The 124,991-nt window shown below is 44.2% G+C and overlaps 1 long non-coding RNA gene across 1 annotated transcript; it reads left to right on the top strand.

Annotated features, from left to right (window-relative positions):
* Nucleotides 1-22,641: 22,641 nt before the first annotated feature.
* On the top strand, nucleotides 22,642-96,875 carry LOC120884107 (uncharacterized). The gene is made up of 3 exons (XR_013430538.1): nucleotides 22,642-22,788; nucleotides 81,928-82,042; nucleotides 96,796-96,875. It is a non-coding gene; the product is annotated as an uncharacterized LOC120884107 (long non-coding RNA).
* The last annotated feature ends 28,116 nt before the right edge of the window (nucleotides 96,876-124,991 follow it).

The following is a 124,991-nucleotide window of genomic DNA, read 5'->3' as shown; positions in this document are numbered from 1 at the left end:
GCTGGTCTTTTAGACTATGGACTGCTGCACTGGCCTTTCTTGGCAGGACACGGTGCGGTGCAGTAGATCCCCAGCTGGGCAGTGGCAGCACTCTCATGTTGGTGCTGTAGCTACTCACTGTCCCCTTTCCACACCAGTTTGCTGATTTATAAGTAGAACATTGCATTCCTCCACTCTGGGCTTCCTGGAGCTTCATGGCTTTTTGCCCCTGTTTGTAAGTAGTCCTCCAGTGTGGGGGGGAACACAGCTGTCATTTGCACACTGAATGGGTGGTGCCCAGAGCTCAAGACTCTGGGTTCAAATGCCTACTTGGGCATGAGACCTTTGGGATATCAGACCTGGTATCTCTGATGCAGAGAGAATAATGTTTACCCTTCTAGGGTTGTGGTAAAAATAAAGAAAACCCGGGCTGGGGATGTGGCTCAAGAGGTAGCACGGTCGCCTGGCATGTGTGCGGCCCAGGTTCGATCCTCAGCACCACATACAAAACAAGGATGTTGTGTCTGCCGAAAAACTAAAAAATAAATATTAAAATTCTCTCTCTCTCTCTCTCTCAAAAAAAAAATAAATAAATAAGGAAAACCTCTGTAAAATTCCCAACCAGTGTTTGGCATATAGTAGATGATCAATAAATGATTATCCTTTTAGGGCTAACTGTCTTCACCCTGGCTGGATAGTGAAATGACTGGGATAGGTAAAATTCTAATGTCTAAGCCCCACCTCTAGAGATTCTGATTTTCTTAGTCTGAAGTTAAAAGCTTGGCATCAATAGTGTTATAACTGTCCTCATGGATTATAACATGTAGGGTTAAGAAATACGAATGCTTCTCAAATAGGGTTTATACCATCAGTAAGGGATCTTATGGCAATGCATGTTGAGTTAGTAAGTGTGGGGTTGAAGACTTTCTGCATTTTAAAAAATAAGTTAAAAACCTTTTTTAGTTGTAGTTGGACACAATACCTTTATTTTATTTATTTATATGTGGTGCTGAGGATAAAACCTAGTGCCTTACACGTGCTAAGCAAGCTCTCTACCACTGAGACACAACCCCAGTCTGCATTTTTAACTGGCAGGCAAATACCACAATTTTATGGACCACTCTTTGAGTAACAAATCTCTGTGTTTTCCTAACCCTAACCCTATACCTCCATGCACCTGGAGAGCACCATGGCCCTGGATGGGAGACCCTGGGAAGTCAGTGGTTACAGACAACTGAGTGACAATGGAGGCTTGCCTAAAGGTGACTGCCTATGTCAATCCTGGAAGCTGCAACACACACACACACACACACACACACACACACACACACACACACGCACACACACACACACACGCGCGCACACACACACACACACACACACACTCTTACACCCACTTACCTCCTTCTGAATCTAGTCTTATATACCTATAAAATAGCAACCAGAAGACATTTTCCAACATTTCATTATCTTTCCAGGCTTCCTAGTTTATTCTAGAAGGTAATGAAATAAATGAAAGCATTTGCCACAGAACATTAAGGACCCAGGTCACAAGTTTGAACACCTATTTGTAATACTCAATTGGAAAAGTAATTCCTAGCCTGGGCTTGTAAATAGTCACTGCCAATATACTTACATGATCAAATGGAACCCTCACACCTGGAGTGCTAATGCAGCAAAACCCAGTGAGCCTACAGATGAACAGCTAAACCCAGGGATGCTTTGGCTGGAGGGGGAGAGAACTGACTGTGGAACAAAGGGCTTCTGATAATGGCAGAGGGTCTTCCAGACAGCACTCAGCCTGGGGGATTCTCCCCTCCCCAAATGACAGGGATGGATATAAATTACTTCCCTACACATAACATACAATATGCAATTATATAAAGCACAGTTGCAGAACATGCTTCGGGGCAGGCACTTTTGTAGTGGACATTGTCAGAGTGAGTTTTTCATGGAGCAGTTTCATGCGTATGCTATATTTCATGAATTTACAGCATATTAAGAAGAAAAAGGAATAACCAGAGCATATAGCTGAAGACTCTTCATTAAAGAAGGAACTTTGCATGGTGGAGAGTCCTTTGCAGGTGAACGATCTGCTAAGGCCCTAGAAAAGAGGAGTTTGATGTCCAACAGGTCTGAGTGTTATCAGCTACCCTGTGCAGCATGAGCTGATCAGCAAAGGCTGAATGATCCGGGCCACCCCAGAGGAAAACCCTGATGTGATCCGTATCAGAGGATTTCAGTAGTCACTCAAGGAAAAAAGACCACGTAATCAAAATCTCACCATTTGGCTGAGGGGTGGCAGTTGACACCAGAATCACACAGTAGCCATGCCTATAGTTTTGACTGCACCGTTCAACTGGGCTTAAGTGAACTGTTCAGCAAACAGTAGGGAGTTTTTCTCTAGTTTAGATTGGGATCTTGTGTCTCGGTCCCTTTTTGTTGTCTTTGTCAAGTCAGGTGTTGTTAGAGACAGATGTCTGGACAAGATGAACCCAGCTGTCAATCATTGTCAAGGACCTGGCATATCCAACAGTCAGGCAAGTGGCCACTTTCACTGACGGCTTCCTGAGGCTTATTCTTGCCTCGAGGTGCCACCCATTCCCAGCAAAATAAAAAGGAACCCCATGCAAGCCTCCTTCAGCTTGCCGGAGCACATCCACCTCGGAGAGGTCTGGGGCCTGTGTGCATGCAGAAATTGACATGTGCCATTCCGGAAATCTTGTTTTATTGCTTCTTTCCCTTCCAACAGTCCCCCTCCTCTGCCACCTCCCTTGGAATCCTAGTTCCAGATGTGACTCTCTCTGTTTCCTTTGGCTGGAAGTTTGCTGTTTTCCCATAACCCAGTCGGGTTGCCTGTTAGAGAAACCAAAAAACTCCAACTTTCTGGGAAGACATCTAATTAAATTCCCAAAGAGGGGAGAGGAAAGCCCCCCTCTGAAATAGATAGATCGGACCTCATCATACAGAATCATCACCGAAGAGAAAGTGCTGGGGACAAGCCTGCCGAGCCCGTAACATGGTGTTCTGTTTCTTAATGTCCTCTGCAAATAAGCTGGCCCTGGGTTTAAAATAGCCCTCTGGTAAAAGCAACTATTTAAAGAGTATTGGGGTCTGAGAAATGCAAAACAAAGTGTTGTTGATTAAGAACACATGGTTTGTTCTCGAGACGCGAGTAGCCAGCAAAATCAAATGTGACAGTGTTTTGGCTTTTTCTATCCCACAAGACATGATGGTGATTTATTAGAGTGATGTCAGCTGTGGTTAAAAAAGTTTGCTGTGTTGTCTTAATAAAAAGAGGCTTTACCTTGGAGCTGTCAAACTCCCTCTCTCCTCTGGCTTGAGGCAGTGGCAGCTAGGCCATTGGCCCTCCTGCAGGGGCTTCTCCCCAGGGGCAAACCTCTGCCTGTGGGCAGATCGAGAGGTCACAGGGCACTGTGTGCTTCCTGAGGGTGGTGCACGATGGTCCTTGAAGGGGGTGGCAGGGGACCTTGGTTTGTTTCGTTTGTGGAGTGCAGATGCTGCACTAGCTTGGAGCTGCAGCTTGGCTTGACCTGGCTGGGTGGTGGGAACTTTTGGATGGAGGGAGCCCTGGGCAAGGGGAAGAGACTCTAGCCCATGGCATGGGTGGAGGGCTTGATTATCAGCAGGGTGGAATATCTGTAGACAGATAATAAGTTGGGTGGTTAGTGGAATGCAGATGCTCCTTGATTGTACTGTGGGGAGAAGTCCCAATAAACCCCTCCTAACTGGAGAATATTGTTAAATTGAAAACGCATTTACTATATCCAATCTATCCACCCTCCACTCTTTTTTTTTTTTTTTTTTGTACCAGGATTTGAACTCAGGGGCACTTAACTACTGAGTAACATCCCCAGCCCTATTTTGTATTTTATTTAGAGATAGGGTCTCACTGAATTGCTTAGCATCTCGCTGTTTCTGAGGCTGGCTTTGAACTCACGATCCTCCTGTCTCAGCCTTCTGAGCCTCTGGGATTACAGATGTGGGTCACCGAACCCGGCTTCACCCTCCATTCTTAGCAACATAGTCTAGAGTGTAGAACGTTCTCTCATGATTGCACAGCTGCCTGGGAGCTGGCGAAGGAGGATTATAGTGCCTACCACTGGCTTGGGAAAAGGTCAAAATTCAAAGTTGGAAGTATGGGTTTCTACTGGATGTATTACTTTTGCAACACTGAAACATCTGTAGAAGGGAAATTCTTAGTTGAAGCTCTTTGGTTATAAGGAAGAAAAACTCCCTAATTTCAGGCAAACAAGATTTATGGAGAAGAGGCAAAATCCCATCTCACAGACAACTAAGAGACAGACCATCTGGGGAAATGTAACCCCTAGCTGAAGCTGCTTTCTCTGCCTGCCACGGAGCCATGAGGTCTCTCTGTTCCTGCATCGTTCCCCTCTTGGATTCCTGGGGCAGGGGGGATAGTTAGCTATACTTTTTTATGCCTTTGACTTGCTCTGCATCACGTGAGTCTCAGTGCTACAGGGCCATATTTTTGTTTAAATACTATCATTCTCTAATTCAGTCTAATTGTCTCAATTCTACATTCTTGAGAGAAAGTCCAGTGTGCGTAACTGGACGCCGATGGGTACAACGGGTCCAGTGGGCAGCAGCTCAGGAGCCAGGGACAAGGTTAGGCTACACAGAGGAACTGTGTCTGTTATCAGGGAAGGGGAGGAAAGTAAGGACAGGTCTGTGTTTTTGTCCTAAGGGAAAGGAATTGCTGAGAGTGTGACTCTGCTGTCACCGTGTTGCGGAGCCTCTGCCTTGATTCCCCTGGGGAAGGACCTCAGTCTGCACGGGCAGATGAAGTCCCAGAGGACCCTTGAAATCTTTCCCATTGACCCACCCAGAACGTGAGAAGGCAACACGATTTTTATTTTTAAAATTAACTTATGGATATTTTTTCCTGATTACAGAAGAAACATGTAAATAATGGCAAGCTACTTGGCAAACAGAAACACAAAGATGGAAGTAAAAAGCTCCAGATGATGGCTGTTAACATAGTGGTGTATTTCCTTCTATTCTTTTTTTCCTTTAAGTAGTGGCTTGAGGCTATGTGAACGATCTGTGCTTAAGATCTATCCTTTTCCTTTAATTATATGTCTTCAGATGCTCTAAGACTTTAGCATTGCTTTAAATTCATTCCCATAATTTTCCCTGAGCACACAGGACTGTTTTCTCCTTTGCTCTTTTACCTCTTCCTGTAGGTGGGAGCTCAAGTAGAATCGATTTTTGTTAGGACCTTGGTGCCACTACCCCACGTTTGTGCAAGTCACCATCAGCCGCCCCCCCTCTGCTAAGCAACAATATAACTTCAAAGGCCTGTGTTCCTGGGTCCCTTCCAAACCCATCTTCTAGGTGATCTTTTAAAGGCATGAGTCTGCCCTCATCCTTCTTTGCTGGTTATCCGTTGCATTTCGTTAGAAAAGCCCCCGCCTGCTCACAATTTCCAACCGTACATGCCTTCTTTCACCTTTGGACCACCTCAAAACACCAGGACAGCCTCACACGGCTCTCCAGCTGGTTTACCTGGACTCAGCCCCTCAGGTCTCAGCACAGATGCTGCATCCTTGGAGAAATCTTTTCTTGACTCTGGCCCCCGTGATGGCCCTTCCATACCCCCTTGCTTTTCTTTCTTAATACGTATCAACAGTGTGTAATCATGTACTTATTTATTACATAATGTTTGTGTCCCTGTATCTGAGTCGGTTTTTGTATTGCTATAACACAAATACCACAGGCTGGATAATTTACAAAATACAGAAGTTTATTTTTCATGGTTCTGGAGATTGGGAAGTCCACTATCGAGATGTCGGCAGAGTCTGGTGAGGGCTTCATGCTGCATCATAACACAACGGAGGGCATCTCGTGACAAAAGGGTGCATGAGTGTAAGAGGGCAGGAGCAAGGGCCCTGAGGAGGCTGAACTTGCTTCTGTAAGAAAGCCACTCCTGACAATCAACCGAAACCTGTGATAACAATCCAACCCAGTCACCAGCCTCATGACCTGCTCACCTCTTGAGAGGCCTACCATCCCTTTGAAGGGAAAGCGAGGAACAAGATATGGACAAGCGAGAAATGAGAGAGAGACCAGGCAGAGCTACACATGAGAGTTTGTTTTTCAGAGCTGACAACTAAAGGCCACCTCTTTATAGCAGAGAGAGGCAAAACAGGATTGGGTTCTGGGACTTTTATGGGGCAAGCTCAGGAATCGGAGTCCAGGAGGTCCTCATGCACCTGGTTAGGGGTGGGGTTGGTAGGAGGGAGTGGTGAGCCTTTCTCAGAAGCGCCCTTGGGCGGGAAAGCAGAATTTTTCTTAAAATGGGTCTGTCACTTAAGGCCACTGTCCAGATGCTAAGCAAGGACCTTATACCAGCACTCTCACAGTGCCAATTAAATCTCCATGTGATTTTTGGAGTAGGCAATCAACCATACACCCTGATGGATGTGCAGGTCCCTGAGAAAGAACAGATCTATTTTGCCAACTGCTGTACCCGACTGTTGCTGCCATCTCTGATGATTCAGCTCCTGTTCTTACCTCCCCACCTTCCAATACAGTGCCAGCCATAGGTGATGTGTTTATTTAACACTTGAGTGAATGGATGAATCTGGTGCTTATCTAGAGCAGTTGCTTACATGAAGGGTCCCACCATTATAGCGTGTTGGTTTCAGAGGTCTAGGGAGATAGTGTGGTTTTTCTGGTAAACCTGATGTGAGCAGATATTATATTTGCTGTTGTTGGTGGGTGTCCCAAAGGTGCATGGCATATAATGCTTTGTGATTGTGGTGAGGCCTCAACTTGAATTGTTGGTGCTAAAGTGCTCATGTGTGTGGGAGCCCAGCTTCTGGGCTCCTGAGGAAGGCAGAGTTTCAGTGAAGCGTCTGTTCCTTGGTGTGGCTTCTCTACTCTCTATTTCTCATGTCCTATAAGGAGAATTCACTCTAGAGCATTTCTGGCTTCGTCTGAGGCTCTGGAATTGAACTTCTCCATGGAAAAGAGCTCTCTGCCTCTGAAGGAGCCTGGTGAACTCCTCCGGCTGTGAGATAGAACTTCTCTAAGTTAAAGACAGATTTACCTTCCTTAGGACCTTTAACCATCGATTGCCTTCTGTCCTCTGGACAAACGTCAAGTTCATTCGATAGCCATTGATTGAATACTGGCATGATATACAGCAGGAGGGGTGCCAGGTACTGGGTGTAGAGAGCTGAACAAGACACACTTGAAGAGCTCAGCTTGGGGACACCAATTACAGTTCACAATGCACTATCAAATGATGATCTTGATTTGTCACCATGACCTTGTGATGTGCGGTCATTGGGTGACTTTACAGTTGAGGAACAGGAGGCCGAGAGATTTGCACACGAGGGGCAGTACAGCTCAAGTCCAAGTGCTTTGACTCAGATCCCATGTGAACTTTGACTTCCGGAACTTGACAACCTGAATGCACTTCTGCTTCACGCAGCTCTTAGTATGTTCAAGTGCAGCTACCATACTCCCTGAAACACTTCTTCTCCTGACACACTTGACTCCAAAACATGTGATCATACTCAGCACATCTTCTTTGGACCCAATCACATGGAGTTGGGCTTGAGAGTTGTCGAGGGTCCTGGCCGCTATCCCCTACTCTTTCATCTGTGAGCCAAGAGGGTCTCAGCCTTGATCACGGGAATCTGAAGGAGAATTTGGATAGTTCTTCTTTCTGGGCAATAAGGCTAGTGGCTAACCCTGGGATTTTTATTCCTGGACAATTCAAGCAGTACTTTCCCACCAGTGAACAATGTTAGACACACAGATTTCCGGGGCTGGATGTCTGACACTCAGACATCTCACTAAATGGTTTAACGGTTCACATTACAGGGTACTCATGACCCCCTGAGGAATTTCACTCCAGTACAGAGAGCTCTATTAGATTTTTGCCTTCACATATCAGGAAAACAATCTCTGTTTCTTTGTGGCTTCCTCTGACCGGTCTTCTGGTAGCTGGGCCACGTAAACACAGTGCCTCCGCACCAGGGCAGGCTGTTACATATTAAGTGTGCAGGGAGCCCCAGCTTAAGCCCAGGCCTGGCCTGGACATGTCTGAGCAGGCCTGGTGAACGAGGGCCTGTGAGGAGCCTGTGTGTACCACAGGCTGTGGGGCCTCCTGGGAAAGATAGCATCTGGAAGGAAGAAGGAACCAGGCACAAACACCTGTCCTGTGAACCCAGCTTTGATTGCAGGAGGAAAGGAGCAATTCTGAGCACGTCCTGGTGAATGGTTCGCGATTGGATTCACCCCATACTTCGGCCCCTGCTGTACTTCTTGGGAGGAATATGGAGAGGAAAAAGAGGACTTCTCTTCTGTTTGTATCTGACTCCCAAGTCAAGTCCCTGGACTTATTCCCCAGTGACTGCTTTGTGCTAGCTGAAATCCTGACATGATTTCCAGGGAACCTGAGTTCTTTGGTATCCCAGGCCTCCAGCAGCTCTGAGATGGCGGGATGGCAGCACCCAGCCCAAGATGGCAGGCAGTGCCCATTATCTTGCAGGGGACCTGCAGCAAACCATGGGGGAGGAAGCAAAATGGCAGGTGACCAGAAAATGAACTGTGTGTGGCTTGAGGAGACACCGGGACATCCCGTAGGCACTAAGGAACATCGGGAGGTACTTATAGGGGGCTGAGTGAGTCAATGAAAGTCATGTCATTGTCATCCATTGGATCATATGCTATTGGGACAAGGCCTGGGAGGACCATCATGGGCCTGCCATCTTCTCTTTTTTTTTGGCGGAATGTCCCCAGAACCCATAACTTGTTCTTCTCTGACAGTCTCGTTCCTCTTTTTTTTTTTTTTTTTTTGGAGTCACTCCAGGCTGTGAAAGCCGACACCACCGTTTGCTCCAAGGTTTTTAAAGAAATCCTAGAACTAATTTGGCCTAACATTCTTTTTTAGACTAGATGAAACGGAATCTCACAGGGGCCTGAAGTGACTTGTCCCCACACCCTATCCAGTTAGCGTAAGAGCAAGGATGTTTTTTGAGTGACACAGTCGTGTTGTCCCCTTGATTATGACCTTTGTTTATTCCTTCTTTGTTTTTCTGCCAGGGGCTGGGACGGTATGGACAAGTGTACCCATTTCCTTCTTCTGGCCAGGCATGAGGGAGCTTTGGACCATCCATCAGTGGTCAAGGGCATTTGGACGAAACCCTCTAAAGGTAAGGGAGACAGATACAATTTTTCAACCAGTTTGATGGGTAGACTCAGCTGGCAGTGCAGCTCCCTCTCCTGAGACCAACAACAAGGAATGCCTCTAGGGGAAGAGCACATCTCGTCTCTGAGGAATGAGGACTGTGTGGGCAGTGCCGAGCAGACTGGGAAGGAGGTGCCTGCATGGACCCCAAATAAGCGGGACAGCTTAATGCTCAGATAGAAAATCCCCAAGAACAGGTGACCAGGAAAACTCCTGCTATTAACAGTGGTCCCAGAGGGAGGATTGGGAGGGACCACTTAGCCAGGGAAGCTGCTTTGATATCAGAAATGAGAAAGAACGATGGCATTCGCCCACTCTCTGCCTTTGGCTGGGATGACACTGACACTTTGAGATGGCCTGAGAAGATGACTATTTCATAGACAAACCTGTTCCCAGGCCAGAGTTCACTGAGTGTAGTCAAGGCCAACAAGCAGATTTTGCACCTAAGCCAAGTCAAATTGATTCATGGTGACTGCAGAAGCACTGTGTTCAACGGGAATTTGAGCCTGGATCTGAGGCAGAAATGTGTGCTCTGATCAGCCAGCAACGTCTCTGTCAATGTTCGGGAAAAAATTTGAGAAGGAGGTTTGAGTATTGGGTAAGCACAATAATAGTTCTTCAGAGATGCCCATGTGCTAATTTCTGTAATCTGCAAATATGTTATGCTATATGGTAACGTGTGTGTGTGTGTGTGTGTGTGTGTGTGTGTGTATGTGTGTGTGTGTGGTGAGGAGGGATTAAGAATGCAGGTGGAATTCAGGCAAATAAAACAAGGAGACTAGAGAATCAGAGTCAGTGACATTGCAGAGGACCTTGAAGATGGAAGGGCCCTTATTGACCTTGAAGAAGGAAGGGCCCATGAGCCAGTGAACATGGGCAGCTTCTGGCAGCTAGAAAAGGCAAGGGAACAGATTCTTACCTTGAATTTGGCCCTGCCCACAACGTGAATTTAGACCTGTGAAAACTGGGAAATAACGGGGACCTCCCAAACTGTAAGATATTGGATTGTGTTGTTTTAAGCCACTAGATTTATGGTGGCAACCATCGAAAATGAATTCAGGTCTCCATTATTTCCCACCTAGGACTCATCAAAGAAACTCCCCTTATGTTTCACCTCAAGTTCTTGTTCATTGCTCACACTTTTTCTTTAGAACAGGATCATTTAAGGTCCTGAGGCCACCAGCAGGAGCCTTTAAAAGGGAAGGCACAGATTTGCAATTTTCCTGCAGGCTTGAAGCGGGTGGGTGAGGGAGAGTATCCTGGAGGGGCAGGTTCCTGGTTGAGTGGCAGACTCCAGGCAGTCGCTGCCACACCTTGCAGCACATCACTGGGGACAGAAGGTTCTATGGGGACTCTCATCCTTGGTCCTGTTTTCCTGTGCACGAGAGGAGCATTGAATGACTTCAGGAGGTCTCTTTGGTCTTCTATAGTTTTATGACTGAGAAATGATGTTGGAGAAACTAAAAGTAATGGAATGTCTTCTGAATACCAGACATTTCTGTTACGTGATCTCATTCACTCCTTACAACAGTTCTGTGAGGCAGTCATGCCAGGTGGGCACCCAGTTCACAGATGAGAACATAAAGGCTCAGAAAGGTTAAGTAGTCTTCTTACTCATTCAGCTAACAAGCTGAGGAGGCACAAATCGAATCTGAATGTTGGAAGGCCATTCTTTTTCCCATGTCACCACGGCACCCCCTAAGAAGGACTCTGGCTCTCGATTACGCTGAGGACATAGTTCATATGGCCAAAGCCCCCGGCTGAGCCTAGCAGTGATGCTCTGTGGTGAAGCTCTTTGGCATGCCAGGTGCCCAGGGGTAAAACTTGGGATAACAAGAGTACTTCTGTTAAAACATCATGATCTATGATTTGGTTTGTTTCTCTGACTTGTGAAAAAAAAACCCTGCTGCCTGATCTTGTGCAAGTCACTTTTTTTCTCTGGACGTCAGTTTCTTAGCCTGTGAAATGGGAAGATGGATGAGAATCAGTATTTTCTAAACAGTTTTTTAAGAGTTCGTGCTATTATATAAGCTAAGGAGATTTTGTAGGGCTTTATTTACTGTAATTGATGGTCCAAAAGCAATATGTTATTTTTAATTTTCTAAAGTAAGTCAACTCTACATTTCTCTCTACTTCCACCCTCTTTTTCTGGGCAATATGCTCATTCACCATCCTATCATCTTGACCACCATTGAGGATCCTTCTGCTTGATACTTTAAAAAATTTGCTCTGGTTCTGAGATTATTGGAGTCTAAAAAATATATATGTGTGCATGTAGTTGTCCATACATGTGTGTGTCTATATACGTGTGTATACACACATGTGTTTTAATCAGCTTTTTCACTGCTGTAACTTAAAAGGTCTGATGAGAAGAATTTTAGGGAGGAAAAGTTTATTTGGGGACTCATGGTTTCAGAGATCTCAGTCTACAACCAGCCAGCTCCATTCCTTGGGGCTGGAGGTGAGGCAGGTCATCCTGGCAGAAGAGTGTGGCAGAGGGAAGCAGCTCACATGATGATCAGGAAGCAGAGAGTCCCCTTGCCAGGTACAAAATATATACTCCAAAGCCACGCCCTCAATGACCAATCCCTTCCAGCCACACCCTACCCATCTTTAGTCACCACTCAGTTAATCCCCATCAGAGGATTAATTCACGGATTGGGTTAAGGTTTTCCCAATCCTGTAAACCTTCTTGCATTGTCTTACATATGAGCTTTTGAGGGACATCTCACATCCAAACCATAACATGCATGTGTGTGTGTGTGTGTGTGTGTGTGTGTACACACACATATTCTGCAAGAGAGGAAAAAAGACCACCCTTCTGTCTTGCCCATTTCTCTTTCTGGAAATTTCCAGGCCCCACCCTTTTTTTTTCTCTTCTTTTTTTTGACCTGGAACATTTATCTCCCTGTGTCCCCTCTAGGGTGCCCCTTGACTCTCGTGTCTGTGAGGCAGCAGGCAGGGTGGCCTTTCTGTTTGAGAGGGTCATCTCTGGGTGAGATTTGTGAGAGTGGTTAGCTTTTATTTCCAGCATGTGCCACAACACAAGAATGATCCCCGCTTCCGAGATGATCACTTCTCATCTTTTATTCTTGCTTTTCTCCTCTCCTCTTTCTTCCCGTAAAGATAACAGAATTAGCAGAAAAGCCTTCCTTACTCCTGGCCTGGCCAGAGCTTAGAGGTATTTACTTCCCGGGTAAACAGCTATAATCTCCCTAACTAGACTATGTCACGGTTAAGAGAGTTAAATTCTCCCGGTATAATCCCCCATGTGTTGTGGTTTTTTTTTTTTGAGTATAAAGCTTTTGACATCTTTTGATATCAAATAACAACTCTGGGCCACTGGATATCATTAGGCATTGGGCAAAGAGGTTTTGGTTTGACCAGACTGGAAAAGAAGGGCCTCTCTGCAAAATAGCTTTGGGTGGGGGTGGGGGTGGGGGAAACAGGGAAAAGAACCTTTGCTTATGAGAAAGAAGGAGAAGGGACTTGTGGCTGTTTCACAGGGCCTGGGGGACTCTCTCCAGTCATGCAAGTTCCTCGGTGGCCAGTCAGGAGAACAGGGTTCAAAATCGAGTCAGCCCATGCCCATGCCCTTCTGTGTCTTCCCTAACCACGTGCTGGACACAGAGGCCAATGCAGGGGGAGCAAATGGCCACATTCTTGAACTCAGGGGGTGAGCCCTTTTAAGAAACAAGATGTACTTGAACCTCTAGGAACAATACAAGGGCCGATTAGGATCAAAGGCCAAATCTCATTTGGCTCAGATTATTGGAAATTCTGGGGCGTGGGCAAGAGCCATAAGTGGTGAGAAGATGGGAGATCCATATTCTTGGACAGGAAGGTGTCTCCAAGGCTAGAGCCGGCCTTGAAGGCTGGATAGGGGTGTGTGTGTATGTGTGTGTGTGTGTGTGTGTGTGTGTGTGTGTGATGACCGTGGTGACAGTAGAGGTGGCAAAGTGACACTGCAAATGTAGAAGTCGGCAGAAGCAAAGGCTGGGAGCAGGAGCGAGCCTGGTGTGGGTGGTGTCCACAGGAGACAGCCTGGAACTACCAGTGCTTCCAGCCCAGGAGTGGCAGTGGGTGCTCCGAGAGCAAGTGAGCGCCTGAGCCAGGCTCGCGAGTGCTTCTTGTTTCTATGTATATACACGGCGCCGTGCGTTGGCTCTTCCTTCTTGTCGACCTTCCAGTCACTCCTAAATTCGGTTCCCGTTCCCTGCCTCTCCCTGCCTGCCAGTGCCACCCATGCTCTCAGCCAAGCGGTGACATTTTCCCCAAGCACAGCCTGTGCGGTTTGAAAGCCCAAGATGAGCTTTGGGGTTGGACTCCTCCTGCCACCCTCCCTTGGAGTCTGTGCCTGTGTCAGAGTGGGGGGCCCTGAATCCCCATTAAAAAGAAGAGTCAATTGCCAGGATCTTGGGCTGACAAGTCATTCACAGAGCCCAGTGGCCCCACTGTCCCCACTGCTGGCTGCACTTGAGGCTGATCCAGCATCGGGTGGGTTGTCTCCCTCTGAGAGCATCTCCATGGAGTGCCGTGGGGTGGGGGAGTCCTCCTGATCATCGCCCTGCTGGAAGGAGGCAGGCCCGAGGCTCCTCTCCTCTCTCTTGCTCACCCTGAGCAGCATCCCCCCCACTGAGGCTGCATTTCCACACTCTTGCATTTTCCTCCTTCCTCTCCCAGCATCCAGCCCGGCTGATTCTGCTGTGCAGAGGGATAGGGAATGGCTACCCAGCCTCAGTGAGCCAGGAACTTGCTTCCAAGGGTCAGGTGCCCTGTGCCAGCTGCAGGAAGGTCTCCAGGCCTGTGTGGAGCCGGGGGGTCTTCTTGCCGCACTTGGCTCCTGTCCCTGAGCATGTGGCTTGCAGTCCCTCCACTGCCTGACTGGGCCCTTCACTTCTAGAGACTTCCACTGTGGGCCCCCACTCCCCCACAATTTTTGTTTCCATTCCATGTTTGTCCCAGGCAGAAGTCCCCTGTATATTATTTTAAAAAAGAAAGAAAATCAAGACTGGGGTGTTAGCTTTAGAGACCAGTCATTGAAATACCAGCTTCCTCTTCCCTACACAAATTCACCTTCTTCACTCTTTTCCACATGGTTCATTTTTATTTTATTTTTCAGGGAGAGGGTTGAAGGTGCTTCCCTCTTTTGCTTTAAGTGTTTAATAAGCTTTCCATCATGAATACCTCACTGTGAATTGGAACCTAGAGGCAGCTGGTGGGCACTGGACTTGATGGGACAGTGGGAGGAGACAGACAGCCTGGCTTGTCTTGCTGGGTACCTGCTCTGGGTGCCACAGGGGCTGGGTACTGGCCTTTCAGGTGACCAAGAAGAATGCAGGGAGGGCTACGTGAGACTGAGAGGGGATGAGACAGGATACTGAAGGGGAAATGTGAACAGATGGCCTATTATTATTATTATTATTATCATCATCATTGGAACCCAGGGCCTTGGACACACTAGGCAAGCCATCTGACTGAGCTATGCCCACAGTCCAGAATGGACTTCCAGTTATGAGCCGGAACTTCCTCTCATGGGGCTGCCTTGGGTGGGGCCAGCTGGGTGAGAGGGGACCTGATATTGTTGAGACTAGCAGAGTCATCTGTGTGGTCTGAGTCCCATCTACCGGGTTGGGATGAGCTGGTGATTCCCCTTCCCAAGGAAAGCCGGAGCGTGCCGGGCCCTCTGCTGTGGGTGTGAGCCTTGCCTCTGAATTCCGACCCTGGTTTTGGAGATCCCCGGTCTTAAACATGCCGTGGCAGGATCTCTTCACTCCCTACATTTGTTTTAAAAGCCTTGAAATAAATGTGATCATTTAAAGACTCTTGGTGCCGAATACTGAAATGTCTATTAACTGTTGAAACTGATGAAGAAATGAATCACAGAATGATCCTTGAGTACCTACTATGTCCAAAGCTTTGGACACACATTGTCTGTCATGGGTCTATTAATAAAAACAACTCTGATTGTTTTGATAGATACCTTTCACAGAGTGCCTTTCATGTGCCAGGCATGTTCTCATCAAATCTTGACAATAACCCTTTTATCTCCAACTGACAGCTAAGGAAACAGGCTTAAAGAGGTTGAGTAATTCGCCCAAGGCTACATAACTACTTAAGGGGTAAGGCTGGGGTTGCGACTTGGCACCAGTGTCAAGCCCCAAAGCCAGGAAACATGTGAATAGAGGAACCGACCAAGTCAACAGAGAATGCTGTGTAATTAGAGGCTGATGTCTGTGATGACGACAGTGCATCTCAGAGGTGGTGGGAAAAGGAGAGGATCCGCAGGAGCTCATGTGGTGATGGAGATTTCTGGAAGGAGACGAGGCTTGATCTGGATTTAGGCTGGGAGGGGTGGTGTGTGAGTGAGTGCGGGCCTGTGAGGGTCAGTGAGGAGATGAGTAAGACAGGAATGGAGGCTTGGTTGGGGGAATTAGTAGTGGTGAAACAGCAAATCAGTGTGGTGAAAGGCTCAAATCCCTACCCATTCCCTATGTGAGTTTGTGGGAAAAGTAATGAACCTATCTAAGTCCCAGTTCCTCATCAGAAAAATAGAGATGATAATTGTCCTGGTCTGTTTTCTGTGGCTATAACAGAATACCTGAGCGTGGGTCACTCACATACAATGGAAGGTTACTTGGTTCTGGAGGCTGGGAAAGCTGAGAGCCCAGCACTGGCAACTGGTGAGGGTCATCTCCTGGTGGAAGGCAGAGGTGGGAGGACAAGTGAGTGTAGGAGAAAGAGGGAGAAAATCAGACCAAACTTATTCTTTTGTGTGGAGCCTGCTCCCAATGGAACGAACCCATGAGCTTGAATCCGCTCATGAACTCATCACCTCTTAAAAGTCCTACCTGTTAATCCTGTTACAATGGCAATTAAATTTCCAGCGTGAGTTTTGGAGGGGACGTTCAACCCATGGCCATAAGGGTACCTGGCGCACCCTTCTGTGGTAAAGACTGAGATAGTTCACGCGAGGTGCTCAGCACAGCGTCTGGTGCGTATTCACTGCTCCATCAATGTCAGCTGGAGTTGAAAGCGCTCTGCCCTCACTCGACACACTCCTGGGTTTCTGTGACATCTCCCCCTTGCTCAGGGTCCTCCACCACTGAGTCATCCGGTCCCCTTGCTGCCTTCGTTTCTCTCTCTCCGTCACTGTCACCACCCTGTTTGAGATCCCTGTCATTACATGCCTGAGTGATTGCAACAGACTCCTAACTGGTCCCCTGCCCTCAGTCTGTCTTCACGTCGGTCCACCCTGTGCATTAGCACTGGATCATTTCTCCTAAAACACTGCTGTCTCCGTCTCCCTTCCATGCTCAAAACCCTCCCATGACTCACTCTTGCCTTTGGGATCCAGGCCAGGCTTTCCAGATGAATCACCTACAACCGACTTTTCCACTCATTTGCCTTTGTTCCTCCACATGGTGGCTGATGGCCCCCAAGCCTGCCATGCTCCTTCCTGCTGCTGAGCCTCAACCTTGTGTCCTCCTCCAGGACCGCGCCACCTCCTCCTCCTCGCTGCCCAGCCAAGCACTGGTCTGCTGGTCTGCCTCCAGGAAGGCGTCCCTGACCAGTGCAGCCTGAGCCTCTCTCCTCAGTAGACGACTCTTATTGTTCCTCTGCCCTGCTTACTTGACCGAGAGAGCTGCCTTGCTAGTGACATAGCCTCAGGCAAAACAAAACAAAACAAAACAACAACAACAACAACAACAACAACATCCCGTTTCCCCTGATGGGCTACACAGGACTCAAGGGGAGGCCATTTCGTCTGCCTTTTGGGGTCCCTTGGTTCTCAGCAAAGGGCATGGATCATCCGTCTTCCATAGATCTTTGTACTTTTTAAATGTGGTTTTGAGGATGAGGATGATCAAGAAATGGAAGCTGGGAGAGAAGAGCCATCTCCTTGACCCCGGGGTGGGTCGGCCAGCCATTCTCGCTCCTGCAAAGCTGTGAGCTTGATTCCTTTGTGCGTCCCTCGGGGCCACCCTCACGTCTTCCAGCCTTGCCTTCTGCCCTTAGAGACTGCTCTGTCCTCATGCTCCCTTGGAAGGGCTCACAGTCCTCCCAGAAGGCAAAATGGGTGGCACCGGTGTTTAGACGTGAGTCCCCTGTCGGGTGCTCCCCGGAGGCCCCTCCGATAGCTCGCACTTGGTTGGGTGCGTTTGTTGAGCGCCTCGCCAGATGAGTTTGGAGCCTGTGAATGAAGAACGACACCCAGTGGAGTACCAGGCAGAGCCTCTAACGCGGCTGTGTGGCCATTTATTATCCCCTTAATGACAATAGCAGCAATCATGGTGATCATGATGTGGTGGGAAGAGCAGAAGGAGATGAAGGATGGGTGGGGACACCAGGGAGGCCCATCCTCATCCCGGGGACTTGGAGTTTCAGGCCAGGCTTTCATTTCTTTTGGGTTCGTGTGCCATGCCCAGCTGGCGAGATGCCTCTCCCTGATTCAAAGGGGGAAGAAGAATCCCTCACCCGGGATCTTGGGGACGTCAAACTGTTCCTTACGCAACAGCCTCCTAATGAGTTAAGTGTAAATGAATCAGAAGCAGATGGATTGGATTGTTCTGGAAATACACCCGAGGTTTAAAAATTAAGGGAAAAAGCATTTGGCAAAAGGCATTTTGGGGTTTGCCAAGACCCAGAACATTTGAAAAACAGCTCAAGATTTTTTTTTTCCCTTCCTTTTTCTCTTTTCTCTTTGCTTGTAAAACCCCAAAAGCTGCCTGGAGGCAGTAGAAAGAGATGGGCCTCTATTCTCCTTTCAAACTGAAGTTCTCCTGCCGCGTGGGTAATGGGCCCCAGACAGGAGGCAATGGGCTATGGAAGTGCACGGGGAGCGCCGAGTCCAGGGACACAGCAGCCCGCCTCCCTTCAGGGAGGCAGGCGGTCCCTTGATTCTGCAGATCCCCGCCTGGGCCTCAGCCCTCTGGACCTGCTCTGGGCTGCTACCTAGGCCTTGCTGTGGGGCCTGTGTCTCTCCTAAGACTTGACTCACCTCCGATCATGAGCAGGCTCCTTTATGTAAGGGAAACCGGTCTCCAGTTTGCTAGGCCAGGAAACTTTAAGGGTTAGCAAACACCAACCCCATAAAACATCAAGTGAAATGTTTATTTTAGGGGAAAGAAAAACCCTTTAAACAATTTCTTTTTTATTAGTCACATTTGGCATAACTGAGGCATTCCCTGAAGGGACTATCTTGCCGTGGAGGGGAAAAAGAAGTAAAAAGCAACTGTCTCAAAGGAAAACTCAACCCAGCAAGTTTCTAAATCTTCTGCTGGTTGGCTGTGTGGTTGTAGATCAGATGCCAAACTTCTCTGTGCTTTGGTTTCCTAATTATCTCTGAAAAATTTTCTCTGATTCAGTTCAATCTATGAATCAAATAGGTTGGGGACTCTGCTAGTGGTAATTCGTGTGACACAGAGAATCCTTGGGTTACGGGAGCATTCGGTCCTCTACCTGTCTAACAGGTGGTCTTACAGAATTTCAGGATACTTTCCCCCAGGCTCCTCTCTGTAGAGGCTGATACACGCACACACACGCCTCTCAGACCCTGGGGTTCTCAGCTTGGTGAGCTTGGCTGTTCCCTGGGCGGTGACGGGGAGGGAGTGGCTTGGTGGCCTGGGGGTCCTGCCACAGGGTTTTTATCTGGCTCTTCTAGGGTCTCCCATTTCCAAAGCCTGCTGTCCTCATTTGTGGTTTTGCCTGATTCTGTCTAGAAAAAGCCCTTTTGGTGTGTCCTGTGAGTCGCCTCTTGCTGTCCTGACCTGCTGATCTGCTGACCTTGCCTGTTTCCCATGGGCAGCGGGGAGACCCACACGAATGCCAGGGGGGGTGAGCTGTGGGGTGCTGCAGCTCAGGGCTGCGGGAGCAAAAGGCAGAGCGAGAGCCAAGTAGGACCGAATTCCCTCCCTCTTCAGAGGTCCCTCTTTTTTTTTTTTTTGTTATTTGTTCATTTGCTCCTCTGTTCTGTGCTGGATCATGATGTGATCCCTTGGTGAAGACAGGCCCGTTCAGCCCAGCCCATGGTGACAGTAACAACTGGCAATTGCATAACTGTTTATAGTTTATAAGGATCTTTTGAGTGTCAAACCTCCCAGCTTCTCAAAAGCCCACAGAACATCTAGAGGCCTCGGGGTCATCTGGTCAACCATCTCATTTAACAGAGGGCGGTTCTCGGCGAGGTCCCGGGGCCGGTTGGCAACAGGGCTGGGTCTGGTGTCCTTTTCTCTCTCTTCCCGGGCTTCCTTTTTGTACTTCAGCTCACTTTGTTCTCAGTCGGGATCTATTTTGTTCTGTGTTACTTTGTTTATATCACTGTTTCAACACCCCATATGGACCGTAAACTCTTTTAGGACAAGATCATGTTTTACACTTCTCCATAATTCATACAGTGCTGAGCAGAGTGTCTTGGACATGAAATCTGCTTAACAAATATTTAATTGACAGGAAAAAAGAAGTTGAATTGGGTACAACTAGTAGCAACCCCAGTGTGCTGCAGAGAGATTGGCATTGTGTTCCCTAACCTACAAGACGGCGGCGGCTCTGGGTCTCTGGGCTCATCTCCAATTGTCGTTCGAAACCCTCTTTAGCTCCCCTCGGCCTCATTGTCATCGTCATGAGCATCATCCTTATTAATTCTGCTTTCACAAACTGAGCTCCGAGAGCACGCCAAGAAATAGAAAAGGTGTTAACTTCTAGATATTGACCTAGCCAAGAGAAAATTAAGCAGAAGTTCCAGAATTGAAGCGAGCAAGCAGCTATGTGGAGAGGGAGGGGAAGGACCACATGCTCTCCTAGCTTGGCCTGATCCTCACCCCGGAGTGCTGGACTCCAGAGTCAGTTTGCTGGGGGTGACCCCAAGTCTTCATGTCTAACCGAACATGAGAAGAAAGATTCCTTTTGTCCCTGCTGGCTTACTTCTTAACTGAATGAGTAAGAGGTCAAATGAGATCCCATTTTGAACCCCCAGGAGGAAAGGTAGCAGTAATAACAATGATTATTTGGAGGTTATGGCTTGTTGAGGCTGCAAACAGAGAACAGCTTATACCCCCCCTAAGGGCAATAGGAGGCTACTTCCAGAAGCTGAAACTGAGAGCTAGAGCATTTCTCCTCCTCTTTGACCTTGAGGGTGGGGACCATGTGTGTGTGTGTGTGTGTGTGGGTGTGTGTGTGTGTGTGTGTTGGGGTGGGGGCGTAGGCAGGGATGACTAATCCAGCAAGGGGCTTTGTTGCAGGCTTTTTACTGATTTTCTAAGTATAAGGGAATCCTGAAGAGGCCCACTTGTCCTTCACCTCGTTTCTTCTTCTGGTCTGTGAATTCTGACTTCTTCAACATCTCTGACATGACGATGCAGGACAAAAGCGGACTCATCCGAGACAGGAAGGGAAGTTAGGATAAAAAATAAAAAGTCAGCCAGGATCATAAGTACCTCTCTCTTTAGTTGTCTCCACCCCTAACTTCTCCATAAAGGTCCACAATCTCAAAACAAAAATCACACGGCAGCATGCAGAATGGGGGCCAGTTGAGGGCCTCCAGCTCCAAATTGGGAGGTGGGGCTGCTGCAACATGATTCAGTGCCTTTTGCATCTGACCCTGGGGAATGGGGTCCTCTCAGGGTCCCCAGGATGCAAGACTGTGGGGAGCGAGTCTGTCTCACCCTGCAAGCCGAGGCTACCGCTGCCTAGGACTCACTCTAAGAGTGAGCAAGCCAGGAGCCGCAGAATGATTGATGGGCCTCAGCTTGAATGGAAAGTCCGGATTCCAGCGAGACAGCTAAGGAGGTAGGAGGAGAGTCACTTCTAACATCTGCAATGAAATTAAAAATTAAATAAATGAAATTTGTTAGTTTACAAATAGAACTGTTACTTGTTACTCGGGGTATTAACAATCTCCTTTTTGGATTAAAAATTTTTTTTTTTATTTTTAATTTTTTTTTCGGTAACACCCGTGAAAGACGTTTGTTTCAGTTGCCAACATTTCTGCAGAACTAATGTGGGTGGATTGTGACAGATATAATTTCTCCATCCTACAGTTTCATCAACTTGAGTTCTGTTAAACTATACCCGCTGGGCTTAGCTCCTTTTAAAGTTTCCGCTTTGACAGGTAGATTTATTAGTCTTGAAATTTGTACAAATCAGATGTCACTCGTGGCAACTTGTCAAAATGTCAGTCTGGCACGGCGGCATGAAAGGCTTTCTGGAGAGAGAGACAGACGCAAGGCAGGCTTTAAAGCACTCCAGTGCGAGCTGCAGAAAGGAGTGGGGGGGAATGAAGCCCCTTGATCCTGAGGGCTTTACTTTATTAAATATCTCAAGCTGTACTGGGGGACGGGCCTTGGGATCCGGGTTTTGGAGACATCAGGTCTGACGGCTCCCAAACTGTGGCTCCTGTCGGATCATGTCAAGTCTCTCTGCTGGTTATGTTCACTTAGTGGCAGAAGGCGAGGGGTGCTAGCAGGGTTGTGTGGGGACCCAGAGAAAATCCATGTCTTCTGGTTAAAAAAAAAAAAAAATTGGGTCTGTGAGTTGGCAGTGTCCTAGGGTGGGCTCCTTGTGGCCAGAACTAAGGGTGCCTTCTGGCCCATAAATGCAATCTCCTGCTTCCATGGGGGTCAGGAAGAAGCTGGGAGGAAGGGGTGATCCAGTCTCAGGTGCAGCCCTGAGGAGACAGGCCTGCTGTTCTCTCAGAGTGACAGAGGGCACAGTCCCATGCCTCCCACCCAGGGCTCACCGTTCTACTCTGTGTGCTTCCCGAACTTTCCAGACTTCCTATTCCCCAGCCTTCCGCTAGTCAAGGATCCTGCGATTTGGTAAGCTCCATAATTATCTTAGTTTGACATAGCAGGAAATGTTATTAATAGTTGGAAAATGATCTGAATTTCTTGCCTAGGGAGGGGTAAGGGGAGTGTGGAAAAAGAACCCAGCCAGGGTGCCAGTCCTCCAGTGGACAGACTGCAGGGGTCCCAGGAAACATGGCTGTTGAGTATTTCAAAAAGGTAGCCCCTGGGGAGGCAAATGAGGGGTGGGGGTAGGGGTGAGTAGTGCTGAAGCGGAGATGAAATTATGACCAACCTTCGGTCTGTGTGTCTATCCAGGGGAGTTGGGAGATGCCAAGTAAAGCTATAGTTTTAAATATTCTGCTATCACCCTTCTACTCCCAGGAAGTTCTGCAGGATTGAATACTGCTTGTCTTCAGAGAGGAGGGCAAGGACTTGAAAAGATTGGTGCATGCTCCCAAATTTAAGCTCACTGAGGCTCCTATTTTTGGTTCCTTCCTCACTTTGCCTCAGGAGGGGTGGTTGCACCCTGAGCTCCCCAACAGCACCTTCCCACCACACCCTCCAGTTCTGGCTCATCCATTTCCCCCTGAGATGCACAGTATCCACATCAGGAGGAGGCATGCTCTGACCTGAGAAGCGGGGAGCTTGCTGTCTCCACTCCCTTTCATTCCTTTGGACTTTGAATGATTGAAACTCCTTTTCTTCATAGGTTTCCAGAAACTCCTGCTACGATGCAAATACTTCTTTGAAGGGTGACACTTCCTTACTGGGAATCAGGTAACACACTGCTGAAAGCAAAGAAGTATTTGGGGGGAAGGGAGAGGGATGGAGATCAGAGCAGGGTAAACACGAGGCTCCTAGGGAACTGAACACCTGAACACCCCCCTCCCCCATTATATTTTGGAGAATCTTACCTACTTGATACATTCTTGCCTGTCTCCAGATCCTGGAGCAAGACTTCTTTTCGAGAGGCAGGAAGGATGGGTGAGGGAAGGGTCTTTCCCAAACCTCTCACTGCCTTGCTGTGTAAGAGGACAGAGCCCTTCTCTTGTCCCCTCAACAGCACGAGGCTCAGGGGTGCTGGTGGCTGAGTCATTCTCTGCTGGCAGCACACAGTCTAAGGTGTGAAGCGGGTGATTTTCCTCTCCCAGGGCCCAGAAGGCAGCTTTGCCTGGCATTGTTCCTAAAAGGGAGAAGAGTCAGGTCCGCTGTTGTTGATGGTTCTGTTGAGGTGTGGCTGGGTGAGCAGCTCGACTGACCTAACAAGTGTGTGAGATTATCCCAGGTGAAAAGTCTCAGACATCAAGAGGTATGATAATGATAATGGTCATGATGATGGAATAATCGTGGCAATTATTCTAATAATCCCTTAGGACGTAGATCATGTCTCTCAAAGTGCTCAGAGCACTTTCATACTTGTGATCTCACATAACCTCAACCTACTTCTGGTAGAGAGATCCAGTGGGTCAGCCTATGGTAGCTGCACGGGCACACTGAGGCATCAGGCTCCAATCTTTCACTCTGGTCTCTTTTACTGAGCTACATGAGCCCTGGAGAAGTAAATCTTTTTTTTTTAAACTATTATCTAATTATTTGGAGTTATTATCATGTCTCCGAGAATGAAACACACACACAAAGACACACAGGCACACACACTCACACACATAGACACAAATACCCACAAATGCAGACAGTTACAGGCACAAATACCTACCCATACGCATTCAAAGATAGACACACACACAAAGACCTGTGTAGACACATATATGCACACACGGCTACTCACACATCTGGGGTTTCCAGCCTCCCAGCAGGCCTTTGCTGAGAAGTGTCCAGTGTGGAGGGTGGAGAGGCCCACTCGCTGGCCCTCCACCATGCCTCTGCTCTCTCCTGTGTAGTTCATCAAAAGGGAACGGGAGGAGGTAGATCTGAGGAGCATGTCACAGGGAGAACTTTCTTTAAAAGAAATCGCTTCGTGCCATAATGCAGGGGAACTGACTTTCATGTGGCAAATGCATTCTGGCAGCTCTCTGTGCCACAGGAGGAAGTTTATTAAAGTAGGAGCAGGCGAGGGGAATTTTCCCAGCCCCTCCTCCAAAGACAGCTCTGGCTCTACATGCACACTGGGGTCTCTTTCACAGGGGGAGCGCTGGGTCCTGAGAGGCCAATGAGTGGAGGCCAGAGCCTGAGCAGTGGGTGCCCAGTGCTAGCTGGAGCCCTGTGTTTTCATTTCCCCAATGTTTCTCTGCTTCGTAACTTCAGGGAGGCCAGCAGGGAGGAGAGTCGGGGTGGGGGGAGAGGAGGGGGAAGGCAGGGAGGAAGAAGAAGGAAAAAACCCACCAGCCCGTCTGGCATTAGTTCAGAACGCTCTCCAACTCACACATCTGGTTCTTATATTTCAAAGTTAATTAGTCATATTGAGGCTGTCTGAAGATAAATTTATCATCCAGAAAAAACACAAACAGTTTGAAAAATGAAAGGAAGTGAGGTGACATGGCTTGACGTTTAAATAAATCATTTTAACATGATTAAAAAACTTGTCCTGTCTGACACCCAGCACTTGGGTACTTTGTAAAGACTTTTTTTTTTTTTTCTTGACAAAGACAAGTCCCTGTTTGGTATACAAAAGCCTTTGCCATTCAATTACTCAGAGCAATCTTTGGCCAATTACTTTTCTGAGTGACTACCAGGGCGTACAGCCCACAGCTGGCCCACTCTCTGGGGTGGTAACGGGGGACTTGGGATAGTCAATGATTATCACAGGGGCCAAAGCTGGGATAAAACATGAAGGGGTCTAGGCAACCAGAGGATTTTTTTTTTTTTTTTAAGAGAGGAATGAGTAGAAAGTGAATTCTTAATCCTGTTCTTCTGGATGAGGGTTGATGGAGAAGGAAATCCGGCCAAAAGAAGAAAGATCCTCTTCAAATGCCTGGGCAGACACTTCCCCAAGCCAGATGTGTCGTGTTCCTTACATCTCCCAGGGCATGGAAGACAGCCTGAACTCTGTGGCTGATGGAATTAGGACTCAGAGTTCTCTCTGGCTTTGCCACGGTGGGCAGGGGCTCCGTTGGGGTGGTGGATATAAGTCCTCTTGAGTTCTCAAGTGTTGGTTTGTTGTAGAAGCAAACGGAAGTGACCTGGAATTCAGCATTCTACACACTCAAGACACACCCCTGTCCACTTGTCCCTCCCTCCCCACTGGCCTTGCCAGCACACCTTGTGTACTTTGTAAAGGTCACTGGCTGCAGTTCTGTCAGATGACTGACAGCACTTCCCAGCCCAGCTCAGCAATGTGCAGACACTTGAGCTGCGGAGGGGGAGGTGCTGGAGGTGGGTACAGGTGTTCTTGGATGTGATGGGAGAGAGAGGGACGTTCCAGGGTTTCCCCCAGTTCAGCCTAAGGTGAAATGGCTCTTGGGAGATTTCTAGGTGTCCTTGGGTGGTACTTTCCACCCAGAACAGGAGAGCTATAACACAGTGTGGACGTTTTCTCCTATTAGCAATTTGGTCTCTTCAGTTTTGTTAATGGGATAACAAGAGGTGCTGGTTATGGTGCAGAAGTCTCGTCGTGTTGGTAATTTTCACTGTAACATGTTAGCAATCTGTCACTATTTGTTTCCAGCAATACTGGCAAGAATCTGCTTACATCAGGGCCTCTCATTTTCTCTCCACACCACCAGACTGTTCTTTCTTTCTCTGGCTAGGTAGTTTCCCTACTTCAATCTGTCTCTGTCCATCTGTCTGTGCCCTTGTCCTCAGTCTGCCTGTTGTGGCTCTCCCTGTCACTTCCTACCCCTCCGATAACCTATTCCAATATTGCATCAGAGAGAAAGGACATTCCAGGGCAGCCTGCGATGATGACAGAATTCCAGAGCTGTAAGCACCAAGGTATCATCATGACAACCTCCTCGCTGGTCAGATGGAGAACCAAGGCCCAGAAGAGAAGTGGCTTGCTCAAGGTATCACTGTCCATTTGGTCAGGGTCAGGACTAGCACTCTGGTTTCATGTTTTTTTGTTTTAAATGTATTTTTGGTCTGTTTGGTTTTTTGCAGTGCTGAAGGTGGAACTCAGGCTCTCGCACATGCTAGGCAAGCACTCTGCTGCTCAGCTATACTCCCAGCCCTGGTTTTAAATTCAGCGTGTCTTCTACTACCTGCATATGTTATATGCAAAAAAATCAGGCAATCCCAGAAATTAACTTTCTTACATAGGGGACCACACCCTGATGAAGTCATAGAGAGCATAGTATCTCTGTTCCCAAGCTGATAGAGCCTTTCTCAACTCCATCAGAAGGAACCCTCAAACAAGGTGGTTTTCCTGGGGTGGCCCATCCTGTTGTGAGTTGTGATGCGACATTCTCGGGGATTTTGTTTTGGAATCAAAAAGGATGCCCTCCTGAGTGAATCCTGGCTGGCAGTGGGTGGACGTAGCCTCTGGCCCCACCTGTGACCACCAGCACAGAAGGTCTGATTGTAAATAGCCTTTTCTAAGTGATGTGAGATGCTGCTGTTCACTTCTTGCTCTGCACCCCTGCTGTGGTTCCAGGAGACCTTCACCTTGCCCTTGAGCATGGGCTGGGTGGCCAAAGTTTGTTCCTGTTGAACATGTACCTTTCCATAGCTGGTATACTGAGGAGTGAAGGCAGAGGAGAGAGAAGCATCAACTGGTTTGTAAAGATGCCAGATTAGATTTTGAGTCCGATGGATCAGGGTTTAAATCTTAGTCTTACTATTTACTGGCTTCAGGATCTTCCTAGATACAGAAATGTACAGTCTCAGTTTCTTTACTTGTAAAATGGGGATTCATCATCTTTTTCTCATAGATGTTCAGTGGGGAGTAGAGAAAATGTTTGGGAAGTACATAGATCTCCAAGATACCTAGTAAGTGGGCCGTAAGCCAAACATGCAGTTCTTCATCCATCCACTTACAGGTGGACCAGGGGATGCAGATGCCACCCTTGGCCACTTTTCGAGCTCATTCATAGCTACTATCAAGCTCACGGTTTAGGTTGAAGGCTGATATGCAGCAATGGACTGTGGAGTGAAAAGCCAATTGTTTTCATTGAGGGTCAAGGAGAATTTCTGAGATGGAGGGACTCAGAGCATCTGCTGGTGGAGGGAGGAAACAGTTGACCAGAGTCACAGGAGATGCTGTTGAGGAGAAAATGAATATTCAGATTTCAGTGGCAGGAAAAAAAAAAAAAAAGAAAAAAGGAAAAAGCTCTGACTTGTGAGCTAGTGAGAGCTACCAGGACTGTGCACATTCTCTCTGTCAAAACCTTCCCACTAATTGTCCAAGGCTTCCTTGATTGCTTCTAATGAAACCACCAGCTGACTCTGACATCTCAGAACAGTCTCATCATGCCCTGTTGAATAGTAAACACTGTTCACAGGGGCAGACAAGTTGGCGATGTCATCCTGGGAGGGGGCGTGTCATCCTGGGAAGCAGCTTCGAGAGCTTGGCTTCCGGGCCCAGGGCTTGCCAGAGCCACAGGTGAGCAGGTCCCTGGACTGGCCCAGCCCTTTCTTCAGTTGTCCTTAAGGTGCTTTGGCTGAAGGTTCTGACTGCCTGTCTGTCTGGTGCTGTCTTTAGAGTTAACAGATTGTGTGTGTGTGTGTGTGTGTGTGTGTGTGTGTGTGTGTACGCATGAACATGCTTGTATGTTTGTGTATGCATGTACCACATCCTTCCATGGAATCCAAGTCTTTCTCTACTTAAAAAAAATGGGAGGTTGGGGTGGGATATAGGTCCAATTATTTAGCCCCATGGGTCTCGGATTCTATCAATACCTTCCTCCAATTAACTCCTGCTCATTCTGCACATGGCACCATGCCTGTCTTCTTCTTAGGACTTCTGAAGCACCTAGTTTAAGACCTCTCTCTCTCTCTCTCTCTCTCTCTCTCTCTCTCTCCCACAACTCTTCTTTTTCTCTCTTTAATTCTTAACATTGATTAAGGAGATACATTTCTTGCTCTTTATTTGTTTCTTCTTCTGGAGATTAGGAGTCAGGCGAGGGCAGGACCTTTCCCACCCTGTTCCCCTCTATCTTGCAGAACACTGCAGTATTGAGGCCACAGGTGCTCAGCGCCTACCTGTTGGCTAAATCAGGAAGCCTACATGGAGTGTCTGTTAATGACTTCCTCTACCTGCCTCATAGGCTTTCTGTAAGGGTCAAATGACAGCAGCTGTGAAAGCAATTTGAAAAAGTGAAAAGAAATATGCCAAGTGCGAGCTATTAACATTACTCTCCCGTGGGAGGCAGAGGACATTCCTTTGCCAAAATGTCTCAGTAGCCTTGAGGTGAGCCTGGCAGAATCTGGCCACCTGCCAAGTCTTTCACTCCCACCTACGTGGGGGCCCTTGAAGCAGGACCTGAGATTGCAGGACAGCTCAGCTCAGTTTTATTCATACTTCTTACGTGCCTGCTGCCACGTGATGGGTGTCAAGAGGCAGGGGTGTGGAAACCCATCACTTAGCTTCTGTCCTCAGGCAACTCATAACCCAGGAGGCTAGGACAACTTGCAAACCAGTCAATTTTACTACAGGGACACCTGGAACAGGACAGGCAAGCTTAGGTACTAAAGTTGCTGGGAGGAAGGAGTGATTCATCCTAAGATGAGGAGATGACACTGGACCACTTGGAAGATGAGGTCCACCCTTCTAGGAACGTGGTGGAGATGTTTCCTAGAACCCTGTGTTTCTCAGCCTTGATTTTCAACCTTAACTTTGTCTTCCTTCTCTCCCCCACTAACTTCCATCTGCCACAGGTGGCTTTTTAGACAGTTTCCCTTGATCACTCCCAACATGAAGATTTAATACCAGAGATAGATATGATGTGACCTTTGGGAGGACCACAAATCATTGCAACAGTTAAATTTTTTTTTACCCCCAAGAACCAGTGTTTGTCTTGCTGGGTGCTGTTGCCTCTGTTGTGATTGCATGCTGTAGCTACCTGCCTCTCTGCTCTCCCAAACAGTTTTGATGACCTCAGACAAATTCTCCAGGCCCAATGGCCTGGTTTTCCTCTCTTGTATTGACTATCACCAAACGTCCAGCTCTGAGATAAATGCAGCCTAGAAGTCAGAGTTCCAGTGGGCCTCCCCTTCCTCTCCTTTTCCTAGGGCATGTAGGATGCTTTACCCAACATCACCTTTCCTGCATCCCCATGGTCCTTCTCCATGGACCTGACCACTTTTGCTTTCACCAGAACAATGTGGCTATCCCCACTAACACAACATTGAGGGACAGGGCTCCTTCATTTCCTCTTTGGTCATGAGCTTCCCGTCACCTTCTTATTTCAGCAGCACTCTTAGCCCATGCTGTCCAGTTGATGCTGCGATGCTGCTGAGCCCTGGGCCAATGTCATGCTAGGCAATGTGATTTCTGTGTGTGCTCCAGTCTGTAGACTGGCAGCTTCCTGTAGACAGGGACCACATGCTTTTTTTTTTTTTTTAAAGTTTCTCCTGTGCCTAAACCACTTTTCAATAAACACTTGCTAGTTGATTGACATTTTTTCCCTTTCCTTGTCTGTATGATTCAGGACACCAGGAATTGTTCTTTTTATGAATCTTCCCATGGAATACAAGGCACCAAAGCAGGGACTTAACAAATGTTAGTTGAATGAATTGAATCAAGGACTACTTTTGTTTCTGTTTGCACCATTATAAAAAAAAAAAAAAAAGGTAATTGACTCAGATCCAGACATCCTGGAACTTCATGTAGAGAGTCAATTGGCTCCAAAGGTTTGCATCCATCGTAGACTTTCTGAGCTCATATTTTCTCAGGAACTGAGCAAGACACCTGCCAGGGGTCATATTCTGTCAAGAGACTGATTTTCTCCTAGAGGAAGAACCCTTGTTGGCAGTCTCAGTTTTTTTTTTTTTTTTCCTGCTGAGAAACCAACTACAATCAAAAAGCAGTCTCTTTGGGTTCCATCGTGGGCCCCTCTGACAACACTTCTTTGGAGCTCTTCCCTCGTGTGGCTTCTGGTTGGGTTGGATTAGCAAGACATTTAGACATTCTGCTCGGTAAATTACCGGAGAAATTATATCCCTGTCATATTTGAACACTCCGAAATAGGAAAGAATTACTTTATTGGGGGATTCCCCCTCCCTCCTCCTCCATGTTTGAAGCTAACAAAAATGTTTTCAAGCAATTTCTTGCCGTGAGATTTAGTGGAACTTACTTCAAGTGTCTTTCCAGAACCTTTCATAGAAAAGTAATTGTGTAATTAGCTATAAATTAGTAAAAATTATGCTAATTACTTCCAGGTGTGACATATTTTGTGCTTAAAAACAAGGAAGAGAAATAAAGGGGCTGTCACTGTGTTTCCCAAGTGAAGTCTGGCCCAGGCAGCTTGACAGGCTGATGTGCACATTTACCTAATATTATATATTTTTTTAATTATGTAATTTCTGAATAAGTACAAACAGACCCAGGAACAAAAGTACAACAGACAAAACCCAGGGGTGGTTCTTTTTTTGTGTGTGTGCTAATTAAAAGGAGCCTAAGCAGGAGTGTTTTCAGTACTTTTCAAACCTGTAATGGGAAGAATAGGCTGGAGCGGGGGGGTGGGGTGGGGGTGATGCTGATGCCAGGCTTCATGGAGGACATCCAGTGGCCTCTGGAGGGGTGTCCCCTCATCACGCTCCCTTCAGCCTTCCAGTTCTAGTCATTGAGGTAGTATGCACCAGGGACATGTCTCTGGTTTTCCTCTGTAGACAGCTCTTTTCTCGGCACAGAACTTTACTCTGCTGGCTTGTCATGGACCCCTCTCATCACGATCCTGGGGAGCATGTAGGGCAGGTGTGGAGGACTTCATATTACAGCCATGCACCATCCACGATAGGGATACAATGTGAGAAATGCTTCATCAGGTGGCTGATTTTGTCTTTGAGCAAACATGTTGAGGTGTATTTATACACACCAAGATGGTTACAGTAACCATCTCAGGAAGTGATGGAGTCTTACGGGTGTGCTGTGGTATATTTTCTTTTTTTTTTAATTTGTTTTAATTAGTTACACATGACAGTACAATGATCTTGACATACCATACATTTGAATCAGATGAAATATAACTTCTCATTTTTCTGAGTGTACAGGTTGCAGAATTACATTGGTCATGCAGTTACGTATATACACGCTGCGATATGTTTTCAACATCAGCTTTATTATGTGATGCATAACTGTATATAAAAGTCTAAAGCACCATATTCTCCTGGAATGGTGTAGAGTGAGGAAGGAAGTAGGATTGCCTACCAAAATTCTTTCCTTCCTTCCTTCCTTCCTTCCTTCCTTCCTTCCTTCCTTCCTTCCTTCCTTCCTTCCTTCTTCCTCTTCTTTTTGAACCAATTCAATGATGATTGGTACTATCTGTACCCACTGGCAATAATGCTAAAATGTAAAAGCAACCAATTGAACCATCAATAGGTCAAATATATGGGGTCTTGCAGTAGGTGCTGGGCACACAAAGACCAAGATCACATTAAGTATTAATGGTGGGGGAAAAATCATGAGGAAAAAATTGATCAAGTATGAACAGTACTCTAGGTCTTTGTTTTCTGTATAAGTATGGCGTACTGATGGCCACTGGAGCTCTGGTTTTAGGTTTTCATCCCGTTTTCAAATATTTTGTCTCATGATCTTTCCAAAATTATATTTATGCTCATGAAACATTGTGTCCTGTATCTTGGCTTGGAGAACTTGGTCCCTGGAACTGTAACAGAGGATCATTAAAGTGCCACAGCAGAACAAAGATCATCCTCGAAGAGAAAAGGAATTTAAGAGGGGTCTTCAAGAGGGGGGTGGAAGTGTTCCAGGTGGAGAAGCAGAGGCGGGTGTCTTTTCAATACAGATGATACCCAGGAAGGTCTTGGAGATGACTAGGAACTCAGCAGGAAGGACTGAAAGAGCAGTTCTTGGTGGGGCATGGACAAGAACTTGAAGACACCAGCCAAGGGCTCTTCAGATGGTTCAGCAGTTGCTAGAGCAAGAGTGAGGAGAGAAGTCAGGGACCGAAGCAGGGTCCAAGGAGAATCTCGTAGCCTACACCAATCAAAGGAGAGGAGGTTGGACTTTGAAATAAAGGGAAACCACTGTAAAGTTCAAGCAGTGTGTTTGTGTGTCTTTGGGGGGTGGGGGAATGCAGAGCCAAAGGCCCTCTTATTGTACTGCCATGCTGCTTGACCTTCCCCAAGGAGAGCCGGTTTAGAAGTTTTAGGCCTGTGCAACAGTTGGGCCTGGAAGCAGGGGATCCCCCCAACCCACGCGGGGGCCAGGAACCTCTGTTGCTCCCGGGAGAAGTGTCTTGACAGAGTGTCTTTCAGATTTCTGCTGCCACCCTGCAGCCACCCAGCAGTAGGCATTATCTGGAGCCTTCCTCCCTACACATTTAGGCCCACGGATGCCAAAAGGGCAGAGATCTGGGAGCAGCCTCCGAAAACACGGGCCGAAGCTTCAGAGGAAAAGGAGTAAGGAGCACACCTGTGTTCCCTGATGCTGTTGATGTCCTTCACAACCTTCTCATGAGTTTCTGGCCTTTTGGTCTCGAGACTCAAAAATGATCTCACTGGGCTATCTTTTTGACACCAGAAAATAGACGACTATTAGGAAAGTATAGAAAAACAAAATAAAACAGAGCAAAACAACAACAACAAGAAGAAGAATAACAACAACAACAAAAATAAATAGCAGTATCAAAGCCAGACAAAAAGGCACTGAGACTGGGCGGCAGGAGAACTCGTCTCAGACCCTGCCGGCTCCTTCTCCTCCTCCATCTGACCTGACTTCAGCTGCTTTCCTGTCCAGGTATCAGATTCTGCAATTTTAAAATGAGAGGACTGGGCTTATTTATCTCTACAGGCCTTTGCCAGTCTGAGCTGTAACCTCTGCATTTTTATTTTGGGTAGTGACACACAGAAGAAATAGGCCAGGGGGTTGGGAATTACAGCGGCTGGAAAAGGGCCACAGATGGATCTCTTTCTCACCGTTTGGCTGTGGGACATTTGAAAGTGTTCCACTATCGAAAATATTTCCCTCCCTGTGACTTTTATTTCCCCAGGACCAAGGTACTCTTATGAAGAACTTCACACTGTGGGATCAGAAGCCGAACTGTGTTTGCTTCCTATTAAACATGCCTTATTTCTTTCCATTGGCCTACCACAATATAACCACAAAATGGTGCGAATGGAATGAGGAGGCTAAGAATCACGGGAACTAGCATCTACTGAGTGTCTGCTTCGCGTGACAGACATGAGCCCAAGAGCTCTGTGTTTGTTTCGCTAACCCTGTGCAGAGGTAGGTGCTAGATTCCCCATTTTCCAGTGGGAACGTGGGCTCATGGAGACGTTAAGTAACCAGTGCTAGTCTGGAGGAAGATGTGTGGAGCTGGAACAGATGCCTTCAGCTGTGAGCCCTAGATTGCTGTCTCCTTTCCCCAGCCAGCCTCCTGGGGCTCTTGAAGATGAAATGAGACAATCTTTGTGACAAGTTTTGCAGATTATTATGTACCATACATACGTGGGCCAAACTCAAGGAAGAGCCAGGGTAGATGTGGCACATCTGCCTAGGCATGGGCTGAGCCTCCTAAGCAGGACAGCTGGATTCTGGAGAGGAAGACAGGAGCGGTCCAGCCCAGGCTGGAGAGGAATTCCTCACGCAGTGCTGGGGCATTTCTCCTGGAGGTGTGCGTGTGTGGCCCTCAGCTGAGCTCCAGGCAGCACGTCTGGACACGGCTCCATGCACAGGTTGAGCAGGAAAATGCTTCCCGGGGCAGGTGGCATTCCTCTGGGAAACTTACCCTGGCGGGGAGATTCCTCCTGGCTTTCTTCTCCAGGTGGAACTGAGCAGGGGGTGAGTCTGCTTTCTCATTACCCATAAGATCAAGGCCACTCTGTTGAGAGCCACAGCCAAAGGGGCCCCAGCACACAGTGGCCCCAGCAACATCTAGCTGATTGGCTCCTCTGCGGTGATGTTCATTGGGCTGTTTCCCTGCCCTTCAGACTGCCAGCTGATGATTGGCTCACAGCGGCCCCAGCAACATCTAGCTGATTGGCTCCTCTGCGGTGATGTTCATTGGGCTGTTTCCCTGCCCTTTCAGACCACGGAGCTGCTCATTGGGGGACTTCTTTGGCTCCGCCCACACGACCCAGCCAATCAGCCTCAAGAGCAGGAGGATTGTGGGAGGTGGTGAGGTTGGTGTGGGTGAGAGGCTTGTGGAAGCCGGTGGTGGCAGTTGGGCTCTGAGGGTTTTTTTCCTGAGGAGCTGTTTTGTTTGGCGTTTGTAGTTCTAAAAATAAAGTTAGTTTCTTTTGACAAGTGGCTCCTGAATTGTGCCCAGCCAGACTGCGGCACCACTCACCTTTGCTGGCATGAAATACAACCCCTAGCCCTGCCGAGGACTCTGTCCATATTGCTGCTGCCCCCCCCCCCCCACGACTCCTCTGCCCCAATGGCCACCTCGTAGTGCTTCCTGCTGACAAGCTCTCTGCCTCCTTGGAGCCTTGCAGGTGCTACTCTCTTGGCAAAGCACTGTCTTACCCCCATGCCTCCATATTCAGCAGAAGCTCCACTTCCTGCCTTTCCGGCAGTGGGGTTCCCTTTATTTGAGCTTCTAGATTCCTTGTCTCATTAAATGGCGGCTCCTGAGCCATCTGGGTAACATTTTCAGGTGTGAAAAGGCTGGACAAAATTCAGTCCCCCACTTTAATACCTTCAAGGTTTGTATTTAAGGCTTTGCTGAGGAGTCCTTAGACACTCTTTGTAGGAAGAAAGGAAAGCGTTGGACTGCCTTGGCCTTTCTGCCTGGATTCTTTGCGTGAACAGCTTGGTTAAGCTTTTATCTCAAAGGTTGGCTTGACTTTGGGCCTAGGAGAGCATTGTGAGTGACTAGAAAGGGTTCAGTATTTATTGCCCATACTGTTCACTGTTGGACCAAAGCCCCGTTAACTGGTACCACTGTCTGGCAACTCCTTTGTAGGGGTGATCACCTGCTTGATAGGGATTCCTGACCTTGATCAGGTGAAAAATCTTTATATACAGATCTTTGCAGGTCGATACCAGCTGCAATGACTCCTGGAAGAGTGGGTTTATTTTATTTCTTTATTTGAGTTGGGGTCCTGCTATCTTTCCCAGGCTGGCCCTGAACTCCTGAGCTCAAGGGAATCCTCCCACCTCAGCCTCCACAGTAGCTGAGACCACAGGTGTGTTCCACTACACCCAGTTCAGAAGAGCAAATTTTAAAGAACTTAATACATTTTAAAAATGCATTTGTTAGTGGTTCTATAGTTTTTTGAGGAAACTCCATACAGTTTTCCGTGATATCTGTTCTCATCGACATGTCCACCAATGGTGTGCAAGGGTTCTGCTCTCATTTTCTTCTTTTTTACCCATTCATTGTGCAATGCTTAAATTATGTTAAACATATCTACCTCCTAAACATTTATTGTTTCTTTATGTCGAAGACTTTCAAAATCCCTTCCTCTAGTTTTTGAAATGCACGGTAGGTACATCATTGTTATCTATAGCAACCCTAACATGCAACAGCACCCTAGAGCTTCTTACACCTATCTAGCTGTAACCCAGAACTCATTGATCAATCTTGATACCCTCTGCCCACCACTTTCCAGCCTCTGGTAATCACCATTCTACTTTCAACTTCTTTTTTTAGATTATACATGTAAGTGAGATCATGTGGCATATGTTTTTCTGTGTCTGGTTTATTTACTTTAACCCAGTGCTCTCTAGTGCTATCCATGTTGTCTCAAATGACAGGGTTTTGTTCTTTTTCACGGCTGACTAGTATTTTATCATATACATGTACCACCTTTTCTTTTTCTGCTCATCAGATGATGGACACTTTACTTCTTTCTATTTTTTATTAGTGTTAATCATGCTGCAATAAACAGGAGTGCAGATGTCTCTTTGACATACTGATTTCCTTTTCTTTGGATATATATCCAGTAATGAGATTGATGGATCATATGAGAGTTCTATTTTTAATGTTTTGAGGAACCTCCATGCAGTTTTCCATAATATCTGTACCGATTGACATTCCCACTAGCAGTATGAAGTGTTCTCTTTTTGTTTTCTTCTTCTTCTTAACCAGCGTAGTTTCCAAGTTATGCAGTAATATGAAGTGTCCAGCACCATTCACAGTATCAAGAGGGAGGAAGTTTACAAAATTAGTAGAGATGGGTTCTCTCTTGAGAAAAGTTTCCAGTATTATAAAAAAGAAAAGAGATATCTGCATTCAGTTAGCATTCATTATTATCCATGAAGAAACTGAGGCTCAGAGAGGCTAAATGATTTTCCCAAAGTCACACAGCTATTCCAGGTCTAGGGTTCTTTTTTTAACCTGGCCTCACACATAAAACACTTAAAGAATGGGACACTGGGTATATAGTGCCAGCTGCTGTGGGAGGTCAGAGTTGCTGTGGCCACCAGTCCTGGCTGTGGACTGTCTAGTCCCTGCTGACGTCAGAGGGAAAGGATTCTGTTTTAGTCAGCTTTATGTGTTGCTGTGACCAAAAGACCTGACCAGAGCCCATTTTAGAGGAGGAAAAGTTTATTTGAGGGTTTCAGAAGTCTCAGTCCATAGATGGCTGACTCCATTCTTTGGGGTCAATGGGGGCAGAACATCATGGTGGAAGAGTGTGGTGAAGGAAAGTGGTCAGGACGCGAGGCACCAGAGACTCGCCTCACCACCTTCAAAATAGAATCCCAAGGGCACGCCCCAACAACCCACCTGCTCCAGCCACACCCCACCTGCCCCCAGTGACCCCCCAGTTAATCCCTGTCTGAGGATTAACACATGATTAGGTTAAGGCTCTCATAACCCAATCATTTCACCTCGAAGCCTTCTTGCATTGTCTCACGCACGAGCTTTTGGGGACGCCCCACATCCAAACCATAACCCATTCCCATTGTGGGTGGGCAGTGGGCGGCAGAAGCTGCAAGGAGCTCATGGCAGCCAGGGAGGCAGCTCTGAGCCCAGCAGGGGGATCCAGGACTCTTTCCTGGTGGCTCTCCTTCCTCTCTAGCCCTTACTTTTGCTCACTACTTTCCTTCTAAACAAGGCACCTGCTCTCCAGGGTCATTTATTTCTTTATTTTTAATCATTCTAGTTCAGATTATTTCAGACTTGGGACACCACCCACAGCAAGAAATACACCTTTCAGGGTGGCCTAGCACCCATGGATCTAACCGTGCGTGTGCGTGGGGTTTTCTTTTTTGTGTGCATGCCTTTGCTAGAATTGATGTAATCTGATGGTTTTTTTTTTTGATGTTCTATTATGTAATTAAAAATTCAGATAATAACATAGCCAATTAAAACAGAACCTGCGGTATGAAAGTCTGCTTTAACTCCACCTTGCCAGAGCTGTAGACAGAATTCTTTTGCATTCAAACCCACGCCGAAGGAAGGAAGGGCAGGCTAGGTCTTGGGCTGCTTTTGCAGCCTGTTGAACTCTCTTTCTCCTTCGGGGAGCTTAAGGCTTTCCTTTCTGACACCTGTACTGGGATCTTAGCCCCTCCTACGGCGGGATTAATGACATTTCTATGCATTTGCACCTCCTCTCTTCCCAAAGAGGGTTACAGATTCTTGCAGAGAAAACAAATTCCTAGGAGGATAAGCAACTCTGCCTAGAAGGTAGTAAGAATGTAATGAGCTCATTTTTTTTTTTTTGAGCTCCAGAGGCCCAGCTCTGTACCTTTTTCTAGAGTAAGTGCTCAATAAGTGTTCAGAGATGGATTGCACGCGTGGTGGAGGTGGCAGAAGGATCTGGGAATTTTCAGAGTAACCTCAGTGTTGCTGGTGTCAAAGGCCTGAGAGTAGGGCTGACCTTTGATTGTTCCTCCACCGAGCACTTGGGACCCCTCTGCTCTACTCTTCTTTGTCTTACTGCGTTTCTCCCCAGACTCAAGCTAGCTCTCCAGCCTCAGGTACTTCTGGGGCTTATGCATGCTCTTTGCCTTTCCTTGAGATAGAAATTGACCATGCACTTGACCTTGCCCGCCCCAAAGCCTGACAAGAGAGCCCGGTCACAAACCCCTCCCTGCCTCCACCCTCACTTGTGGGGAGAACACTGGGCTCAGAGTCAGAAAAGTTCACTTCCAGGGTCCCCTTAACCATCTGAGTGACTCTGGGGAAATAGGTTAGCCTCCTGAGTTTCATTTCCCTTCATTTGGCATCTCTATGCAAGTTGAGATGGTCACCTTAACATGGTGGCTTAATGACACCCATCTGCCATAGGAACTTAACATTTGTATGAGCAGCAGCTTCCCGTAAAGATCCTTCAACAACTGTGTGAATTGTTTTATGATGAACTCTCCGTTTACTAAGGAAACTGAGGTTCAGTGATCTAAGATGACTTGGCTAGTGTGCAGTGGAGCTAGAATTCAAACTCAGTTTTCTTTTTCCAAAGTCTATATTCTTACCATGAACATCATTATTTCATGTAATTACACCAGCCCATTAAGTTAATGATGATTTTCCCCAGCCCAGGGGTGGTTTTTTTTTGTGTGTGTGTGTGGTGTTGGGAATCAAACTCTACCAACTGAGCTATATCCCCAGTCCCCAGGGGTGTTCTTAAAGCAGAGAATTTTTGTTGATGCGGGGAGATACTGATAGGAAAAATGAGGAAGAAGAAAGGAAAGGAGAGGATATGAGGGAAGGGTTCGTTTAGGGACCATGGGAGGCTCATGGTTGAAGGGTTTCTTGGTCGTCTTTGCTGTTTCAGCTTGCTGGGTCTCCAGACAGCCATGAGGTCCACCACGACTGATTTTCATCAACAGACCAATGAACCAATATTTACTTGGGGATTTAGAAATTGATGCAGGAGGCTCATTGTTGGAGGGCACTTGGAAGCAGGGTCATTTTCCTTGGCCACAGAGTCCCAGACCTCTATTCCCCAAGAGATGGAGGATGTTCTTTGGAGACTTTGTGAGCACTTGGTGGTTTCCCTCGCTTTGCCAAGTTTATGCTGAAGGGGTGAGAGTCACGTCAGGGTTGGGATGGGGCCGTCTTCCCTGGATCACCCACCCTTCTTCTCCAGTGGCAGGTGCCAATCACAGATGACTTCCATTTCTTTTGTCACTTTCCAAACTGGCCTTTAATACGTGTTTTTACATTCTTTGTTCCAATGCGCCCACACAGCCCTCCTGCGTGGTGGATGCTAGCATTGTACCCATTTTAGAGATGAGGGAACTTGGGCGCCAAGAGAATCTGTGACCTGCCCAGAGTCCTGAAGCCAGATTTGGATGTAAATCTTCTGATGTCAGATCTTTCTAGTTTCTTTCAGGTACTTCTGTTCTTGGAGAATGGGCCAGGTAAATATGAAATGCAAGTACTCAAGAATTGTATTGCTCCCAAGGTCACTACAGAGGACCTCAAAATCCTGAGGGCAGGTCCATCTTGAAACTTTTGGTTTCTCATATTACTTACTTCTTGCTTTCCAACAGGTGACACATGGTGACTTGTGTCAGTGTCATTAAAACATTGTAAAATTCTGAAAAGGCAGCTCAAATATTCAGAAAAGTCTCCTGTTCCCCACTCACTCTTTAGTGGTAGCTATTGTTAATAGCTCTATGTGTGTCTTCTAGATCTTTTGGGATGTAGTTGTATTGTGCATTATATTACCCAATATTTTAAGGCATAAACAGGATTGTACTATGTCTATAATATTACAACTTGCTTTTTTTCTTTTTTTTTCTTTTTTTTGGCAACTTGCTTTTTCATGGAAGAACCTTTTTATGGACATGCATTCATGTTAGTGCCCACAGCCCTACCTCATTCTTTTTAATGCATGCATAATTTTAATATTTCATTTTATGGATGAACCAGTTTATTTAACCTATTACCTATTGATGGACACTTAGGTTGATTCCAGCTTGTTTCTATTATAAACAGTGCTTCAGTGAGCATCCTTGTACAGTTGGATAAATTCATATAAATGAAACTTCTGGCACGCAGGATTAGTGCATTTAGAATTTTGATCGATATTGCCACATTGCTCTCCAAAGAGGTTGTCCCCATTTACACCATCAATCTAAACATTGTTTTTTTGCATGTGTTCAGTAAATGCTGTGGAAATTGGTCCTGACAGTTTATTCAATTATTTTTGTGATTCAACTCTCCACTCTACTCAGGGGTGATTCCATTGCATTTGGAGTGTGTCACTTCAGTCCCATCTCTGCCCTTACTGGCTGGAGGATGGGGAGCTTTTCTTGACATCTCGGAGGCACAATTTCCTCATGGAAGCAATAATACCTCTCTTTTTTTAAAAAAAAATATTAGTGCATTATCACTACATAATGGTAAGTCTCATTTTGATATATTTATAAATGCATATAACATAGTTTTCTCCATTTCAATTTATAGTACTTTCTTTTCCCCTCACCTTCTCCCAACAATGCCTCTCTTGATGAGTATTTGTCAGATTTCTTGCTCAGAGCCTGGGCATAGCACAGGTATGCAATGCTGCTGCCATCACCCCCAGGAGTGGTCAGCTCCTGCATCTGGCCTTCAGGAGAGATGATTGCATGGTTTGCATAGGACTCAGTGGGGAAACTGAGGCACGGGATTGTTAATGGCCTGTCTGTGCAGGATAAAACCTCTTAATTTCATAGACTATAATTCTCTCCAGGACAGAGACTTTGTTTTCTTCTTTGTATTCCTGAAAGCGCCAGGCCCAGTGTCTGGGATGGGAAAGGTGAGTTAGATGTCAGGGTGGAAGGGGGAACAAGGGTTTTGACTCCTATGTGCCAAGAGGAGACCCTTGGAGGCAGAGGATCATGTTGTAGAATTCACAATATAGAAATTATGCTTCTTGCTTTTTCTTAGAGAAGTTTCAGAATGAAGCCTGGTGGGAGTTGGGAGAAGGGTGGAGGAGAAAGAGACCAGTCTAGGTACAGCAGTTCCATTTTTAGAAATTGCCTTAGGGTCTAGGCTGTGAAGCTGGGGGTGGGGGTGGGGGTCTGGAAGCTGTTTGGAAGTATGTGGGCAATTTACATGTGGGGTGAAGGGGGTGTCTTGTGGCTCCTGAGTGGAAAACTGGGCTCTCTGGATGTGGTATTTTGAACTCCTCCTCCCCAGTTGAATCTGGTGCCTCTTGTCTCTGGAGTATTCTTCTGGTCTTTTCTAGCTCTGGTTTTGGAAACAGAGTGTCCTTCAACCTCTTGTCACCCTCCTTGCCCTGCCGGCCCACTCCAAGGCAACTGGTGTCAAAAATTCTCTCTGAACGGCTTGACCCATGAGGTCTGGGGCTGTCCATCATACCCCAGGAACACACACAGATGGGCAGGGGAGAGAGCAGGGCAGTGGGAGTTGGGAGTGACTTGGGGATATAGGCAAACAACTCAAGTTATAATCTGGGTTTGGCCATTGTCTAGTCCCAATATCACACAGCTCTGTGTCTCAGTTTTCCTTTCTGATGAATGAGTTATAGCTGTCCTTGCCTCCTTGTGAGGGAGACAAGGACATCTCAGACCTTGAAATCAGAGCAAGAGAAATTGCAGAAAGGAAACTCCTGTGTCAGCAATTCAAGATGGTGGTGTTGCAATTGTGTCTCTCATGGTCCTCTGCGACCAGGAAGATGTGCCACTCTAAGAATATGCTCTTTCCTGCCTGCACCTCAGTTTTTCACAGAGGGCTAAGTTTGAATTCCTTCTCTGTCCCTTGCTAGCTGGATGATCTTGAGGAGTTACTTAAACTCTCTGGGCCAGAGTTTCCTCATGTATAAAATAGAGATAGCAGCACCTCATTTGGTGGTGAGAGAGTTCAATATTATCTTTGGTTGTTCATAAAAATTTGATTAGACCTTGGTCTATAGTCAAGTAGGCTATAGACCATAGGGTGCTATTGACCATGTTGTATGTGTGGTATAAGCTGCCTATATACGCAGTATGCTATTGACTATGCTACATGTATGCTATATGCTGTGCTATATACACTATATGCTACCAATCATGCTATATTCACGATATAGGCTGTGCCATATATGCTAAGAGATATAGACTATGCTATATATGGCATTTACACTATATATTATAGACTATATTATATGCTGTGGTTTATGCTGTACTAAAATTGGTATAGACTGGGTTATATGCTATAGACTATTTTATATGATATAGAATATGTTTTATGCTTTAGATTATGCCATATACTATAGACTATGGTATATGCCTTAGACTATGCTATATGTCTTAGACTATAATATAAGCTATAGACTATGCTATATGCCATAGGTTATACTATATGCATTTGACTAGTCTATGTGATGTGAACTAGGCTATATGCCATAGACTGTGCTATATTTCACAGACTATGCCAAATGCCTTAGATGAGGCTATATGCTATAGACTATGCTATATGCCACAGGTGAGGCTATATGTCATTTATGCCTTACACTATTTCCTGAGCTTTATGCTATAGTAAGCTATAGACTGTATAGAAAGTCCTCTGCTTCCAGTTGTAGATGGACAGAATGCCTTTATTTTATGTGTTTATTTTTATGTGGTGCTGAGGATCAAACCCAGTGCCTGACACATGCTAGGCAAGCGCTCTGACACTAAGCTATGAACCCAGCCCAGCAGCAGGGTTTTTCTAAACTGTCTTCCTTCTGTTGTAGCCCATTGCATTCCATTCTACGGCACCAGTTGTCCAATGTGCTTTCACTTAGCCCCTATGTGCCAAGTCAGGAAATGCTGCCTTTCTCTGGTTCAGCCTGAATTCTAGAACAAGAACCAGGGATGGAATCCAGGTCCTCTTGAAGAGCTTCTGAAGGAAAGAGTGATCACCTCTGAGCCCCGTCTTTGGACTCCAACCCTATCTGGAGCTGGACCAAAGACCTGGGCTGAGCACTGGAAGAGGAGCCTGGTCTCTAAGCCACGTGTTCATGCTGGTTTGGCTTTGAGATGAAAAGGAAGGCATGGGTTCCACTCCTGGGCAGCCGGGCTTCACGTGGGCCTGGGACACTTGGGAGAGATGAGGTTAGGGTGATTGCTCCCTCTTCCTTCCTGGCCTGGCCTGGGTCCTTTCACAGCTACCTCAATGTCATGCCAAAAAAAAAAAAGTAGCCTATGCATGTGGTACACACACACACACACACACACACACACACACACACCACAAATCCAGAGAACAAATTAGTGAATTTATTAACCAGGCCCTGTCTGAGGCTCATTGTGGAGGAGTGAAGACCCCTGTGGCTGGAGTGTCGGCGTCAGCACTATTAAGTGTTGATTGAGTTTTGATCCCAGTGGTAAAAAGCATGTGTGAAATTCAAATACAGAATTTCAAACCCTTGAGCACTTCCTGCGTGTCTTGGTGGCTTTACTAAGGGCATCTCTTTGATGGCAAATGATTATCTTTCTCAGTGTAAGCACAAATTGGATCATAATTAATGAATTTGATGTATGTTCTTCCTTGCATGGATAGGAGCTGGCACTTAGTTATCTGCATCTCCATGACTTTCCAGGGGGATGCTGCCACATGCAAATGAAAGGTTATACATTTGTTAGTTCTTTCGTAGCTTAGCGACCAGTTTGAGCACATCATTTCTCTCTCTCTCTCTTTCTCTCTTCCCTTCTTCCAGTATCCGTTTTGCAAATTTAGAAACATATGATGACTTCTTAGAGCTGCTGGAACATGAGCTGCCAGAGTCCTTGCTATAGGTGGAGGGAAGAAACATGTTACTTGCCTTGCTCCAAAGCGTGTTCTTTCACCATGCGTTATCTTTGGTCTTGCTTTTCTTAGCATCTTTCTCCTTTGCCTCCTTCTTTCGTTAGGAGTCAATCCATAAGGGTGATGATATTTGAATTTATGCTTAAATATACATACACTAAGTCTTTCTGGTGCCAAAGAATCTAGGCAAGCCATTATGTAATCTGATTCATGTCCCTCTTTTATTTAGCAAATATTCATTGAGTGCTCGCGGCAGGCTGACTTCCTTAGCACTGAGGAGTAGGAAGACCAATAAGGGCATTCCCTTCTCTCTGGGGATTATTGAACCTCACCTCATTTGTCATTTTTCTCCTTTACCCCATTATTTGCCAGTATGGTCCACTTTCTTTTCTTTCCACCTCATATCAATATTTAAAAAATTTATTCTAATTAGTTATACATGACAGTAGAATAGATTTTTAAAATATATATATATATATTTTTATTTGTTCTAATTAGTTATATATGACATAGAATGCATTTGACATATTGGACACAAACGGAGCACAACATGGTGCAGAGTCACAACAGTAGTGTAATCACACTTGTATATAGGGTACTAATGTGTGTCTCATTCTACCGTCCTTCCCATCTCCACTGCCCTGCCCTTCCCCTCACTTCCCTCTGCACAATCCTTAACCCCTCTCCCCTACTATGGATCAGCATCTGCTTATTAGAGAAAACATTCAGCCTTTGGTTTTTGGGATTGGCTTATTTCACTCAGCATGATATTCTCTAGTTTCATTTGTTTACCTGCAAATGCTATAATTTCATTCTTCTTTAAGGCTGAGTGATACTCCATTGTGTATATGTGCCACATTTTCTTTATCCATTCATCTCTTGAAGGGCATCTAGGTTGATTCCATACTTTAGCTATTGTGAATTAAGCTGCTATGAACATTGATGTGGCTGCATTCCTGTAGTATGTTGATTGTAAGTCCTTTGGGTATGATCTGAAGAGTAAGATAGCTGGGTCAAACGGTGGTTCCATTCCAAGTTTTCTGAGGAATCTCCATACTGCTTTCCACAGTGGTTGCACCAATTTGCAGTCCCACCAGCAATAATACATAAGTGTACCTTTCCCTCCACATCCTTGCCAACACTTATTATTGCTTGTATTCTTGATTACTGCCATTCTGACTGGGGTGAGATAAAAATCTTAGAGTAGTTTTGATTTGCATTTCTCTAATTGCTAGATGATGAACATTTTTTTTTCATATGTTTGTTGATCCATTGTCTTTCTTCTTTTGTGAAATGTCTGTTCAGTTCCTTAGTCCATTTATTGATTGGGTTACTTTTGCTGTTGTTGTTGTTAAGTTTTTTGAGTTCTTTTATATCCTGGAGAGTAGTGTTCTATCTGAGGTGCGTGTAGTAAAGATTTTTCTCCCATTATCTGAAGGCTCTCTCTTCACGTTATTGATTGTTTCCTTTGATGAGAAGAAGCTCTTTAGTTTGAATCCATCCCATTTATTGATTCTTAATTTTACTTCTTGCACTTTAGGAGTCTTGTTAAGGAAGTCAGGTCCTAAGCTGAAATGATGAAGATTTGGGCTAATTTTTTTTTTCTATAGGTGCAGGGTCTCTGTTCTAGTGTCTAAGCCTTTGATCTACTTTGAGTTGATTTTTGTGCAGGGTGAGAGAGGTTTACATTCATTTTGCTACATATGGATTTCCAGTTTTTCTAGCACCATTTGTTGAAGAGACTATCTTTTCTCCAATGTATGTTTTTGTTGCCTTTGTGTAGTATGAGATAAACTGTATTCATGTGGGTCTGTCTCTGTGTCTTTTTTGTACCATTGGTCTACTTTGGTGCCAATACCATGTCATTTTTGTTACTGTTGCTCTGTAGTATAGTTTAAGGTCTAATATTGCCACCTCCCACCAATTTTAGGTATTCCAAATGATTTATTCATTTTCAGGATGGGCACATGTGTTCCTACCCAGCTTTCTTGTGGATACAGTCAAAGCCACACATTGGTGCCTTCTAGATAGATGTAAAGGGGAATATAACAGAGATGTTTTTCCAAAGGTACTTGGGCAATGGCTGCACATGAGTATTGATTTCGAGCCTGAGTGGCAAGGAAGAGGGCAGCCCTGTCCACATAGCTGTCTCTGTAGAGGGCATGATTTAAGAGGGCAGATACAGGCAACTATTGATCACTTGCAAAGAGCATATTTGGGTGGGGTTTTCTCCACCCATGAAAGGTCTCAAAACCAGCTCTATGAATTTACTTAGGCAGGGAAATAAAGGCTGGATGTTCCCAGGAAAACAGTCAAGGAAAGGATTTCTCATTCAGATCACTGAGCAGGTGGTAGTTCTGAGAATCAGTTCAGCCCTGGAGGGCTTGGTATTGGCTCATGAACTCTGTCCCTGCGGCTGGAAGGAAGCCAAGCCCTTGGGAGGTCAGGGCTTTCTTTACCTGTGGATTTGGTGAAATTTCAGTATAGGGAATGGCACTGGAGCAGGCGGTGGAGAATCTCAGCCTGGCGTCTTTCTGAAAGAAACAAGGACATGAAGCAGTGTGTTGCTGGCTCGGCCAGGAACCCAACAGTGATTGGCCTCCAATCATCTGATCAAAATTCTCCATGCGCGCAATCCTCAGTTGCGCACATCAGGACCAATACTCAAAACTGTCTCACAGGTCCTTTGGGAGACCCTTGTGGTTCTCTAGGTTCTTCTGCTGCCAAATCCTTTTGGGGGTCACCCACTCCGGGGAGTTGGGCAGGTGCACTGCTGATCCTCTCTAGCACCAGGCCACTGAGGCTGTAGGGAGAAATGTCGCTGCCACCGACCCTCCCTCCGCTCTCTTTAGGATAGGGGACTTGCTCACTTCTCACCGCGCGGGGTGTGTGACAGGCGGGGAAGACGCAGACGGCGGGGGCGGGCGCCGGCAGGCAGGGTGGGTTGGTGGCGTCTGCCGGCGGTGACAGCCAGCCGGGTACCTGCCCGCCGGCCTCCGCCCGCGCCCTCCGCGGTGCGCTGACGGGCTGCCTGCTAACTGCGGAGGCGCGAGGGACATCACCGCGGAGGTTTGTGGACTCCCCGCCCTGAGCGCCCAGTGCCACGCACTCACACCCTTCAGCAGAGGGAGATCTGTGCAGAACCGGCGGCCTGTCACCGGCCCGCCACCAGCAGGCCCTGGCTGTGAGCTTCTGTTTGGATTTTTTTTCCCCCTCCAGAAAATAAAGGTGGAAGAAAGCAGCCCATAATTGGCATTTGGAAGGTTATTGCTTGTCTTGTCAGAGGAGGTGCAAGCTGGGGCCAGAGGAGAAGCATTTGCATAAGCATTTTCCACGCAGCAGAGAGAATCCTTAGGCCTTTCCCAGGGCCCTCCCTGGTGAGGGAGGCTGCCCCCCCAGGATGAAGCGTGGGGTGCCCCTGGAGTCCTGGCCCAGCTGGAACTCAGGCTTCTGTGGATGCTGTCCTGTCCCCCAGCTGGTGCAGACTCTAGATGAAGCTGGGGGTGCACTGAAGTCTGGGGGGCACTTCCCATCCACTCCAGTACAAACCCTGCACACCCACACGCATGAGTTCCAGACCCTACGGCTGGACCCAGGGGTGCTCATCTGGCTCAGCAGCCTTGTTTTAAGCCCTGGGGTCACGGTAGGGACTTGCTGAGAGGCACACTCCAGAGGCAGGGTTGGGTGTACCTCAAATCTGACTTGAGGTTTAGAGTGATGTTGGGGATTCTGAGGGTACCTTTTTTACTTTTCTCTTTTCCAGCTAATTCCATTTCGGCCCACAGATGTGACTAACATCACATTCTTAGAGATTTACTCATTTTGATTCAAGCTTAGCTCACAATTATACAGCAAAGTCTCCTGGGAAGGTTTATATGTTAAGCTCTGTCAGTAATTTCTCCCATAGTAAGAATAAAGGAGATGAAGATATTGGATACCTGGGGGCTGGGGCGTTGGAATGTGTGTTGGGGGCAGTTTGAAGAAAGGAGAGTCTGGCAGGAGGGAAACATCTGGTCTGGGGGTCCATCAACCAGGGGAGCTGCAGCAGACGTCCACAGCCCCCTCCCACTAATTTTGTCGACATTAAAATTTAACCCCGCTGCGGCTTGGACTTTTGGGCTTCCCCCTCACACCTGTGGGCAGGTGAGGAGTCCACTGCAGGCTGCCTCACCACCCAGGAGGCCCCGCGGCTCCTGCAGCTGCCATTCTCCTGGAGCCTGACAGAATGGGACCCGTGGGGAAAGCTGCCACGTCAGCACCCAGCCCCGATTTGCACTCCAGCAGCTAATTAAAGCCAGGAAGGTAATTTATTGCTGAGGGAGAATGTGCGGGAGGTTTGGCTTAGTTGAAATGGCCCCCAAAGAGTTATGGAAAGCTAAAGTGGGTTTTCAGAAGCAAAAGTTAATTGCTCTTCACTTAGCATTTCAGTGTCATGTGGCTCTGAGTTACACACATGCTGAGTGGAGGCCTTTCCCCAGACTGGGGACACAAGTGTGGGGGGGGAAGGATGCAGAATTCAGGGCCTCCAGGTGGCTGAAGGGCCCCCACCCCCACCCCAGGAATGAGAAGTGCCATTCACCGGGAGGAGGGTCAAGGCTTTGCCTGCTCTCTGGGAACAGCCCCAGCTGGGGTGGGACTAGGAGGCACTTGTGTATGGAAGAGTTTTCCTGTGGGCTAAAGAGCTCTGGTCTAAGAATCTGGAGACCGGGAGTGGAGATGGGGGACAGATGGCTCCTAGTTCTGCCCTAACAGCTCAGTGGCTTGGACAAGCTTCTGCTCCTCTCCAGGACTCCCCTCTTTTGAATGATCACTAAAGTATTTCTTCATTTGTGGCATTCTTTGATGCTATGATTTGTCTCCCAGTTCTCCTGACGGTTGCCATTCATTCATATTGACCCATTTGGTAGAGGGGAAGATTGAGGTATAAGATAGACTAATAGAGTGTATGGAGGACATGGCACTGACTTGACTTTTAGCTACCTAGAGAGAGAAGCTTCTAGACACTTTGTGGGCAATGGCATTTGGGGAAAGGGTTAAAAAACATAGTACTGTATTCTGGAGATATATCTAGGTCACATCTCGGGTAGGGGTTATGTTCTAAAGTCACTGAGCTGGTGAAACTAGTGAAGTCAAAATTATTTCGGAGAAGACTTCTATTTCAGGGATTGATCCTGAAATGTGAAAGTGAGGATCCCCGCCCCTGTACTCTCCCTCCATTCCTACTCTGTGGTTCTTCACTTGGGAGTAAGTAGAGGGGGAAGTCCGGCTAGAATGGTATGGGAAATGGAGACAACAAAAGTGATGAAGTGAACAGGTATTCATGTATAAGAGATATGCATATGACTCTGCTCATTCTGCTGTCCAGCATGAGGATCAACAAGGGCAGGCAGAAAGCTCTTAAGATAAAGTGTCTGCAGATAATATGAACTCTGGAAAAATTTTTGAATCAAGGAATAAATAAAAGTCCTTTGAAAAACTTCACTTATGCTTGCTTTTCTGATTGTGGACCACAGAATTGTCTGGATATATTCTTTGTGGACAAGGTTAAGTCCAGTGGTATCTGTGGTTCAAGACTATATTGAAAATAACTTAAGCTTCTTGGAGACAAGATGTGACCTGTAACCAAAATGCTTCAGCATGCAGGGTGTGGTGTTGCATGTCTGAAATCCTAGTGACTTGGGAAGTTAAGGCAGTAGGATGGCAAGTTTGAGACCAGCCTTAGCAACCTAGCGAGGCCCTGCTTTAGAAAAAAAGAAAGAAAGGAAGAAAAGAAAGGATTGGGGATGTAACACAGTGGTAAAGTGTCTCTGGGTTCAATCCCCAGCACCCCACACTGAGAATATTTGATTTCAGGAGCAAATCATAGCAGTGTTAATCTGAGAGCATTGAAAATGAGATTGAATTCCCCTTGCAGTAATCATGGTGAATCCAAACATTAGAAAGGATTCTTTTTAAACTGTTCCCTTCCTATTATTAAAAAGTCTTTCTGAATTAAGGATATTGGGTCAAAAACCTGTCCCTTCTTTTCTTTCTTTCTTTTTTTTTTTTGGTACCAGGATTGAACTCAAGGGTGTATAATCACTGAGCCACACCCTAGCCTTTTTTTGTATTTTATTTAGAGACAGGGTCTCACTCATTTACTGAGGTCCTTGCTAAGTTGCCAAGGCTGGCTTTGAACTGGAGATACTCCTGCCTCAGCTTCCAGATCTGCTGGGATTATAGGCGTATGCCACTAACGCGGCAGTCCCTGCTTTTTCTTGAGAATGATCTGGACATATCAGAGTGCAGTCAGAACCCCAGTGAAGGTCTGAGTGGACTGAACACCCGCCAAAGGTGGTACTTAGGTCATGTTCTAATTTGTACATCCAAACTTCTCGGGAAGTCCTTTGTTTAGACACAGGGTAAAATGGCACACTGATGTAGGCTTGAGTAAATGCAGATGAAGTGTCCTTGGATTTGGGTTCATGTGTTTTTAGACTAGAGACTGCATTTAGCAAAGTACCAAGTGCTGAGGAAACACGAGGCTCCTCCTGCGGTCGTTTTGCAGTGTTAGGAACATGGGCAGTATTTCCTGCCCGATTAAAGAATGGAAGCATTCTTTTGATGCTCAGGTCAAAATGCTCAGTTTCTGGTTGAAGCTGTTGTAGCCAGTGATTCCCTGTCCTTTCCATTCCTTGACAGCCTTGCATGCACTGGACTTATCATCAAGTGGACAAGGGATGTCAACAAGGCGACAGGGCCTTGCTGGCAGGATGGGGGCAGAAGTGCCTTCATGGATACCTTTGAGAAGAGTTTGGTTTCTGTGATGATGAATGAGACATAGAATGGCTTCATTTTCTTCTGGAAGCAAATCCTAATGTCTTGTTTGGATGGGCTGAGAGTGGAAGCGAGAAGCATTATTTAGATGACGAGAACAGGAAGAAGGGTAGGGAATGGAGCTACCGATCATTGTGCGCTTTTAGGTAGAGAAAATCTGGCAGAGGGCAAGGGAAACACTATAAATTAGCAAGGCTAAGAGCCTTTTGGAAGCCAGGGCTTTTATTATTCTCTTGCAATATGCAGATTCCGGTTCAATCATCCTAAATGAAGTGTACCTTGTTCGTCCTTGAAGCCTTCTGGGGATAAAGCTCTAGGTGCATATCTCCGTAGAATATGTTGCGACTTTGGAGATTTTAAAACTTCATCCTACAGATAACAAAATTGAATCCTTTTGCAAGAGAATGGACAGCCAAGAGGGAACCTGATTCAGTGTAGTGCTTCGGAAACCTCCTTATCAAGTAAGGGCAGAGACGGGTAGGCACAGAGCCCCAGAGATGCCATGGCCGGACACATCTCAGCGTCAAGTGTCAAGTGTCTAAAGTTAAGTGTTTCATGTTCAAAATGTGTCCATGCTTTATGTGTTCTATCGTAGTTCATCCATGTTTTACTATAAAAACCATGTTTTAAATTACCATCAGGAAAAGCAGATAGGTATGCACATGTTTTTCATTGTTCTCTCAAAGGGAGAAATAAGTTTTTACCGAATCCATTTTGGAATCTTGAACTTAGAAGGGCAGGAAGTGACCTCTGTGCTTTGCCTACGGTTTGAGTGTGTTCCCAATGGTTCATGGTTGTGTCTGTCAGCTTTCTGTCCCTGTGACAAAATACCACCCCCCCCCCAAAAAAAAAAAAATCAACTTAAAGGAGGAAAGGTCTCTATTGGTTCTCGGTTTCAGAGGTGTCAGTTCATTGTTGCTTGGCTTCCTACTTTGGGTCTGTTGTGGCATGGTGCATCATGGGGAGAGGGCGTGGTGCATCATGGGGAGAGGGCGTGGTGCATCATGGGGAGAGGGCGTGGTGCATCATGGGGAGAGGGCGTGGTGCATCATGGGGAGAGGGCGTGGTGCATCATGGGGAGAGGGCATGGTGAAGGAGGTGTTTTCACCTCATGGTGACTGGGGAGCAAAGAGAGGAAGAGGAGGGGTTGTGATCCCAATATTCCCATTCAAGGGTGTGCCCCCATAACCTAACTTCCTCCCAGTAGACCACACTTCTCAAAGGTTCTACCATCTCCCAAGAGTGACACAGGTGGTGACCAAGCTTTTAGCACATGGGACTTTGGGGGACATTTTAGATCCAAATCATAGCACCATGCTAGAAACATGGACCTCAACATGACAACATTGAGAAGTGGAGAAGTGGTGGCTGGGGAAGAAGCGGGGCCTGGTGGAAGGTGGTGTGGTTATGGAGGTGCCACCCTCTAAAGGGTTCTCTTAGGACATGATCAGTTTTTACAAGATCGTGTTCCCATAAAGGAGCAAGCCTGGCCCCTCTTTTTTTTTTTTTTTCAGATCATACTATTTTTATTTTTATTTTTATTTATTTATTTATTTATTTATTTATTTATTTATTTAATTGGTTGTTCAAAACATTACAAAGCTCTTGACATGTCATATTTCACACTTTGATTCAAGTGGGTTATGAACTCCCTTTTTTTCCCGTATACAGATTGCAGCATCACGTCAGTTACACATCCACTATTTTACATAATGCCCTATTAGTAACTGTTGTATTCTGCTACCTTTCCTATCCTCTACTATCCCCCCTCCCCTCCCCTCCCATCTTCTCTCTCTACCCCTTCTACTGTAATTCATGTCTCTCCCTTGATTTTTTTCCCTTTCCCCTCACTTCCTCTTATATGTAATTTTGTATAACCCTGAGGGTCTCCCTCCATTTCCATGCAATTTCCCTTCTCTCTCCCTTTCCCTCCCATCTCTCGTCCCTGTTTAATGTTAATCTTTTTCTCATGCTCTTCCTCCTTGCTCTGTTTTTAGTTGCTCTCCTTATATCAAAAAAGACATTTGGCATTTGTTTTTTAGGGATTGGCTAGCTTCACTTAGCATAATCTGCTCTAATGCCATCCATTTCCTTGCAAATTCCATGATTTTGTCATTTTTTAGTGCTGAGTAATACTCCATTGTGTATAAATGCCACATTTTTTTATCCATTCATCTATTGAAGGGCATCTGGGTTGGTTCCACAGTCTTGCTATTGTGATTTGTGCTGTTATGAACATCGATGTGGCAGTATCCCTGTAGCATGCTCTTTTAAGGTTTTCAGGGAATAGTCCGAGAAGGGCAATAGCTGGGTCATATGGTGGTTCCATTCCCAGCTTTCCCAGGAATCTCCAAACTGCTTTCCAAATTGGCCATACCAATTTACAGTCCCACCAGCAATTACAAGTGTACCCTTTTCCCCACATCCTCGCCAGCACTTGTTGTTGTTTGACTTCATAATGGCTGCCAATCTTACTGGAGTGAGATGGTATCTTAGGGTGGTTTTGATTTGCATTTCTCTGACTGCTAGCGATGGTGAGCATTTTTTCATGTACTTATTGATTGATTGTTTATCCTTCTCTTAGAAGTGTCTGTTCAGGTCTTTGGCCCATTTGTTGATTGGGTTATTTGTTTTTTTATTGTTTAATTTTTTGAGTTCTTTGTATACTCTGGATATTAGGGCTCTATCTGAATGTGAGGAGTAAAGATTTGTTCCCAGGATGTAAAGCCTGGCCTCTCTTTGATCTCTTGTTTCTTTGCTGAATACCAGCCTCTCTGCTCTTAAATGATTCCCTTTCTACTTTTCCATCATATTGTGCTGCAGCCAAGGGGCCCTCACCAGACACCGGGGCCATGTTGTTTAGACTTTCTAGTCACCAAACTCTTGAGCCAAATAAATCCCTTTTCTTTATAAGGTACTCAGCTCTGTTATAGCAACATGAAATGGACCAAACAGTGGCCCATGATTGTCAGTGTAAGGTCTTTTTACTAAGAACCCATAAAAAATGGTGACAAATTTTCACTACTTTTTTGAGCTGAATCATGGTGGTAAAGAGAGATGTTCTGAAAACTTTTTTTTTTCCCTTCCTTGCTATGAATACCAGGAGATGGCACATGTACCAGAGCCTGGGGATGGGGATCTGCACATTTGCTGTCATAACTTGGCCTTGGCTGTGCACGGGAACTGTGAATTGTATTCATCCTGGGAGCAACCAGGGTTTCTTCTGTTTATATCTGTGTGATTCCCAGGGCCTGGGCACTCCAATATGAATAGCCCAGCATTATTCCAAGTGGCCGCTTGTCGAGCCTATGTTAGTGGCAAATTCCATCCTTTAAGGAAAATGATGGTGATAAGTTTGTTCTGCAGCCAAGATTAGTCCTCCTCTGTCCAGGGAGTTCACTTCTTCCTAGTATTTCTTGGAGATGTTTCTAAGAACGCAAAGTCAAGGTGAAATCAGCAAATTTGAAAATGCTGTTGGTGGTTATCTTTTTCTCCTCTGGTAAAGCTCATGGTTTGGAGCTCCCCAGATGGCAAGGTTGAGTATAATTCAACCAGTCAGTCCCCACTAGCATTCCATCGCCCAAACCAAAGTATAAGACGGTGGTGATCCGGTTGCTCCTTGGGTCTGGGGGTGGGATTCTGTCCTCCCTTGGCCAATTTCCTTATTCTGCTTAGTTATGTTTCCCTTTACGACATCTCTTCTTACCTCCCTGGGCTTCCCCTAGCCTGAGGCTGGGATCTCCCTGTCCCCACATCCCTAAGCAGGGTGATGTGAGCAGGCAGGGTTCAGACCCATTCTGCATGGGGGGCATTTTTGCTGCAGAGGGTCCTCAATGCCCACTCGGTTGGGTTTTCATACTTGGGTAGATTTATCTTTGGAATGCAACCTCACCCAGCTCTGAAAAAGGCCGCACCAGCCATTACTGTTCCATTACTAATGACTCAACTCAAGCTCTACAGCAGTTGGGATGGGGGACAAAGACACATGCTTTGCTTGAGTCAGCCCCCTCAATAAATGGAACTACCTGATAAGAGGTCTAGAAATGTGGGTTAGTCGCATCTTCAGAATCCAAGGCCTCAGCACCCAGCAGGGGCAGCTGCTGCTTTTTTTAAAATGGAGAACTTGTTGCACTGAGTGGCAAAGAGCCTACAAATAACTGAGCTGCACTTTGGAAATGGATCTGATGAGCCTTTTAATAGAAGAAAATCATCATTATTTCCCAAGAGTTCACATTCCCATAACATTTTTATTAGCAGCCTCTCTTCTAAATAAAGTTCAGTGGATTGATTTTGGTGGGGTTTTCTCATTTTAAATATTCTCTTAAATGATGAGCATGGATAAAGTCCCGTCTTCACCATTGTTATTATTGTTATCAGCATCAGCGACTCCCTTGTTATATTTATGGAGCACTTAGGAAGCTCTCAGAACACTTCAGGTGTATTACCTCATTTGTCCTCATTGCATTCTGGTAAGTGGGAGAGGGGCCCACATTACAGCTGAACATCCTGTACAGACTTCTCTGTGCTCTGCCTCGCTGTGAACCTCCCTTTGGGATGGCCAGGAGGAAGCCCTTTGTCCCCTTCTTCTGCTTTACCTCTTTCCTTACCTAGAGCACAGGAGATCACACCAGTACAATTCACTGCCACTAGAGGGTTCCACATGGGGCAGAACAGAGGGCACCTGCCATTGCGTGGGGCTGTGGAACAGGGGCAGGACCCTTAGAAATGGCCTTGACCATCTAGGCCTTAAGAAGCCAAAACCAGAGAGAGAGAGAGAGAGAGAGAGAGAGAGAGAGAGACAGACAGACAGACAGACAGACAGACAGACATTGGACTAGGAGTCTGGAGATCCAAGGTTTAAATCCTTGTTCTGACACTTGTAAACTTTTCTTCTTGAGCTGGTCCCATAATATTTCTGATATTTCATTTCCTCCTTAATTAAAAACAGGATCTTTAATTTTTTTGTTTTGTCGTGTTATAATTATACACAATAGTGGGGTTTGTTGTTCCACATGCACACATGCACACAATCTGACAATATGATTTGGTCAATTTCATTCCCTAGTACCTTCCTTTTTTGTTCCTGCCTCCTAAACCCCTAGACTCCTTCCTCTACTCTACTGGTCTCCCTTCTGTTTTCATGAGACCCCCATCTCCATCTTTAAAAGGGAGATTAGTGGCTCCTTTTTGGGCTTTTGTGAAGATTAAATATGGTAACCTAAAATAGAAGTGCCTCGCGCAATGCATGGGGCATAAGCCTTCGACTAGTGTTGGTTCCGTTTCTTTGCTTAATTTTTCTCTCCTGGAGAAACCTGTCTGTCGGGTATGACTTTGAGAACTAAGAGGGAAACAGAACAGCATTTGGATGGGTTCATCATTATAATCCGTGTCTTGTCAGAATTCGTGTATCTTCTCACCCATACTGAGTAAAAGCTAATGGTTGATAACTAGCGTATTTTGAGGCCTGGGTTAGAAATAACGCTGGCCTGAAAGCAGGCGTCCTGGGCTGTGGCTCCTTTCCTGCCACTATCCAGATGGAGGCCCTAGAGCAAATAAATCACTTGGCATGTCTAGGCCTCAGTTTTTTGATGTATAAAATGAGGAGCTTGGAGTAAATGATCCTGTCAATATAGATGAGCTTCATAATTCTGTAATTTTACTAGGAGTGATTTTTTTGAGAAAAAGTCAGATTATATGTGTGAACTTTGTTCTATCCATCTCCTGAGCTATCTGTGCCACGGACAGCCCTGCTGCTGGGACTGGCATTGTGATCAAGGAACCTCAGCTGACTTGGGGACAGTACTTGGGTTGTGGGCACAGTGCCAGGGAGAAATGAACAACCTCCAGAAGGCGGGCAGGCAAACCCAGCGTCACCAGGGACTGCACAGGGCACAGATTGGGCCCTGATCCATTGGTGAACCCCAGCCCCCTTCTCTCCTCCCGCTGCCTGCTCACCTGTTAGCTGTGGGAGGAGAGCAGGGCTCCTGGGCTTGGAGTGATGGCTGAGCAGCGTGATGGCAGCAAATGAAACTGTGCACAAAAACCCAGCTGTTCCGAGGGTTGCTGAGAGACTGGAGACTGGGCTGTCTGACTGCTCTGCTGACCACATTTCCAGGCCAGTGACACATTAGAAAAGTGTGTCATTCATTCCTTTTCTGATAGTCGCTAGGTCTGGTTTGCAGTCAATACTTCACATTCCATAGAGCGATAAGTTCTTCTAAGACAAACCACTTCAAACTTGCCCTCTTCAAAGCTGGCACTGTTGCATGATCCCTAGAAGTAGGAGGAGAGTCTGGGCACATAGATGGTTAGGACATTTTCTCATACAGGTTTCCCTGCACTCTGATACATCAGGGAGAACACAAAGCACAAAGAAGACTTTCCTTGGCACGACTCACCCCTGTATTAGTTAGCTTTCTGTTACTATAACAAAATACCTTAGATAATCAACTTAAAAAGATGGAAGGTTTATTGTGGTTCATAATTTTGGAGATTTCAGTCTATGAGTGTTTGGTCCATTGTTTTTGGGTCTGTGGCATCATGAATGGGGAGTGTGTGGTAGAGCAAACCTTTCACCTCATGACTGGGACACAAAAGAGAGGAAGAAGATGGGAGAGGTCTCCTTTAGGGGCACATCCCTGAATAACTGATAGATCTCCAACTGCATTCCATCTTATAAATGTTCCCTAACCTTCAAAAAGTGCCATGGACTGGGGCTTAAGCCTTTAACACGCGGGTCTTTGGGGGACACTTACCCAAACCCCATACTTAGTTTTATAAAATAAAGGAAAAAGCAAAGCAAATGAAAACAAACAAACAAACAAATAAAAAGTCCAAATGCCTTTTAGAGTCATTCATTTGAGTGCTTACAAGGGTCACTCACCCTGCTGGGTGCTGTGAGGGTATAACAATGAGCATGACTCTGTCCCTACTCTCCAGGGCACACCATGTAAGGTGACAGGGAGACAGATGGTTAGCTAGGATGACAAGGCAGGTGGGTGAGAGTGCTTGTATAAACCCCTAGATATTATGGGGGAATAACTGGTATCGAGAGGTTTTGTGAAATCTCATATTTGGAGGTAGCTAGGTCTTGATTTGGACCTTACATGATTGGGAGGGTTGCAATAAAAACACACGAGAGGGTAGAGAAAGGCCCAGAAGGAAGAGTTCAAGGCAAGGCAGTGAGATGAGAAAGACTCCTTTATTGACATTGCCTTGTTTACATTGTCCTTGTTTACATGAGTCCATCACCTCTTAAGAGTTTTCTGGTCTTAGTTCATACTTTATGTGGAATAGGAGCACACAGATTCTGGAATGCATCTTTAGTTAAGAAAATGACAAGAATGTAAAAGGAGGTCTCAGCTGAAGTACGAATAGAACGTCAAATGTAAATACCCTTTTAAAATCAATTATGGTACTTGGTCTCCTTGGAGGTAATAGTCTTTGAAGTGAAGCGGGAAGGAAGGGACATTTCTGACCTTGTCCTTGACTGTGCCCATGCCAGACGTCACTAACTGAACCTGGCACACCTTCCCCCGCGACTGGGGCTTTCCTCAGAGTGCACTTTGGTGTTCCAGGCAGGTCCTGCCAATCAGTCAGTGGTATTACACCAGATAAATTCTATTTGCTATTTTCTGTTTAAAGTCTTAAAACTTTACTACTCTCTTAAATACTGCATAGCATTTTTATGAAACCCAAAGACTAAAAAACAGGGAGAAATTTTATAACATCTAGTGCTGTAAGAATCTCAAAATATAACTGGAAGTTGCTCATGGAGCTCTGGGACTAGCATGAAGATATTTTCTCTTTTTTACCGAATCTTCCTGTGATTGAATGGTGTAAATATTAGATTCAAAGAGAGAGAAAATATGCCATAAATAAATATATATAATAAAATATACACAGAAAAATTACCATTGGCTTATAAGGATCAATGGTTTTTGAGTGGGATATACATGTGAATCTCTGCCTTGTTTATAATGTAGATTCCAGGGTCTCATTTTTAAACTAAATCAGAATTTCTGTTCTTAGAACCTGGAAATCAGCATGTTGACTGAAGTCTGTGTGCGATTCTCTTGCAGTCTGAGACTGGACCATGTTTAGGAGCCAGAGACAGAAATGAAAAGGATTTTTTGTTTGCTCTTGTCTATGACTTTGGATGGTTGGCTAAAAATACCATTCATTTCTCATGGTAGAACTATCTTCCATTGCATGCTAATTCCAAGCAATAGAAAATAGAAAACATCAGTCCTTGGAAATAAAGTCACCATTTCCAAAGGGATCGGTCATTTGGATGAGCATGAATCATGCTCTAAGGAGGATGAATTAATGAATTCAAGATGAATTAATTAACATGCCTTCATATTACCTTTGGGGTTTGGTTTTAGGAGGAATTGAGAGGGGAGAGAGTAGTTTAGTTGACCAAGAACACAAATTGTCTTGAAATTTCTGATTGCCTTAGTCTGTTTTGTGCTGCCGTAATAGGATGCCTGAGATTGGGTTATTTATAAAGAAGAGAAATTGATTTCTTTTAGTTCTGAGGCTGGGAAGTCCAAGATTGGGCACTGCACCTGGGATCTGGTGAGGGCCGTCTGAGCTGCACCCTCACATGGTGGACGGGGGAAAGACAATAGGGACAAAGACACAGCAGAAGGTCCTCAGATAATGAGCCCACTCTGGGAAACACCTTTTATAGGGGCATTAACTTATCATGAGGGCTCTGTCATTGGGCCTCACTTCCCAACACTATTAATAAGTTTCAATCTGAGTTTAGGTGGGACAAAATCCTTCAGAAGGGACAAAAAAAAATTGATTATATGAACAATATTTGAGTCTCCTTGAAATTTATATTGATAGTAATAAATGCCATGGATATTACATCTTTTTTTTATACTAGACACTTCACTATGACTATCTTCACATTGTATAACTCAGCCCTTAAAATAATCCTATGAAAAGTTATTATTTTCAGAAGAGGAAATGTGTGTTCAGAAGTTAAGTGACTTGCCTTGAGTGACACCAGATATGGATGTGAGTCTTGAACCTAAGGTTGCCTGACTCCAAAACATTTATTCTTATTGATTACATTCCAGTTTTTTTTCCCCCCAAGAAATCTTCTGTTTTGTGAGATTGCTGGAACCCAAACCAAAAGCCATCATTAGTGTTGCAAACCTAAGTCAACACTGAGAAGCACTCTTCCTAAAACACAGTAATGGTGGTCTGCGGATTCACCTTGATGGAAATTCATCAAGTGGAGCACTAGGCCTATTATTTGTTTTATTTTTGTATGGATAAGTTTGCTAAAGTGTATGAGGATTGACCTTATGCCCCCAATTTATATTTTTTTTAAAAATTAAAGGGCTCTGGGGCTGGGGATGTGGCTCAAGTGGTAGTGCACTCGCCTGGCATGTGCGGGGCGCTGGGTTCGATCCTCAGCACCACATAAAAACAAAGATGTTGTGTCCACCGAAAACTAAAAAATAAATATTAAAAAAATTCTCTCTCTCTCAAAAAAAAATAAATAAAGGGCTATTTTATTTATTTATTTATTTATTTTTTACTATCATTATTTTAAAAATACAACCAAAAGACAATCAATGAGGTCCTTATGCTTGTGACCTTCCATGGAACAACCTGGATGTTCCCCCTGTAGAGTGTGCTCTGGGAAGGACATGTGGAGCAGGACCCACCTGCTGCCCACTGGACTGATTGCTCACCCACGTCTGAAAGAGCACTGACCCGTGGTGTTCTTTTTTGGATGTGAAGTGTTTCCCCAAGGCTCCTGTGTTGGAGGCACTATTTGGAGGTGTTCGAACCTTTAAGAAGGGAGGCATTAGTGTGAGGTCTTCAGGTCACTTAGAATGTACCCTCAAACATGTTAGTGGGACCCCAACCCCTTCTTCTTCCTCCCTTTGCTTCCTCCCATCTGTGAGATGAGTGGCTTTGCTCTACCACATGCTCCTGCCGGGATGCCATCACATGCCACCGTGATGCCCAGGGCAACGCCAGTCATAGACTGAAACCTCTGAAACTGTGAAGCAAAATAGATTTTTCCTCTTTATAAATGGATTGTCTCAGCGATTTTTCACAGTGACAGAAAGCTGACGAACACCAGTGGTCAGGAGTTTTGTTTTCTAGGGAGCTCTGTCCCTAAATTACTGTTACCTGGGCAAGTCAATTTCCCCCTCTGGTCCTCAGTTTCCACACAGATTCCCTGAACCAGAGATCTAACATGTCCTGATACTGGAAAACAAATGTCACCCAGGGAGCTAGCAAAGAGAGTGTTGTGCCCTTGTTGCCGGCACCATTACTACTGTCCTCACCAGTCCAGGCTGGTCAAAGGGTGGGCTACCCTGGACACTTGTCTTCTGAAGCATCTGCTGTCCCACGGGCTTCCGACCTGCCTTCTTTCTGGTCCTGAAGTTGTTAGACTCATTTCTCTTGAGGAGATAGTCATAGCTGGTTTCTAGCCTCATCTTCTTCTGTATTTCTTGTTGGGGTGGATGAAAATCCCAGATCTTCAAAAATTCAACGTACAGATTATTGCTTTTAGTAATGCCCATCACCCTTTCACATCCCACCTCTTCTACGGGCTAGAACTGCCTGGGCCACTTGGGTGACAGCATGGCTACAATATTCATGGGGATCTGCAGCTGAAGGGACTTTATGTGCATCTAGTCCAACTCCTTTATTTAGCTGATGAGATGGGAGGCCCAAGTGGGAAAGTGACTCAACTCAAGGACACCCAGCCAGTGAATGAAGGAGTTGACACCATGTTTTCAGATTCATCTTGTGAGCCTAAGGATAGAACCTACCCTCCTAGAATTATTACGAAGGTATTTAAATGAGCTACCGCGTGCAAAGTACTTTGTTCCTGAGTTAGAGAACAAGTTGCTCCCTCCCCAGAATGCACCACTCATGTTTCCACAGAAGTCTTGTTACTTGGAAAGACTGACTCTGTTATTCCTTTACTCCCCGGAGCACCATCACGTCCAGGAGTAAACCGAGCAGTTTACTCATTGTGCTAGTGGTGAAGCCTGACTTGGCCCATGCTGTGTACTCAAAGAATGTTTGGGGTGGCTGCCCACTAGAACCCAACCCTCCTGACTCTTAATCCAGAGCTCTTTCCATTATACCATGCTGATTGACACACGGGTGGGGATGATCTCCTTTGCAATACTATGAATACCAGCATGATGACAGATGCCCGAGGACACATGGGGCCACCATCCCAGTATATCTTAAGTCTGTCAATGCAATTTTATTATCAAGCATTTATCAAGACTCCTACATGCCAGGAGCTTGGCTTACTGCTGAGATGAATATAAAAATGAATAGGATACAGACCCTGCCCTCAAGGAGCACTTCATTTGATAATTCAGACAGACTCAGACATAAATAATTCAAGCATAAGGCACATAATAATCTATGACTACTCAATTTTCTTTCCCCCCACCCCCCACATTTTTATTGGTGTATTATAGTCCTATGTCATGGTGGGATTAATTATTACATATTTGTACATGCACACAAAATAACAATATAATTTGGCCAATATCATTCCCCAGTATTTCCCCTTTCCTTCCCCCTTTCCCTCCCCATGGTCCCATTCATTTATTCTACTGATCTCCTTTCAATTTTTCATGAAACCCCCCTCCCCCATTTATTTTCCTTTTTCCTCGCTGGTTTTCAAATACGAGAGAAAAAGAATGACCCTTGACCTTCTGAGTTCGGCTTATTTCACTTTAATATAATGGTTTCAAGTTCCATCCATTTTTCTGCAAATGGTGCGATTTCATTCTTCTTTGGGCTGAATAAGGGTTCATTGTGTATATACACTGCATTTACTTTATCCATTCATCCACTGATGGCACCTAGGCTGGTCTATGGACTAATTTATATATATATATATATATATATATATATATATATATATGAAAAGGAAGAACAGGACCTGAGACCTCATCTGTCCGACATGGTGGGAGAGGGTGCTAAAGGCACAGAACACATGGTTAGAGGGACTCCACCGCAAGTCACATGCTAGGTGTCAGGAGGGACATGGGTCCCAGACCCTCAGGAAGTCCAGCTTTACGAGCTCCTTGCCCCTGATTGCCGGTGACATAGCTGGGCCCCTGTCTTGCTCCAAGCTTCCATTTCCTTAGCGGCTGTGAAATGGGACAAATCTCGTTTCTTCCTCTGAGCTTGATGGGGACCAGAATGTCATTTGGTCTAGACCTTTGCTTCCGGGCAGGATGGGCCTCACCTGAGCAGACATGCAAGAGTCTGCACCCCATACAGAGAACAAGGACTCGACCTCCTTTCCCTCTCTTCTTTCTGTTTTGGTGGTGGAGAGTGGGAGCGGGGGTGGAGGATAGTGTGGGGGAGAAGCAGGGCAGTGAGGGGACTTGTAGGTCAGAGCTTGACAAGGGGACTTAGGTGACCCAGGGAAAATATGGCCTTGCTCTCCCCTGGCAGAGTCCCAGGGAAGCTCTCGCTGCTCCCCACCTGTCCTGTGCCCCCCCTCTCCCCCAGTGCTGCTGTCCCTGCATGCACGGAACAGGGAGGCGATGATGAATATCCCCCGAACGGCATTACAGACAGTCATAAATAATGCTTTGCTCTTTGGTGACGGCACTTTCCATTAGAGTTGCCTGTGCTGGGCTGTTGCTACCCCCAGTCTTTGCCGGGGACTTGCAGTAAAATTTATCAGCGAGCTTTCTGCACCTAATAAATCATCCCCTCCGGGAGCCATCTGGCAGATAAGGCCAGAGAACCCACATGCTCTGCAGAGGCGGAGTCAGAGTGAGAGGCAGCCCTGGCTGGGCAGCCCCGGGCCCTGTGGAGGGGGACTTTCTCTCCACCAGCCAGGGCCTGTCAGTCTTGTCCTGGCTTCTCTCACCAGACTCTGAAGAGGGGACCCTGGCTGTGGCGTCTGTTCTGCTTTAAGGAACTATAAGGTTTCCCACTCCGGGAACAGGCCCACAAATCACGTCCTTCCTGTGTGCTTTCTACCCCTAGGTGTACAGAAGGTTCTGGGATTTGATACGAGGCCACAGCAGAGGGACTGACTCTCAGGCCAAGAACATGCGGTGCTGGCTGTCACTGCTAGTTAACTGAGCCCTTCTTAGTGGGCTTTAGAACTTTGGGGTTGGTCAGCATTGAAACACATAACCTGGTAGCGATGAGCACCCCTTAATTTGGAGCAGAACTTCACATCTTTTTTTAGGTGGAGGGTACTAGGGAACTCAGGAGCACTAGACCACTGAGCCACATCCCCAGCCCTATTTTGTATTTTATTTAGAGACAGAGTCCCACTGAATTGCTTAGTGCCTTGCTTTTGCTGAGGCTGGCTTTGAATTCATGATCCTTCTACCTCAGCCTCCTGAGCTGCTGGGATTGATTATAGGTGTGAGCCACTGCACCTGGCAGAACTTCACAACTTTTGAGGCACAACTAACATGATATTATAGTTTTCCTTCAAATATGTATTATTTCCTATGAATATAGATTAAAGGAGGTTCTAAAGGGTGCTGGACCCAGAGTGTAGGGACACATACATTAATTCTTTCTTTTTTGGCAGATGGTGATATTTATTTATTTTCTATATATATATATTTTTGTTGTTGTTGATGCATTCCAGTTGCACATAATGGTGGGATATGTTGTTACCTATTTGCACATACGCACAATCTAACAATATAATTTGACCAATATCATTCCCCAGTGCACAATTCTTTCCTTGAGGCATCTGCAGTGTGGTTAGAGACTGTTTTAAGCCAAAGTCTCAGATGCAGTGATCCTTACATCTACGCTCAGAGCAAGATGCAGCATTTGCTGGATGTGAACCCTGACTGGGAGGAATGGAAGAGTGGGTGGGTTTCTGGTCTTGTGGTATTCCCCAGAGCCTAGCAAAGTGCCTGGTGTGTACTAAGTACCTAAGGCATGTGTGGTGAACTGTGCTGAGCAGCGAAGGCTACCAATATACAGTAGAAGATGAGAATGAAATAACAAACAGGGTGAATACGGGCTCACAGAGTGTGGCCCCTGTTTCATAGGCTCAACCTGGTGATCTAGGATTTAACTGGGTGATTTAGGAACAAAATCTTGTACTGGGTGTGTGTTACTTGTGCTCTTGGCTCAGCTCTGCAGCTGGCTTCCTGAGTTCAATTGAGGGACATTCTGAGTCTTAGTTATCTCATTTGTAAAATATTAGGCAAAGCCTTTTTTTTTTGTTTGAGTAATTTTCACTATTGTTGCTAGTAGAATGTTTTCTAATTTTCCCCTTGCTGGTGCGTGATTTTGAAAGACTGGAAGGGGTAAATCCAGTCAGAGTTCTCTTTTTGTGCCTTTTGGGGCCACTTGCCAACCAAGATAAGGTTGAGTAAGGTCCAGATGCGGGGACACCAGGCAGCCAGAGTCTGAGATCCTGGAGTTTTTTCCTGGGGGCTTATTCTGCAGGAGGACACCTATCATACTGCCTCTGATTGCTGTGGACACATCCCACGGAAACATTAAATGGAGTGTCCCGAAGATGCTTAGCTTAGCTATGCATTTAATTTGGCGGTAATTGAAATTTGCCAACAAAGATTTGCATGTAATCTGTGATTTCGTTTTTCAATTAAAATCACTTCCTTCTTATGGATGGAACGTACTTGGCTGTTTTCCTCCTCACAGTGGTTTTCAAAAAACGAATCCCCCTCTGTTTAAGGGGCTGCAGTGAGGAGTGGAGGGCAAGGAGATGAAGGCTGAGGCCAAGAGGAGAGATCACCCAGGATGGTGATGCAGGACAGGCAGGTACTGGGGGGTGAGGCTGCTGGGAGGCAGGCAAAGTAGCAGTTTGAAGCTCTCTCGTTCACAGTGGTCTTGGGAAAAGAGCCCCAGCTGGGAGTGTGTATAGCTCAGAGAGCAGCCAAGGGCTGGGAAGAGCCAACCAGCTCTCCATGGCCAACATAGGCAAGTGACAAGAAGCTGGAATCAAGGCAATTGGCTTAGGTGCGGGGGAGCAAGAAAGTGGTTAATCTGAGGCAAGAAGAGTCTTCTGCTCCACCCTGGGTGAGTATGTGGCCTTTGATACGTGGGAGCAGTACCTGGAGAAGATACCTGAGAGGAAGCTGTGTTCCAAGGATGACTGAGGAGAGGGGAAGATAGGAAGTGGAGGCTCTAAAGAACCCAAGAACCTGTGGAGGTGAGCACCTTGCAGGACATGGATCTGGACCAGGCAAGCTGGCTACCAGGGCTAGCACTTAATTTCCTTGAGTTCCAGTTTTTGTCACCATCTAATGGCATAAAATAACTCCTACCTGAGCAGGGGCTGGGAGAGACCAGCTGCGGTGGTCTGAATGTTTGTATCCTCTCAAAGTTCACATGTTGATCTGGGCATGGTGGAGCACACCTGTAATCCCAGCTGTTTGGGAGGCTGAGACAGGAGGATTGTGAGTTCACAGACAGCCTCAGCAATGGGGAGGCACTAAGCAACTCAGTGAGACCCTGTTTCTAAATAAAATACAAAATAGGGCTGGGGATGTGGCTCAGTGGTCAAGTGCCCCAGAGTTTAATCCCCAGTAAACCCCCTACCCCAATCCACATGTTGAAATCTAGTCCCAGGGCAATAGGATTAGGAGGTTGGGCCTCTGAGAGGTGAATGGAACTAGTGCCCTGATAAAACAGGCCTGGGGGTGGGGGGGACCCTTTTGCTTTTTAGGCCCTGTGGGGACCCAATGAGAACACAGAAGGTGAAACCTATGATGTAGAGAGTAAGTCTAATTGGACACTAGATCTGCCAGTGCCTCAATCTTGGCCTCTTCCAAGTTTCCAGAACTGTAAGCAAAAGTCTCTGTTATCTATACATTTCCTAGTCTCAGGTATTTTGGTTTAGCAGCTGTTATTGTTTGGATGTGAATTGTTCCCCCAAAACTCATGTGTGAGACAATGCAAGAAGGTTCAGAGGAGAAATGATTGGGTTGTGAGAGCCTTAACCCAATTAGTGAATTAACCCCCTGATAGGGATTAACTGAGTGGTAACTGGAGGAGATGGGAATTGGGGCGTGGCTTTGGGTATCTATTTGGTTCTGGCAAAGTGGTGTCTCTCTCTGCTTTCTGCTCACCACCGGAGCTGCTCTCCTCTGCCACACTCTTCCACCAGGCTGTTCAGCCTCACCTAGAGCCCTGAGGAATGGAGCCAGCCTTCTGTGAACTAAGACCTCTGAAACCGTGCACCCTCAAATAAACTTTTCCTCCCCTAAAATTGTGGCAGTCACATCCTTTAAGTCACAGCAGCAAAAAAGCTGACTAACACAGCAGTCCAACAGATTAAAAACATTAGCCTTTTGGTCTGTGAGAGTCCTGAGGGGCAGGCTGCATCTCCATCCCTTGGTATGTTGCCTTGACATAGTCAGAATTCAGTGAATTCTGTTGACATGGAAGATTGGTCAAATGAGATAAAGTGGAAGTCAAGAGCATTTTATAAATTGTAATAGCTCATTTTTTTCCTTCTCTTACAGTGTTGCTAGTTATAAAAAATGGGGTGAAGTATTTGACCCGAGGATGGGTGGAGCCCTGGATGGATCCTGGGAGGGATTTCTTGACTTGGGGTTTCTCTGGGAGCCTGGAGCTCTGGTGCTCTTGGGTGCTTCAGAGTCAGGTCTCTCAAGTGTCCCAGCCAGGGAGTGGGGTGGTGCTTTCTGAGCCAGGACCCAGGTCCTCTGTGACCAGGGGAAGAATCATCAGTTTGCAATGGGCCAGCAATTTCTCCATAGGGAGACAGGCATTGAGAGGATTCACTTCAAAGAGACCCAGCCAGGGCTCCTGGGAGGGGGACAATGTGGTTACTATAGGTGGGCTGGAGGTGGGGTTTGGAGCCATTTTAAGAATTAGTGGTTGATTTCAGCCACAGTGGAAGGCACACAGCTGTGGCAGAGCTGGGTCCCTCTCTGTGGAAAGTGCATATTCTTTTTTTGTCTGGTTTCTTTCAAGTAGAGATAATCCCTTTTACCTGGCCAGACAACTGAACTGTTTTCATTTTTTTTTTATTCGGTAATAAATCTGCCAACCCTGCAGGGCTTGAGCCAAGGGCTTTGCTTTCTGCATCTACACAGAGGTCTCGTAAAAATGGTGTAAAATGAAAGAGAAAAATGCATATTTCACACTTTGTCTGCTCTGGGTTATGGCGGTTCTCAACTCATCCCCATTACAAACAGCTGACCTTCCCACAGAGTTCAAGTACCTTCTGCCGGGCCTGGAAGAACCATCTCTCTCTGTCTCTCTCTCCCACTGTCCCTCCTCCCTCCCCCACAGGCACACTCATTTGCCTGAGAGGAAGCAGAGGCTGTTGGTAAGTCTACAGTGCTGGTTTAGTGTTTTCCAGGAGGGAAGTGGCATAAAAAACCCCAGTGCACGCTTGTTAACTGTGTTCATGCACAGGTAGGGGACAATACCTCCATTACTCGCCCTCCATGCAAATTTATGCCAGAAACATGAATATAGGCTTTCCTTCTATTGAAGGCTACAGGTAATTTTCAACTATCAACATTATCAGTTTGCTCAATATTCAAAAGAAAAAACCTTCCCAAGTTTACCTGCCTCTGTTCCCTTGTGCTAATCTGCCCATCAGTCCAAATGGTCGCTTCCCAAACACACCATGTTTGTTCCTATTTCCTGACTTTCCCCCAACCTTGCTCTCTGCCCCATTCAGTTTTCCTGCATTGCGCCTGCTCCTCTCTCTTCTGTTCAACTCAGCCTTTTCTACTTTTAAGACTCACCCCCTTCTTGAAATCTTCCTGGATTGCCCCAGACCATAATGTTCTCTCTTTACTGGGGGACTTAGCATGTACAGCCCATATCCCTCTGCTTTAGCTATTAATCATACATTGCTTTTTTGACTTTTTTTTTAAATAAGGAATTGTTGTTTTCCTAGTTACCTAAGTATTTTCTTATTTAGCCTTTCTTATTCCACGATGAGTTTATAACGTCTTGTGTGTGTCTCTGTACTTTACAGCGTCAAACACATAGCTTTTGCTGTTTAGTAAACAGTAGGTGCTTAGTGGATATTAAACAAAATGAGTGAGTAAATGGAAGCTCCCACTGGGGGTGTGAGTGTGGCTGTGATATTCTGATCAGTTTATGCTTGCAGGGCAAGGGGAGAATCTTGACCTGAGGGAACACTGCCCAGGGGATGCCTACGAGCCGTTTCCTCTTGTTTGGATGATGTTGGACAGTGGGTAGCTGTTGGGTGTCCGTGACAGCCCCACTCACGCTGTGTGGAACTCGCATCCCCACGTCTACACACATAGACTGTTGAGATTTTTATGGTAGTGAGAACAACTAGCACTGCTTGCTGTGCCCCCTCCCTCTGATGTCTTCCCCATCATTCCTTTCTATGTCCCTGTATGCTCCCCACGTGCAGCCTGTATTTAATTTAGAGGAGGGAATTAGTAATTCAATTTTCTTTCAAATCTGTAAGTGCCGCTGCCGCCTGCCATCTTGCTCTGCCTTGGCTTTGTGCTTCCCACCTCAAGGCCACTTTACGGATTTGTTTGATTTGTGGTTGTGGTTTGTAGCTGTCACCGATTTCTTTGTTGTTGTTGTTGCTGCTGCTGCTGCTGCTGCTGCTGCTACCGTTTCCTTGCAGCTCGATTTTTAGCTGAGTGTTTGGGTAGTAAATATGGTTTACACCAACTCTGTTGGAAATAATGGCATTTATGTGCTGAAAGTTATTTCCAAAACCTGTGATATGTGTATACAAATAGATCCACGGCAGGGCCCCTAGACTAGGGAGAACAAAAACTCAATAAAGCCTTCGAGATGGAGTATAAACAGGTGTCTGCGAGCAGGGCTAGGCCAGGAGGTTCAGGGAAAAACAACCCCCCCCCCCGCCCCGATGTTGGCTCTAAACTCAAGCTTTACCATAAATACCTTGCTTAGCATTGGGGGAGGTAAAAGATATCTTTGTGTTCATATTTACCTGCTCAATGCTCACTTGCATTCTTTCGAACATCTCACATGAAACTTCTTACTTTTCTATTCACTCATTCGCAATGGCATTAAACCTTAATTGCTGTGGATCCTGGTATGGAAAAAAAAAAAAAAACCGTGCCAAGAAACTATGAGATTGGCCTTTCAAACTGGAGGCCCTCTCTTCTTCCAAACGGCTGACAGTCTGGGGGGATCTTTGGCACACTAAATGAACCTTACCATTGTGAACGATGCCCCGTGAACTCTATCTTGACATTCTCCTAATCCTAAAGGAGGGGAGGGCTGCAAATGGAGCCAGAGAACTCCCAGAGGGAAAGCCAGATTGCCCTTAACGATGTGGTTCTGGCCTCTGAATTTGGGAAGTGTGGGTTTCTTCCAGGCCTAGAGTCTTGACCCCTCCCTGGCTCATCCCCATGTCTGATAACTGTTCAGAAGTAGGGCCCTCACCTCCACACTAGGTGAATGTCTTCCTTGCCAAGAGGTCAAGAACTGTTTCGAAGACGTCTTGGCTCTCTGGTGCTGAACGCTGCGTGACAAAGGCATAGGAAGGGTGTTTCGATTGTTCTCTAACTTGTAAATGCCAAGCAGAAATCTTGTTGCAGTTCCTAAATGCCACATTTCGGCGTGTTTATTGTTTCCCCCCCTAACGGGGAAAGATGGTGAATGGACTAATAATTCAGGAGCCGAGAACATGTTTATTTGATTTTTAGAGCTTTAGCAAATACAGTGTGTACAAAACCCGGTGCCAACAGCATGCATAATTCCTCCAGGAATGGGGCTGATAGAAACACAAAGCTTGCATGCTTCAAAACTGTAACCAATATTTACACATCTGAGTGACTAATTCTCCACTCTGAGCAGGAGAACAATAGGCATAATAGTCAGGTACATTAATGCAGAGCATGCTCGTCTGGTGACTTGGATATTTGACACATAAACAAAGTTGGGGGGGGGGCGGCGTGGGGGGAGATGTGGAGGCTTTTTATCTACCTGTGTAACCATACACCAAACAGCAGGCTACAAACACGCTCAGAAAATGCTGACCCAATGCTGTTCTTGTACCTCAGATGCAGGATTGGCACATGATTTGCAGCGCTGCGGGAGTTCTGTAGCTGACCTCATTAGCGGCGCGTTTCCTGGCTTGTTAGCATCATATTTGTATAATTTACAACACCTTCATTTTTATGGAATGTGTTTCTTGTAGAGTGTAATGGCAGCAATATATTTAACCTATCGTATTTAGGAATGCTTTTGCTGGAGGCAGCCTGTAGATATAAAGGGGACATTTTCTCCTCTCCTGCATGGGCCTTTTTCTTGTTTTGGCTCGCTAGGCTGCCATGTGTGTGTGTGTTTGCATATGTGTGTGTATGTTTATGTGTGATTACACACATATGTACAAGAGTCTGAAGGGCACGAAGGGCTCCTGAAAGTGTGACTCTTGCTTCCAGTGGCAGAGGCCACTTTAAGGACTGTCCTAGCTTTAGCCATCTCCAAGGTGTGGCTTTGAATGGGGTGGATCTTAATGGCCTAGATGCATTGCTTTTGAGAAAATGAACTTGCAAAATGGAAAAGGGAATTAGGCAGGTTAGATATTTGGGAATAGTTTTTTTTTTTTTTTAATTTAATTTTCGTAGAATGGGGACGGGGTGGTTGGAAGATGCTAATAAGTAAGTTGGCATAATGTGAATTTTCCATCTCCACCACCTTCTGGGGGCTTTTACATATGAGGTCAGGATGGAAAGACGGAAAGTGCGTGTCACTCAGGGGTGCATCCTGACTCTAATGAACTCTTATCTCAAGGAAAAAAAATAAGAGTCTATGAATAAGGATGGGCATACTCTTTTTTTTTTTTTCCTAAGCAGTGTAGAAAAGGTAGAAATGTTCTGGGACCAAGCCTTTGAGAAGAGGACCAGGTCTTGATTTGAATGTCTCTAGAGTCAGGACAGCTGGTCCCAGTCTCAGCCTGTAAATGGAGGTTGGGACAGGGTGGTGTCTTTCTAGAATGTGAGGTTTCTACACTGCAGGTCCCTGGTCTCCTCTGTTTCTGAAGGAAGATGAAGACTGAAGGCTGGGGTGTCACTCGTGGAACTTTGAACTTGGATCCAGGATAGGCCAGCATAGTTCTCCAGGAGCTACCGGTGTGTCTCAGGTCCCTCTTCTGATAGGAGGCAAAGAGGGGGAACAGACTCATAATTCAGAAACCAAGGACATGGTGGGGTGAATGTGAGAACTTAACACTGTCACCAGGTACCAGGCAGTGCACAATCACTTTTTGGCTTCAATGAGAAACTTACTCCAGGGGTAAGATAAATAGGTAGGCTCTGGACTGTGTCAACCCTCCAGAGATTGATAAGGAATGAAGTAAATCTATGAAAATGACCAGAGGCACTGGGACAAGCTTTTTCTAACTGGCTAGTCAGGCGAGGGTTCTTTGAACCTTTCCTTCACCCCCAGCTTTGGAAATTTCAGGATTTTTTTATGCTTCTGGCATCTTTTCCAGTAGTGATACTTCTTCTCATGGGTTTAGAAAGATCTGGGCTCTTGGTTTGACTTCATAGGTGTGGTCATCCATACAGGGGTTGGTTCCAGGACCTCCTGAGGATACAAAAATCCTCAGGTGCTCAAGCGCCTCATGTAAAGTGGTGCAGTATCTGCATATAACCCATGCACATCCTCCTTATGCTTTAAGTCATTTGAGATTATTTTATAATACCGAATCTAATGTAAACACTATGTAAATAGTTGTTATCTACATCATTTAGGGAATAAGAACAGGGGGAAAAAGTCTGTTTGTGTTCAGTACAGTTTTTCCCCTGAATATTTTCACTCAGCACTTAGTTGAATCCATGGCTGTAGAACTTGTAGATACAGATGGCCAACTGTGTGTCCCTGAAACCCTGGAGTGGCTACGCTCTGTGATAATAATTCAGCATGTTAAGAATATTTATATCCAAAAATTGAATCTCAATTTATATTCAAAGTTTAAAGGCACCAGGCTTGCTGGCCGTTTGAAGGTAATTAGTGGTAGTGAATCCTTTGATTAAAAAGAAAAATTGTTTTGTAAAATCTCTAGTTTCAACAATTGAATCCTGAACTCTTTATTAAGTACTTATTAAGTATGGGAGATTTAAATAAGAATTGTATAAAATTCCCACCTAAAGAGACTCTGTTCAAATTTTGAATCAGGGTTTGCATGTACCTTGTATAGTCATGTTAATTCATAACAAAACGTGGACAGTTTCAGCACCCTGCATCTATGGAATTAGGTTGCTTTTAAGGCTTTGTGAAAGATAGACAGTTGCTATATATGTATATTCAGAAATTTGTATTAGTTTCGCTTGACTGGTTTGATAACCAGCTTGTCTAAAGTGATGATAAAGAAGGGCTCTGCACCTGGACTTAGATTCGTGGAACGGAGATACTGCTGCAAACGCTCTTCCCACTCTCTTAAAAGAGAAGTCATCTTTCTCCAGTTCTCTCTGTGGCCATTTCCTCTACTTGGCTCTAGAACATCCATTCTTTCTCAACTTCTAGTGATCTAGAACTCTGGATTCTATTCATGCGGTCCTTCCTGTTTAGTGCTTAAATATATCCAAATCTCTCCATCTTACAAAAACGTTGCCTGTGCCATAATCTCTAGATCAACTCCCTTTACCCTTACTGCTTTTTGCCACTGTTGTTATTTTTTTGAGGAACTAATTTGAACTCAGGGCCTCATGCTTGCTAGGCAAGAGCTCTACCACTGAGCCATACCCCCAGCCCATCTGTCTACCCTTTCTGAGTGGCTATGGCAGGCTCATCACTGTAGCTGTCTCAGCCCACTGGTGTATGGCTTCTGCTCTCCTCTGGGCACTGAAATTGCTCCCCAAGGCTGCTGAAGAGCTCCAAGACATTCAAGCTAACAGACACTCATCTTGTGTGTATGCCCCCACAGTTGATGGCTCCCTTCTGGAACATCACATTCTCCTGGGCTCTGCTAACCTTTCTTGTCATTTCTCAGTTTGCTTTGTTAGCTTAGGGTTTGGTACCCGTTCCTTTCATTGGGGTCCTCTGGGTTTTGACCAAGTGTCTGATTTCTCACTATTTTCTTTCTCGCTTAGACCATCTTACCCGTTTGTCACGGCTTCCTTGGTCTTTAATGTGCTGCAGACTGCCGAACTCTCCTGCATTTTTCTCTCTTTTCACTAGAAAACTCCAGTAGGCTACTTTGTTGTAACCAAGAAATCACAAACAAAACAGGTTAAATAAGATGGGAGATTTGTTTTTCTTCCACACCACAGGCCAGAGTTTCCGGGCATCCCAGGGAGAGAAGTAGGGGAGGTCCATGAAGTTGTCCAGGGAATTAAATATTTTCTATCTTGTTACTTCATCATGCACCATATTGTCCTTTTCCATATGGAGAAAGATGTCCCTAATGCACCATGTTCTGGCATGTATGAAGTAGGGAAAAGGCTGAGGGCAACCAGCTTCCTTGTCATAAAGTGATCCAGTAGTAAGTGGCACTTATAGGTCCCACCCTTGTGGCCATACTTAGTTGCAACCTATACTGGGAAATGTGGTATTTTCAAGGTAACCCAAACTCAATTTTAGTGTGAAAATGAAAAGCAGAAGGTTCTAGATTTTTATCCAGCCTGTGTTAGTCAGTTCTTCGTCTCTGTGACCAAAATATCCAACAAGAACAACTTAGAGGAGGAAAGGTTGATTTTGGCTCATGGTTTCCAAAGTTCAGTCCATGGTGGGCTGACTCCACTGCCCTGGGCTCAGGACGAGGCAGAACCTCATGGTGGAAGGGGGTGGCGCAGGAGTGCTGCTCCTCCATTCAGGGCAGCCAGGAAACAGAGAGGACGGGTGGGGGAAGGGCCACAGGGAAGGGGAATCCTTCCAGGGCCCGCCCATGCGACCCACCTCCTCCAGCCACGCCCCACCTGCCTATAGTCACCACCCAGTCGCTCCATTCAAACTGGGATGGACCGATTAGGCCACAGCTCTCCTAATCCAGTCATTTCACCTCTGAATATCCATGCATTGACACAGGAGACACTTTATATCCCAAACCATAACAAACCCAGTAATAAGAAATTAAGTCAATCCATTAAAGTGATCTGAGGCACATGATGGGGATGAAGCTCATGGAGCTGGCTAGTCAGGTTGAGCACCTTCCTCTCATCTGCCCGTCCCTCAGAATAATGATCGAGAAAGGGGTGACCTGTTTCTGCTGCAGGCTTCTCAGACTTAACATCTCCCCAACTCACCTCCTTATCTTCTCCTAGACCTGCCCCTTCTATAGCTTTTGATACTCATCAGTCAAAACAAAATACCATCATTGAAAAACCCAGTTTCTCCAACCAGAAACCTGGTATTGTTCTTGAGTTCTTTTTCCCTCCCTGCTGCAATCCAGTCCTTCTCTCCTTGAGTCATTTATACCTTTGAACTATTTTTAGATCCAGATACTTTCTTTTTTTGTTCCCAGCTTGATACAAGACAGCATGGTTTCTTCCTTGGACCATTGCAGTCGTTTCTTTTCTTTTCATTTTTTGGTAATGGGGATTGAACTCAGGGCACTCAACCACTGAGCCACATCCCCAGCCCTATTTTATATTCTGTTTAGAGACAGGGTCTCACTGAGTTGCTAAATGCCTCACCATGGCTGAGGCTGGCTTTGAACTGGCCATCCTCCTGTCTCAGCCTCGGGAGCTACTGGGACTACAGGCGTGCACCACTGCACCCGGCTCCATCACAGTCGTTTCTTAACTGGACTTTTTACATTTACTTTCACCCCTTTATATATGTTTTCCATCCCATTGTTGAAGTTATATTATGAAAATGGAAATATAGTATTTTTCTTTCTTAAAAAAAAATCCTCCAATGGCTTTTCACTAACCCACGTTCTTTTCATGTTCTAGAAGACCCTGCATGATTTGACCTCTGCCAGTCTTGCCAGGCTTCTCTGATTCCTGTCTGACTTTCATCGTCTCTAATTCTGATCCTGGTCCTCTCTAATCCTGACATCTTGGACTTACTGTGACCCCTAACATTGGCCATGCTATGCTTTGGTTCTACTCTTTCAAACACACTTCTGTCTGTGAAAACACACCTCCTGTCTCCCTTCCTGGCTTGGCTAACTACTGTTTATCATTCAGAGAGCTCAGGTCAGGGTTGACTTTTCAATGAGACCTTCCTCTTTTCTTCTGGGTCCTTTACTACTCCTACAGCATCTTGTAATCCATCTTTACTAACTCTGATCAATAATTAAATGGCTGGGATCTATATTTGTGATTATCTTATGAGCTCCAATAAGGCTGCCTGCCTTTTTTATTTGATAACTAAAACACATGAAATTATTTGGAAAAAAGATGCTGTCTTCAAATAATTCCTTTTCTCCTTTCCCCACTATTGCTCTGTACCAAGATGTTATGTGATATGCATTGCATATGTGCTACAATCATAGGAACAACTGTCTGTTCATGGAAATTACTAAGAATGCATAGTGGAAGAAACAGTAATAAACACACATGATAGGTCAGATTAATTATAAAAGGGATAGCATACATTTATATGTAATTTTATAACTTTAAGGCTTTTGACTTCATAATTTAATTTGATTCTTATAGGTTCCCTTCAGAGATGTCAGATAAATTTTTTTCCCACTTTCTAGGTGTACAAATTGAGACTCAGGTGGCTTAGGAGGCTGAGGCAGGAGGATGGTGAGTTCAAAGCCAGCCTCAGCAACTTAGTGAGGACCTAAGCAACTCAGAGAGACCTTGTTTCTAAATAAAAAAGGATGTGGCTCAGTGGTTAAGGGCCCCTGTGTTCAATCCCTGGTACCAAAAAAAAAAAAAAAAAAAAGGAAAAAAAGAGAGATTCAATGAAGTAACTTAATCAAAGTCTTTTGTTGGGTGAATGAAGGAGTCAGAGTTTGAGTCCAGATCTGAGGGCAGAGTCAGGGCCTCGTCTGCAGTGTCAGTCTGTGACAGGGGACAGGAAACACAGCCATGCAACTCTTGAGCCTCTAGGTCTGATCTCAGCACTCACTTGATAATTATTTGTTGAATAAATAAATGCATGAATAGATACACAGTAGCTCTGACAACATTACAAAGATTTTACACCAACCTATAAGTCAATTATTATGGGATAATGAACAAAACCAATAAAATATACTATATAGCAGAGAGATGGAACGACACGTTGACAAAGGAAATTTTATTATAATCCAGGATTTGATTGAAAACCAAGATATGAAGTGTATGAATAATACCCAGCCTGATTTCTCTCTTATCTACAGAAAGGAACAAAGGGCTATTGTCTCTGTCATTGGTCGGAAAGGGCTCTAAATAATAGTCTGTCCAAATTTCATTCTCCCCTCTCATCCCGTCAGGGCATCTAATTATTTTTTTTTATTTTTTGGGCATACCAGGGATTGAACTCAGGGACCCTCGACCCCTGAGCCACATCCCCAGCCCTATTTTGTAATTTATTTAGAGACAGGGTCTCACTGAGTTGCTTAGCACCTTGCTTTTGCTGAGGCTGGTTTTGAACTGGTGATCCTTCTGCCTCAGGCTCCTCAACCTCTGGGATGACAGGTGTGAGCCATGGTGCCTGGCAAAGGCATCTAATTATGTCCAAGGGGTACCAGGTAGCCCTCACAGAGTTCTGCCAGGATGCCCTTCTCAAGTGCTCTGGGGTAGACAGCACCGCATCAAGGACAGTGCCCCCCCCCCAAGGGAGGACCTTGACTCCGGGATAGTAAGAGTTAAATTAAAGATGGACAGTTCTGATGTTTCTGAGAAGGGAAAAGTTTGTCTGATATGAGCATCTTGCCTTTCAAGGTTTTTGATTAGTTTCAGGCTTGAGATATTTAAAGCACATGCTATAGTTCTTGGACATCGTAGGTATTCAATAATTGGTGGCAATTATAAAGAGAAGGCAGCCAACTCTCAAGAACAAACAGACATGGGAATGAAGTCCAGCTTTGTCAATTATTAGTTGGCAAAATAATTTTCTGATCATGAGCGAGTTATTTGAGCATTCTAAAGGTTTTTTCATTTGTAAAAGTGATAAGTCGTCATTAGGAACAAGATTCTCTATTTGGTGTGGTTCTGGCAACTTTGTTCAGTTTATAGGTAAGTTAAATGAAGCTCATAGACATTAAGCATAGACTTTAGGAGGTGGTAATTTAGCTAGTGTCAAAAGTTAAGACACCCAGGTGTCTGATTCTGGCACCTGGTTATTTTCCAGTTTATAACACTGCTCATGTGAAAGAGAGATGACAAAAAATGCTGAATTGTTGTGTTGATTAGATTCAGTGCACAATCAGCCCTCAAAATAGTAGCTATCATTAATAATTATGATTAAGGTGGTGTAGGACAATCTATATATTCACATTAACCAGAGTTGGAATAACTTTAACATTTACAACTCATTAAGGCCCCTGGTTGGAAATTTCCTGGTTGGGATATAGTAGGTACTCAGTAATTGCTTGCTGACACATTAGAGATGTCATAATCAGGGTCTGGGGTTGTGGCTCAGTGGTAGAGCACTTGCCTAGTGCATGCTGATCCTCAGCACCATGTTAAAAAAAATCAGCAAAATAAAATAAAGGTTTAAAAAATATTGGACTAAAAAAAAAAGATGTCATAATTATGCGTGTTAAAGACCCAGTGATGTCTGAACTGACAGTTGGAATCTGTCCTTTCACATTTCCTCCACAAACATGCCTCTTTCACTTCTGAAAAGTTTGGAAACTTTGGTGAAAAGCAGTAGGACAGGGAATGATGAGAGATCGTCTTGTTGAAACATCTGCCTACTCTTCCTCCCATATATTGAGAGTTCTATTTCAGGTATGGCCAAGTATGCTTCTTTTGTACCTACCCTCTGTAAATAGACAATAATTCGAAACTCTAGACAAAATTGTAAAAAAGAACAGGTGCCTGAATATGCTGGAAATTAAATGAAAGTTGGAAGATTCTTTAGGGGCATTGATGTGGAAGAAGGGAAAGGTATGGGAAAAGTTTTCTATTTATTATGGCTCTTAGCTGCAACCAGCACCATGTTGGGCAGCTAAAGCAACTATAGGAAACTGGCAGTACCTCTGGCCTGAAAAACCAGATGACAGAGTTTTGGGCAACCACAGCTGCTAAATATAAACTCTGTCCAAATCTCTGGTTGACCTCTGCATCAAGCATGTGTGGGGTAGAATCCAAGAAGCTCAGCTAAAGATAGAAGAATTGAACTGAGATTTGAGCTGGTACCCAAGAGACAGAGTTTGCAATTTGAGTCCAACCAACTTAATTGCTTGCTATAGCAACATCAACAACAACTACTCAACACTCTTCCGCAGAATATAGCAGAATTCAGAGAAACCACAACACAACATTCACAACATCCGGAATATAATCTAAAAATATTTAAAACAGAAAGAGCCAGAAAGATGTGAACTATTTTCAAAAGAAAACACAGTCAAGACTGATACCTACTTGTTCAAATGTTGGAATAATAGAGAAGGATTTCAAAATGATTATTATATATACTCATTAACATAAGAAAAACTATGGTTAAAATAAATGGCAAAAGATAAAATCTCAGTTGAGAAATAATTTTAAAAAGGACCAAATAGAATTGGAAAAATGGAACATCTACAGTAAAAATTGACTGAGTTCATTTGGGCACAGTGACATACTCCTGTAATCCCAGCAGTTTAGGAGGCTGAGTCAGGAGGATTACAAGTTCAAAGCCAGCCTCAGCAACTTAGAGAGGCTCTAAGCAAATTATGAGACCCTGTCTCAAAAAAAAAAATTAAAACAATTTGTTTTTCTTTTTACTGAATTCCCCTAAAAGCAGAATGGGAATGAGAAAGATTCAGTGAACTTAAAGACAGACTCAATAAAAAGTATTTAATCCTAAGAATGGATAAAAGCAAACAAATGAATGGAACTTCAGATAATTGTCAGACAAAAATCAAAATTAATCAAAATCTAATTAGTTTAATTAGAATTCCAAAAGAAAAGCAAAAAGGGAGCAGAGAAGTTGAAGAAATAATAAGCAAAAGTATACTAAAAATATGAAAAAAATGAAACATATAATTATGAAAATAAAAAATAATGACCAAGTAAAAGTTAGTCTTTGTGGATATCCCAAATTTGATGAAAGACATAAATTTATACATTCTTAGCAAACCCAAGCAGGTGGAGGGAAAAATCTTGTGAGAAAAGATACATAATATATAGGGATACAGTGATTCAGTGGAGACCAGAAAATAATGGAAAGGCATCTTCAAAGTTTTGAAAGAACAAAAAGATCTATACACCTAGAATTTATATCCAGTACAACCATTATTCAAGAATGAACTAGCACAGAGGCACGTCTAGATAGAATAAAGCTATCTGAGCTCATCAGGCCACACTCCAATAAATGATAAAGGAAGCTCTTTAGACTCAAAGGAAATGACACCAGATAGAATAGTGGATCTTCCAAAAGGAACAAAGAGGATCAAAAAGGGTAAAGTTTGGGTTAAATATAAAATATTATCTTTTTATTTCTCACTTTCTGTCAAGCGTAAGTGACAGTTAAACCATAGATTTTAGCATTGTCTCCTAGGGTTGATAGCCTGTCGATGTGTACAAATGATAGCTTCAGCCTAAGTCATGGGGAGAGGCGGTACATGAACTCACACTGTTGCCATGTTTTTACACTTTTTATAAAAAGGTACAATATTAATTCTGAGCAGACTGTGAAAGGTTAAGCATATATAATGACTAGAAATAATAGTGAACTTACACGGAAGCTCAATATGACAATTGTGATCACAAATTGGGTTTATCAACTGAATCTATGGAACTTTGCAAAAAGAAAATAATGCTGTTATAGAAAGAAGCTAGTAGATAAATAGACTTATGTTTCATTCTTCTTCTCTGCTTTCAAATCATCTTGATTACTTGTGCTTGGTGGGAAAATGGGCAATGCGTTCATTTGCATCCATCCGATAGGTAATTATTGCAGTCATTAGATTTTCAGGTGCTCTATCAGCCTTTGAGGATATAAATGAAATAGGGCATTGTCCTTGCCTTCAAGGAGCTTTGTTCTCCCATGAACTGATGGAGACTCTCCTGACCTCTACACTGACGGAATCCTCAATCTTGTCACTTTTGAGCCATTTAGGGGAGAGAAAAACACCCATCTTCCTCGATTCAGGTAATAGATATCAGGTACTTCAATCAGACTTTGAGCATGGAGAGTATGGTGGTTTCTGATGGCATATCCCACTGTGATATAAAGAGCTCTCCAGGGGTGGGAGGGTCGGAGGGCTGAGGATTATGTCCTTGTTTTAGCTTTTTTCACTACTGTGACTAAATGACCAAGCCAACACAACTGTGGAGGAGAAAAGGTTGATTTGAAGGCTCACAGTTTCAAAGATCTTAATCCATAGAAGGCTGGCTCCGTTTCCTGGGGTTCAAGGTGAGGCTGAACATCATAGCAGGAGAGTGGGGCAGAGGAAAGCAGCTCACATGGTGATCAGGAAGCAGAGAGAGATTTCACTCTCCAGATACAAAATATACACCCCATAGTCACACCCCAATGGACTATTCTTTCAGCCACCCCCCACCAGCTTCCAGCCACCACTCAGTTAATCCTGTCGGGGTTTAACGCACTGATTGGCTTAAGAGTATGATCCAACCACTTCTCCTCCAAACCTTCTTGGATTGTCTTCCATGGGAGCTTCTGGAGGCACCATATCTGAACCATAACAGCCCTCGACTTGGAGATGACTAGGTTCTCCTCCTGCCGGCTGCTCACTGAACTATGTGATTTTAAGCAATCCATTTAACCCCCCTGAGACTCAGTTTCATCATTTGCAAAACTGTTCTTAAAGGAGGCAAATATAGCTCTGTGTGCTAAGTGTCAGGGGTCAGTTTTGATTTAGGGGTCCATTAAAAGCAGGTGTTCTAAAACTAATTCTCCAAGTTGAGTACTGGGGAAAATGATGATATTTACTCTAACGTCTATGTTCTTGACTAGATTTTTTTTTTTTTGTGTGTGTGTGTGTGGCGGGGGGGTTCAATTGGTGTAGTGGAATTACCATAAACTTTGGTGTGAGGCATTCTGGGTTTAAATTCTAGCTCAGTATTTACTAGTTATATGACCTTGGACATTATATCTCCGTTTTCTCATTTGTAAAATGGGGTATAATCGTGGTTAGACTGTAGGACAGAGGGAACCAGCTGTCCACCAATGTTTAACTTCTCTTCTACGGCATAGAGACATTTCTGTGAGCTGCCCAGCTAGTGCCAAGGATTTGTGTCTGGGAGTGCATCTGTAATTAGTTCTTAGCCATCCCCTGTGAACACAAGTGACACAGCCCAGTAGCCCAATTCCAGGCATGGCCCAGGGAGTTAGGGGAAAAATAAAAAAGCTCTTTCATGTACACACTTCTATGTTCTTTCCTCTTCAGATAATGCAACTTTGGAAGCCACACAACGGAGCTACAAGATGGAAGGAGGCTGGGCCTTCAATCACTCTTTGGAGAAGAGCTACCCCACTCTTTAGGTGTGCCATGGAGAATTAGTGTAAGTGGCAAACTTCTATTGTGTTTGTGCTATCATACATTTGGGGGTTTACTTTTATAGCATTAATTAATTTAGAGAGCACGCGTTATGTACAGCATCTGGCATGTGTTGTCTGTCATGTGGCAAGGTTCGATAAATAAAACCACTCTTCTGCCCGAGAACAGCATTTTTTTTATCAGATTGGATGAAGAGTCAATATCACACTTGCTAATGCTGTATTTCTGTCATCCGTGCGTGTGAACCTCAATTCCCCAATAAATCAAGCAGAGGTAGCAATACAACTTCCTCACTAGAATTGTTGAGAAATAAGTAAATATTAAGCAGAAGGTGGAAGCACATGTTTAAGAAAGAGTATTTCAGAAATACCAGATGATGCCAGGCAGGACAGGGAAGACCGAAGTAAACTGGAAACAGCCTTTCTGGAAAGCAACAAAAGTAGTCGGACTGTTGTCAGACAAGGAGGCCAGAAGCGATTTTCCCTTAGAAGGATGTGTTAGTTAGCTTTTCACTGATGAGACCAAAATACCCAACAAAAACAACTTAGAGGAGGAAAAGTATATTTTGTCTCATGGTTTCAGAGGTTTGGTCGGTGGTGGGCCAACTCGATTGCTCTAGGCCAAAGGTGAGGCAGAACATGATGGTGGAAGGGTGTGGAAGGGGAGCACTACTCTACCTGTGGCAGCCAGGAAGTAGAGAAAGGAGGAGGAGTCCGGGAGACAAGGAAGATGTAATCCCTGCGGGCATGCCCCCTGGTGACCCACCTCCTTCAGCCACATTCCACCTGCCTCCAGTTACCACCCAGTTAGTCTTTTCAAATTATTAATCTATCAAGTGGGTTAATCCACTGATTAGGTGACAGCTCTCATAACATATTCATTTCACCTCCTGCATTTACAGAGGAGATTTTTTAGGGGATACCTGATATCCAAACCATAGCAAAGTTCTTTTGTGAAGTGTTCTCACAGCTATGCATGAGAAATGTACATTCAGTCATTCCACAAAGATGGGCCTTTGTCCACGAAGTCTCAGGGCAGGCTTAGGACCAGAGGTCATGGGACTGCATGGCACAGTCCAAATGTCCAAACGTAGCATTTTATTAGATACCAGGGCTCGGGGCAGTGAGGAATAGCACTTCCCCTGCGTGATGGGAAGAGGTAGCATCTCTGTATTCACTGCTACACCCACCACCCCACCCACCCTACCTCTGGTGCCTCTGATACCTCTGGTATTTTGCTTTTTGCCTGCCATTGACACATCCTCCCTACTTGTCTCGTGAGGCTACACCCACACAGACCCTAGAGTGGGTTCTGTGATCTGCGGACCCGGAGAGTTCTGAGAGCTAGTTAGGGTGGCAGTGATTCTCATCCATGGGGAGTGTCCCATTCCTGTCCCAGCACCCAAGAAGCTCAGAGACAGGCATCTGAGAACTGGAATCCAACTGGGGCCAATGACAGTAAAGCAATATTTCAGGCCAGGCCTAGGAACGGGGTTTGAGGTGGAACAGGGTCTGATGGGGCACCGAGAGGTGGAGTACCTTCTACTTGAGAAGACAGAGGGTGCTAGACATGAAAGACAAGAAGAGGAAGGAAGAGTCAGTGTTGAGGTTGAGGATGGGAAGAATCTGCCTATGGTAAAGGACTGGGGATGAGGAGTGGGGGCCGGCAATGTTTGGATAATGTGAATAGGGCCGGGTTCTGGAAGATTCTGAATGCAGGCGGAGAAGGCCTGTGTCAGACAAGACTCCACAGAGACTCACCCCACGCTGGTCAGCCCATGCTGCCAGGCCCTTCCTGGGATGGCTGGTGCAGGCCATCTGCTCGACACATCTTTCACTTCAGCTCAGCTCAGCACATCTCCTTGTTCCTTCCTCACTCTTCCTAGCTTAAGCCATTTCTCCAGACAGACAGGCATCTGGGGATTAGGTCACCTCTCTGCTGCTGCTTCCCCACAGAACAAGGCCTCTCCCACTGCGAGTCCTCCAGACAGAGCCTGCCACTCCCTCTGCATCTCTCCAGCCGATTGGACCAGCCCATCACACACTCAAGACTTCCTCTTCCAGTGGCTGCGTTCAGTTTTGACCAGGAGAATTCAGAGCTACCTAGTCCATACCTCCTTGTTCTAGCTCCCTTCTGCTTGACCACCTTGCTTTTGTTACCCAAAGTCAGTCTCTCTCTCTCTCTCTCTCTCTCTCTCTCTCTCTCTCTCTCTCTCTTTACAAATGGCTTTGCAGCAGACCTGGGAGTGCACAGCAGCACCAATAATGTCTCCATGGTTCCTTGTTAGCTGCACTCTAAGCAGGAAAGTGACTAGGCCTGACAATATAATTTACATTGCTGTATAAAACTATCTGTGGAAGCCAAGCTAATTTGTGCCAGATTAGGCTATTTGTCTCAGCCACTGTCTAGCAGCACAATCTATCAGAGGGCTGTTTTCAAATATCGCTTTTCAAGCGTGCCCTTGAGAGGCAGAAATTGATTGGGATCTTAGAGAGCAAAATTACAGCAATAACTTAAAAGAAACAATAATTACTGAATCATACCAGTGTCAGCACTCTGCAAAACACGAAATAGCCATCAAACCCCAATCCAATATATTCTGAAGCGAATTTATTGAATGGAAAAAGCAGTTGAGTGAGGGTTTTTCTCCCCCCTCCTCCCCTTCCCCTGTACATATGGTTATCTCAAAACCGCAAGTGAATGAGTCGATAATTCTTGTCATTGACTGCTCCATTTTCACGGAGTCAGAGGAGATCCATTAGCTGCCTCCTGCTGCACCGTCTCCCTCTCTGCTCTCTCCTTCTCTCCATCGCCTCTATTCATTTGCTAGTCTCTGCTCTTCAAGCAAACAAACATGTATAACTAATCATCTGTTAAAATGCAGAGGGCCCCTAATAAATCTCTGCAGCTGAAATACTTTAATGGGTAATTAATTGATCCTGTTCCAGAGGAGTAATAAGATAATAAATTAGACAATATTTCACTCAGTCGTGTCAGGCTCCTAGCTAATGGCGCTGTAGGGCTAAGCTGAAGGATAATAAATTAGCCAGAAATTAACTGCTAAGAGCTTTCTGCAGAGAAATCGGCTGACAAGTGAGTCACACGCGTGATTCAGGGCCTGACTGGTGTGGCGGCGGATCTCTGTGAATATGAACTTGCTCTTTGGGAGGGGGCCCCATGGGGCGCTCCCAGCTGGGCTCCGATAGGATTCTGTTCCCAGGCTGAGAGAGTCTGTTGGGTAATACCCAGAGCTTGTGAAACTGGCTAGGGCCCTGGCCTGGCACACCAAACGGGTTCCTGGGAGCCGTGAGCTCAGGCACCTGGTGTGCTCTTGAAAATAGCTTCCCCCAAGCCATCAGATTCACTGAATTTTTATGGGTCTCACCCACTCTGACCAGTAGGGCTACTGAACACCTGTCGCCGCCACGTTCCATCTGTTGCTTCCCAAGCAAATGTGCAAATCAGGAAGGATGGAGTCTTGGTAAGAGGTGGAAAAGAGACTCGTGCCCTTGCAAAAAGGCTCTTGCAAAAGTTAAGCAGAAAAGTGAGCAGGAAGAAAGAGAGTGAAATATATTTGTAGCAGGTAAGAGATATTTCTTACTAGTTCAGATGGAGAAAATCTCTTAGTTTTGTGGAGAAACTCAAGGAAGGTGATAGCAAGTATGAGGCAAGAAAAGACTTGGCCCTGGAAGGTCACGTGGGCCTTTGCTTGAGGGTAGAGGCAGCTGGAGGGTAGCTGAGCATGTGGTAAGCACTGGGGGATTAAAGAGATTTGACTTCTCCTTACTCTTTCCTGGCTGTGTGACCTTGTGAAGGTTACCTACCTACCCTGAACTCTGGTTTGATCCTCAGTAAAAGAGTGTTGAATGAATGAAAGACACAAGAGAGGCTTGGAGTGTTGTGTCTCACCCAGAGCAGGTGCCCATCGAACATTACTTATTATATGGAATGCAGGGGGTAAGGTTATTTACAAGTGAGGGAGACAGCAGATAAAGAAATGAGAAGGGGTGGTGGTAGGAGACAGTGGGTGAGCTTGATCCTCTTTTTCTGGAATAAGGACCAGATTACTTGTACCCCACCATAAAGATGGTCCTAACTGGGATGTGCTCACCTTCTTCCAGATCATCCCTCATTGCCTCATGGTAAATATGAGTCAATCAATCTTCCACGTCACTAGCAGCCATGGCAGTGTGGGTTGAAGGCATCCAGAGAGCTGGATTATTTCAATGGGATAATGCAGAATCAAAGAGATTTAGAGACCAGAAAGGAGAAGAAAAACTCTAGACTGATTCCCAGGTTTGTGGCTTGGGTGGCTGGTTGTAATCCACTCCACTCAGCATCACCCAGAGTGGAACACTTGCCTTTTGGCCACAGGGGCCATTGAAATTGTTTGTACTGGTCCTTGAAACCTGTCACTCACTCTTATAACCACCACGGCCTGAGGATCCTGCTGCTTTGGCTTCACCGACTCTTCCTGTTCCTGAGTACAACAAAACGGTGCACACCTCCCTTGTGCCACCTGCTTCCTGACCTTGGAGTTGTCTTGCTGCTGCCGGAGCAGGTAGCAAGCACTTTGACACCAGCTTGGCACTCATGTATGTGCATCCCTGGGATCTAAGGGGATTGATGTCCTGGGAGAGGCATACTCTGACCAGTGGGTGGTGGCCACCAACAGATAAATTGTTCTCCTTTCTCCCTACTGGATGAACTACTTGAAGATGGGGTGGCTTCTAATGACCTTTTGCAGATATCCTATGACACAAAGGGATGCATTTCTCACAGGCCTGTGGCTGGCTCCATCATCTGCTCGCTTCTACTTGCCCTCTCCACCTGTGTACCTCACCCCCTTCCCTATTCCTGCTTCCTGGAGACTCACTCTCTAGTAAACACTAGCACGACATACATATATACACACACACACATACACACTTACATAAATACTTTAAATGTGTAGTCAGTACCAATCATCAACGTCAGCTTATCAGCAGTGTGGTGTTGGCATTTCCTGCCTGGTGACCAACCTGAGGCAGTGCTGGAAAGACAAGACCTTGCACAGTCTCTGTTGGACTTCAGGGTGGCTGAAAACCACCTTGAGCAGCCCCAATACTGCCCTCATTCTGGGGGAGATGCTGGGTCTTCTGGAGGATCTAGAGGCCTGTAGCAGAACAGATTCAGCCAGAACTGAGAACCAGAAACTGAATTCTAACTGTGTAAAAGCAAAAGGGGCGGGCTGGGGGTCTGCTCAATGTTAGAGTGCTTGCTTAGGGTGTCTGAGGCCCTGGGTTCCATCTGTAGCAATACACACACACACACACACACACACACACACACACACACACCATACACACACACGTGGAAGGGGATTTCCAAGTAGAAATGTTAAGATGAGTGCGGCTCATAGCAAGGACCCATTCACTGATGTATCTTTTAGAAATAAGTGTATTTTCACATATTTCATTCCCTTAGGTGGAATGTTTTCCTGGTCTCTCTCAGTCTATTCTTGTGCTATTTGCATATCCAGGCTCAGTTCTTTGTTCCTCATGGCCTCAGGATTGGAAGAGAGGTTGAGGGCACCATGCCTAACCTCAGCCTCTGATAGAGCAGAAACAGGTGGCTGGAGGCCCATTTTGTGTGTCTGAATCATTAGAAAATAGTTTCAAAGGTCCTCTCCGTGCCCTGTACAGAAGCACATGGTAAATTTACTTTCTTTTCTTTAGATAATTGATGACCATGATATGACCCCTAAGCAGACTAAATCTGCCTAGCTCCTGTAACCATTATGTGTGTACCATTTCCCTTTCTTTTTATTGTGAAGTATAGCATATGCAAAGAAAATAACCCAGACCACCAAGTACAGCTTGGTTGATAATACAAAGTGATACCCATGAAGGGAAAAGACACTGGTAGCTTTTTCTGGTGGTACTACCTGAATCACACCTCCCCACTCCTTCCAGAATAAGTGCCACCTGACTTCGGTGCAAATCATTGCTTTTCATAAATTCTATAATTTATGTACAGATATACTTCTGAGGTATTGTGAGTTTGGTTCAAGACCATTGCAATAAAGTGACTATCTCAATAAAGCAAGTCATAGGATATTTTGATTTCCTAATACAGATAAAAATATCTTTACATTCTACTATAATCTATTAAGTGTTCAGTGATATTGTGTCTTAAAAAAGCAATGAACGAACTTGATTAAGATACTGTATTTGTAAAAAATGCTAATAATCATTTAGGCTGATGAAAAGATAATTCCATTAGATTTGCTGGAAGCAGGGTTGCCACAAACCTTCGATTTGGTAAAAAAACAAAACCCTCCAAAACAAAACAAAAACAAAACAAAACAAAAAAACCACTGGAATTATCTGTGAAGTACAATAAAGGGCAATCATTCCCAAATCATATGGTTTAGCTTTGCCAATTTTCAGTCTTCTGAATTGTTCTTTTGTGCCTTCTTTGTTCAACCCTACGTTAATGAGTGCTATGCTTTGGATGTGCACGTTTATGAGTGCTATGCTTTGGATGTGTGTCCATGCATTGGAACCTTAATTCCACAATGAGGCAGTGTTGGAGGAGGGGCCTGGTGTAGGATGCTTGCATGTTGAAAGTGGATCCCTCATTAATGGGTTAATACCTTGCTTGTAGGAATGGGTGAGCTATTACAGGGATATCCCCCCTTTCTCTCCTTGACATGCACTCCCTTATCCTTCTGTTTCCTACCATGAGTTGATGCAGTATGAGGCCCTCACAAGATGTGGTTGCCAGATTCTGGACTTCATACTTCCAAAACCATAAGCTGAAATAAAACTATTTTATTTATGAATTACACAATCTTAGGTATTCTGTTATAGCAACAAAAATGAACTAAGGCATGGGAATCATCTATGTTTTTGCTTGTTGCTGTAATTGTTTCTATTGACACATAACGTTTTGTATTTTTTATATGTGAACAAAGATGTAATTTTGTTGATACATGATAATTTATTGTTTCACAACATGAATGTACTATAATTTACATATGTGTTCAATAACTGATATGCTTCAAAGATGGTTCTAGCTTGGGGCCCTTTTTTTTTTTTTTTAAAGAGAGAGTGAGAGAAGGGAGAGAGAGAGAGAGAGAGAGAGAGAGAGAGAATTTTTAATATTTATTTTTTAGTTCTCAGTGGACACAACATCTTTGTTGGTATGTGGTGCTGAGGATCGAACCCGGGCCGCATGCATGCCAGGCGAGCACGCTACCACTTGAACCACATCCCCAGCCCAAGCTTGGGGCCCTTATGATGGATATTAATCTCTGTGAGTTGTGAAATGTCATGCATTTCACTAGGGTACATACCTAGCAGCAGAATGTTGAATCATAGAGCCTGCTCATCTCTCGCATTACCAAACTGGTGTCCAGAATGATTGCAAATCAACAGAGTATGCAAGTTCCTGTGGTAGAACGAAGCTGTGCTTCCCAGCTTGGCTCCTTCAGGGCTTTGCCTCCCCTGAAGATCTGTGAAGTGCAGATCTTAGCCTTGCTCTTCCCTGAACACGCTGGATTTGGTGACTGTGTGAAGCAAGAAAACAAAGGCTTGGCCATTTTTGACCACGTGGCAGATTCCAATGGGCGATACTCCCCCAGAGCATCGTGTCTGGGCTTTATCAGCTCTACACTTTAGCTAATCTTCCTCTGTTCATGAGAGTTGATCCCAAGAAACATTTCCCGCACCAAACTCTAACTCAGAGTTTGCTTTCTGAGATCCCAATGTGCAACTGCTGCTGTGACTCTTCGCCCTTGTCAACATTTGATATTAACAGACTTAACAGACTTTGACAAGTTGGTAGATATTTAAGGTTAGCTCATTGTAGTTTTTTTTCTTAAGTAAAAATTAAATCCTAAAATTAGAAATGTTAAAATTTTAAATTATTGAGATATAATTTACGTACTGTAAAATATTCCCCCTTTTGACACATACAGTTTGGCGAGTCTTGAAAGCTGTATTTTGTCATGCAGTCACCACCACGACCAAGATACAGTACATTTCCATCATCCCCCAAGTTCCCTCGTGACCCTTTACAGTCAGCCCCCACCCCGGCCCTGTTCTGCTTTAGGTCACTGTAGTTTTGTCTTTTCCAGATGCCTAATAAATGAATTCATCCAGAATCTATTCTTCTGTGTCTGGCTTCTTCCATTTACCAGAATGCTCTTGAGATTCAGTTGCATAAATACATCATGGTTTACCCATTTTCTCATTGATAAAGATTTGGAATGTTTCTAATATTTGGAAAAATAACATGAATCAAACTTCTAAGACAACTTAATATGAGTCCTTTATGCAGATATATGTTTTCACTTCTCTTGGATAAATATGCAGGAGTAGCACTGTTGGGTTATAGGATAGGGGTAATTTTAACTGTAAGAAACCACCAACTGACTTCCATTTTATACTTTATATACAAACAGTTTATGAGAGTTTTAGTTACTTCACATCCTTGCCAACACACAGTTTATTCAGTCTTTTAATTCCTTAGCTATTCTAGTGTGCTAGCTCATATTTTAGTTTATAGTTAAATGATGCAAAATCATGACAAGTAACATTGAGTACTTTTTCATATGCTTACTGGCCTTCTGTATTTCCTTTTTAGTAAACTGTCGTTTTAAATCTTTTTTTTTTTTTTTTTTTTTTTTGGTTACTAGGGATTTAACCCAGGGGTGCTTAACCACTGAATCCTTTTTTATTTTTTATTTTGAGACAGGGTCTCACTAAGTTTCTTAGGTTCTTGTTAAATTGTGAGGCTGGCTTTGAACTGGTGATCCTCCTGCTTCAGCCTCCAGAGCTGCTGGGATTAACAGGCATGAGCCTCTGCACTGGCTCTTTTAAAATATTTTACCCATTTTTAAATTGAGTTATTTACTTAAATGGAACTGATAAGTGTTCTTTATTCTGAATACAGGTTCTTTATCAGATATGTCTTTTGCAAATACTTTCTTCTAGTCCATGCTTGTATTCTTACTTCTTAAGTATCTTTCAAATTTTGATGAAGTTCAATTTATCAATTTTTTTAACGGGTTGAATTTTTGTGCTCTAAATTCCTGTTTTTGGCTTACCCCAAATGATGAAGATTTTTAATGTTTTCTTCTAGAAAAGTTATAATTTTATATTCTTGTTGTGATTTTAATTTGTATTTTGCTAATTTTTAGGAGGACTTAGCATTTTTCATAAATTTATTTGGCACATATATTTCCTATTTTGTAACATGTTTAGATTTTAGCCCATTTTTCTGTAAGGCTGTCTTTACCTTACTGATTTGTAGGAATTTTTATATATTCTGAAGTGAGTCCTTTGTTTTATCTATTATTTAGATCTTTACCACTCTGTGGCCTTTTCAATATCTTTGTGGTGTCATTTGATGTGTAGAAATTATTAATTTAAAGGGTTTGGAATTAATGTTTTATTTCCATTGTGATTAGTGCTTTATGTCTTTAAAGAACTTCTTTCCTACACTGTGTGTATGTTTGTGTGTTTGTGTTTGTTCTACTAGAGAAGAAATTCTCAACTTTCTCAGTTTGTGGTGTTCTTATGTCTCATTTATTTTTTTCATGGTACACCTGAGCCAAAAGAAATGCCCAACACTTTTGATTAGGTAGAGGGGAGTGAAGGGTGGGGATGGGGAATAGGGGCAGAAAGGACAGTAGAATGAATCAGATGTTATTACCCTATGTACATATATAACTATATGACCAGTGTGATCATGTACAACTAGAAGAATCAGAAATTATACTCTGTTATATACGATGTATCAAAGTGCCTTCTACTGTCATGTATTACTAATTAAAGTAAATAAAAAAATTTAAAAAAGAACCCAACGCTTCCACTTATTAGGTAGTTAGTTCCAAACAACTTAATAAGCATTTGTTTTCTAACAACTTGATAGTCATTTAAAAAAATAACTCATGTATATTGAAAGAAAAAATAGTGTATTTTCCACCCATAATTAATCACAGTTACTTCTGAAGGGGATGTACACACTTGTGTGCACTGCATAACTTCTCAAACTTTGCAGTGAGATTGGTTATGACTACTACTTTTTCCTGTTTTGTTTTGATTTTTCTGGAATATTTGCTTTTTATTACAGCAATGGATGAAAATCCAGTTTTGCAAAGATATGATGCCATTGAAAGAGCTATGACTTGATTTAATGTTGGAACTATCTAGAACTAGTCATTTATGCAATGTCTGACAGCTGCCAAATAGCTGTGTGTTTTCCTCAAAAATTTAAACTGACTCATAGCACCATTGTGAGTTTGATGCAGTTTCCTAAGGCACTTAATGAATAGTTCGGGACTCATGATCCTAATTTTTGAAATCCTTTTTGAAAATCCTGATTGTTTTGCGTTTCATATTTAGGTTTTTAATCCATTCTAAATTGCTTTTTGTCTTTGGTGTGAGTTAGGGATCCAATTTGCTTTTTTCAAGTAAGTATGTTGTTATCTCAGATCATTTATTGAGCAGTCCATCCATTTCTCATTAGTTTCAAATGACACCTTTACTATTTCTCAAATGCCCATACATGTGGAGTTTTTTTTAAAAAAATCTAACCATTTTAAATTTACTTCATAAATTTTAAAATTTGTTTTAATTAGTTATAAATGACAGTAGAATGCATTTATGCACTTTGATATATTATACATAAATGGGGTATAATTTCTCATTTTTTCTGATAGTACATGTTGTAGAATCATATTGGTCATGCAGTCATATATGTGCATAAGGTAATACTGTCTGTTTAATTCTGTTGTTCCTATCCTCATATCCCCTCCCCTCCCTTCACTCCTCTCTACCTAATCTAAAGTAACTCTATTCTTCCCTAGTGCCCCCCTCTTATTGTGAATTAGCATCCACATATCAAAGAAAACAATTGGTCTTTGGTTTTTTGGGATTGGCTTATTTCACTTAGCATTATATTCTCCAATTCCATCCATTTACTGACAAATGCCATAATTTCATTTTTCTTTAAAACTGAGAAATATTCCTTTATACATGTGTATATATTTCTTTATCCATTCAGCAATTAGAGAAATGAAAATCAAAACTACTCCAAGATTTCATTTCACTCCAGTCAGAATGGCCATCATCAAGAATACAGGCAACAATAAATGTTGGTGAGGATGTGGGAAAAAGGTCCACTGATACATTACTGGTGGGACAGCAAATTGATGCAACCACTATGGAAAGTAGATGGAGATTCCTCAGAAAACTTGAATTGGAACCACCATTCAACCCAGCTCTCCCACTCCTCAGTTTAAACCCCAAAGATTGAAAATCAGCATACTAGAGTAATACAGTCACATCAATGTGTATAGCAGCTCAATTCACAATAGCTAAACTATGGAACCAACCTATGTGCCCTTCAATAGATGAATCGATAATTTAAACTATCTTTGACAAGTATTTTCATTTGATATAGAATTGTGTTGTGATAATTTTACTTTTCTTTTGCATCTCGAAAGATGACTTTCCATTGTCTTCTGTCTTTAATGAGATATTTGGTTTCTTTGCATGCAATATATTATTTTCCTTTAAGTGTTTTCAAGATTATTTATTTATTAATCTTCAGCAGTTTTATCAAACTTTGTCTACATGTAGTTTTCATTGTGATTATGCTTCCTATGATTTGCTGAACTCCTTAGATAATCTACAGTTAGTATTTTTCATATGACTTTTGAAAAAATTTGATCATAATTTGCTATACATAGTAATTCTTCCTCATTCTTTCCTCTCCTTCTGGGACTCTAACTATATGTATGTTAAGGTACTCAATATTGTCCTGCATATCATTGAGGCTCTGTTCCTTTTTAAAAGTTCTTCCCCCCCCATTGGATTCTTTCTAATGATTTATCAACAAGTTTGCTGACCCAATCTTCTATCTCCAAAATGTACTCCTAAAGGCTATCGAATCAGCTTTCCACTTTAGATATTGTACTTTTCAATTCTGAGATTTTCATTTCTTGTCTATAATTTTCATTTCTCTGCTGAGATTTCTATTTATTCACTATGACATGACTTCCTTAAAGTTCTTTAACATAGTTATAATGATTTCTTTAAGTTATTATCCACTGTTTTAGTCAGCTTTTTCACTGCTGTGACTAATCTAACTAGAATGACTGTAGAGGAAGAAAAGCTTACTTGAGGGCTTACGGTTTCAGAGGTCTTTGTTCATAGAAGGCTGGTTCCATTTGTTTGGGCTTGAGGTGAGGCAGGGCATCATGGCAGAATTGTGTAGCATAGGGAAGCAGCTTACATGATGATCAGGAAGCAGAGAGAGAGAGTTTTCCACTTGCCAGATACAAATATATATCCCAAAGCCATACCCCAGTTTTCACCTCTTCCTGACACACCCTACCACTTCAGTTACCACTCAGTTAGTCCCTATCAGGGGATTAATTCACTGATTGGGTTAAGACTCTCACAACCCAATCATTTCTCCTCTGAACCTTCTTGCAGTGTTTCACACGTGAGCTTTTTGGGGGCACCTCACATCCAAACCATAACTTCCACTAATGCTAACATCTGGGTCATCTAGTAGTTACTTTCTGTAACAACATTTTTCCTCACTTTTTTTCTTGAACTTAGGTCACATTTTCCCTCCTTCATGTCTAATACTTTTTTATTATACACTAGACATTGCTGATAAATTGTAGACACTCTGGATTCTGTTATCTTCCTCTGAAGAATGTTTGTTTTTGCTTAAGCAAGTAATTAACTTGGCTGAACTCAAACTGAGTTCCACAGAATAGACAACATTTTAAATCCTTGCCCAGATCTTTTAGCCTACAGCTGCTATTTATCAATGACCTTCCTAGAATCTTTCCCATGTATATGCAGTACAGCAGTTGGTAAGGCTTTGGGTGAGATTATGTGCAGATTTGGAGGCTTTTATTAGGATTTATTCTTTCCCAGGATTTCTCTTCTTACAATGTAGCTTCTTTGGAAGTTTATTTCTTGATTACTTGAACCAAAAAGCTGGAAGATTTCTTGTTTGACTTTCAGTTGTCCTTTATCATGAGACCATAGAGAATTCTTGGACAAAAAGCATACCCAGGGCAGTTCCATTTTTTCAATGCTGGAACTCTCTTCCGGATTCTAACTGCTTTTTGTTGTTCTCTAGTATCTTCAAATAGGTGGATTTAAAATTATTTTATAAATGTTATTTGTAGGAGTATTAATTCAATATAAACTACTTTCTTACAGTAGTATGAAATTTATTTTGATAATTTATCTGTAGCTACTTCTAGATATTTCATGTATGTAATTGTGTGTGTGTGTGTGTGTGTGTGTGTGTGTGTGTGTGTGTGTGTGTGTGTTTGGTATGGGGGATTGAACTCAGGCTCTCCAGCAAGGGCTCCACCACTGAATTATATCCCCACTCCTTTAAAAATCTTTTTATTTGAGATAGGGTCTTACTAATTTGCTGAGGCTGGCCTGGAACTTGTGATCCTTCTGCTTGGTCTCCTGAATAGCTAGAATTACAGGTGGGTGCCACCATGCCAGGGATATGTAATTATATTATTTGTGTATAATGACAGTATTATTTCTCCTTTTCCATTTAATACTCCTTTTATTTCTGTATTTTGTTTTACTGAGTGGGCTGGCACCTCTAGTACAGTATTGAAGGAAATGGCTCTAGAAAAATCTTTTATTTGTTTCATAACTCAAAGGTAAAACTTTCAGTTTCACCCTTAGGTACTATGTTATTGCTGTGATATGAATATGGGTAGTGTTGTCCCCCCACCCCCTGAAAGACATATGATAATGGCTTGGTCTCCCTTGTGGCAATATTGGAAGGTGCTATGGACCTTTAAGAAGTAAAGCCTAGTGGAAAGTCCTTGTCATTGGAGGTGCTACTTCAAAGGGTATTGTGGGACTTTAGACTGGAACTTTCTCTTTTTGCTTCCTGGCTCAAGTAGTACTGCTCACTCCATATGTGTTCTTGCCATAATAGGCCACCTTATCAGAGGCCCGACCAATGGGGTTGCCTTATCTTGGACTTGAACTTCCAAAACTATGAGCTAAATAACCTTTTTCTTTTTATAAAGTCAGTTGCCTCAGGTATTTCCTTATAGTAATGTAAAGCTTACCAATATAACTATATTTGTTATAATTTTTTAAGTAGGTAAACTAACATACTAAGCAAATAACTTATTTTTCATGGCACTTAAAGTATTTCAAAAAATTTGTGAATGGTCATTAATTTTATCAAGTACTTTCCCCCATCTATATAGGGATGTTCAAATGATGTTTTCCTTAATATGTTAATGTGTTGAATTACAGCAATTGATTTTCTAGCATTTAATCAACATTATATTCTTGGAGGAAATCCAATTTGAGAAGATTTATTACCTTTTTTAATATCTTGCTCAATTCATTTAGCTAGGATTTTGTTTAGGATTTTTCCATCTATATTCAAGAATGAGATGGAATATAATTTTCTTTAGTATATCCCTGTGGAGTTTGATGTAAAGGTTATGCTAACTTCAAGTTGTGAGTTAGGAAGGGACTGTTTATAATTGGACTGATTCCTTCTTTGAATAATTGGTAGAACTTGTTAGTGAAGTAGTTCAGGTTTGTAGGTGGCTTTGGAGGATGATTTTTGACTTCTGCTGAAATTTAAATTTATTTAATGGTCAGAAGATACAGGTTTTCCTTTTTGATGTCAGTTTTAATAAGATACATTTGTATTGGTTATGAGGCTATTGCCTTTCACTTCCAGGTAACCCCCTGTTTTCTGCTCCGTGACCCAGGGCTGGGACTCAGGCAACCTTTCTCCATTGTCATCTGGTTTCCTGGTAAGTTCTTTAGTGGGAGACTCTAGAAAGAGATGAAAGGCAAGAGGAAAGGAAATTCTTCTGCTCTTATTTACTTCTTAGCCTATTAGCAATGCCCATCAAGAACACTCTGCTCCGGAGGGAATTTAGTGCCAACCTTCAGCTTCCTTCAATATGCTGGGAACCAGCCTCATTTTGACCCTTGAGGTGCTGGTAACTGGGCACCCTCTCTTCTGAGGCCTGAGTCCTAGCTTCCTCAGGTTCCTCCTAGGAGCTAGCTGTATCTAAGCATGTCCTGTTTTTATTGGTATGAGCTCCAGATTATTATTAGTATTATTATTATTTGCAGGGTGGGGGGTAAATTAGGAATTGAACTCCTTTAATCAACACACCCGCCACCCTATTTTTGGCATTTTATTTAGAGACACAATCACACGAGTTGCTTAGTGCCTCAATTTTACTGATCATGGCTTTGAACTCATGATCCTCCTGCCTCAGCCTCCCAAGCCACTGGGATCATAGGCATGTGCCACCATGCCTAGCTTGAACTCCAGATTCTTGAGGTTTCCACTCCAAGCCTCTTGTTCTGATAACCTTAGCTTCTTCCCATTGTCCCCGTTGCCTTCTTCAGTTATGAGCTCTATGATACTTCATTTCCTTTTTGTGCTTTATCACCACTCTAGTAACTTGTGTAACTGTTTGGTTATATTGATATTTTTCCATGGTTGTACCTAGTAGGTTTGTTTTCCTGACTGGTATCATGTTGGTAGCTGAAGAAGTCACAGAAAAAAGCCTCTTGAAAATGTCTGGGCTTAGTGTTTTTTTTTTTTTTTCCTAATCTTGAATACAGAGTTCTTGTAGAACTCCTTGCCCATGGCAGTCGGGTACTCTCATCCACAGCATGGAGTGTTAGCATGATAAATTGTCACCAATAGTTGTTTCTAACAAAGTGCTTGTTGCACTGATGCCTTGGGGACCAGGTAGTTACTGTACTCAAATAATATGGCAATAATAATAATAATAACCACAAGATCTCTGGTACCCAGTGGTTGCTTCCAACTCTGTTGGAAAAATTAACAACAGACAATGACAAGACTAGGTATGTTAGTTTTTCATCACTGGACAAAAGACCTGAGAAAATCAGTTTAGAAAAATATTTATTTTGGCTTATGGTTTCAGATGATTCACTTTAGTTCATTGCTTTGGTCTGATGGAAGGCAGCACGTCATAGTAAAAGACTGTGGCAGAGGAAATCTCACCTGATATCAACCAGGAATATAAGGGACATAGAGATAGAGATGGGGGGGAACATACAGAGAGAAGGGGTGAGGAGAGAGAAAGAAAGGGACTGTGGACCACATTTATTCCCTAAGGGCATATCCCAAGGACATACTCCTTTCAACTAGCTTCCACCTCCTACAATTTTCATCACCTCCAAATAGTCCATTAAGCTATTAATCCACCAGTGAAATCATCCACTGAGGATATCAGAGCCCTTCTGATCTGATCATCCCCCCAAGAGCACCGTTTCTGAATACTGCTGCTTTGGGGACCAAGCCTTCAACACACGAACCTCTCTCTGGATGGCATTCCAGATTAAAACCATAATACCAATTTAAATTTTCAACTCACTTGTACTCTATAATTTTATAGAGACTTCAAATAATTTCTTTCCATATATAGGGCCAATCTCAAAAATTAAACCTTTAGTTATGTGGATTGCAGAATTACAGCAATCTGAAGTCACAGTCACACTGTGACTTTTTTTTGGTTTGGTTCAAAACTGAGAATCTTGAACTCCCAGTCTCTGTAAGCCTCCTTGGTTAGAGAAAGCAGCTTCCTCCTCTAGGGCTGGTGAGATCAACTTGCTCTTTGTGGACGACCCAATGATAACCTCACTGGAGCAGGTGCCTAGCAAAGGGTTTTTCTCCAGCCTCCAGACTTTGTCCTTCATTATCTCTGTCTGACCTGAAAAAAAAAAAAGATCATATTCCAAAATAAATGCAAAGCATTATTAATTCACATCAGCATACTTCTGGGGGGAATATGTGGGAATGGATTCTGTGGTTGTTATAACAAGGAGGACAAAATATAAAAGGAACCAGGCCTAATTGATTATGCTTGTGTACTTATCAGAGATAACCGATCTCTTGTTAGAATTGGCTTTGAAAATTGTTTACCTGATTGGTTGACTGAAGCTTTGACTCAACATTGGACTATATTCTGTGCGGTTGAGGCACAATGTAGGTGAGTGACTTCTAAGATTTAATAAGATGGAACATTAGAATGAATTTGTCATAGGCAAGCAGCACATCTTTTCCCCAAATCCCCACACTCACTATTACCTTCCAGAGACCCTAGAAGACAATTTATTAAGGAAAAAATTGGGAAATACATAGTGATAGAAGCATCAGCCTTTTTGAAGAGCCTTATGATGGCTTCCTTTATACACATGAGAATTAGCAGCTAATGATATGTGCTCCCTGATTTCCATGGGGACTGTGGAGAGTTAGTGGTCAAGGAGTATCTCGAAACTGCCAGAGATCATTACTATAATGGAAATCAGGAACATAGAGGTAAACAGGGCAATCTTCTGGGATCTTTGGCAGAGCCTAATTGATTACTGTGTCCTTAGGAATGAAACAGAGAGGCAAGCTACTAAAGTATAACCTTTTTGTATAACAGAAACACTCTAGGTCTGATGGCCAGAAACTTAATTTGACTGATTACAATGGAGAATTTGAGCATCTTACCTAGTTTCCAGGTATAATCCAGGTCAAAGTCCTGGAATTCCTTTACCAAAGGGGGAGGCTGGTTTTCTTGAGGAAGAACATAAAACACTGCTGCAACTACAATCTGTAAACATTTATACAAAACATCCCCAAAGGTATCTTTGACCATTTACTAGGATTACTATACACTGGGGAGAAGGAAATCGTCAGACTTTTCAGGAAATTACTAGATGCTGAATTAGCTCTGAATTGACATTAGTGATCCCAAGTGACATTGTGATCCACTGGTCAAAGTGGGAACTTCTGGTGATCCATGAAATTTTGGCTTAAATCCGTCTCCTAGAGGGTTCTGTGGGTTCATGGAAACTTCATGTAGTTTTTTTTTCTCCATTCCTTAATATATACATGGAATGGACACACTTGGCCATGGGCAGAATCCCCACATTGAGTCCTTGGCCCTTGGAATGAGAGCTGTTTTTTTGCTGACCATGTCCAGTGGTTTTGTCTTATCTTTCCAAATGAACTATATTTGACAATATATAGTAGATCTCACATAAGCTGATTCTCTTAATGCTTGGGGGAGAGTATCTTAGTATTAGGTATTAATATATATATTTGTATATAAATATGTTATATATATAATGCTCTTAAGATTATATGTGCTACTTTTATTCACAATTTAAACCTCATTTCATATTTATAACATTACCCTGAAATGAATTCTATTATCTGTCATTTATAGCTAAGGAAACTGAGGTGCAGGAAGGAAAAGTGGCTGGTTTGGAGACATTCAATGGGTGATAAAAATAGAGGTCCAAACTCAGGTGTTTGGATTAAAAACATTAGGTGTTTTCCATTGTAGCCTAGTTAGTTTTCTATCAGGCAACTTAGTATTATTTTTCTTATAATGAAAATATCCTTTTTCTTAGGAAAAGTAAATCCTCTCTTGTCTCCTCAGCAATTATAATTTCAGTTAGTATTTTGAGGAGGAAGAGAAAACTGTCTCCTCTTTAAACTCTGCACCAAGTTATTGACCTGAGATTTCTCCTTTTGTAAAATATAACCCACCAACATAAGTAAGTAACATTTATACATATCTTTATTGAAGAATTTAGAACATAAAAGGGAGATGAGCCTAGAGATTTATGTGCAGCTTTGATGATTGCCTTGCAAGAAGTGGCTTGTCTTCCCCGGCTTTAGGTCTCATTCTCAGGGAATTCCTCCTTCCTGTTTCTTGGCCTTTCATCATAGGATATTTGAAGTCAGCCATCCATACATTTACAATCCCTGCCCTTATACTTCTTATAGCTCACATACAGGAGGTGAATCTGAGAGACAGAAGGGACTTTGGGGTACAGGAGGGAGGCCTGTGTTCCAATAACTCTTTCCTGACATATGTCTTATTAGTTTCTTGGTGATCTGTCCCAATCATGGGGGTATGAAGATGAAGGCAGGGGTTGGAAAAGCTATCTCAACACAACCTGAGCACTCCCACCACTCATAGAGAATCTGCACATACCCTGTAAGGGAGCAGTATGGCTTTTCCATACTGTTTATAATGGTACCCTCTAAGGGGAATGCTGTGATTTCATTTCTTACCATCAAGGACCTAGAGAATTTTCTCTTTCTTAAGATTAAGACAACTTGGGAGCTGTGTTAACTTGTTAGACCCATTCAGACTTGAAAGCATTAATACAACAGAGTCAATATCCTAATCCTGATTTTATAGACCCTCAGTGGAACTCAATGGTGACCTACCTTGAATACCACTGTCAGAGCCAAAGAACAGGCAAAGAAATGAGAAAGAAAAACATGGAAAATGAATAGTCAAGAGAGAGAAATGAAGAAAAAAGACAAATAATGGTAATGCATAAATGTTCCACACTTAATGTAGCACAAGGATGTGTTTTTATTCTGGTGCATATTCTGGTAAATAAGAAAAAACCTAATTATAAGAAGTTAAAAGTGCCTATAATAGTACTTTTAGTTGTAGTGCCTGTATAGCTAATATAGGCATTTTAACACTTTTTATACACAGATATTGACAGGTGGGGAGGTAAGTGATGGATAAAGAAGATTGTCTGGAGATATACTATTTCCATCTCCAGGAAAGAGTACAACTAGATAAAGAAGGCCATGAGCCTCCAGGAGTGTGATGAGCATGGGAAAGGCACACAGGCATGAATGTACAGGGTGGGATACCCTTGTTTAGTGTGGAGAGCACCTGTGGATGACCTTCTATGCCCTTGCCCACCTTTTGGTAGTACTCAGCGCTTTGTTACAATCTTGTAGTGGAGATCATTTGTGGTTCATCTAAACATCTATTCTCCTTTTCCTCTTTAATATCAGGTCCTCATTTTTTTAATGAGGCGCATATTCTGTTTCTTGCAGTGATGTGTGGTCTTGTAACTGAGGTATAGCAAGTAAGGGGTAAGTGGAAGGATTGTTGGAACTTCTGAGCAGGTCTTTTGAAGGGAGCCTTTTTGTTCTCTTGCCCTATAATACAGATATGGTGGCTCAAACTCTTTACACTAATCTCAGGCCTCCCCTTGATGATGGAAATCAATTAGATAGGATACTGAAGTAGAAAGACTGAGTCTTCTGTGTTGCTGAACATGGTATGCCAGTTGAGCCACACTTGAATTTCTGACATGGTTTAATAAATCTCTATAAAGAAAAGGTAGACAGTAATACAAAAAGACCTTAGAAAACATTTGAGACAAGCCATTGTAATTCCAAAGTCCCTAGATGTCTAATGTCATAGCTGATAGAATAATAGTCTCAAAGAAAATCAGATATTTCCCTGGGGATCTATGAGAAGTAAAAGCGATTGTGCAGTGAAGAAATAAAAAGAATCGAACAAATGAACAAACAAACAAACAAATTAAAAAAAAGCCATAAAGAAAGTCCTATAAAACTCAGAACTGGGATTTCTACCCATGTCTATCTAACTCCAAAGTCCATAGAAAATACAAGGTCAATGTTGATTCAGAGGATGGGTGAAAGGTGAGATATCAGAGTCTCATTACATCAGTGACTTCAAGTTTCCTAAATAGCATCACAGAGAGCTTTTTGAGTTTCAGAAATAGAGTAATGTCTAGTTAATTTGATTTGATTATCTTCCTTACATTTTTGTTTTACGTGTAAGATTTCAGAGTGCTTCTATTCACAAGGTTCTTCCTTTAACTTTCCATTCAATTTCTTCAGCCTTGAGAGATTTATCACGTAAATAACTTGTCAAAGTCACAGAAGTTCTAAGAATTTGCCTCTGAACTTTAAAAAGCAGTGAGGGAGTCTCTTGCTTTTAGTTATTCTGTAAGTGTGTGTGCATGAGTGCACATGTGTTTGTATTGGAAGGTGTGATATCTATGTGAGAAAGAAAATGTCCAAGGAATTTAAGTCTGACTTGAAAGAGGGAAGCTAGTGCTTGAGGCCTCCATTCTGTGGTTTACCTCTTGAGAAGGAGGATTTGCTAGCTACCTCTTCAGCTTGCTGATGGTAGGTCCTGCGAGTCCTAGGACGTCTTTGCCTTGGAGGAGAGCCTTGATGGTTCTCATTCCTTGTTACCTTCTTGGGTCACAGAAAAGCTCAAGAAGTCAGGCCTCAAGGGCTCTCCAGGAACTACTGAAACCTGCTTTGCATTCATTCTTTACTCTTCCTTTCCTTCCTTCCACATTCCTGCTTTCATTCTCCAGGTGCTGGTGCCCGCCTGTGGCGTTCTCAGGGAAGCTTTCTCTGTTCATCCTGACCTCCTGACACTACTGCTGTCCTTTCCTCTATGTTCTTCAGTGCAGCATGGATTAACGTTGGCTATAAAACCTATGTGACCTATTTGCTTCATTGTCAAGTCTCCCCTCACCAGAGGAGAAACCCTCTACGGATAAGGATTTTATGTTTTGTTCATTGCTATGCCCCTAGTGCCAAGGACAAGGCATGGCACAAACTAGACATTCAACAAATATTTGCTTAACCAGTGAATGAACATTCTATAGTTTCCAGCTATCTATTGGCAAAGGTACTAGTTACTGGATGATCTGGTCATTAGGACTAAGAGAGTATCTAGAATTAACAGAGGGGCGATTCTCATTTTTCTTCTTGGATTAGAACATGATGAGAACATTCCAGATTTTTCTTCCACCTCAGACTCACACTCACCTCTTTCTTTCAGTTTCTACAGGTTTGGTGTCTTCGTCCCCTGCCAAATCTGTTGTGTGTCTATTCCATCTATTAAGAACTTCTACATGAAGATTCAGAAGAAAAATAACCTTATAACCTCTATAAAACAAAACCAAGGAGCATGAGAACAACACTGGATTAAGTGTCAGGAGACTGAGGTTCACGTTTGGACCATGGAGAAATACCTATGGATCTCGAGCACCTAATTTAATTCAGTATCACTTTGGCATTCACAAATTATTGTTTTTGAACAATTTTGAAGGTCCCTGGTATGATAGTTTGTAATTTTTATTGAGGTATGAACTCGAGTTGCCTTGAGTCTAGAACATGCGTTCTTTTTAACTAATTAAGTAATTTTTAATTGGTGCATTATAAATTACACATAATGCTGGAATCCACCATGTCATATTTGTACAGGCACATAATATAATTTGATCAACTTCGTCCCCTAGTACCTCCTCTTTTCCTCCTTCCTCCTGAGCTCCTTCCTCAACTCTGCTGGTCTCCCTTCTGTTTTCATGAGGTGGGACACACATTTCTTAATGAATATTGTTTGGATAAAAAAAGTAACAGAGATCAATTTGAGCAGGCTTAAGCAGAAAAGTGGGAAAGGACCCAGGAATTAAGGACAGAAAGGTTTGGATGATTCTGTCTGTTCCATCAGAATTAAGAATTGATCTCATGCCATTCATTCTTTAGTGGGGATGCTGGTTAACATTTTATAATTTTATAATTTCAGTGCTGGCTAAGAGGTAGCAAGAAATTAAGAACCTGGATTGAATCCCCGTCACCAAAAATGAATCTGGTAACAAGAAGCAGCTCATGCTACAGTTTGGATATTGAATGTCCCCCAGAGGTCCTGTGTAAAGGCCTCGTCCTAAGATGGCTCTAATGGCAAGTGGTGTCACTTTTTAGAGTCAGGGCCTCATGAAAAGTCCTACTAAGAGCTCCCAAAGCAATGGGTCTGCCCAACTCTGGACTGGAACCTCTAAAACCACGAGTCAGAATAAAACTCTTCCCGGAATAATTTAATCATGTCATGTATCTTGTTACAGTGACAGAAAGTTGACTAACAGATCCCTGATTTAGAATTGATAAAGGAGGACTCTATCCCTGGGGGGTCTGGGAACCACCACAGATTTCCAAATCAGACATAAGAAGGGCTATGACCGAAGACTATGCTTAGTACCAAGCCAATACCTACCCCTGATACCGATATCATGAATTTGGAGAATCATGATGAAGAAATCTGAAGAACCACTGCAGGGTCTTGAGTCTGGGAGACTTTGAGAATTGGTGGTGTCATTGTTGAATGTGAGGAAATTTGAATATTTTCATTGGGGAAAGGGAGATGGTGAGGTATGGGGATGGTGGTAAATTTGGTTTAAGATTCAAAGGCATTTGAATTGCCTAATTTCTAAGTAAAAAAATAGCAAAGTTGTCCATGAACCTGGGCATGTGCATAGCTTGCTGGTGCAGGGAGAAGTGGCGCAGTTCACCTTGCCTGAGGGCTTCTGCCTTCCAGACCTCTAGCTCCCCACCTTGTTGTGTGGGGAAACAGAGGTGAGGACTCTTCAGAAAGGTAATAGGATGATTTGAGGTGCTCTACAGCACAGCAGTCAGCCAGATCTGTGACTGTGAAGAAAATGTGTTTTTTCCCCCAAGCTTCTGTGACTTGTGAACTTGCCTGATAACATAAGAATGGACAGACATCCATCACAACAAAGGGAAGCGTCCTTTGCTACCTTGGGTTCTATGCTGGTCTGTCCTAATACTCGCTGCTCCTTGGAGATGCCACAGTGATGGGTCATCTCCAGCAAAAAGGCCCAAAGGACGTGGAAAACTCTATCAGTACTCTGACTCCTGGCCCTTAATGGGCAGTCATAGAGGAAGTGGGTTAGGTTTTTGATCCAGGGCTTCAAAACCTCTGGCAGCTTATTTGTATGACCAATAAAGCCACCGATGGAAGGACATGGAGAGGACTCTAGAGTAATGCCAAAATTTCAAAATAATTTTAAAGTCTAATTAAATAAGACACCAAAGTTCTTATTGTTGTTGCTCATTACTAGATTCTTGGAGAACCCATATTTAAATCCTTGCTTTGTAACTTACATATCATGTGATCTTAAGAAAGGGACTTTATTTTTTTTAGCCTAATTGAAGTATAATTGACAAATAAAAATTTTATATATTTATGGTGCACAATATGATGCTTTGATATAATGTATACACTGTGAAATGATGACCATAAATCAAACTAATTAACATGACTACCACCTTATATAGTTTTGTGTATGTATGTATGTGCGTGTGTGTGCACGTGTGTGCGTGTGCGTGTGTGTGTGTGTGCATGTAGAACATTTAAGATCTATTCTCAGCTATTTTTCAAGGATACAATACATTATTAAGTACAGTCACCTTGCTGCACAATAGAGCTCCAGAACTTATGAATGCTGTCTAACTGAAACTTTTTACCTGACCTCATTCCCCAACTGCACTCCCATTCTCTGGAAACCACTGTTCAAGGAAGTAACTTAGTTTATTCCCAAGTTTCTTTCTCTGTTAGGTGGGAGTGGTTGACATGAGAAGTAGATAATATTTATTTACTAAGCCCTTGAAAATGTAAAGTATTGTTTAAATTGTAGTAAGCATGAAAAGAGTATGGGGTGGTAAAATAGTATATAATAGCTCTTGCAGTTAACCATTAGTGAGCATCTATCGGTGCAAGGCCATGTTCAAGAGCTTCCCACTCATTTTCCCATCCAATCCTTTCAGGCACCTGTTTAACACAGGTTTTTTGATGCATCCATCTTGCCTATTTTATGGATGAGAAAACAAAGCTTGGAGATTTTAAGTAACTTACTTAAGTAAAACAATGAATCAAAAGGGCATATGACCCATGAAACCTTGCTGACTCTGCAGACAGAGCCCCAAGTTGGTGATAGCTTGATGTGGTCACCAAGATAAAGGATTTTGGCCTTGTAAATTTGATTGCTATTATATGTAGGGATGAACTGGACTGATGCATTGATTTACTCTAGTCCAACTTATAAAAGAATGATAGAATATAGAAGGTCAAGTAATTAATTCACAATGAGAAACATATTTAATATGCAGATTGCTAATTGATCTCAGGTGGGACCTCTTTTTGTAGGAAAGCCAAATGATAATCAACAGTTTGCTTGGTGGGAATGAAATCAGAACACACCAAGCAATCATAACAGTAACAATTATAGCAATGATGGTAATAATATCAAACACATTGGTCAACTACTATGTGCACAATGCTTAGCTCTTTCTGTGAATTAATCCATTAAGTTTCTACAAGAACTCTATATAGGTCCCATTTCGTTCCTGTTGTACAGGTGAGGAAACTGAGATATGGTTAAGGCTAGGTAAACTTTACCAAATTCAATGAATATAATGAGCAATAGAGCTGGAATTTGACCCCAGACAGTCTGCTCCACTGAGGAATCATTTGCTTCCCAGAGACACTGCCATATGGGAAGATTACTATTCCAAATTCAGCATGAAAGTCAGAGCATAGCGTATAGCTAGTAACAGAAGGTGGTTTTGAGAAGATCTGCATGGGTGGCCAACTAAAGAGAGAATAGGGAAGACTCATGTGATCAGGAAGCTCAGCATGGGGTGGAAGTGGAGGCAGGGCTTGAGACAGGCTTGGAAGGAGAGTATGATTTGGAGAGGAGAGACTCCTTGGAAGCAGAGCACATGGAGTGAGCCAGAATGAGGATGAAGGTCTATGGAACATACACCTAGAACAGTGGATATGTGTTGGGATGTAGTGGCAAGAAATACTGCAAGAGTATACCAAGCGAGGGAGAGGCTGTGATGCACACAGACAGCTGCATGGTTGCCAAGGGCCAAATGTCTCGGCTTGGCACCAGAATCACGAGGCACTCACAGCTTTGTAGGTTCAAACAGCAATTCTTTATTCCAGCTCTCACACCGCCTCCACACAGGTCCAGGGGCAAACGCGTTCTTCCGTCTGCCCGCACAATTCACCTACTCCATGAGGCTCTCTCCAAATCCCATTTTAATCGCCCGAGAACTCAACGGGAACAAGCAGCAGGAACACCCTAATCCCAGCAATAATCTTCAACTTCCAACTTCCCTAAACCCATTATCTTAAACTGGCAACGCCTTAAACTCAAGGAGCTGGTTACTTCCTCAAACCTGATCAGCTCTAAACCCGGATCCACCTTGGTCCTTGAGCAAGGTCACCTTATGAAAGCATGCATGCAATGTCCCATCAAATGTCCTCTAAGCAGCATGGGGTACGCTTGGCAAGGAAATTTGGATGCGTCATTCCTACTTGGTAATGGCCCTCAGCACATGGTTATGGACAATTCTGAACAGAGGTTGGCTCTGTGCCAGGCACTGCAGGAGTCACTGGGGATAGAAAGATTGCTGAAGTCCAGCCTTCAAGGTGCTCACAGTTCAGCGGAGGCAGAGAGGACTAGACAGAAGAGTGCAGTGCCCCACGGTGATGACTGTCACAGAATAGAAATGAGTTGCTGGGGGAGCCCAGCCAACCAGGTACCTCTATTCATGAGGTGGTTTACAACTGGGTCTGGGAGAATAAAAAGCTGCAGTTTGTTAGGAAGGCAGGAAAGGTGTTGATAGACTGAGTGAGGGAAAGATCAGAGGTGTAGGGTTTAGGTGCCCAAGGGCCAGGAAAGGTTTAGTGTGATGGGGTGCATATGCCTGTGTGAGGAGAGAAGTAAAATGTGGGTTCTTACTCACCCCACTATGGCTTGGCTATGGGTCCCCCAAAGGATCATGTATTAAAGGCTTTGTTCCCAGGATGGTGCTACTGGGAGATGGTAGAACCATTAAGAGGTAACGCCATTGGCAGCACGTCCTCAAAGGAGACTGGGGGACCCTGACCCCCTCTCACTCTCTTTCTTGAGAGTAGTTTTCCTCTTCCACCTGCCCTGCCATGATGTTCCCCCACCAATTATAGACTGGAGGCTCCCCAAACAACCCTTTTCTCTTTATAAGTCAATTACTTCAGGAATTTTGTTCTAGTGGTGGAAAGTTAACTAACACATATCGCAAACATTTACCAAGTCTCCTCATAAGGTCAGATAGGGAGGAGACACACAAAGAAATCTAAGACCAAACTGCAGGCTGTTAGTGGGGGTAAGACCACATCTTGCTAAGTTTTATTTTTCAAATGCTCTTATTACACGGATCAGAGTACTTGGCACATATGACGTGCTCATCTGTTGAATAAACGAGAACAATTTTCATACAATGCAGAAATGACAAACTGTGAGCAATGGTGAATACAAAGGGAGCTCTGGTCGGCTCTGATGGAGAATCTGAGAGTTGATAGTGAGGGGCCACGGGGTGATGACCTGGCTCTTCCTCTGGGGTCAGCTCCGTGAAGGAGTCGTCTGTAGCCTTCCTGGCTGCCTGCCCTTCACACCTCCTCTCTCTGTCCCCTCCCCTTCCCATCCCAGTGGCCTGGGACTGAAAATCAGTCTGGGCAGCACCAGAAGAGCTTTGCAGACGAGATTAAAAGCAAATCAAAGAAGAAAAATTGTGGCTCGGTTTATGTCTTCCTAATTAAAACCCCGCCAGTCTCCCTTCTTTTTCTTTCCAGCTAATGTTACACTAACGAGCTGAGTTTAGTGGCATTTATGTAGATAAAAGTCCCAATGATTGATCTCAATGGCTTGTTAAAATTAGTTTCAGTCCACCATATTGATTTAATTCCATTGCTTGAAAGTGCTAATTAATAATGATAATAAAAGTGTCTTGGCCCATTATTATCAGTGGGCAGGCGGGGGGTGGAGTGGGTAAGGGGGAGACTCGCTGTTTTTAGTGTCACTTACTCTGTCTCAGGGTGGCCTTTGAAAGCTGGCTGAGTGGAGAGGAGGCTGGGGGTGGGGGCACAGTCTTGGCCCCCCTCGGGGAGCTCCTGGTGATGGTACTGGGGCCTGTACAAGGGAGCAATGGATCCCGGCTGCCCTCCGAGCCCCCTCGACTCCCTTTAGGGTCGTGAAGAGGCTGCTGGCTAGGGGGGCTCTTGGAGGGGGTCAAGGGTTTAAACTCTGGAGAAGGGAGGTGTTGGGGGATCACTATTTGAGTTAACGGCAAGCAACAGAAGGCTGGGCTTGGGAACTGAGTCAGCCATCCAGGCTCAGTGCTGTAGGAAGCCCAGAATGGAGGGAGGAATTCGGAGCAAGAAAGCCAATTGATGGAGTCCAGTGGATATGGACGGGCAAAGCATTTTAGAGAGCAGGGGTAAAGGGCCAAATCAAGTAAATAAGGAGAAGTAGATGTTTCTCCAGAATAAACGGATTCATTGAGCTTTAAGGAGTTTTCTCACCTAAGATAAAGCCCTATGCTCCTTGAGAGGACACCCCTACACACAGTCCAGGAAACATGGTGTGGGGGTGAGGAAGGGTGTGCCACAGTGACATTGGCACCTAGAAGAAGGAGCTGCCATTCCAAGGCAATGACGGTGGCCCTATGTAAGGAACACCATGCAGGGCGTGAGTGGGAAGCAAGGGAAACAAGACAGAAGGTGCCTTTAATTTGGCTCACTCTTCCCCAACCCCAAACCCTCTAAGATTCTTCATTGACCACATATCAGATCTCTCTCTCCTCTCTCTCTCTCTCTCTCTCTCTCACACACACACACACACACATACACACACACACACACACACACACACACTCACAAAACAATCTGCATCAAATATTGGTTCAAGTTTCATTAACTACATATGATTTGCCTCTTGGAGCAGCCGGAGGCCTGTAATCCTTCCTCTGTTGAACTTGATGAGCATTAATGGTGCATAGATTATACTTTGAGAACTAGGAAGGAGTGGAAGGGGATGGCCCAGGCAGGTGCCAGGGTATGTGGTGGAGAAGGTGGGACAAGAACAGATTCAGGACAGGCAGCATCTGGAAGTGAGGAGTCGGGGACCTCTGGAACCACTCTGCAGAGGTCACATGAGAGCCCGGTGACAAGGGGACAAAGAGGTGACCTGACTTCTGAGGAAGGCTCTAGATCAGCCAATAGTCTCTCTTCGCTGCTTCTTCTCTGGCTGGTCTGCGAGGCAGGGATCAATCTGTAAAGGCAGATGCAGCTGCTGGCTCTGGCAATTCTGAGCATCACAGTCTTGAGTGAAATCTCCAAAGGGATCCATGGGATATAGGCATTCCTAGAGGTGTCCTTTATGGAAGGACATTATGAAGTACCCTTCATGCTCCCTAAAGAAAGATTCATGGATATCTTACACGATAGAAAGCAAACTATATATGATTTACTCTATTGTTAACTCAAGCATAATTATATGCAATAATTATAGTGTACAGTTCTATATTAATTACAATCCATCCTCATTAAGGAATTAACCAAACCATGTGTGTCTGGGTGAGGAGGAGGGGATAATTTTTATTATGATTTACTCTGTATTTTGTTTCTTCCAGGTTATGCTATATTTTTCTCCTGTGCTGCGTTAGTCAGTTTTCTGTTGTTGTAACAAATACTTGACATAGATCAACTTAGAAAGAGGAAAGGTTTATTTTGGCTTATAGTCTTGGAGGTCTCAGTCTACGTTTGGTTAGCAGCATGGCTTTGGGCCTGTGGTGAGGATAGGAGCAAATGGCTGAGGAATTGACTCACCTCAGTGGAGTGGGCAAGCCCAGAAAGAGCCAGGAAGGAAATGGAGTCCCACTATTCCTTTTATGGCATATCTCCAATGACTGGACTTCCTCTTTGTGGGCCCACCTCTTAAAGGTTCTGCCACCTTCTAATAGCACTATGAGTTGGGGTCTGAGCTTCAACTCATAAGCCTTTGTGGAACGCTTATCCAAACCATAGCATATGCCTCTGTATTGTACTTGTTCCCTCTATGGTTTGGGTTTGGATGTTGTGTTCCTTGTTTCAAAGTCCTTATTACTAACCACAGACGGTTATCTGTCTCTGTGTATGCAGTTCCTCAAGGTTTACTTCAGAATCTTTACTGGTGATGCTCCTTAGGAAGGGCGTTTTCTCCAGTATGATCAGCCAAATGTCAACTGCCAGCTTGACTTAATATGGGATTTCTATTTGAATGATCCCAGCTTTCAGTTTCTCACTGCCTACTCCCTGCCTGCTGCTCCTGTATTCAGCATAGTGCCCTACACTGTGATAGGGTGAAGGTTTGAGCTTGACTCATTTTGGGGGAAGAGTAACTTACAGATTGAGTCCAAGCTTAGAATAGATTGCCTTTGGTAAAAAATATGGGGATCCATATGCTTCCTTGTAACACTGTTAGCATCCTTCCTGCTTCAACTCAGGAATATTACTGTTAACTATTTCATGCACATTTGCATGGGGGTAACAATGCACTTAGCTGGATGTGGATACTGGCAGTGATCTTAAAAGTAATCCATCAACTTTTCTGTTTTTAAATAAATGGTATCATTTATGGATTTTTTGAGGGGTCTAGAACTTTCAGTGTTAGCGAATATATATTCTGTCACCCCTTGGTATCTCCTTTTGTTCCTTGTCATTTTGCCTTTTGCTTTACACTTGTGCCTTCTTCTGCAACCCTTGTTTACTCTTCCTAGTGGAGGTCACCTCTTAAGTCCTTAAAGGTTGTGTATATTAACTATGGGAGAAAAATAAGCAGGAGGGAAAGAGGGGATCCTTGTCTAGGACATAATGTGAGATGCACTGGGGAGAGTGTATCCTGTTGGAACTCCTTTCGCCAGGAGTGGCAGACTCCACTTGTTCCTCATGACATGGCTTGGTGGCACTGGATCTCCTCAAGGGGTCAGAGGGACTCCATGGTCTAATTTAGAATAGGCAGTCTCAGGTTGTCTAGTCTGATGGGTGGAATGCACAGCCATATGTTCCAACAAGCTCATCATGGAAGTCTGATGGTTTTGCATCTGGAGGTCAAGCATCTCTGACCACACTCAGTTGAGAACACAGAGAGGACAGCGCTGTCTGGTCCTGGGGATGGAGGGCTGGCCAGAACTGGGGACCACTCAGAGGACTGAGGGATTATTCAATCCTCAGTAGGTGGATATATGCTTATGGGGGAGGAAAGTTGGCAAAGGGAGTTCTGGAACAGCCAGAGAGAGGGAGAATGATTTTTAAAATCTCATCCAATGTGGTTCACTAATATGGAAATTGAATTTGTCATCTGATTCGTGGGTACATGGGTGGGAAACTGGCAACAGAGAAGGAGATCAGGAGTTTGGTAAATATCAAAGTGGATTAGAAGGTGAGGAGCCAGAGAGGAAGGGCATGAAGCAAGACAGTCTGAGACACTGGAGCCAAAGAAGAGAAGATGGGAGTGGGACAGTTGTATAGCAATGCCAGCCTGAGTTGATGACACAAAGGCAGTGGGCAAAGGCATTTAGCAGTTGAACCCCATCCACTTCTTTAACGCATTAAGCAGAAGCCCCAGTACTGCAGCTCAGGCACTGAGTAGGCACCCAGGGCAGGCCGTTTGGTGTCCTGGATCCTGGGTGTGGATTGATACACAGGAGAATCCAGATAGGAATGGGAATCATGCAGGGAGGAGAGGAAAGAAATTCCCTGACAGCAACCATGTTTAGGCCAACAAACAGGCAGTGGTATTTGGATCCAGCCCCCACTGGCTCACAAGAGCCTCTGGTGCACATCTCTTCCCAACTCCAAGTTCAGTGACTCATTCATTGTTCAGCGACCAGGTTGTTAGTTTGAAATCAACCCTGGTGAGAGTATTTACACCACAGAGAGTGGCAATGCATACTGAGTTCTTTGTCCCATTGAATTGCTGGTTGTTAAACAATTACTTGCCATCTATTAGGATCAGGACCTTGTTTCATTCCCTGTAGTCTTAGCAAGAGGGGATATTGGTATGTCCTTTACTCTGTGGGAGTAGTTTATAGACACTAGACAATATGGAGCCACTTAGGAGTCAATGCTTCAGGACAAAGGGGATAGAGATGCAGGAGAAAGGCGGTGGAGGAGTTGGCACCAGATCTGACAGCTGTACAGGCTGTGACCAGAGGTGGTGCTCATGAAGGTTGCTGAAAGGAACCATCAGCAGCCCCATTTTTAGCCTTTTGGCCATTTGCCTTGCTCTGGGTGTGGTGTGTGGGCACCATGATACCCTGCCGGCTAGTGAAAATGGATCCAGACCGGTTTAAAAATATATTGGCATCATGTACCATGAACTTAAGATGTTAATGCCCTTTGACCCAGTAATTCTCCTTTTGGCAATCTGTTTGAAGAAATAAAGCCTAAAACACATTTTCACTTCTTTTTAACATAGGATGTTAAAGAGATGTTAGTTGCCACTTTATTTATATTTGCAAAAAGTTGAAATTAATCTAAATGTGAAACCACAGCAGAATGGTTACATAATCTATGCCATCTCTTCTTAGTGGATTATATTATGTAGAGATAGAAAAGCATGTGAGGGAAGATTATGAAAATTACAGAAATGTGTATGGTATGAAGAATAAGAAATTAGAGAGTAGCATTTTTCCAAAGTGTGTTTCTGGAACACTTGCTCTCATGTCAAATGTATTTGGGAAATGCCCCTTTTGACACTGCACAATGCACATCCGCACTAAGGTTCTGAGTTCTGAGGTTGAACCTATCGCTTCTTCAACTATTTCACCCTGAAGTCTTTTATCCATCCAATATTTATTACCATCCTTATGCACAAATGTTCCGTGGAACAGAGTTTTGGGAAACGGTGGTATGTAGAATGGTTATAATGAGATTCAAATGTCCATCACAGAGAAAGGAGGGGAAGAAAGAATGACAAAATTCAAGCAGGGATTATCAGTAGCAATGACGGGAAAAATTTATTTTTCAAATCTTATTGTTTGTGCATTTAGCAGAAATTCTTGAACATACATATTTCTGTGTTAGTTCTTGTTACTGTGACCAGAATACTTGACAAGAACAACTTAGAGGAGGAAAGCTCATGTTTGCTTGTAGTTTCAGAGGTCTCAGTCCCTGGTCAGCTGACTTCATTGCTTTGAGCCCAGGATGAGTTAGAATATCATGGCAGAAGGGAATGGAGGAAGGCCATTCAACTCATGGCAGATAGGAAGCAGAATAGCAGGCCAGGAAGGAGCCATAGAGGAGGCAAATACTTCCAGGGCACCCCCACCCCCAACTACAGTGTCCTACCACTAGACAGGCCCTACCTGCTTATCATACTTACAGTCAACACCCAGTAAAGTACTATTTTCAAATTATTAATCCATCAAATGGATGAATCCATTGATTAAGCTTCAGTCCTCATAATGTAATCATTTCACTTCCTTCATCAACAGGGCTTTTGGGGGCTACCTCATATCCAAACCTGGTCCCTCCAGAGCTCATGCCCATCTCACAATGCAAAATACATTTAGTTCATTTCCAAGAGTCCCTACAGTTAACAGTTCAGCCGTGCCCAAAAGTCCAAGTACAAAGTCTGAGACTCATGGCTGTAAGCCCCTGTAAAAATCAAAAGCAAGTTACCTCCATACAGAATAGAATGGCACAGCATAACATTCCCATTCCAACAGGAATGAATAGGCTTGTAGAGAGAAGGATTAGGACCAAAGCAAGATTGAAACCCAGCTACAGTCTTGTAGCTCCATGTCGAGCATTTCCGGGACATGGAAATGAGATGTTCTCTTCAAAGGCTTCGTGTAACTCTGTCCCTATGGCTTTGTCACTTGCATCTCACATAGTCTCTCTCTAGCGGGGCTCTGTCCACAGCCAGAAGCTAGCTTTGGTTGCTATTTTATGTTACTGGTATCTCTTAACCCGGGGTAATCTCTATTCCAGCTTTGACTTAACCTTGCCCTCTTAGGGGTTCCCACAGGGAATCCAACTCTGCTATGCTTTTCCTGGCTTCCCAGACTTCCTTTGAAATCTAGGCAGAAATCTCCATGGCCCCCAAACTCCAGAATCCTCCAAAATCTTGCAGAACCAGCACCCTGTAGATAATGCCACCAGTGCAAGTATAACCGGCCTCCTTGGACTGTGGCTGCAGAAGCCTCTGAATGCCTGGAGGGCTGAGGAACAATGACCCCACTCTCTGGTGCCAGTTTTGGTTTTAGTCGCTTTCCATTGATGTGATCAAAGTACCTGGCAAGAACAACTTAAAGAAGGAAAAGTTCATTTTGGCTCCTGGTTTTGGAGATCTCAGTTTATGATCCCCCGAGTCCTTTAGTCCACTGCTATGGCCCAAAGAGAGTCAGAAAGTGGAGGAAAGCTAGTTAGCTTATAGCAGCCAGGAAAAGAGAGAGAGAGAGAGAGAGAGAGAGAGAGAGAGAGAGAGAGAGAGAGAGAGAGAGAGAGAGAGAGAGAGAGAGAGAGAAAGATAAACCCTTAAACCCTTCCAGGGCCTGTCCCCAGTGACCTACCTCCTCCAGCCACAACCTACCTGCCTACAATTACTCCCCACTAAAGTAGTTCTTTCAAATTATTAATACATCAAATGGATGAATCCACTGATTAGGTTATAGCTCTCACAATCTAACCATTTCATTCCTGCATTAGCATAGGAACTTCTGGGGAACACCTCAGATCCAGACCATAACTTACATATATTATTTTATTAAAGAAGTTTATAAAGGTCCCTAAGAAAGCTTACTGGTATGCAATTTATAACGTGTAAGTTTCAAAATGCCTACTTTCTGCCTAATAGATAAAATATTTCTATCATTTTATAGACTATTTGATGAGTGAAACCTGATCATTCTTATAGCATGATGCCAGTTTCAGAGTTTGAATGTGCACTTGTGAACAAGTTAGTTCACCACAACTAAAAAAAAAACTAGTTTAAAAACTATTTACTAGTTTTATACACTAGTAAACTACTAGCTTATTAAACCATTTATTAGTTTAAAAACTAATAAATACCTATCAAATAATTAAAGGTGCACAGGCCCTAATCAGATCACTTTATACATATGAACTGATGTAATACACATATTAACTTAATTAATCCTCATTAACTCCAAAAGGTATGTACTAGGATTGCCTCCACTTTACAGATGAGTAAACGAAGCCATGGAGAGGTTAGGTGGCTTGTCCATGGTTCTAAGCCCTCTACCTCCAGAGATCGGACTCCTGATGGATGCCCAGTGCTGCCTTCCATGCTTTGGAACAGCCTATAGGATGATTCAGTTGATGATTCAATTTGGACATAAGACCATTCCTTCCCATGTGAGCTACAGAGATCTATCGTCTTGGGTTGGTGAGTTGAAACCACACAAGGCCTCATGGCCTCTGGCTTTAGCCTCAACTATGTGGAGAAGACTGGGAAGGTACAGAAAGGAGGAAGAAGGGGAATGACTTCCCACGTGTGTTCCTAGGGCACTGGATCTAGCTTGTTCTCTCTAGCTTTCTATGAATTCTGATAAGGTATCTTGTATCCCCCTTCCAATACATCTTCTTTTTATTTAAAAAAATTTTTTTCTTTACACATCTCTCTCTTAAAACTTTTCTTTCAAAGTATATTTGAAGAAGTGATTGCAGGATGTCTTTCAAGATATTTTTGGATCAGATTACACTCTAGATGGGCTGCAACACCCAGGAGGCAATATCAATGAAGTTTGGAAACCGGTTTCATACAGCTGAGATGCCTGCTCTGAGGTAGAGGAATGGGCTGAAGGTCCACTGAAGGTCATTTCCATTCTCTGTATTCTGGGGAGTTTTGGATATCAGATGTCAGAGCAATGTGACTAAAGCAGGGAGCCATCTAGAAGGAGGCTGCTTCCTGAGTGTTGGAGACAGAGGCAGGCAAGCTCAAGAAACAGGAAAAGTGAAGATGGTTTTTTGTTATCTTTAAAGCCCATGATTTCAAGAAAATGAGTCTGGGGTTAACATGTTCTTGCTGCAGCTCAGCCAAAACCCACCTTTGCTCTTTTTTTCTTCTAGAAACATGGAGAAGACCATCTGGGTACCATTTTTGGAGGGAAAGATGGCTGATATTGGCTTAAAGCCTACTGTGAAGTCAACTGGGTTCCACTTATTTCCTATTTTCTAGACCTTTCCACCCTGGGCCATATAATTCTGGGTTCCATAGGTGTCTTTTAGGTCCTTCTCTCTAACCCTTTATTTTACCTCTCCATTCACAGTTCCTTTTAGTAGTTCAACTCCAAATAGCATGCATGCTCAGAAGGGACCAACCCCAGAATCCCCTGGGTGATTGTGTGCTGAACCTGTGTTGTTTAACTCAGTTTCTCAGTCTCCTGTCATGTTGACTGTTCTTAAGAGACCCATGAGACATGGCCGGTGTGATCCCACCCCATAGTAAGGCATTAGACCTCTTCTGTTGATTTTACTTTCACCTTGTGATCCATCCCACATTTACTGTTCTCTTTCTATCAGATTTTATTCTTTCATCCCTTTCTCACTTTTTAATTTTTTTACCTACTTTATTTGATGGTATCATACTGAATGCCTTTCTTCTTCCCGCCTCCTAGATTTAAAACTTTATACTGATTATCTTACTGAGTTTCATTGGATTTGTTTTGAGCCAAGTGCAGAGCTTGTCAAATTTATTTTTATATTAATTAAAAATTTAGTCCCTGTTTGCAGCTTCTGGGCCATTGGTAAGGCTTGTTTTCATAGAAGGGTTTTTGCTGTGGTCAGAACCTCTGTGCAAGCAAACTGGCCCCCATGTTGTTGTTGGCTAACTTGACAAGGAAAATAGGGCCAGTATCCTGGTGAAGGAGCTCTGGCACTGTCCTTGTGGTGTGGTACGCTTGAAAACACTAAATATTTCAATGCCCCACTCCCTAACCCAGAGAAAATAGAGTCAAGGGCTGTCATCAAGTGGTGTGACTTCTGGGTTTGAGAACACTCTTGGCTTTGTTTCAGATTAGGGGACTTGGGTACTGCCTATAATTGTCATTATAACTCTTTGAATAATACTATTGAGGATAGAGTCTGAAGACCAATGGTTATTACTTGGCCACTGAAAAAATATCATATTTTTGATAATTTTTTTTACTATCTCAGTGACTTTCCTTTGCCAGCTATGAAATATATGTAACAGAGTATATACATGTCCGGAGTAGGCTGGACAATTTCACAGGGATGGTAGAAGGATCAAATAGGGCAAAATATTAATACTAATAGAATTTAGTTAGCAAGAGACAATATTCACAGGTGCTAATCTACATTAAGCATGAATGATAATTAATCAATGCTTTGAGTGATTTGTAGTGGACTTACAGTGATAACTCCTTCTAAGTAATGTGAAGTATTCCATCCTCTATCATCTATCCTTTCTTGCCCCATAGATTTTTTTTGTGTGTGTGTGTGTGGTGGTGGGGGGTACTGGGGATTGAACTCAGGGCACTCAACCACTGAGCCACATCCCCCATCCTTATTTTTTTTTGTATTTTATTTAGAGACAGGGTCTCATTGAGTTGTTTAGTGCCTCACTTTTGCTGAGGCTGGCTTTGAACTGGTGATCCTCCTGCCTCAGCCTCCTGAGCTGCTGGGATTCCAGGCAGGTACCCAGACCATAGATTCTTTTTTAAATCTTTCCTTTCTTCCTATCCTTCTTTCCTTCCTTCCTTCCTTCCTTCCTTCCTTCCTTCCTTCCTTCCTTCCTTCCTTCCTTCCTCTCTCCTCTCTCTCTCTTCCTTCCTTCCTCCCTTCTCTCCTCCCCCCTTCCCGTTTTCTTTTCTTCTTTCCTATAGTTCCAGCCCAGTCAAGCCCCCTATGGCCTGTCATTGTTGTCATTTTTCCCTGGCCTCCCTAGCCTCAGTCCCCTTATCTGACCCTCTTGCAAGGAACCCCCCATACTGGTCATTTGAAGATACCACTTCTTTTAAGTACTCCGCCCCACTTAAAAATCATTCTGTGTGTCCCCATCACCCGGTCTGTACTCAAGACCTGGTCTTCCGGCCCCAGACGCCCTGTCTAGCTGTCTGTGTGTCTCTTCCTCCAGGCTGTGCCTAACTTCCCCAGCTGCTTGGGTTCCAGGAGTCACTTCTACAAATCCGATCTTCTCCTCAAAGTCCAGCCCAAGCTCTTGTTCCCCTGGCCTTCCCTGAACACATTTGCAATCTCTCCTTCCTCTAATGATCATGCTATCTGATACTCTGTTTGCCATCTTTAGCACTGCTGATTGTGTTCTTATTTAATTCTTCCACTTTCTTAAATATTTAGGTGTCTATATTCCTCTCTCAACTGCATTATGAATTTCATAGTGTCAGGGGCCATTCCTCACAGTTCATAGTAGATATTTGTTAACTCTCTGGTCAATGAAGAAGACTCTTCTCAATTTCTTTCTCGGATTAAAAAAAAAATGCACCAACGTTCCTTATAAAGTTGTGTGAGAGATAGAGAGAATGAGACACAAAGAGAGGTAAGAGAGAAAATTTGCCTTGATAGAATCTCGAATGGACCTTTAGTAAAACCTAGACCTTTGGTGCTCAGTCTAAGATTTTCTAGGGATTTATTTAAATAATTCAGAGTCCAGGATCCCCAGATAGTTGTGAGAAATAACCAATACCAGGGTAACTGGAGCATGCTACAAAGAAATTGTGTGGTACTCATTATGTTAGGAACAATAACAACAGTTATGATAATAATGATGATGATGATGATGATTACCCAGCAGCCCTGACTGAGCCTGTCTCCTAAGTGGCAAATCCTCTGATGTATGATTAGACTATGTTCCACTTTTCTGTTGGAACAAGGTATGGCAACTGGCAATATGGCCCATGGCCCCAGCTTCCCCAAGTCACAGGGGCTGGGAGGGATGGGTGAGGAAGCCTGGCCCACAGGCATGTGCCTGGCAGAGGGGAGGGAAATCATTTCCAGTCCCTTTGGTCTTGAGTGAAAACAAAGTGAGGGTCCCTGAGTTCTCCTATAAACGGTAATGATAACACAATTATCATGCAAAACAAAAATTAAGTTTAATGGTGCAAAGCCAGGGTGTACTGGGGAGGTAATTCATATTAATTATGTTTGGATTAAAAGCTTATTTCTTTTGTTAGCATCTGCAAGTAGAAACTTAGCGGTTAGAAAAAAATCCGCATATAATTACGGCCTCTTACGGAGGAGCAGTGTTGAACTTAATGGAGCATCTCTGCTCTCCTCAAGCTCCTGGAGAATGGTAATATTTCACATTTTATGAAACACAGAAGAAATAAATTACAGGTTTAATGATAAGAACTACTTGGGCTCATAATGAAATCTGATTGGCCAGTTAATCCACCGAGACCCTCAGATGTGAACCATCCAAAAGGGGTAAAAATGATGAAAAATGAAATTAAATGGAAAAACCTTCACCCGTAGCCCCTTCTGCGAAGGCTGAGGAAGCACCAGAGCGGGAGAGAAGCCCTGGAGGGGTGAGGAGAAAAATCACTCTCCCCAGCTTTGGGGAGAGTTGAGTAAGTGGAGGAATCTCCCTCCTTCCTCCCCCAGGTTTTCTGTAAAAATGAAGCCAGGGGAGAGTTCCCCGAGGGGAGGAAGGGGAAGGAGCTGGGAGGAAGGAGAGAGAGGATGCAGGTGGATTCTCAGGGTGAGAAAGCTCCTGGGATTCCAGGAGGAACAGAGAAGCCTGCAGCAGGAAGACAAAGAAAGAAGGAAGGCTAAGTGGGCCTGGCTGAGAGGACCACAGCTTCTCCCAAACGAGGGGTTATGGTGTGGATGTGAGCCGTCCCCCCAGACCTTATGTGTGAGACAATGCGAGAAGGTTTGGAGGAGAAATGATTGGGTGGTGAGAGCCTTAACCCAATCAGTGAATTGACCATCTGATGGGATTAGGTGAGTGGTAATTGAAGGCAGGTAGGGTATGGATGGAGGAGATGGGGCACTGGGGGGCATGACTTTGGGGGTGTATATTTGTGTTTGGCAAGTAGAGATCTCTCTCTCTCTCTCTCTCTCTCTCTCTCTCTCTCTCTCTCTCTCTCTCTCTCTCTCTCTCTCTCCCCCCTGCCTGAGCATCATATGAGCCACTTCCCTCTGCCACACTCTTCTACCATGATGTTCTGCCTCACCTCCAGCCCCGAGGGATGGAGCCAGCTGTCCATGGACTGAGACCTCTGAAACCGTGTGCCCTCAGATAAACTTTTCCTTCTCTACAATCGAGCTGATCGGGTCTCCTTGTCACAGCAGTGAAAAAGCTGATGAAAACACAAGGAAATACTTTGGTAGGAGATGAAGGTGAAGGTCTCCACTTTGTTCTAAGTTCTCAAGGTGCAGGTGAGCATAAGGTGTGCTTCCTTGAGAGACATGTGGGTGTTCTCCAGGGCCAGCTGGGCATCTCCTGAGTCTCCTGTTGAGATATTCTCGTCTCCAGCCTCTGCAGGTTCCTTGGGAGGAGGTCCAGCTTCATTTGGTGGAGCGTAGCAGACACACAATAGAAAGAATTTGGGCTTGGGAATAGGACAGACCTGGGTTTCGATTCCTTCTCCAGTATTTGTTCTCTCAATGATCTTAGAATATTTCACTTCTTATAGTCTCAGTTTCCTCATCTTCAAACTGGGATTGTTGTGAAGCTTAGGTAAGAATGATATGTGTAAGAATGCAGTATGTCTAGTGCTTGGGACATGCCAGGGACATGCTTGGGATACTGGGAAATGCTAGCCCTGACCATCATTGCTCTTACTGCTGTAACTGTGAGGAAGGCTTACTGTTTTTGGTGAGCCCTATGCATTAGCTCATGCCCACAAGCCCATGGGAGGGGAGAATCAAATAATATCAATATAGGAATTTCAATGATCGTCTCAAAGACTCTTCATCCTCAAGTTGGTGACAGTCTCATCTTCAGCCCATGACCTTATCTTCCCAGATCCCATAGGGTTAGGAAGTCTATGACTTTTGATGTCAGAGATGGAACTATCTAGAAAGAGGAGCTAAACAAGACTTCCTCCACACTCGGCTCTTCAGGTTGTCTCTTATCATCAAGCTCGTTTCTGATGTTCACTGTGTCTGCCTCCCTTGGGTAAAAACATGTAAGTATAGACTAGAGAGATGAGGCAGGCAGGATGAGTATTCACAGGGCTATACCCCTCCACCCCACCCCCCGTCTTTGCCACCCAATGCATAGTGACATGACCACAAGCTAAAAATTAGGAAAGGTGTTTTAGCCAGGTAGTCTGGGTGGCATGTGAGAATGCGAAGTAGAAAAGTCTCTGCAGGAAATGGAAGAGCCAATTCCTAGATCACCATGTTATCAGATAAGATGGGTCTAGGCTCGTGGTACATCGACTGCGCCATGACCTAACCCTGGGATCCAGGAGCCTCTAAAACATCCTGAAGGTCCCTGTGAATTTCTGGGAAGCTCTTACAGGTCCTTGTGCCTCAGATCCTCCTGGGCATATCAGTTATCCTGATCTCCTTCCAATGACCGCTTTTGTTTGTGTGCGCTGGGTGGTCTCCGTACACCCTGCTTATTGGTAGATGTATTGATGGAATCTTGGGTATCATCTGGCTCTGCACCCATCAGTGTACAAAAGAGGAAGTCGATACAGCTCAGGGACAATGTCCAGCACAGGATCTGTCACAGGTAGATACTGCATAAATGATATTTGCCCCCTTTCCTTAAGTAACTTGCCCTCAGTCTCACAGTGCTCAGGCTAGAAATACCCAAAGCTCCCAGGTCTGAGTATCTGGTGTGTCAAAGAACATGCTGGCATTTTAACGTACTCTGTTGCATTTAATTCTCACCAACATCTCTAAAGCAGATGTCATTTTCCCACTTAACTGACGAGGAAAGGAAGGCTCAAGAAGTTAATTAACCGGATCTGGTAATTAGAAGTCTCCTGACTCCCAATTTGAATTCTCCCCCCTCTACTACTCTGGCTTCAGGGTTGAGGACAACAGTTTTCTATTATTTTTCAGTGTAAATGACTTAACCAACCGACAGACACCTCGTGGCTGCCTCCCATCAAGAAAGTAGCGCAGAGCACCTCTCTGTTTAAATACTGCACTTTATTCTCTTGATAGTGCTTATCCACGAGAGTCCTTTATTTGTTTAAAAATATAAATTCCAAGAAGAGAAGGTCTAGATCTTGTAATCTGCCATGGGTACGGGGTTGAGAGGAGGATTTGGCACAAAGCAGAATTGCAATGCATCTTTGCGGAGTGAATGAATGAAAGAAATGCATAAATGAAAGAAAACCGACTGTTTCCATTCCCACTTTCAGGGGTGCTTCCCTGGTCCTCTCTGGAATTTGGGTCTCTCACTGCAGCTGCGAAGGCCTCCATGCCTGTCTGTGCTCACAGCTCTGTATGGAGGGAAGAAACATGGAATGACCACGAGAGTGGCCCCTCCGTCCTTCCTGCTGGCAGAGGCCTGGCTAGACAGTCTTTGGCAGCAGAAGGCTCGTCAGGTTGCCTGATTTATCTGCCTGCCTGTGACACATACGTGCTGCTGAGTTCCGGATCAGGTTGGGAGGCCTCAGTTGGTTTCTCAGAGCCCAGCTGTGCCTGGGAAAGGAATGGGAAGATGGATGGCAGGGACCGCACATCCCGCTCCCTTGCCCACTTCCGCTCTGCTGGAGGCAGCCCAGCCCGGGACAGTGCACAGGGCCAAGTTTCTCCTTGCAGATTGCTCTACCGGTGACTGGAGGGGAGTCTGAGGGTGAGGAGAAGGTCTTCCTTGAAGCAGTGGCCTTTAGAGCTCCCACGGGGTCTTAGATGAGAGGGTCAAGCCGTCACTTTTCATCCCGGGGAGACTCTCAGGACTGGCTCTGAACCCTAGCTCTGGCTTCTCCCAGCCATGTGACCGTGGGAAAATCCCTTGGCCTCTCTCTACCCATCTCCCCATCTGTAAAAACAGTCTAAGAATAGAAGCCACCTCAGAGATGCGGGAGGGAGAAAACTCAGGGGTATTTCTAAAGTTGTTAGGGTGGTCCTGGCGCACAGTGAGAACTGTGCTGTGAGTGCTGTAGATCTATTTGCTCTATAAATAGGAACAATCAGTGTTAGACCTCCCATGTAGATGATGTTATGTAATTTATACAATTCTCTCCCATATATCTTGCCTTTTGATGGTTTCCCTGGGACAGTGGGGAGTTTATTATTTTCCCTTTCCTTTTATTCTGTTTCTTTCTTTCTTTTTTTTTTTTTAGATGAAAGACCTGATGAGAGGTGAACTGCATGGTTTGTGAACACCTGGGTTGAGTAGGCCCCTCACATATTTATTTAGTCCTTGTTTAAGTTTGGACTTGGAATGTCCCCTAGAGGCTCACGTGTTGAAGGCTTGGTCCCCAATGCAGCAAGGTTCAGAGGT

The sequence above is a fragment of the Ictidomys tridecemlineatus genome, chromosome 14 (assembly GCF_052094955.1).
Source record: "Ictidomys tridecemlineatus isolate mIctTri1 chromosome 14, mIctTri1.hap1, whole genome shotgun sequence".
NCBI lineage: Eukaryota > Metazoa > Chordata > Mammalia > Rodentia > Sciuridae > Ictidomys > Ictidomys tridecemlineatus.
The sequence above is the reverse complement of the archived record's forward strand: the minus strand, read 5'-3'. Positions and strand labels throughout refer to the sequence as shown.